Source organism: Sapajus apella, unplaced genomic scaffold (genome assembly GCF_009761245.1).
Source record: "Sapajus apella isolate SASKATOON/1434 unplaced genomic scaffold, GSC_monkey_1.0 scaffold135, whole genome shotgun sequence".
Classification (NCBI taxonomy): Eukaryota; Metazoa; Chordata; class Mammalia; order Primates; family Cebidae; genus Sapajus; species Sapajus apella.
This window is the reverse complement of record NW_022437075.1, coordinates 1369385-1511462: the sequence shown is the minus strand read 5'-3', so window position 1 is coordinate 1511462 and position 142078 is coordinate 1369385. Positions and strand designations below refer to the sequence as shown.

At 44.2% G+C, this 142078-nt stretch overlaps 6 protein-coding genes, 2 long non-coding RNA genes and 1 other non-coding gene across 13 annotated transcripts; 5 read left to right on the top strand and 4 right to left on the bottom strand.

Moving 5' to 3' along the window:
• Nucleotides 1-22593: 22593 nt before the first annotated feature.
• On the top strand, nt 22594-25586 carry USP29 (ubiquitin specific peptidase 29). Its single transcript, XM_032263205.1, has one exon. The coding sequence runs from the start codon at nt 22594-22596 to the stop codon at nt 25360-25362; it is 2769 nt and encodes a 922-aa protein (XP_032119096.1). The 3' UTR covers nt 25363-25586.
• A 2440-nt stretch (nt 25587-28026) lies between these two features.
• Nucleotides 28027-28247, bottom strand: LOC116540060. The gene has a single exon (XR_004264287.1). It is a non-coding gene; the product is annotated as a small nucleolar RNA U3 (small nucleolar RNA).
• A 655-nt stretch (nt 28248-28902) lies between these two features.
• Nucleotides 28903-36942, bottom strand: ZIM3 (zinc finger imprinted 3). The gene is made up of 4 exons (XM_032263377.1): nt 36928-36942; nt 32898-33024; nt 31550-31648; nt 28903-30137 (listed from the first exon to the last, which is right to left on the bottom strand). Exons 1-4 carry the CDS (start codon nt 36940-36942, stop codon nt 28903-28905), a joined length of 1476 nt encoding a protein of 491 aa, XP_032119268.1.
• An 8870-nt stretch (nt 36943-45812) lies between these two features.
• Nucleotides 45813-56870, bottom strand: DUXA (double homeobox A). Its single transcript, XM_032263083.1, has 6 exons — nt 56742-56870; nt 51909-52063; nt 50428-50539; nt 49552-49697; nt 47114-47216; nt 45813-46636 (listed from the first exon to the last, which is right to left on the bottom strand). Exons 2-6 carry the CDS (start codon nt 52059-52061, stop codon nt 46566-46568), a joined length of 585 nt encoding a protein of 194 aa, XP_032118974.1. The 5' UTR covers nt 52062-52063; nt 56742-56870; the 3' UTR covers nt 45813-46565.
• An 8262-nt stretch (nt 56871-65132) lies between these two features.
• Nucleotides 65133-85035, bottom strand: LOC116539960. Its single transcript, XR_004264241.1, has 3 exons — nt 85025-85035; nt 84973-84978; nt 65133-65218 (listed from the first exon to the last, which is right to left on the bottom strand). It is a non-coding gene; the product is annotated as an uncharacterized LOC116539960 (long non-coding RNA).
• Nucleotides 69472-91692, top strand: ZNF264 (zinc finger protein 264). Its single transcript, XM_032263235.1, has 4 exons — nt 69472-69926; nt 71850-71976; nt 84063-84158; nt 89458-91692. The coding sequence occupies exons 1-4, from the start codon at nt 69894-69896 to the stop codon at nt 91083-91085; spliced, it is 1884 nt and encodes a 627-aa protein (XP_032119126.1). The 5' UTR covers nt 69472-69893; the 3' UTR covers nt 91086-91692.
• A 12559-nt stretch (nt 91693-104251) lies between these two features.
• On the top strand, nt 104252-129575 carry LOC116539958. The gene is made up of 2 exons (XR_004264240.1): nt 104252-104284; nt 128466-129575. It is a non-coding gene; the product is annotated as an uncharacterized LOC116539958 (long non-coding RNA).
• On the top strand, nt 104891-110064 carry AURKC (aurora kinase C). The gene is given in 8 exon segments (XM_032263234.1): nt 104891-105534; nt 106010-106055; nt 106275-106466; nt 106790-106928; nt 107962-107983; nt 107986-108109; nt 109394-109568; nt 109760-110064. Coding segments are annotated over 8 exon segments (927 nt in total). The 5' UTR covers nt 104891-105476; the 3' UTR covers nt 109931-110064.
• Nucleotides 114334-129575, top strand: ZNF805 (zinc finger protein 805). Of its 5 annotated transcripts, none has more exons than XM_032263230.1 (4): nt 114334-114463; nt 117534-117660; nt 121363-121458; nt 125784-129575. In XM_032263230.1, the coding sequence occupies exons 3-4, from the start codon at nt 121405-121407 to the stop codon at nt 127440-127442; spliced, it is 1713 nt and encodes a 570-aa protein (XP_032119121.1). In that variant the 5' UTR covers nt 114334-114463; nt 117534-117660; nt 121363-121404; the 3' UTR covers nt 127443-129575. The 5 variants fall into 5 exon arrangements, with proteins under 5 accessions (XP_032119121.1, XP_032119122.1, XP_032119120.1 ...); XM_032263229.1 differs by having other exon boundaries at nt 114335-114463; nt 125812-129575; XM_032263228.1 differs by having other exon boundaries at nt 114335-114615; nt 125812-129575.
• Nucleotides 129576-142078: the final 12503 nt, after the last annotated feature.

The following is a 142078-nucleotide window of genomic DNA, read 5'->3' as shown; positions in this document are numbered from 1 at the left end:
ATGGCTCTAAAATGCGTGTCTGGGTTAGAGAATCCACCTGTCTCCCCTTAGCTGTCCACAGGGGTTGCCCAATTTAATAAATTAAAAATGCAGGTTGTCTGGTTAAATATGGATTTCAGATAAACAACAAGGCCGGGCGCGGTGGCTCAAACCTGTAATCCTAGCACTTTGGGAGGCCGAGGCGGGTGGATCACGAGGTCAAGAGATCGAGACCATCCTGGTCAACATGGTGAAACCCCGTCTCTACTAAAAATACAAAAAATTAGCTGGGCATGGTGGCACGTGCCTGTAATCCCAGCTACTCAGGAGGCTGAGGCAGGAGAATTGCCTGAACCCAGGAGGCGGAGGTTGCGGTGAGCCGAGATCGCGCCATTGCACTCCAGCCTGGGTAACATGAGTGAAACTCCGTCTCAAAAAAAAAAAAGGGAGGGGAGCACTACACACTTGGGTCTGTCGGGGGGGAAACAGGGGAGGGGAGGGTCAGTGGGGGGTGGGGAGTTGGGGAGAAATAGCTTGGGGAGAAATGCCAGATGTAGGTGATGGGGAGGAAGGCAGCAAATCACACTGCCACATGTGTACCTATGCAACAATTCTGCATGTTCTTCACATGTACCCCAAAACCCCTAAAATGCAATAAAATAAATTAAAAAAAAAAAAGAATCAACTTTTATTTTAGAACTGACTTAGATTTGGAGAAAAGTTGCAAACATAGAAAGTTTTCCTTGTTCCTGCACCCGGCTTCCCCTGTTAGTAGCGTCTTACATGAGTATGATTTGTCTCAATACTAATGAACTGGCCGGGCGAGCTGGCTCACGCCTGTAAGCCCAGCGCTTTGGGAGGCCGAGTCGGGCGGATCACGAGGTCAGGAGTTCGAGACCAGCCTGTCCAGTATGGTGAAACCCCGTCTCTACTAAAAAATACAAAATTTAGCCAGCCTGGTAGCCCACACCTGTAATCCCAACTACTCAGGAGGCTGAGGAAGAATAGCTTGAACCTGGGAGGAGGAGGTTGCAGTGATCCGAGATTGCACCACTGCACTCCAGCCTGGGCGACAAAGCGAGACTCCATCTTAAAAAAAAAATGTAAAAATTAAAATAAATTTAAAATTGCTGAATGTGGCAGCTCATGCCTATAATCCCAGCATTTTGGGAGGCAGAGGTGGGCAGATCGCTTGAGCCCAGGAGTTCAAGACCAGCCTGGGCATCATGGCGAAAACCCTTCTCTACAAAACATACAAAAATTAGCTGGGTGTGGTGGTGGGGGGCCTGCAGTCCCAGCTACTGGGGAGGCTGAGGTAGGAGGACTGCTCGAGCTGGGAGGGCTGCAGTGAGCCAAGATGGTGCCGTTGCACTCCAGCCTGAGCCGCAGAGTGACAGCCTGTCTCAATAGAAAAACAAATAAATGATAAACACATGAAGCGCCTCATGGCAGGGGCACACACCCGGGTTTGGGGTGGAGCCAGCCTGTAAACCCAAATCTGGGACCCCGGGCTCTTGGTTGCTGCTGCACTGACTGCCATGAAGGTAAAATAAAACTGACACAGGGGAGGGGAGGGGAATGTGCTCTCCTGCCTCCCTCCCAAGCTCAGCTGCGGAGAAAAATGGTTTGAAATAAACCTGGAGCCCCAGCGCTCTGCAGGGTCGGATCCCAGGAACGCCTCCCAGAGCCGCTGCAGCCACGTTCTCGCGGCGCCACCTGCTGGCCACAGGCCGTCATTGCCGCTGGACGTCGCCCAGGCCCGGCGAGATGCCACCTCCTCTGAGGAGCCTTCCAGGATCACCCCGGGGGCGGGAGCCGCACCGGGCTTGCGCTCCACGCCTCGCTGTCTGTCCCTCGGAGCACTGACCACGATCACAGATCAGCTCGCCCCCTGTGTTTCCTGCTGGGCCGGGTGCACCATGATCGGCAAGCAGGAGTCAAGGCTGAGGTTGTATGAATGAGGACGTTGTAGCCCTGGCTCCCTCTCCATCACCCTGCTGGGCGCCCCTCGATCGTGGCGGCGGTGTGCCCCTGGCTTTCCCTTTTTTAAATTTATTTATTTATTATTTTTAAGATGGGGTTTCACCATGATGGCCAGGCTGGTCTTGAACTCCTGACCTCAGGTGATCCACCCACCTCGGCCTCCCAAAGTGTTAGGATTACAGGCGTGAGCCACCGCACCCGGCCCCCTTTTTTAAATTTAAATCTGACCAGGCGCCGTGGCTGAGGCCTGTAATCTCAGCACTTTGGGAGGCTGAGGCGGGTGGATCACTTGTGGTCAGGAGTTTGAGACCAGCCTGTCCAACATGGGGAAACCCCGTCTCTACTAAAAATACAAAAATCAGCCATGTGTGGTGGTGAGTATCTGTAATCCCAGCTACTGGGAGGCTGAGGCAGGAGAATGGCTTGAACCTGGGAGGCAGAGGCTGCGGTGAGCTGAGATCTCCAGCCTGCGAGACAGAGTGAGACTCAATCTCAAAAAATAAAAAAAGTTTAAAAAGTTTAAATCTGAGACGTGAGTACGATTCAGTAAAATTTAAAGGTCAATGTCTACAGGAGCTGCGGATGGCACAAGGGCTCCAGCTGGGGCTCGAGTACTGGGGCTTATTGGTCAGGCCCTTAACGGGACCTACGGCCCCATCCTTGTTAAATCTTTTGAGTGTCTTCCTTGTCTACCAGGGTCTGGCACCTCAGGTGGATGAGAGGGATGATGGATAGGGAGGAAGAGGGAAGAGGAAGGTGAAGAAGAGGGAGGAGGGAGTTGGGCAGCCTGAACGGAGGACCCTCCCCTTCCCATCTAAAAGGGCTCCCTGGAGGTCCCTTGGCTCATGCCTGTCTTCCTGGCTGTCCCAATGGCTCACGCCCTGTGTCACACCCTGCCTCACACCCTGTCACGCCCAGCTCACACTCTGGCACACACCTACCATTCTGGCTGTCCCAGTGGTTCACGCCTGTCATCCCAGCATTTTGGGACGTCAAGGCAGGCAGATCACCTGAGTTCAGGAATTCAAGACCAGCCTGGCCAACGTAATGGCAGGAGAATCATTTGAGCCCAGGAGTTCAAGACCAGCCAGGGCAACATAGTGAGACACCACCCCCCCCCACACACACACACACAGACACAAATCTCTACAAAAAGCTAAAAACTTAACTGGGTGTAGTGACACTGGGTATCGTGGTCCCAGCTACTCAGGAAGCTGAGCTGGGAGGGTTGTTTAAGCCCAGGAGATCCAGACTGCAGTGAGCTGTCTCCAGCCTGGGTGGCAGAGCAAGATTCTCTCAAAAAAGAAAAGAAAAAAGAGAGAAAGAGAATGGAAGAATAAAAAAAAAAAGGAAAACAAAGAAAATGATATTTCATAGTATGTGCAAAATCTGTGAAATCCAAATCTCCATTTCCACAAATAAAGCTGTGTTGGCGCATGGCCATTCCTTCGCCGACATTACCTGTGGCAGCTTTGTGTTACATCAGCAGAGCTGAGTAGACTGTGTGGCCTGCAGAGTCTCAAATATTTGCTATTCTGGGCCAGGCGTAGTGGCTCACACCTGTAATCCCAGCACTTTGGGAGGCCAAGGTGGGCAAATCACCAGAGGTTAGGAGTTCTATCCCAGGGAGACAATATACTGAAACCCTGTCTCTACTAAAAATAGGAAAAAAAAAAAAAAAAAAAAGCTGGGTGTCTGGGCAGGTGACTGTAATTTCAGCTATTCAGGAGACTGAGGCAGGAGAATTGCTTGAACCTGGGAGGAGGAGGTTGCAATTAGCCGAGATCACACCACTGCACTCCACCCTGGGCAACGGCAGACTCCATCTCAAAAATAAATAAATAAATAAATAAAAACAGAAGAAGCTAGACTTGAATTCGGAGCAGAGCCAGCGTCCTGTTGCACTGCTTGTGGGCTCACCAGTGCCCTCTTCTTCCACTGTTGCTCTAAATCAGTGCTGGCTACCCAGCCCTGGCACCCTCTGCATTTGGGGTTGGAGGATTCTTTGCTGTGGGGGTCTGTGCTGTGCATTGCAGGGCATTGAATGTCATCTCTGGCTTCACCGTCTAGAGGCCAGGAGCAGCCCCTCGCCCAGTGGTGACCATGAAAACTGCCTCCAGACATTGCCAGACGTCCACTGGTCGGGGCAGAACCACCTCTGGTTGAGACCCCTTCCACCACCCTGCTCTAAATAATCATGATATCCCCCGCTATGCAGAGAAATACTGAAGTCACGGACACAGGGAGGTGAGTTTAAAATCCCAGCATGACATCCGCATTTTACTGAGCCATGAATGTCCCTGTAATTGATGAGACACTCACTGCCTTCCGGAAGACACACCTGCCTCCTTCCACTATCTTATTATCTGCCTTACCTGAGTGAGCTTCAGTCTCTGTAGCAGTTGCTACCTGCTGCCACTAGGTGGTGGGAGAAGACAAATAATAAAGTAGTTTGGGGCCTTTTTTTGTTGGGGTTTTTTTGTTTTGTTTTGTTTTGTTTTTTTGAGACAAAGTCTCACTGTGTCACTCAGCCTGGAGGGGAGTAGTGCGATCTTGGGTCACTGCAATCTCTGCCTCCCTCGTTCAAGTGAGTCTCCTGCCTCAGCCTCCTGTTAATTTTATTTTATGATTTTTGGTTTTTTTTGTAGAGACAGAGGTTCACCATGTTCAAGGCCAGGCTGGTCTCGAACTCCTGACCTCAGCTGATTTCCCCCACCCTCACCCCATCACCGAGCTAGGCCTCCCAAAGTGCTAGGATTCTGGGCGTGAACCACGGCACTGGGCTTTTCAGTTTTTAGATCTTTATTTATTGTAACATTGACAAGCAGGCCGAGCGCAATGGCTCACGCCTGTAATCCCAGCACTTTGGGAGGCCGAGACGGACAGATCACGAGGTCAGAGGATCGAGACCATCCTGGCCAACACGGTGAAACCCCGTCTCTACTAAAAATAAAAAAATTAGCTGGGCGTAATGACAGATGCCTGTCATCCCAGCTACTTAGGAGGCTGAGGCAGGACAATCGCTTGAACCTGGGTGGTGGAGGTTACAGTGAGCTGAGAATCTCCAGCCAGGGTGACATAGTGAGACTCCATGTCAAAAAAAAAAAAGTTTAATTCTGAGACATGCATATCATTCTATAAAATTTAAACGTCAATCTCTACGAGAGCTGCGTGGCACCAATGGCTCTCAGCTGGGGCTCATGTACCATTGGTCAGGGCCTTATCAGGATTGGCTACAGCCCCACCCTTGTTAAATCTATTAAGTATCTTGTCTACCAGGGTCTGGCACCTCGGGTGGATGAATGGAGGATGGGGAACGAGGAGACAGATGGAAGAGGGAGGGGAAGGAGAGGGAGGAAGAGGGAGTTGGGCAGCCTGAACAGAGGACCCTCCCCATCCCATCTAAAGGGGCTCCCTGGCCGGGCACCATGGTTCACACCTGTCACCCCAGCACTTTGGGAGGCCGAGGTGCGCGGATCAAGAGGTCAAAAGATCAAGACCATCCTGGCCAACCTGGAGAAACCTCTTCTCTACTAAAATTACAAAAATTAGCCACGAGTGGTGGTGGGTTCCTGTAATCCCAGCTACTCAGGAGGCTGAGGCAGACGAATCGCTTGAACCCAGGAGGCGGAGGTTACAGTGAGCCGAGATCACCCCACTGCACTCCAGTCAGGGTGATAGAGCAAGACTCAGTCTCCAAAAAATAAAAAATTCATAAAATAAGAATAAATAAAGGAGCTCCCTGCTCTTCTCCAACCTGTTGCTGTCACATAGGAACGTGGGTCACAAACCCCAGAAATCTGGGCTCCTTGAAGTGAAATCTTCCACATTTTATGTTTAAGAAGGTCATGTCTTTATTCTTTCCTAAACACCATGCTGACCAATGGTCTTCGGTGGATAAGTGTCCCCAGGCTTCAGGCTGCTCCCCTTTGGAGCCTGTGGTGTAAACGGAACAGCTTTAAGTCCCTCTCCCCACCCTACAGAGGAATTTAGCGTCTCAGGTTCCCTGGCAGAACTTTTCTGTTTTTCTTTCTCTTTATCCAACACTTCCATGTGCCTTCCTGAAAGCCAACTGCAGAGCTAGAGCAGAGTTTGCCAAACCCAAATATGGACCAGCACTTATCTCTGAAGGAACTTCAAGCTGAGCATGGATTTTATGTGTTCAAGTTATTGAAAATAAATCAGGCCAGGCACACTGGCTCACACCTGTAATCCTAAATCTTTGGGAGGTCAAGGCAGGAGAATCAATTGAGCCCAGGAGTTCAAGACCAGCCTGGGCAACACAGTGAGACACCCACCCCCCAATTTCTACAAAAAGTAAAAAACTTAACTGGGTGTGGTGGCACTGGGTGTGGTGGTCCCAGCTACTCAGGAAGCTGAGCTGGGAGGGTTGTTTAAGCCCAGGAGATCCAGGCTGCAGTGAGCTATGATTGCACCACTGTCTCCAGCCTGGGTGGCAGAGCAAGACTGTCTCAAAAAAGAAAGAAAAAAAAAAAAAAAGAGAGAGAGAGAAAGAGAACAGAATAAAAAGAAGGGAAACAGAGAAAATAAAAGAAAATGAGGCTGGGCGTGGTGGCTCACGCCTGTAATCCAAGCACTTTGGAGGCCAAGGCTGGCGGATCACCTGAGGTTGGGAGTTCAAGACCAGCCTGACCAACACGGTGATACCCCATCTTAAAAATAAATAAATAAAATAAAAAATAAAATAAGAAAATGATATTTCATAGTATGTGCAAATTCTATGAAATCCAAATCTCCGTTTCCACAAATAAAGCTGTGTTGGCGCATGGCCATCCCTTCGCTGACATTGCTTGTGGCTGCTTTGTGTTACATCAGCAGAGGTGAGTAGACTGTGTGGCCCGCAGAGCCTCAAATGTTTGCTATTCAGAGCCAGGCGTGGTGGCTCACACCTGTAATCCCAGCACTTTGGGAGGCCAAGGAGGGCGGATCACCAGAGGTCAGGAGTTTGAGACTAGCCCAGCCAACATGCTGAAACCCTGTCTCTACTAAAGATACAAAAAAAAAAATTAGCTGTATGTGGGGGCAGGTGCCTGTACTTTCAGCTACTCAGGAGGCTGAGGCAGGAGAATTACTTGAACCTGGGAGGAGGAGGTTGCAATTAGCTGAGATCACACCTCTGCACTCCAGCCTGGGCAACAGAGTGAGACTCCGTCTCAAAAAGAAAAAAAAAATTGCTATTCTGACCTTTTCTTGGGGGCATTTACAGACAATATTTACCCACCCTTCTAGGTACTTTGCATCCATTAACTTATTTTATCCTCACAGAGCATCTATGATAAAGACGATGCTATTATCCCATTTCAAAGGTGAGAAAAGTGAGAACAAAAGGTGAAGTCCATGGAGACCCAGCTCTGTGAGGCAGGGCTGGGGTTTAGTCTCAGGAAGCCTGTGCCTACATTTTAGTGGGTTAACTGCTACACGAGGCTGCCTCTCTAAGCATTTTCACACTTGTGTTTCTCCCATACTATTTTCTACCACATATTGGCTTCCTTGAATAGGAGGGTCACACCGAATCCCACTGTCTCTACAACGGTGACGTCATGTAATGTTGACTCCTTTAGCTTTACTAAACTCAGGTTCTAACCTTGGCCACAGGTTCCCCTTCTGCCAAGCTGTTGGCTAAATCAAACCATGTTCTTTTATCCCCAGCCTGCTCCTGCTTTCATGGCCCTTGTTTTCTTCTTAAAAATTAATTATTTTTAGGCCGGGCACAGTGGCTCACACTCCCAATCACAGCGCTTTGGGAGACTGAGGCAGGCAGATCACCTGAGGTCAGTTCAAGACCAGACTGGCCAATGTGGTGAAACCCCGTCCCTACTAAAATACAAAAATTAGCCAGGCGTGGTGATGCATGCCTATAATCCCAGCTACTCAGGAGGCTGAGGCAGGAGAATCATTTGAACCCGGGAGCCAGAGGTTGCAGCAAGCTGAGATCATGCCATTGATTGCACTCCAGTCTGGGCGACAGAGCGAGACTCCATCTCAATAAATAATTTTTAATAATTTTTAATTTATTGTGCAAAACATGATGTTTTCAAATATGCATCATGTTCCTTGCGTTTTGTTTTTCTAGAGTCTTGCTTTGTAACCCAGGCTGGAGTGCAGTGGAATAATCACAGCTCACTGCAGCCTCAATCTTCTGGGCTCAGGCAGTCCTTCCACCTCAGCTCGTAAGTAGCTGGAACTACAGGTGTGCACCAGCACACCTGGCTAATTTTTTGAAAAATTTGTTTAGAGACAGGGTCTTGCTGTGTTGCCCAGGCTGGTCTCAAGCACCTGGGCTCCAGCAATCCTCCTGCCTTGGCCTCCCAAAGTGTTGGGATTAATTACAGCTGTGAGCCACCACGCCCAGCCTGTGTTCCTTGTTTTCAACAGAAGAACCTTGGGGCAGACTCCACACCTATTACCGGTGAGTTAGTTCTGTTCCTCAAGGAGCAGCACCATTCGGAAATAAAAAAGAAAAACATGAGAACTTGTTCTCTGAGATGTTGCTTCAATGCCTCCTGGTTTATACATTCAGTCGAGTTGGGGATAGGGGCTTGAATTTGCTCTACAGAAAAAAATTCTTTAGAAACATAACTTTAGGTTCTTCATTAAGAGCCTAAAAAACTTTTTTTGGCTGGACGCGGTGGCTAATGCCTGTAATCCCAGCACTTTGGGAGGCCAAGGTGGGTGGATCACCTGAGGTCAGGAGTTCAAGACCAGCCTGGCCAACATGCTGAAAACCCCCATCTCTACTAAAAAATACAAAAACTTAGCTGGGCATGGTGGTGGGAATCTGTAGTCCCAATTACTCAGAAGGCTGAGGCAGGAGAACTGCTTGAACCCGGGAGGCAGAGGTTGCAGTGAGCCAAGATCGCACCACTGCACTCCACCTTGGGCAACAGGAGACTCCATCTCAAATAAAAAAAAAAAAAGAAGAAGCTGGACTTGAATTCCGAGCACAGCCGGTGTCCTGTAGGAGTGCTTGTGAGCTCACCAGTGCCCTCTCCTTTCACTGTTGCTCTAAATCAGGGCTGGCTACCCACCCCTGGCACTCTCTGCATTTGGGGTTGGAGGATTCTTTACTGTGGGGGTCTGTGCTGTGCATTGTAGGGCACTGAATGGCATCTCTGGCTTCACCATCTAGAGGCCAGGAGCAGCCCTTTGCCTAGTGGTGACCATCAAAACTGCCTCCAGACATTGCCAGAGGTCCACTGGGTCAGGGCAGAACCACCTCTGGTTGAGACGCCTTCCACTACCCTGCTCTAAATAATCATGATTTCCCCAATTTTTACAAACGTTTGTGTCACAACACCTGTACCACTTCCTTAACATCTTGGCAGATACACATCCGGTTTTTTTTTTTAACCAAAAGAAAAAATCAATTTATTTGGTAAAAATTATACATGCTTATGAAAATAATTACACATTCCAGCAAAGTGACAAAGATGAAAGTAATCACTGCAGATCCTAGTTCCCAGAAGTCACTCTCTTTCACAGTAGGCAAATAATAAAATCCCAGGTATTTTTCTATGCAAATATACAGAAAGCTGGATAGACAAATAGATAATACATGTAAATTCTTCGGTTAGAATGTGGCCCAGGAAAATATGAACTTCATGAGGTCAGGGATTTTTGTTGGCTAGATGTACCTCTACATCTCCCCTACCTAAAGTTTCTCAGCCTAGGCACTGCTAACATTGGGCTGGATAACTCTCTCTGTAGAGGGTGAGGAGTAGCTGGAGAGGGTCCCATCCACTGCACTGTAGGATGCTGAGTAGCATCCTTGGCCTCTACCCTGGCAGAAGCATCCTGCAGGTTGTGACAACCAAAACTGTCTCCGGACATTGCCAATTGTTCCCTAAGGGGCAAAACTGTAACCAAGTGAAAACTACTAACCTAGAAAAGTGAGCGTGCAACACACAATAAATGATTGCTGAATGTATTACACAGCTGGAAAATGATGTAGGGGCAAGTTAGAAAGTAATACAAATGCAGGGCGCAGTGGCTCACGCCTGTAATCCCAGCACTTTGGAGGCTGAGGCGGACAGATCACCTGAGGTTGGGAGTTCAAGACCAGCCTGGCTAACATGGTGAAACCCTGTCTCCACTAAAACTACAAAAATTAGCCAGGTGTGGTGGCAGGTACCTGTAATCCCAGCTACTAGGGAGGCTGAAACAGGAGAATTGCTTGAACCTGGGAGGTGGAGGTTGCAGTGAGTCAAGATCCTGCCATTGCACTCCAGCCTGGGCAACAAGAGCAAAACTCCATCTCAAAAAAAAAAAAAAAAAAAAAAAGGTAATGCAAACTCATCTGGTTTTTGGTCATTTCCTGCACCTCCTGAGAAAGGGAATAGGGCTGAGGAGCAGATCCTGGGAAGGAGAAACCAATATGAGAATCCTGATTGGCTCTATGACCTACCCAGTAATGTAGCCCTAAATCTTTGCCTTAGCTGAATGGGGCCACACTGCAGTCTTGCAAAGGGCAGAGGGGACCTTACTGAGGCAGGGACAACCTTGCCTACAGGTGACTCAGGTAAATCCCACAAGTTCAGCCACAGAAAACAAGCATGGCCATGTGCAAAGACTTCCATGAGGCCACTTGTCACAGGGTTGTTTTAATCCAAGCGACATCTACACCAGAAACCTGTGAAGGAAATTATGGCATATTTGTATAACTTCAGTGTCAAGAAGCCAGTGGTATTTTGCAAATAATGCAAGGTCTGTGGAACCCAAATTAAGCTGGGTGTCTTCCATTAGTGAACAAACACCTTGGAGGTTTGAGGGAATCCAAAGACAAGGTTCTAGGCATTTTAAACATGTTAACTCACGTATTGGGTGAATTCTCACAACTTGGGTACAGAGAGCTTAATCAACTTGCCCGTGTCACGCAGCACGGAAGTGCTGGAGGCAGGTCTCGAACCCACACAGCCTTGCTGCATGTTAGTGGAATGAATGCAGGCCTCGGGCACACAACCATCTGGCTGAAACTCCAGGAGCAGCCATGGGCCTCGTCCCAGTGCAGTCTCCTTATGTGCACAAATGGGGTGCTCCTTGAGACAGGAATAATAAAGGGGTCGCAGGAGACCAGAAAATTCCAGGCAACCGTTTCACATGACTAGCAAAGCAAACCATTAAAATAGCTGCCTAAGATAGGGGCAGATAAGACCCTGAAAACCAGGGTGTGGGCCAAGCTGGGTAAAGCGAACTGGACCAGACGTGGTGCTGGATTTGACCCGTTTCACCTAGGACCTCGTTATGTGCTCATAAACATACTAAGTCACACACCCACTGTGACAGCTCTGGGAACACCCACATTTAGTATAATGATGGGTGGCACCACAGTACCAAGAAATGTGTACCTTTTTCCAAGAACCTTCCTGAATATTCCACCCCTGGATTAAATGTATAAAGGTAGCAGCCCCCAAAACCTGGGCGTCATGCTCTTTGGTATGACTGCACTTTTCTTTATCCCGTGTGAACGTTCCCTTCGCCATACATCTACATACTTCGTTCTGCTTCCATGAATTCCTTCTCACACCAGTGTCAAGAGCCTGTACACCCGGCCGGGTCGAGGTCTCCCAGCATCTTGGGACCTCCCCAGGCACAGGGGCGTGAGCGTCCAGCCTGGAGACCTGACTCTCGCAGCGGGCTCAGGCCTCAGGGCGAGAGATGGAAGCTGGCAGGATGCAATCGCCACTGTGCGCGCCCCCAGGCCCCAGCCAGCCTTGTCCCTTCGCGCAGGGGAACAGGGCCACAAGTGACTGTGCCTGGGCATCACTGGCCCAGGCGCCATGCGGCCCTCCGCGTGCCCAGAGCGACCCCCACCCCCAAACTACCCCCGGAGATGACGTCACCTGTGAGGCCCCGCGGCGAGCCCTCCTAAAGCTCCGCTGGGAAACCGTCCGCTTCCCCAAGACTCGTACTCGTCGCCATGTTTCAGTTTCCCTGTAGGATTCCTGGGTGGCTGAGGCAAATACGCGTCAAAGCCTGAGACTTTTAAGTCCCTTCCGCGCCCTTTTTTCTGTCTCTGCTACCTGGAGGGTGACCTTTTTGTTTGTTTTTTGGTGTTTCCGTTGTTTGGAGACTGAATCTCGCTCTGTCGCCCGGGCTGGAGTGCGATGGCGTTTTCTCAGCTCACTGCAACCTCCACCTCCCGGGTTCAAGCGACCCTCCCGCCTCAGCCTCCCCAGTAGCTGGGATTTCAGGTGCGCACCACCACGCCCACATAGTTTTTGTATTTTTAGTAGAGATGGGGTTTCACCCTGTTGGCCAGGCTGGTCTCGAACTCCCGACCTCAGGTGACCTGCCCACCTCGGCCTCCCAAAGTGCTGGCCTGACCGGTGCGAGCCACCGCCTGGCCGGGATGGCGGTGATTCACAATTCCTGGCATGGATTCTGGCACCTGTCCGCCTGCCCACACTCCACCTCGTTTGAGACTGAACGGGGTAGCGGGGTGAACCTGCCCCTGGACTGGTTCTCTCTGAACCCCAACTCTTGCCTTTAAGCCCCACCCGCTCTAGGCCAGCGACTCCCGTTAGACCGCCGCGCACCGAGCGCTCCAGCCGGGGAGGCCCACGCCCGGCACTGCGCAGGCGCAGCGTGTGGCTCCGAGAAGAACCCGGAAGAACCGTGGATTGTGGCACCGGAAGGGGCGGGTCTGATCGCAGATTTCCACAGCAGGGGAGCCGGAAGTCCAAGGAACTGTACCTCCATCATGACTGCTCTGGTTACGTAAACACATCCAAACAGAAAATGCTGGCCGGGCTCATGCCTGTAATCCCAGCACTTTGGGAGGCCGAGGCGGGAGGATCGCTTGCACCCAGGAGTTGGAGACCAGCCTGGGCAACATAGTGAGACCCTCCCCCACCAATCTACAAAAAATTACAAAGTTAGCTGGGCGTGGTGGCCAGCGCCTGTAGTGTCAGTCGGGAGGCGGAGGTTGGAGGATGACTCGAGCCAGGGGTCGAGGCTGCAGTGGTCTATGATCACACCACTGCGCTCCAGGCAACAGAGCGAAACCCTGTCTCAAAAAGTATATAAAAGAAAAAAGGGCTGGGCACGGTGGCTCACGCCTGTAATCCCAGCACTTTGGGAGGCCAAGGCGGGCGGATCACCTGAGGTCAGAAGTTCGAGACCAGCTTGGCCAATATGGCGAAACCCCGTCTTTACTAAAAATTAGCTGGGCATGATGGTGGGTACCTGTAATCCCAGCTACTTGGGAGGCTGAGGCAGGATAATCACTTGAACCTGGGAGGCGTAGGTTGCAGTGAGCCGAGATCACGGCATTCCACTCCAACCTGGGCGACAGAGGGAGACTCCCTCTCAAAAAAAAAAATGCACTGAATAGAAAAATAAAAATAGTGCACACTGGTCAACAAGGGTACAACATAAAATGATCTTTTTGAAACTATCCACATTTGTTACACAAGTTACATATGTTGAAAATGTAGGAGATATATATATATATATTATATATATACTTATATAACAAAAAGCACAGTTACTACAAGGAAAACAGGTAAACATTAATTGGAGTAAAAGTATGTCATTTTATATAAGGGACTTGAACATCTGTCTGAGCATGGTGGTTCACACCTGTAATTCTTTAGGAGGTTCACACCTGCACTTTAGGAGGCAGAGACGGGTGGATTACTAGAGGTCAGGAATTCAAGACCAGCTTGGCCAACATGGTGAAACCCCATCGCTACTAAAAATACAAAAATCACCTAGATGTTGCAGCATGTGCTTGTGATCTTAGAAACTAGGAAAACCAACCTTCCTCCAAAGCCCTATATGTTAATTCAATCTATGAGAAAACCTCGAGTGTTAATGGGATCATCTCTAAATGCAGCCCTAAAATCGCCCCTCCCTAATTACGCAGATTAGATTAATATATCTAATAATATAATAATGGGGGGCGGTGCTGAGGCAGGAGAGGAGAATTGCTTGAACCCAGGAGGCAGAGGTTGCAGTGAGCCAAGATAGCGCCACTGCACTCCAGCTTGGGAGAAAGAGTGAGACTCCGCCTCTAAATAAATAAATATATATATATATACATATACATATATAAAAATAAATAAGAGACTTAAGCATCTGTGGCTTTTGTTATCTATGGGGAATTCTGGAAATAATCCCTCATGAATACTAAGGGACAAATTATATTAATTAGATACAGTATATATAATATAATAACAGATATACAATAATATAATACAGAGTGTATTGTGTAATTCTGAGCTGGATCCTCTACCAGAAAAAATGTTCTCTACAGGATATTATTGGTATATTGTGAAATTGAATTTCGAGTGGATAAAATAAAAATACTATATTTATGCTAAATTTCCTAAATTCAATAACTCTATTGTGGTTATAGTAGAGAACATCAATGTTCCTAGGAAATGGACACTGAAGGATTAAAGAGCAAAGAAACAAGGTGTGGTGGAGGTGGAAGGATCCCTTGAGTTCAGGAGTTTGAGACCAGCATGGAGAACATAGTGAGACCATGCCTCTAGAAAACAATATTAAAAAATAGCCAGGCATTGTGGTGCAAACCTGTAGATCCAGCTAATTGAGAGGCTGAGGTGGGGGGATGACTTGACCCTGGAAGACTGAGGCTGCAGTGAGTTATGACTACACCACTGCACCCCAGCTTAGGAGACAGAGCAAGACCTTGTCTCAAGAAAAAGGAACAAGAGCCGCGAGCAGTGATTTGCCCATAGGGTGAGGCAGTTGGATCACTTAGGTCAGGAGTTCGAGACCAGCCTGGCCAATGTGGAAAAACACCTTTTCTACTAAAAATAGAAAAGAATTAGCGAGGTGTCTCTGTAATCCCAGCTACCTGGGAGGCTGAAGCAGGAGAATCACTTGAATCCAGGAGGTGGAGGTTGCAGTGAGCCAAAATCCCAACACTGCACTTCAGCCTGGGTAACAGAGTAAGGCTCTCTCAAAAAGAGAAAAAAAAAAAGAACAAGATATTTGCAACCACTCTCTGTTGGGATATACGTTGGTTTGGGATATACGTAAAGAGAGAGAAGGGTGGGCAGTTGGCTCATTCCTGTAATACTAACCCTGGTAGACTGAGGTGGAAGGATTGCTTGAGCCCACAGTAGGAGACCAGCTTGGGCTAAAAATACAAAAATTAGATGGGTGTGGTGGCACATGCCTGTATTCCCAGCTACTTGGGAGGCTGAGGCTGGAGAATCGCCTGAACTTGGGAGGCGGAAGTTGCAGTGAGCCAAGATTGCCCCCCTGCACTCCAGCCTGGATGACAGAGCAAGACTCTGTCTCAAAAAATAACATAAAATAAAATAAATAGATAAAACATTAAAAGAGGGAGAAAGTAGACAGATGTGGCAAAATATACACAATTGGTGAATTTGGGTCAAGGAAATATGAGGGTTATTTCTACTAATCTTGCAATTCTTAGGTATATTTGCAATGATTTCTAAATAAAAGTTTTAAATTTATAAATCGAATCAAAGGAAAATAGGTCTACTGGCTAGCCTTTTCTATACAAATATTTTAAACTCTCATACAGAGATAAGTTAATCAAGAAAGGTGTGTACTGGAAAAACCCACGATATGGGTGGAGCCACCTGGGTATAAAAGGTCAGAACATCATAATCACCGTCAGACTCAACTTTCAGAATTCTCATCCAGGCACTATGGAGTCAAATCCCGGTACTTTGGAAGGCTAGGCTGGAGGATCACTCAAGGCCAAGAGTTTGGGACCACCCTGGACAACATAGCAAGATCCCATTTCTTAATAAAGAGTTAACCAATCTCACCCAAAACAGCTCTCCAAACTGTAAGTTTCATTCAGAGTTTGCTTGTTTAGGTGATGGGATGTGTGTGTATGTGTGTACATGTGTTGGAAGCAGTGTTTGTCTATACCTAATGCCCTAAAGATATTGTCTGATACTAGATAAAGGAAATTTCATCTTCTGCCCTTTATGAGGCTGAATTGTAAATTAGAAAATCCTGATTCTGGGTTTTTGTTTTGAGGCATAGTTTTCTGTTTTCTGTGACATTGGATATTGGCATTTTCAGAAAAGAACATGCATTCAAAACGAAAATGATGAAGACTGTCTTTTGAACTCAACTCAGGGAAAAGCGATGATCTCTAATTTTTGTGATTCCTCCTTGTATTAAATTTAAGGTCCAGTGAGGGTGAAGTTTCCCTAAAGAGGCACAAATTTATCAGCAGCCACAGGATGAAATGGAGGGGCTTTTCTTCACACTCTAGATATTATATTAGGATCTCTCAGGAAATTGAGGACACATTAATTATTTTTATGGAAGATTTTCTGTTTCCCACATGGTTTGCTGGGTTCAGCATAATTCATGCCCTATATTGAAGAAATGTGGGCACCCATCAATAGCAGTCATTTCTGATTACACATCCCTTTTTCTTTAACTGGGCAACTCTGAAAGTCCCTTAATGTGTTAATAATATATTTGGACTTCAGTTTTCTTACTATGTTAAATGTAATAAAATTGAATATCATGTGGTCACTTGCAGAATTAAATTATATTGAGGCATGTAAATCATATAGAGTGTGTAGTACAACAAACAACAAACCTGTAATAAAAGTCACTAAACTTCCTTTCCTCCCATGATGGAGCCTTAATTTTCTCCAGATAAGACATCCTTGTAGTTTAATATATTCTTAGAATTAGCAATAAGAATATGATGTTGACAATCATGATAATTGCTTATGTGCAGACATGATTTTGAGCCATTTTAGCCCAATGACTTATCCTAACCTGAGAAGTAGCTATCATTATTGCCGTCCCATTTTCACTTATGTGAAACTAAGACTCGGGAGGATTATAAAAGCAGTAAGTGGTGAAGCCAGGCTTCAGATCCTGGAAGTCGGAATGTACAGCGTGTGATTTTGATGCATCCTCTCTATATTGCCTCTCTGTAACAAGAAACAAACAAAGATGCCTAAAGTTCTAGGTGAGCAAAGTCAGAACTAGTCTTTAAGTTGTAGACCCAAATAAAGTATAGGGTTTCTCAAGCAATAAATATTGTTAGAAAGTCTGATTGTGGCAGAGTTCCAAGAAAACCAATGAATGGGAGGGCAATTGATATATTAATCTAATCTGCATAATTAGGGAGGGGCACTTTTAGGATTGCATTTAGAGATAATCCCATTAACACTCGAGATTTTCTCACAGATTGAATTAACATATACGGCTTTGAAGGAAGGTTGGTTTTCCTAGTTTCTAAGATACAATGCAATAAATTAACATGAAAGATGGTTGGGACTCTGTGCAGGCTTTTAAAATAAAGTTCAGTTTCAGGACTGACCCTTTTGTTTTTTTTCTAGTAACTGCCTTGGCAGTGAGGGCTCTGCCTGCACTGTGACCATGGACAGCTCTCCAAAGCTTAAACTTCCGTGAATTGACTCAAGTTTCTTCGGAAAGAACTGTGAGTAAGCAAACTGTTGGTTTCACTGGGATTTCGCTGCTTTTCCTGAAACTGGAATGTAGGAAGGAAGTAGGCATCCCTGACTGCCTGGAGAGAAATGGGCAAATGAGTCAGGGGAGGGAGCAAATGAAGAGAGATACTTTCTATTCTTCCTGAAACCTGTTTTGTCTTTTGAGATGTCTTTTCCTTCAAGTTTCTTTTTCACTCTTCGTATTTCCCTTTCTCTCTCTCTCTCCCCTCCTCAATTTTTTGTTAATTATCTAGCACAACAGCTCACCATCTTACTTCCTTTCCTTACTACCTGTATTTTTCTCGCTGCCCCCCGCCCCACCCCAACAGAGTTTGCTGGGTCACCCAGGCTGGAGTGCAGTGGTGAGATCTCAGCTCACTGCAACCTCTGCCTCCTGGGTTCAAGCCATTCTCCTGCTTCAGCCTCCCGAGTAGCTGGAACTGCAGGCACCGGGCACCATGCCCAGCTAATTTTTGTATTTTTAGTGGAGACGGGGTTTCACTGTGTTGACCAGACTGGCCTCGAACTCCTGACCTCAGGTGGTCTACCTGCCTTGGCCTCCCAAAGTGCTGGGCTTACAGGCATGAGCCACCACTCCCAGCCAATTTTCTTTTTTAATTTTAACTTCTGGAATACATGTGCAGAACATGTAGGTTTGTTACATAGGTATACATGTGCCATAGTGGTTTGCTGCACCTGTCAACCCGTCATCTAGGTTTTAAGCCCCGTAGGCATTAGGTATTTGTCCTAATGCTCTCCCTCTCCTTCCCCCACTCACTAACAGGCCCAAGTCTGTGATGTTCCCCTCCCTGTGTCCATGTGTTCTCAGATCACTGCAACTTCCGCCTCCCAGGTTCAAGCAGTTCTCATGCCTCAGCCTCCCAAGTAGCTGGGATTACAGGCATGAGCCACGACACCCAGCTAAGTTTTGTATTTTAAGTAGAGACAGGGTTTCAGCATGTTGGCTGGGCTGGTCTTGAACCCCTGACCTCAAGTGATCGCCTGCCTTGGCTTCCCAAAATGTTAGGATTACAGGTGTGAGCCACCATGCCTGGACAGAATTTCTTTACTTCTGCCTTAATTTTGCTATTTACCCAGTAGTCATTCAGGAGCAGGTTGTTCAGTTTCCACGTAGTTGTGTAGTTTTGAGAGAGTTTCTTAATCCTGAGTTCTTTCTATTTATTTATTTATTGTTTTTAGAGATGGGGTTTCACTATGTTGGCCAGGCTGGTCTCAAACTCCTGACCTCCAGTGATCTGCCCACCTCGGCCCCCCAAAGTGCTGGGATTACAGGCGTAAACCACCGAGCCCGGCCCAATCCTGAGTTCTAATTTGATTGCACTGTGATCTGAGATACTGTTTGTTATGACTTATGTTCTTTTGCATTTGCTGAGGAGTGTTTTACTTCCAATTATGTGGTCAATTTTAGAATAAGTGCTAGGTGGTGCTGAGAAGAATGTATATTCCATTGGTTTGGGGTGGATAATTCTGTAGATGTCTATTAGGTCCACTTGGTCCAGAGCTGAGTTCAAGTCCTGAATATCCTTGTCAATTTTCTGTCTCAGTGACTGTCTAATATTGACAGTGAGGTGTTAAAGTCTCCCACTGTTATTGTGTGGGAGTCTAAGTCTCTTTGTAGGTGTTTAAGAACTTGTTTTATGAATCTGGGTTCTCCTGTATTGGGTGCATATATATTTAGGATAGTAAGCTCTTCTTGTTGTATTGATCCTTTACCATTATATAATGCCCTTCTTTGTCATTTTTTTATCTTTGTTGGTTTAAAGTCTGTTTTATCAGAGACTAGGATTACAACCCCTTCCTTTTTTTGCTTTCCGTTTGCCTGGTAAACATTTCTCCATCCCTTTATTTTGAGCCTATGTGTGTCTTTGCACATAGGTGGGTCATCTGAATACAGCACACCTATGGGTCTTGACTCTTTATCCAATTTGCCATTCTGTATCTTTTAATTGGGGCATTTAGCCCATTTACATTTAAGGTTAATATCGTTATATGTGAATTCGATCCTGCCATTATGATACTAACTGGTTATTTTTCACATTAGCTGATGCAGTTTCTTCATAGTGTCATCGGTCTTTATATTTTGGTGTGTTTTTGCAGTGGCTGGTACCAGTTTTTCCTTTCTATATTTAGTGCTTCCTTTAGGAGCTCTTGTAAGGTAGGCCCAGTGGTGACCAAATCCCTAAGTATTTGCTTGTCTGTAAAGGATTTTATTTATTCTTTGCTTATGAAGCTTAATTGGCTGGATATGAAATTCTGGGTTGTAAATTATTTTCTTTAAGAATGTTGAATATTGGCCCCCACTCTCTTCTGGCCTGTAGGGTTTCTGCAGAGAGAGACGCTGTTAGTCTGATGGATTTCCCTTTGTAGGTAACCTGACCTTTCTCTCTGGCTGCCCTTAACATTTTTAACTTCGTTTCAACCTTGGAGAATCTGACAATTATGTGTCTTGGGATTGCTCTTCTCGAGGAGTATCTTAGTGTCGTTCTCTGTATTTCCTGAATTTGAATGTTGGCTTGTTTTGCTAGGTTGGGGAAGTTCTCCTGGATAACACCTTGAAGTGCGTTTTCCAGCTGGGTTCCATGCTCCCTGTCACTCTCAGGTACTCCATCAAACGTAGGTTTGGTCTTTTCACATAGTCCCATATTTCCTGGAGGCTTTGTTCATTCCTTTTCGGTATTTTTTCCTAATCTTGTTTTCACACCTTATTTCAGTAAGTTGATCCTCAATCTCTGATATCCTTTACTCTGTTTGATCAGTTTGGCTATTGATACTTGTGTATGCTTCACAAAGTTCTTGTGCTGTGTTTTTCAGCTCCATCAGGTCATTTATGTTCCTCTCTAAACTGCTCATTCTAGTTAGCAGTTCCTGTAACTTTTTGTCAAGGTTCCAAGGTTCCTTGCATTGGGTTAGAACATGCTCCTCTAGCTCAGAGGAGTTTGTTATTATCTACCTTCTGAAGCCTACTTGTGTAAATTTGTCAAACTCACATTCTCTGTCCAGTGTTGTGCCCTGGAGAGGAGTTACAATCATCTGGAGAAGAGACATTCTGTGTTTTGGAATTTTCAGCATTTTTGTGCTGGTTTTTCCTCGTCTTTGTGGATTTATCTAACTTGGATCTTTGAGGCTGATGACCTTTGGATGGGGTTTGTGTTGGATGGGAGTCTTTTTTGTTTGTTGGTGTTGATGCTGTTGCTTTCTGCTTGTTGGTTATTTTTCTTTTCTTTTTTTTTTTTTTTTTTTTTTTGAGACGGGTTTTCACTCATGTTACCCAGGCTGGAGTGCAATGGCGCGATCTTGGCTCACCGCAACCTCCGCCTCCTGGGTTCAGGCAATTCTCCTCCTCAGCCTCCTGAGTAGCTGGGATTACAGGCACGAGCCACCATGCCCAGCTGATTTTTTGTATTTTTTTTTTTTTAGTAGAGACGGGGTTTCACCATGTTGACCAGGATGGTCTCGATCTCTTGACCTCGTGATCCACCCACCTCGGCCTCCCAAAGTGCTGGGATTACAGGCTTGAGCCACCGCGCCCGGCCTGTTAGTTATTTTTCTAACAGTCAGACCCTTCTTCTGCAGGTCTACTGCAATTTGCTAGAGGTATACTCCAGTCCCTGTGTCCTATCACCAGTGGAGTTCACAGAACAGCAAAGGTTGCCTCCTGCTTCTTCCTCTGGAAGCTTCATCCCAGAGGGGCACCAGCCTGATGCCAGCCAGAGCACACCTGTATGAGGTGTCAGTGAACCCCTCCCAGTCAGGAGGCATGGGGGTGAGAAACCCACTTGAGGAGGCAGTCTGTCCCTTAGCAGAGCCAATGCGCTGTGCTGGGATAATCCCTCTTGTCAGAATCAGCTGCTCTTTTCAGAGCCGGCAAGCAGAAAAGATTAAATCTGCTGAAGCTGTGCCCACAGCCACCCCTTCCCCCAGGTGCTCTGTCCCAGGGAGATAGGAGTTTATCTGTAAGCCCCTGACTGGGGCTGTTACCTTTCCTTCAGAGATGCTCTGTCCAGTGAGGAGGAATCTAGAGAAGCAGTCTGGCCACAGCCACTTTGCCACACTGTGGTGAATGTTGCCCAGTCCAAACCTCCCACTCTCCTTAGCATTGTCCAGGGAAAACTGCCTACCAAAGCTTCAGTAATCATGGATGTCCCTCCCCCCACCAAGTTCATTCATTCTATGTCAACTTCAGAGTGCTGTACAGGCAGTGAGAATTTCAAGTCAGTGGTTCTTAGCTTTCTGGGCTCCATGGGAGTGGGACCCACTGAATGAGACCACCTGGCCCCCTCCTTTCTTGGAGAGTGAACGGTTCTGTCTCACTGGGTTTCCAGGCGCCACTAGGGTACAAAAGAAAACTCCTGCAGCTAGCTTGGTGTCTACCCAAACAGCTGCCCAGTTTTGTGCTTGAAACCCAGGACGCTGGTGGTATAGGCACATGAGGGAATATCCTGATCTGCCGATTGCAAAAACCATGGCAAAAGTATAGCATCTGGGCCGGGTAGCAGAGTCTCTTGTGGCTTCCCTTCCCTGCTCCTTCTACTTCCCGAGTGAAGCGATGCCCCACTCTGCTTCTGCTCACTCTTCATGGGTTGCACCCACTGCCTAACCAGTCTCAATGAGATGAACTGGGTACCTCAGTTGGAAATGCAGAAATCACCTGCCTTCTGCGTTCGTCTCACTGGGAGCTGCAGGCTGCAGCTGTTCCTATTTGGCCATCTTGGCCCCTCCCCTTTTTTAACTTTTAAAACTTTTACGTAGCAATGAGGTCTCCCTATGTTGCCTATGCTGGTTTTGAACTCCTGGGCTCAAGTGATCCTTCCACCTTGGCCTCCCAGAGTGATAGGATTACAGGCATAAGCCACTACGCCAAACCAAATTTGGATTTTGTTGATGAGCAGTGATGTTGAGCACCTGTTCATATACCTGTTGGCCATTTGTATGTCTCTTCCCTCATCTTCTTTCTCGCCTAACAGCTCCCTTAAAAGAGTGTGTGCCCTCAGTCTATGTCTTCTAGAGAACTGGCATAGCTTCAGAATATAAGGAGTTCCTCAAAATAGTATTTTATTTAAAGCATAAGGAGAAGCCTAAAAAAGTTATTATTGTATGTGGATAAGGTTTTGGTTAAAATGTATGTATGCTTTTTTCCTCTAGGTTACATAAAGAAAGGATGATATCTCTAAAGGTGCATGGATTCATCCAAATTTGGAGCCGGCAGACTGGGATGACTAAGTGGAAAGAAGCTCTCATTGAAACAGTGCAAAGAAAAAAGGAAATTAAACTGGTGGTCACTTTCAAGTCTGGAAAATTTATAAGAATTTTTCAGCTGAGTAATAATATTAGAAGTGTGGTCCTTAGACATCGTAAAAAAAGAAAAAGTCACCTGCGTTTAACTTTGAAAAACAATGTGTTCTTGTTTATTGACAAATTATCCTACAGAGATGCTAAACAGTTGAATATGTTCCTGGACATAATCCATCGAAACAAACTTCAACAACCCATGAAACCTGATGATGATTGGAGTGTGTTCGAAAGTAGGAATATGCTGAAGGAAATTGACAGAACTTCATTTTACAACATTTGTTACAAGCCAGGTTATGAAAAAGGAGGCAAAACACCTTTCCCTCAGAAGATGCCTTTGTTTATGTCAAAATCACCAACATATGTGAAAAAGGGATTATTAGAAAATCAAGGTGGGAAGAGGAAAGACATACTATCATCTGACCTAGAGATGAATGATGACATTCTGAAGGAACATAACCTTGTATCAAACAGGAAATATAAGAAATATAAGACAGATTCCTTCAAGTATATACAAAGCTATGGGAATAATCCATCAAGTTTAGAGGACTCAGAAAAAGATAGAAATTTGGAACTTTGGCCTTCATTCAACTCTAATGGAAATCCTAACCTAGATGAGACTCTTCTTGCAACCCAGATTCTCGAGGCCGAAAATAGTTTGACATTTCCATTAGAACCGGAGCACAGCCAGTATGACCCAAGATGCAACGAAGCCCAGGTGCCTCTTGACTCTCTTTCAGAGCAACTGCAGCAAGGCTTCCCCAACTTGGGAAACACCTGTTACATGAATGCAATTTTACAATCGCTGTTTGCGATTCCGTCTTTTGCTAATGACTTACTCGCTCAAGATGTCCCGTGGGAATATATTCCCTTTGAGGCTCTTATTATGACCTTGACCCAGCTGCTTGCTTTGAAAGATTTTTGTAGTACAGAGATCAAGAAAGAATTACTTGGAAATGTTAAAAAAGTCATTTCAGCAGTTGCAGAAATATTTTCTGGCAACATGCAGAATGATGCTCATGAGTTTTTAGGTCAATGTTTAGACCAGCTGAAAGAAGACATGGAAAACTTAAATGCCATTTTGAAGACTGGGAAAGAACATGGGGACAAAAATTCATCTCCACAAATGCATGTTGGTAATGCTGCCACCAAAGTGTTTGTTTGTCCTGTTGTTGCTAATTTTGAGTTTGAATTGCAACTCTCCATTATTTGTAAAGCCTGTGGTCATGCCGTTCTCAAGGTAGAACCTAATAATTATCTCTCCATCAACCTGCACCAAGATACAAAATCGCTTCCTATGTCCATTCAGAATTCTTTAGATCTTTTCTTTAGAGAAGAAGAGCTTGAATATAACTGTGAGATGTGTAAGCACAAGAGTTGTGTTGCAATGCACACACTTAGGAGGCTCTCCAGGGTCCTTATCATTCATCTGAAGCGCTATAGCTTCAACGATGCTTGGTTGCTGGTGAAGAATAACGAGCAAGTTTATATTCCCAAATATTTAAGCTTATCTTCTTATTGCAATGAAAGCACCAAACAACCTCTTCCCTTGAGCAGTAATGCACCCATGGGGAAATGTGAAGTCCTGGAAGTCACTCAGGAGATGATTTCTGAGATCACCAGCCCATTAACACCATCATTGAAGCTGACCTCAGAATCCAGTGACTCCCTGGTTCTACCCATGGAACCAGAAAAGAATGCTGACCTTCAAAGTTTCCAGAGAGACTGTGGAGAAGCAAGCCAAGAGCAGCATCAGAGAGACCTGGAAAATGGCTCTGCACTAGAGTCAAAATCGGTCAACTTTAGAGATAGGGCATTCGGTGAAAAGAAGTGTCCAGTGGCTGACTCACTGATGGATCAGGGAGACATTTCTCTTCCTAGGATCTGTGAAGATGGCAGTAAACCACTCAGCAGCCCAGACACGAGGCTTCTCGACGTTCACCTTCAAGAGATGCCTCAACATCCAGAACTTCAGAAGTATGAGAAAACCAATACATTTGTAGAGTTAGATTTTGACAGCGTCACTGAGTCTACCAATAGCTCTTATGAGTGTAAAGAAAACAGGTTTCCAGAAGGATCTCCAAGGATGTCTGAACAGCTCCAGCAGTGTATTGAGAAGAGCATCATAGAGGAACTTCTTCAGCAGGCATCACCTCCAGGTGTTAGGAAGCTGGATGCCCAGGAACATGCAGAGGAGACCGTTAGTCCACCTACAGAATTCAGACTTCAAAAGGCTGACCTGAATCACCTGGGGGCATTTGGTTCTGATAACCCAGGAAACAAAGACATTTTAGATACAGAGAACACAAGAGACGAAGTCAAGGAACTGATGAGAAACATGAAGATGGGGGATCCTCTCCAGGCCTACAGACTCATCAGTGTTGTCAGCCATATTGGGAGCTCCCCAAATTCAGGCCATTACATCAGCGATGCATATGACTTTCAGAAGCAGGCCTGGTTCACATACAACGATCTATGTGTATCAGAAATCTCAGAGACCAAAATGCAGGAGGCGAGGCTTCACTCTGGATATATCTTCTTTTACATGCACAATGGGATTTTTGAGGAGCTGTTAAGAAAGGCAGAGAACTCTCGGCTACTTAGCACACAGGCAGAGGTGATTCCTCAGGGCGAGTAAAATGACTCCTTATACAGACCTGCTTGACAGACTCACTGGGTCTCACTTCATCCACGCAAGGAGAATCCTATACTTCACCTAGAATGGAGGAACAAGTATCTCAGGATGAAAGCTCAATGAAAAACACTTATTTTGGGGGAATTTATCTAGATCCCAGAACTCAGACCCATATGCGTATTTTCCCTACAAGATTAGAAGGGCACTTTTCATGTTTTGACACGATGGTTTTCAAAATGCTCTTCAACCAGCAACAGCAGCAGCTAGGGACTGACTAGAAATGCAGATTCTTGGGTCCCCTCCAGACCAACTGGCACAGAAACAGGAGGTGTGGCCTAGCAATCTGTTGGAGACTCTAGTGCTCAGGAAAGTTTGAAGAACACTGTTAATGCGTGGAGTATCTTGGTATATTTTTATACTGTTGATATGGATTGTTTATGTTATATAAATGATTTTCATTGAATGTTTTGCATTTCTTTATTTTGTCCCACTGAACCTAAAACTAGATAGAGGCACCCCAAAAGTGGCAGCAGAGAAATTCCAACAAATGAATGCCCAAAACCATTCTGAGAGCGGCCTGGTTGGGATTCCAAAGGAAGAATCACTAAACGCCAAGGGGACCTGTCCAGAGCATTTATTAGAAGGAACTTAGTGCTGCAGCATATCTTCAGGTGGATGGTGAGAGAAAAAAGCATGGTCCACCTGCTAGGCACAGTGGCTCACACCTGTAATCCCAGCATTTTGGGAGGCCAAGATGGGAGGACTGCTTGAACAGAGGAGTTCAAAACCAACCTGGCAATATAGCAAGACCCTGTCTCCACAAAGATAACTTAGCCAGGCATGTCTCAGCTACTCAGGAAGCTGAGGTGGGAGGATCACTTGAGCCCAGAGTTCAAGGCTGCAGTGAGCTATGATTGCACTACTGCACTCCAGCCTGGGTGACAAAGACCCTGTTTCAAAAAAAAAAAAAAAGGGAAGGGAGGATGGTCTACCTTGGTGTGTCTGCTGCAGTGAGAGGGTCAGGCTATGGGGTTTATTTTATTTTAATTTTTGTTTTGAGACAGTCTCTTGCTCTGGCTGGAGTGCAGTGGCACGGTCTCTGCTCACTGCAACATCTGTCTCCCGGGTTCAACTGATTCTCCTGCCTCAGCCTCCCAAGTATTTGGGATTACAGGCGCCTGCCACCACGCCCAGCTAACTTTTTGTATTTCTAGTAAAGACGGGGCTTCACCATGTTGGCCAGGCTGGTCTTGAACTCCTGACCTCAGGTGATCAGCCTGCCTTGGCCTCCCAAAGTCCTGGGATTATAGGCATGAGCCACTGCGCCTGGCAGGGTGTGGGGTTTATACCAGTTTATAAGGAATTTGGTTGAGGGCTGGGACCATTTTCTTTCAGTGTTTTGGGCAACAACTTAAACACCTCTATCAGTGCCTGGGAATGTTTCAGGGTCTTATTTGGATTCAAGCCCTTGGGAAAAACCGGCAGCTTGTCTGGTCAGAACAGTCAAAGCACTCCATGATTTTCAGACACACAAAGAAAGCAAGGAGCGAATACTTTTCCTTTGTAAACTTCTTAAAATAATAACTCAATCAATATATATACCATTGGCTGGCTTCCACATGTGTTTGTAACTGGTTACTAGTAAAATCTGCTTTGCAGCAATCAACTGTATTTACCATTTTCCATGAATTTCAGGGCATAACATCAGGGTTATATGGAAAATGCAGTATATTAAATGTGAATTCAAAAGCACTGTAAAATGTTGCTTATGTTATTAATATGAATAAAACTATAAACCCATCCTCATAAATGTACATTGCCTAGTGGCTGAGCCTTAAACAGCATATAGTGTACACAGTATCAATAGGTGATGTATTAGACTTTGAATTCAGCAAGGAGTAAATAACAATTTTTTTTAAATGGCCATGTGAGTAGATAGATGGAACCTGAGAGGATTTTGTGGGTACAAAGTGATAAGAAGAGCATGGTGATTGATATACAAGGAACACGGCAAAATTAGGCAGAGCAGGTATGGGAAAGAAGAGAACAGCTGGCCGGGTGCGATGGCTCACACCTGTAATCTTTTCACTTTGGGAGGCCAAGGTGGGTGGATCACTTGAGGTCAGGCATTCAAAACCAGCCTGAGCAAATTGGTGAAACCCCGTCTCTACTAAAAATACAGAAAATTAGCTGAGCATGGTGGTGGGCTCCTGTAATCCCAGCTACTTGGGATGTGGAGGCAGGAGAATTCACTTGAACCTGGGAGGTGCAGGTTGCAGTGAGCTGAGATTGTGCCACTGCACTCCAGCCTGGGTGACAGAGTGAGACGCCATAAAAAAAAAAAAAAAAAAAAAAATGGCCATGTGAGTAGATAGATGGAAGTCGAGAGGATTTTGTGTGTACAAGGAGAGAACAGCCTGGTGATATATAAGGAATGGGGCAAAATTAGGCAGAGTAGGTATGGGAAAAAAGAGAAGAGCAACCAGAAACATACGTATGAGGTTTTAAAAAACATATTATTTTTAGCATTTAAGAGGAAAAGAAGGAAAGTACTATAAGAAAAGAAATAAGCTGAGTACCATGGCTTGTGTGTGTGATCCCAGCACTTTGGGAGCCTGAAGTGGAAGGATAGCCGGAGACTTTGAGGCTATCATGAGCTACGACTATACCACTGCACTCCAGCCTGGACGACAGAGTGACATCCTATCTCAAAAAAAAAAAAAAAAGAAAAAAGAAAGCCAAATGGCAGTTCCCATGAAGCAATGCCAAGACAGCTTTGTGCTCTGGAGAGAAAGCTGTACTTCTTGGTCATGGTTTCCAGTACTCTATACCTCCAGAGAAACTTCTCACTCAAGAATTATAGAAATGATCCCTAAAAGTATAAAGTACTGTATTTTATTTATTCATTCATTCATTTATTTTCTTTTATTTTTGAGATAGAGCTTTGCTCTTGTTGCCCAGGCTGGAGTGCAATGGTGCGATCTTGGCTAACTGCAAACTTCACCTCCCAGGTTCAAGCAATTCTTCCTCAGCCTCCCAAGTAGCTGGGATTACAAGTGCCCAAAACCATGCCTGGCCAATCTTTACATTTTTTGTAGAGACGGGGTTTCACCATGTTGGTCATGCTGGTGTCGATCAGAGCTCAGGTGATCCGCACAGCTCAGCCTCCCAAAGTACTGGGATTACAGGTGTGAGCCATTGCACCCGGCCAAAAGTATAGTCTTTTAAACGTTTTTAAAGATATGGATACCACTGGTCATTAGTCACTGGAATAAAACTCCATAAGGGTTTTTGGCACATTTGGTTTATTGCTACATCTTCAGTGTTTAAGAGTTCCTGGTACACAAAAGGCATCTAATAAATATTTATACCTAATAAACATTTGCTGAGTAAGTCAAATCAGTTTTCAAAGGGTACTGTGCATAATAAGTCCTCACTACCTTCAAAGATAGCCTTCAAATTACAGGCCATTTCAACATGAATTCTGCGGTGACAATTCCAGGCTACCATATTTTCCCTTGTTTTTTAAAGTGCACGGGGTTCCTATCTGGAGTGAATTCTTTTCTGGTGTCTAACAAGGTATGACTTGTCAGCGAAGGCTTTTCCACATTCAGCACATTGATAAGGCTTTTGCTGGGTATGGACTTTTTTATGCAAACTAAGGTTTAATTTCCGGATGAAAGTTTTTCCACATTCACTACATCTGTAGGCCCTTTCTCTGCTGTGAGTTTTCTGATGCGTCTGAAGGTTTGACTTCTGAAAGAAGGCTTTTCCACAACTATTACATTCATAAGATTCTTCCCCAGTATGGATTTTTTTGTGTTTAATGAGGTTTTTCTTCTGGATAAAGGTATTTCCACATAGCTCACACGCATAAGCTCTCTTCCCAGTGTGGATTCTCTCATGATCAATGGCATTTGATTTCTGGGAAAAGGCCTTCTCACATATGCCACATTTATAGGGTTTCTCTCCCGTGTGTATTCTCTGGTGTTTCACAATATCTGACTTGTAAATGAAAGCCTTTCCACAGTCCTTACATTGAAAGGGTTTCTCTCCACTGTGAAGTTTTTTATGTTGAATGAGGGTTGAGCCCTGCTTGAAGGATTTCTCACATTCATTACACTGATAGGATCTCTTGGCATTATGAATTTTCTCATGATTAATGCAGGATGATTTCCAGGAAAAGGCTTTTCCACAGGTCTTACATTTATAGGGCTTCTCTTTAGTATGAATTTTCTGATGTTGAAAGAGATTTGACTTCTGCTTGTAGGCTTTTCCACATTTCTCACATTTATAGGGCCTTCCCTCTGCATGAGTTTTCTGATGTTTATTCAGCTTCCACTTCTCCCGGAATGCTCTTCCACAGTTAGGACATTCAAAGGATTTCTGACTGGCATGCATCCCCAGGTGACTCTGAAGGCGTGACTTGGAACTGACTAACTTTCTAAGTGGATTACATTTAAGTTGTTTTCCTACAAATTTGGATTGATTATCACCAACTAATTTTCTATATCCAATATCTTTATGAGAATTGTTTTGTACATAGCTTTTAGAATTGAAATTACAGTTCAAATGCTTTTCAAATGGGCCACATTTGAGGAATCTAAGTCTGGAAGAAACATCATCTATGCTCAGTCGAAATAGTCTCTTAGATTTGTCATGTTCTGTGCCATTCTGTGTAGTCAGCATTTTCTTATTGATTGATGGGACTTCTCTTGAAAGACTCTTTTTCACATCCTGGGGGTTCCAAATCTGCCCTCCAATGTCCCAGTTTTTTTCTAAAATGGAATACAAAGAAATGTCCTGTGTAAAACTTTCCACTCACATGCTTGAAATAAAATGCCATAAACAAACTATTGTGGTGATCATTCTGCTTTCAAACCTAATGCCTATGAGAAACCAAAGTTCATGTAAGCTCTGTTAGAGTTCTAGGTGAACTAATGAGGTGAACTAGTTCTAGCATGAAGCTATCACATGTCTATCGGTAAAGGACTGAGGATCGCAGAGCTAGTGCACAGGGAGCCGGGGAGAGCCCAGGGATACCAGGGAGAGGGGGATTAAGAAATCGGGTTTGGGCCAGGCACGGTGGCTCACACCTGTAATTCCAGCACTTTGGGAGGCTGAGGCGGGTGGATCACGAGGTCAGGAGATCGAGACCATCCTGGTCAACATGGTGAAACCCCGTCTCTACTAAAAATACAAAACATTAGCTGGGCATGGTGGCGCGTGCCTGTAATCCCAGCTACTGAGGAGGTTGAGGCAGGAGAATTGCCTGAACCCAGGAGGCGGAGGTTGCGGTGAGCCGAGATCACGCCATTGCGCTCCAGCCTGGGTAACAAGAGTGAAACTCCGTCTCAAAAAAAAAAAAAAAAACGAAATCGTGTTTGCCAGGCCGGGCGCAGTGGCCCACACCTGTAATCCCAGCACTTTGGGAGGCAGAGGTGAGCGGATCACCTGAGGTCAGGAGTTCAAGACCAGCCAGACCAGCATGGTGAAACCCCATCTCTACTAAAAATACAAAAATTAGCTGGGTGTGGTGGTGGGCGCTTATAATCCCAGCTACTTGGGAGGCTGAGACAGGAGAATCGCTTAAACCTGGGAGGTGGAGGTTGCAGTGAGCCAAGATCATACCACTGCCTCCATTCTGGACAACAGACCAAGGGTCTGTCTTAAAAAAAAAAAAAAAAAGGAAATAGAGTTTGCCTGCAAAGGAAAACTCAGAGAAGAATATAAATAACATTTCTGAGTGGAGAATAATACCTGGAGATTTCTTTCTGCGCTCATAGGAAATCACAGCACGCTCTTCTTGCTGTCAAATGACCTCATCATTAAAAAAAAAAAAAAACTGAATTTGCTGGGTGCAGTAGCTCACACCTATAATCCCAGCACTTTGCGAGGCTGCGGCGGGCAGATCACAAGGTCAGGAGTTTGAGACCAGTGTGACCAACATGGTGAAACCCTGTCTTTACTAAAAATGCAAAAATTAGCCAGGCGTGGTGGCAGGCACCTGTAATCCCAGCTACTCAGGAGGCTGAGGCAGGAGAATCACTTGAACCCGGGAGGTGGAGGTTGCAGTGAGCCGAGATCACGCCACTGCACTCCAAACCTGGGCAACAGAGTGAGACTCCATCTAAAAAAAAAAAAGAACTGAATTGCAACATTGACCCACAGGGCTCTCCTGGTCACCTACCTGGATGGCCACGTCTCAGCACTTCCTCTTCTTCTGACCATGGCTCCTTTCCTTGTTCCAACCTCAAGATCACGTTGGGTTTGGTGGTTTCCTCTTGTCCTGTTACAGAAGATACTGCAGAGCCTGGTGTTGGTGGATGTGTGAGTTGTTTGTGTAAGTGTGTGAGTGTAGATAAGTGCTTGTGTGTACATGTGTGAATATTTGTGTGTGAGTGTAAGCGTATGTGCCATTGGTTGAGGCGAGTTGTGTGGATGAACAGTTTGAGGGAATGCACATGAGCATTTAAACTAAGTAAAAAATGCTTTTTCTGGGCTGGGTGTGGTGGCTCATGCCTAGATTCCCAGGACTTTGGGAGGCCAAGGCAGGAGAATCACTTGAGCCCAGGAATTTGAGACCAACATGGACAAATTGACAAAGACCCAGTCTCTACAAAACAAAAGCCAAGCTTGGTGGTGCACACCTGTGGTCCCAGCTATTGAGGAGGCTTAGGTGGGAGGATGGCTTGAGCCCAGGTCAGTGTTGCAGTGAGGTCAGACAGGGTGGCTCATGCCTGTAATCCCAGCACTTTAGGAGGCCAAGGCAGGCAGGTAATCTGAGGTCAGGAGTTTGAGACCAGCCTCACCAACATGAAACCCTATCTCTACTAAAAATACAAAAATCAGCCAGGCATGGTGGTGCCCACCTGTAATCCCAGCTATTCGGGAGACTAAGTCAGGAAAATTGCTTGAACTTGGGAGGCAGAGGTTACAGTGAGCCGAGATCACACCACTGCACTCCAGCCTGGGCAACAGAGCAAGACCCCATCTCCAGAAATCAAAATAAAAGATACTGCAATTAACTATGATTGCACCACTGCACTCCAGTCTTGGTGACAGAGACAGACAGTGAGAAAGGCGGGAGAGAGAGAGAGAGAGAGAGAGAGAGAGAGAGAGAGCGCACAAGCCAGGGAGGGAAGGAATGATGAAGGGAGGGAGGGAGGGAGGGAAGGAAGGAAAGAAGGAAGGAAGGAAGGAAGGAAGGAAGGAAGGAAGGAAGTGCTTTTCCTTCTTGGAGGATGAAGTGTTTCCAAAAATCAGGACCGGGAGTAGGGTGAAGGGCGGGGCACCCAGCCCACTGCCTCCCAACTTAGAGGCCCTCATTCTCCAGGCACTTGCAGGACCCTGAGGATGAGGGCTCCTCAAACGCAGTACTCAGTACACTTCACTCACCTTACCCTAGTCCTGGCTATATAAAAACATGCAAAGTAAGGAGCACCTCAGCGCCAACCCTCTTATTCAGCAAGCCACGGGAGGTCTGTGAGTTTCAGACCTTAGGTTTTGAGTCCCCCTGCCCAGGATGCTGTCCTTACCCACAGAGACGAGGTTGCTGTAATTCTCTAGCATCACATCCCTGTACAAGTTCCTCTGTTCGGGATTCAGCTGCTGCCACTCCCCCTTGGTGAAGTTCACAGTGACATCCTCGAAGGTCACTCTTCCCTGTAACAACAGATTCCCAATCAGTATAAAAAGGCCATTGAATCCTGCGGCTGGGTATATGGAAACTTGTTTCTGCTGAACCAAGCTTTAATCATGTCCATAATTTGCTCTACTCTTGAAAAAAAAAATTGTGCCCAGAGTATCTTGCCAATGAGCCATAAACCTTAGACTTACTCATGACACTGCTGTGTTTCTCCATTTTCTAGTCCCACCAATTCTACTTCCTGAATCTCAAACCCATCCCTAATGGGTTTGAGCTAATCAGGGGGCTACTCAGGAGGCTGAGGCAGGAGAATCGTTTGAACCCAGGAGGTGGAGGTTGCAGTGAGCCGAGATCACACCTCTGCACTCGTGCCTGGGCAACAAGAGCAACCCTAATGGATGGGTTTGAGATTCAGGAAGTAAAACTGGAAACTAATTTTATATCTTCTCCACCATTCATTAATCTACATCGTCATCTTTTACTAAGAGTAAGGCAGAGGCTGAGTATAGTGGCTCACACCTGTCATCCCTACCTTTTGGGAGGCCAAAGCAGAGGATCGTTTGAGACCAGAAGTTTGAGATTAGCTGGGCAACATAGCAAAACCCCCATCTCAAAGAAAATTCTATTATTTTGGCTAGGCACAGTGGCTCATACATGTAATACTTGCATTTTGGGAGGCCAAGGCGGGTGGATCACCTGAAGTTAGGAGTTCAAGACCAGTCTGGCCAACATAAAGAAACCCTGTCTCTACTTAAAATACAAAAAATTAGCTGGGCATGGTGGCGGGTGCCTGTGGTCCCAGCTACTCAGGAGGCTGAGGCAGGAGAATCGCTTGAACCTGGTAGGCGGGGGTTGTAGTGAGCCAAGATTATGCCACTGTACTCCAGCCTGGGCAACAGAGCAAGACTCTGTCTCAAAAATAAAAAAAGAATTTTATTTTTTTTGTATTTTTCTTTAAGACATCCTGCTTCTATTAGAAATTCTTTTTTAAATAGAGGCTGGGCGCAGGGGGTCACATCTGTAATCTCAACACTTCAGGAGGCCAAAGCAGGTGGATCACCTGTGCTCAGGAGTTCGAGACCAGCCTGGCCAACATGGTGAAACCCTGTCTCTACTAAAAATACAAAACCTAGCCAGACGTGGCGGCATAGGCCTGTAATCTCAGCTACTAGGGAGGCTGAGGCAGGAGAATCACCTGAACAATTATTTACACGGAGTCTCATTGTCTCCCAGGCTGCAGTGCAATGGTGAGCCCAGATCACACCATCGCACTCCAGCCTGGTAGACAGTGAGACTCCGTCTAAATAAATAAATAAGTAGAATAAGCCAGTAGCCCCCTAATTCTTCCAGCTACATCTAAACTGACGCTAATCTACTTTCCACAGTCAGCATACAGACTGGATTGGTGCACTCCCCTAATTTATCGGCTTTCCTTGCATTTGGGGAAAGGGAGACACCCGTTACATGGGTCAATGTCTGGCATGTCGACCACGTTCCCACTCACACAGGGTCACACCATGCTCTCCTGGGTCTCTCCTGCAGCCATACTGGACTTACAGCAGCATTTTGTTGCTGGCACTCAACACTCAAAGTGTTGGAAATCACACTTGTAAAGCCACTTCCTTTGTCAGAAACTGAAAATTTCACCTCTAAGAGTCCTGCACCTACTGTCCTCTTGGACAGATAAATTTTTTAGTGGTGTTTGTGTTGTAGCTTGCTTTTGTATATATTTTCTGACACAGGGTCTTGCTCTGCCACCCAGGCTGGAATACAGTGGCATGATCATCGCTTACTGCAACTTCAACCTCCCAGGCTCAAGCAATCCTCCTACCTCAGCCTCCAGAGTAGCTGGGACTACAGGCATACCCCACCATGCTAAGCTCATTTTTTATTCTTTGTAGAGGCAGGGTCTTACTATATTGTCCAGGCTGGTCTCGAACTCCTGGCCTCAAGTGGTCCTCCTGCCCTGGCTTCCCAAAGTGCTGGGATTATAGGTGTGAGCCACCACGCCCAGGCTTAGTATGCCTTTCCTGTCAAGATTCCAACATCAGGCTAAATTTTAAGAGTGGCAAAGAAACTACTATCTGCCTAACTGCATACAACTTATCCTTGGTCTTTGAGCTATTCATAATTTACATTGATTCTGACTGGTTACCAGTTTGTGATTTTTTCAGTTTATTGTGTAGATTCATGGAATTTATTGCCAATGTACACAGAACAGAGTGGGGAGAGGACACACATTCAAGACGCCAATCATTTAAAAAGTAGGTTGGGGTGAAGCACACATGACACCATTACATCTCGGGCTTAGCAGTTGACCATGTTTATAAGAACAGTAGTCAAGGCTGGGCGCGGTGGCTCAAGCCTGTAATCCCAGCACTTTGGGAGGCCGAGGCGGGTGGATCACGAGGTCAAGAGATCGAGACCATCCTGGTCAACATGGTGAAACCCCGTCTCTACTAAAAATACAAAAAATTAGCTGGGCATGGTGGTGCGTGCCTGTAATCCCAGCGACTCAGGAGGCTGAGGCAGGAGAATTGCCTGAACCCAGGAGGCGGAGGTTGCGGTGAGCCGAGATCGCACCATTGCACTCCAGCCTGGGTAACATGAGTGAAACTCCGTCTCAAAAAAAAAAAAAAAAAAAAAAAGAACAGTAGTCAAAAGATGCTTGAGGCCAGGCACGGTGGCTCACACCTGTAATCCTAGCACTTAGGGAGGCCGAGGCAGGCAGATCACAAGGTCAGAAGTTTGAGACCAGCGTGACCAATGTGGTTAAACTCCGCCTTTACTAAAAATACAAAAATTAGCCAGATGTGCTGAAACCAGCCCAGTAATCCACAAACAGTTGTTTTTGGATAAACATAGAAATTGGCTCTTCTGCTTGAAACTTGTATTTGTTTTATCTGAGCTCCTTCCTCAGGAAAGGACCTTCAGATCTCTCAAAGGCAGGCAGATCACCTGAGGTCAGGAGTTCAAGACCAGCCTGCCCAACATGGTGAAGCCCTGTCTCTGCTAAAAATACAGAAATTAGTCAAGAGTGGTGGCATCCACACCTGTAATCCCAGCATCTCAGGAGTCTGAGGCAGGAGAATCGCTTGAACCTGTGAGGTGGAGGTTGCACTGAGCCAAGATCACACCACTGCACTCCAGCCTCGGTGACAGAGCAAGACCCCCTCTCAAAAAATTGAAACTCACCACACCAAATGTCTCCTTGCCCCTCCCCAGTTCTTGTTTTCTTACACATGGTCACATTTCTTCCCTGCTATATAAATCCCTAGTTTTAGTCACTCAGGGAAATGGGTTTGAGGCTGAGCTCCCATTTCTTCAGCTACAGCAGCTGATTAAAGCCTTCTTCCTTAGCAATACGTATTGTCTCAGTCATTGGCTTTCTGTGCAGCCAGTAGCAGGACTGAGACCAAACCCCTGGTGTTTTGGTAACCAAGCTTTTTTTTTTTTTTGAGATAAGGTCTCACTCTGTCACCCAGGCTGGAGTGCAGTGGCACAATCATGGCTCATTGCAGCCTGAACCACCCATGTTCAAGCGACTCTCCCACCACAGCTTCCCAAGTCGCTGAGAATACAGGTGTCCACCACCACACCTGGCTAATTTTTTGTAGAGGGGGATCTCGCCATGTTGCCCAGGCTGGTCTCAAACTCCTGAACTCAAGTGATTCACCTGCCTCGGCCTCCCAAAATGCTAGGATTACAGGTGTGACCCACCATGTCCAGCCTTAAGCTTTACTTGAAATGTTTTAGCTGTAATAGGAAAGGAGAAAGTAGAGTGTGTGTTACCTTTTAATAAAAGTATGGAAGGAAGGAGGAAAATATGCCAAAAGGTTAGCAGAGGTTAACTCTGAGCAAGAGGAAGATGGGTCATATGTTTGTTTATTATAAAGATTTAGATTTTTTAAAAAACTCACCTGGGAACTCTTCATTTCCTGTTCTTCACCAGTCAATAAAGTCTTGGGAAGGCAGATCTGAGGGAAAATGGAAAAGAGCCATGAAACAGCAGAATTGCTTTGGAACTTGCAGATCATCCAGTATAGAATGCTCCACACCCTGGATAAAGGCTCTCCTCACACCACTCAGGAAAGCCCCAACTTGTACTTCCATGATCCCCTCCAAACAATGTGGCAACTTCCATGTCAATGTAACTGTGGTGTATCATGGAGTTCTTATGGCTGTCTTTTCTTTTTTTTTTCTTTTTTTTTTGTGTGTGTGTGTGTGTTTGTTTTTTTAATGAGACTGGGTCTCAAAGAAGAAAGTACAGGCCGGATGCGGTGGCTCACACCTGTAACCCCAGCACTTTGGGGAGGCTGAGGCAGGCAGATCACCTGAGATCAGGAATTTGAGACCAGCCTGGCCAACAGGGTGAAATCCCATCTCTACTAAAAATACAAAATTAACCAGGTGTGGTGGCGCACACTTGTAATCCCAGCTACTTGGGAGGCTGAGGTAGGAGGATTGTTTGAACCTGGGAGGCAGAGGCTTTTCCTTAAAGAAATTATGGCGCAAGCTTATAATACATATGAGACCAGGGATCTAATGTCAACCATACATAAATCACTCCAGTAATCTTCCCTGTATGTAAGACCGTTTTCTTTTCTGTTTTGTTTTGAGACAGAGTCTCCCTCTTTTGCCCAGGCTGATGTACAGTGATCTCAGCTCACCACAACTTCCATCTCCTGGGTTCAAGAGAGTCTTTCACCTCAGACTCCCAAGTAGCTGGCACTACAGGCACGTGCCACTGCACCTGGCTAATTTTTGTATTTTTTTGGTAGCGACAAGGTTTCACCATGTTGGCCAGGCTGGTTTCGAACTCCTGGCCTCATATGATTCTCCCACCTCTGCCTCCCAAAGTGCTAGGATTGCAGGTGTGAGCCACCACACCCAGCGTGAGATCACTTTCAGAAATAGTTTTCTGGCCAGGCACAGTGGCTCATGCCTGTAATTCCAGCACTTTGAGGGGCAGAGGTGGGCAGATCATGAGTTCAAGAGACTGAGACCATCCTGGCCAACATGGTGAAACTCTGTCTCTCCTAAAAATACAAAAATTAGCTGGGCATAGTGGTGCAGGCCTGTAGTCCCAGCTACTCGGGGGGCTGAGACAGAAGAATCGCTTGAACCCGGGAGGCAGAGGTTGCAGTGAAGATCGCACCACTGCACTCCAGCCTGGGCAACAGAATGAAATTCTGTCTCAAAAAAAAAAAAGAGAAAACTAAATGGCAGTTCAACAGCACCTTTAAAACAAGCCTGGGCAGAGACAATGAGGCAAGCATCGTTCAGCTAGAGCACAGTGACGAAGACTGAGAGCAGAAAACCCTGAAGCCTGAAGCAGCTGTGCTTCCGTGCCTTGTCATGATGAAAAACACTGCAGTGAACATGGATGCAGATATCCATTCAGCATCACCATACGTGGGACAGCTGGATCCTTGGTAATTCTTTGCAAAACAGCAGATTCTGGGCCGGGCGTGGTGGCTCATGCCTGTAATCCAAGCACTTTGGAGGCCAAGGCGGGTGGATCACCTGAGGTCGGGAGTTCAAGACCAGCCTGACCAACACAGTGAAACCCCATCTTGAAAAAAAAAAGAGCAGATACTGACCAGGCTTGGTAACTCATACCTATAATCCCAGCACTTTGGAAATGTAAGGTGGAAGGATCACTTGAGCCCAGGAGTTAGATTTTTTTTTTGTTTTTTGACCAAGGTTGCTCTGTCACCCAGGCTAGAGTTCAGTGGTGGGATCCTGGCTCACTGCAACTTCCACTTCCCAGGTTCAAGGGATTCCCCTGCCTTAGCCTCCCATGTAGCTGGCTGGGATTACAAGCATGCACCACCACACCTGACTAATTTTTGCTTTTTTTGTAGAGATGGGGTTTCACCATGTTGGTCAGGCTGGTCCTGAACTAATCTCAAGTGATCCACCCACCTCAGCCTCCCAAAGTGGTTCATTACAGGCATGAACCACCACGCCCAGCCAAGCCCAGGAGTTTGAGACCAGCTTATGCAACATAGTGAAGTGCCATCTCTGTTTAAATAATAAAGTTTTTATTTTTTATTTTATTTTATTGAGGCAGGGTCTCACTCTGTCACCCAGGCTAGAGTGCAGTGGTGTGATCCCAGCTCGAAGCAGTTTAAAAATCTCCTGTTTGGCTGGGCAGGGTGGCTCACGCCTGTAATCCCAGCACTTAGGGAGGCTCAGATGGGTGGATCACAAGGTCAGGAGTTCAAGGCCAAACTGGCCAACATGGTGAAACCCCATCTCTACTAAAAAATTCAAAAATTAGCTGGGCATGGTGGCTCGTGCCTGTAATCCCAGATACTTGGGAGGCTGAGGTGGGAGAACTGCTTGAACTGGGACCCAGGAGGCAGAGGTTGCAGTGAGCCAAGATCACACCACTGCACTCCAGCCTGGGCTACAGAGTGAGACTCCATCTCAAAAAAAAAAAATCTCCGGTTCAAGAGATCCTCCTACCTTGGCCTCCCGAATAGCTGAGATTATGGGCGCATGGTACCACATCGTCTAACATTTTATTTTTTGTAGAGAAGGGGTCTTGCTATGTCACCTAAGCTGGTCTGAAACTCCTTGGCTCAAGCAACCCTCCTGCCTCAGCCTCCCAAAATGCTGGGATTACATGTATATGCCACCAAACATAGGCAAGAATAAAGTTTTAAATAAGTAACGATTTTTTAAAGAAAGAGTAAACTTGCCGAGGGTAACTTTAATGTTTACTAAAGTTTGAGGAGTCCAAGACCGGCGTGGTGGCTGACACCTATAACCCCAGCACTTTGGGAGGCTGAGGCGGGCGGATCATGAGGTCAGGAGTTTGAGACCGGCCTGGCCAATATGGTGAAACCCCGTCTCTACTAAAAATACAAAAATTAGCCAAGCATGGTGGTGCACGCCCATAGTCCCAGCTACTCAGGAGCCCGAGGCAGGAGAATAGCTTGAACCCCAGAGGCAGAGGTTGTAGTGAGCCAAGATCACACCACTGCACTCCAGCCTGGGCGACAGAGCAAGACTACCTCTCAAAAAAATAAAAATAAATAAAATTTGAGGAGTCCAATTCTACAACAAAAATATAGATACTTTAAAGAAAAGAGTAAATTTTAAGTGCTTTCACCACAAAAAAAAGATTAGTTTGATTTAATCTTCCCCCAATGTAAACCTGTGTCAAAACATGACATTGTGCTCATAAATAAACGCAGTTATTATTTGTCAATAAAATTTTTTTTAGAAGTAGCCAGCCAGCAGTAATGCTGATTGGAGGGCCATGAAAAGAACTGGGGGTATCCTGGGAGCATCGCTTTTCAATATGCCAATTAAAAAAAAAATCTAACCTTCTAATGTAAAACATTTGGCTTATTCTGGCTAATAGGAGAGGTAGAAAAATAAAACTTAGTAAAAACAGAAAAGAAAAGGAAAGAAAGAGAGAGAGAGAGAAAGAAGGAAAGAAAGAGAAAGAAAGAGAAGAAAGAGAAGAAAGAAAGAAAAGAAAGAAAGAAAGGAAGAAAAAAAAGAAAAGAAAAGAAATAAAGAAGAAAGGGAAGGAGGGAGGGAGGGAGGGAGGAAGGAAGGAAGGGAGGAAGGAAGGAAGGAAGGAAGGAAGGAAGGAAAGAAAAGAAATCCTAAACATTTGGCTTTCAGGGAGAAAAAAAAATCAGCTTACCGCCGGGCGCGGTGGCTCACGCCTGTAATCCCAATACTTTGGGAGGCTGAGGCGGGTGGATCACGAGGTCAAGAGATCGAGACCATCCTGGTCAACATGGTGAAACCCCGTCTCTACTAAAACTACAAAAAATCAGCTGGGCATGGTGGCGCGTGCCTGTAATCCCAGCGACTCAGGAGGCTGAGGCAGGAGAATTGCCTGAACCCGGGAGGCGGAGGTTGCGGTGAGCCGAGATCGCGCCATTGCACTCCAGCCTGGGTAACAAGAGCGAAACTCCGTCTCAAAAAAAAAAAAAAAAAAAAAAAAAAAAAAAAAAAAATCAGCTTACCTCCAATGGAATTTGGTATAAATCAGCACCTTGGTTGACTTCCGATGCCTGTGGTCTTTCCTTGTGGTAGGGACTGACAATGAAAAGACATGTATACTGGAAACTTGACTAATGACCAAAACCTAATCATCCCTCCCCACTGTATTCCCTATCATAATGCAGTCGAGAAACAATCCAAACACTGCCTATCAAAAGCCCCACCTGATCCTATTAGGCCACGTCAAAACTTCAATTCCCAACTCTTTCCTCGACTTCTCCAAAACTGAATGAACTCTCATAAAAATCGTGATTTTGAAAGCTTTGCCTTCAAACCTGCCTAATCTGTTTCCAAAGGAAACTTTTTAAAGTTCATGCAAGTAAAACTTTTTCATCTTAAAAATAAAAATACTATTTCAAATACATTTGAAATAGTAAGGGTCAGAGGCCCAATGACATAAAACAACAAAAAAATTGGCCAGGTGTGGTGGCTCACACCTGTAATCCCAGCACTTTGGGAGGTCAGGAGTTTGAGACCAGCCTGGCCAACATGGGGAAACCTTGTCTCTACTAAAAATACAAAAATTAGCCGGTTGTGGTGACACCCGCCTTAATCCCGGCTACTCTGGAGGCTGAGGCAGGAGAATTGCTTGAACCCGGAAAGTGGAGGTTGCAGTGAGCAGAGACGGGGCCACTGCACTCCAGCCTAGGCAGCAAGAGGGGGCCGCCGTCTCAAAAAAAAAAAAAGAGAAAAAGAAAGAAATAGAGCCAACGGAGGAACAATGACTTTAAGTGCTCTCCGCCCAACAGGAAGTATTCAGGCTCCAACCGGCAAAAACTCTTCAGCTGTACTAATACTCTCAAAATAAGATCAACAGGCCAACCCAGCCCCACCCTAGTCTGGGTGTTGAATTTAAACCCATACTACCTGCCCTTGCCCGTAGATATGGAGACGTTCCAAAATTGAGCATCCAACTGAATTCAGAGAGATGCACCAGAGTGGACCTCCTCCCCAGGAGAAGAGATATCCAAAGATACTATTAGCAAATGACCCTTGGCGGGGCGCGGTGGCTCACGCCTGTAATCCTGGTACTCTGGGAGGCTGAAGCTGCGGGGGGGTTGCAGATTACCTGAGGTCAGGAGTTCGAGACCAGCTCGGCCAACATGGCGAAATCCTGTCTCTACTAAAAATGCCAAAATTAGCTGGGCATGGTGGTGCACGCCTGTAATGATCCCAATTACTCAGTTACTCAAGAGGCTGAGGCAGGAGAATCACTTGAACCCAGAATGTGGAGGTTGCCGCGAGCCGAGATCTCACCACTGCACTCCAGCCTGGGTGACAGAGGGAGACTCCGTCTCAAAAAAAAAAAAAAAAGGCAAATGACCCAGCCAGGCTGGTGGTTCACACCTGAATCCCAGATACTTAGGAGTCTGAGGTGAGAGCATCAATTGAGTCCAAGAGGTCAAGGCTGCAGTGAGCAAAGATCTTGCTACTGCATTCCAGCCCGAGGGTGAACTGAAAGGGGTGGGGTGATGTAAATCTTTTTTTCTTTGTTTTTTTTGTTTGTTTTTTTTTTTTTTGTGATGGAGTCTCCCTCTGTTGCCAGGCTGGATGGAATGATGCGATCTCTGCTCACTGCAACCTCCCACTTCCAGGTTCAAGCAGTTCTCCTGCCTCAGCCTCCTAAGTAGCTGGGACTGCAGGCACGCACCACCATACCCAGTTGATTTTTGTGTTTTAGTAGAGACGGGGTTTCACCATGTGGCCAGGATCGTCTCGATCTCTTGATCTTGTGCTCCACCCACCTCAGCCTCCCAAAGTGCTGGGATTACAAGCATGAGCCACCACGCCCGGCTCAAATTCACTTCTTTAACCAGTAACCACCCAGCTTGAGTGGTTACTCACAGCGTTGGGGAGAGTCTCAGAGTAGGTATTCTGCAGTTCAGAGATGTGGCCCCTGCTGGGGTGAGGAACCAACATGACAGCCATATGCTTCCACGACATATTAGCCACAGCATAATCTTGTGAGGTGAGGTATGGGAAAGTCCCTGGATTATATTTCCAAAGCGTTCAGTGGTGATTGCTTTTCCAATTATTTTTTACTTAAGAAAGATTGGAAAGAAAAGAAAAGAAAAGAAAGAAAGAATGAAAGAAGAGAAAGAGAAAGAAAGAGAAGAAAGAAAGAAAGAATGAAAGAAAGAAAGATTGCTTTAATGTTGGATTCCAGTTCTGTACCTTGGGGACAAAACCTATGCTTTTTTACATCATGGTCACCTTTAGGGAGTGGACTGGTTTGGGCAGAAGCATTTTCAAGTTGTCTCTATTTAAAAGAATTGGAAAACTGCTCTGAAAAATGTGTTCCTGCCATGAGGAGATAACCGTGAGGCTGTCAGATCAGAACATGTGACTCTAAATTCCAGATGGGAAGATCCCTGCAGGCTCTATCACATTTATTTTTCAAACCATTGATCTTAATAAATCCTTTCCACTAATTCTAACACTAAACTCTCATCCTAACTCTTTTGAAAGATGATAAAAGAGATTTCCGCTAGCAATCCTTGCCTTGCCACTATTAGAAAAAAAAAATGTGGCCAGCTGTGGTGGCTCACGCCTATAACCCCAGCAATTTGGGAGGCCGAGGCAGACAGATCTCGGGGTCAGGAGATCGAGGCCATCCTGGCCAACATGGTGAAACCCCATCACTACTAAAAATACAAAAATTAGCTGGGCATGGTGGTGCATGCCTGAAGTCCCAGTTCCTCTGGAGGCTGAGGCAGGAAAATTGCCTGAACCCTGGAGGCAGAGGCTGCAGTGAGCCAAGATCAAGTCACTCCAGCCTGGCGACAGAGCAAGACTGTCTCAAAAAAAAAAAAAAAAAAAAAAGAAGTGAACTTGGCCAGGCACCGTGGCTCACACCAGTAATCCCTCTACTTAGGGAGGCCGAGACGGGTGGATCACAAGATCAAGAGATTGAGACCAACCTGGCCAACATAGTGAAACCCCATCTCTACTGAAAATACAAAAAATAGCTGGGCATGGTGGAATACAAAAAATAGCTGGGTGTGGTGGCGCACTCCTGTAGTCCCAGCTCCTCCGGAGGCTGAGGTATGGTTGCAGTGAGCCGAGATTATGCCACTGCACTCCAGCCTGGTGACAGAGTGAGACTTTGCCTCAAAAGAAAAAAAAAGTGAACTTTAGAGCCACACTCCTGCTCCAACATGTTCTCCTAACTGACAAACCATGGCAAATGACACACTTTTACCTCAATTGCCTCATGTGTAATAATAACCGTAAGTGGGAGGACAGGTTGTGAGGATTAAATGACTGAAGAACTCAGATGTGTGCCCAGCACAAAACATGTGTTTGCTATTATCTTTATCTCTAAAGTAACATACCCAGTGCTGAAATATTTTTTGCTTTTTAAAAATACTAATTGTTTATATTTTGATAGAGTAGGGGGTCTCACTATGTTTCCCAGGCTGGTATCAAACTTCTGGGCTCAAGCAAGCGTCTTACGTTGGCCTCTCACAGAGCTGGTATTACAGCTCTGAGTCACAGTGCCTGGTCAGAACTGAAATCTCGTATCTCGCCACCCCAGAAAATCTGCCAAAATTCTTATTTCAGTCAATACCGATTCCTTTCACCCAGCCAGGCAAACTCAAAATTCCAGAGGCACGCTTGACTCGCCTTGTGAACTACTGACTCTACCTTTAGAATCTCTGTTCTTCAACCAGCATCGCTTAATGTAGATCATGTCAAATCTTATATTAACCGTGTGTGTGTGTGTGTGTGTGTGTGTGTGTGTGTGTGTCTGATATGGAGTCTAGTTCTGTCACCCAGGCTGGAGTGCAGTGGTGTGATCTTAGCTCACTGCAACCTCTGCCTCCCCAGTTCAAGTGATTCTCCTGCCACAGCCTCCCAAGTAGCTGGGATTACAGGCACCTGCCACCACACCCAGCTAAATTTTTTGTATTTTTAGTGGAGGTGGGGTTTCACTATGTTGGCCAGGCTTGTCTGAAACTCCTGACTCAGGTGATCCACCAACCTCAGCCCCAGAAAGTGCTGGGATTACAGACTTGGGCCACCGGGCCCGGCTTTTTTTTTTCCCTTGAGACAGGGCTGAATGCAATGGTGCAATCACAGCTCACTGCAGCTTTGACCTCCCAGACTCAAGCAATCCTCCAGCCTCAACCTTCCAAGTATCTGGGACCACAGGGGCACACCGCCATGCCTGGCTAATTCATTTTTATGTTTTGCAGAGATGGGGGCCTCGCTATGTTGCCCAGAGTAGTCTCAAACTCTTGCCATAAACTCCCAAAGTGCTGGGATTACCGGCCTGAGCCACCATGCCTGGCATACTAACCAGCTGCCCTGACAAGTCCCCTGATTCTCCTCTTATGTCAGTATCAAGTGCCCTCAAACATGGCTTCATGCATTTGACAAACATTTTTTTTTCTTTTTCGACAAACATTTATTGAGCACCTGCTGTGGGCCATGCATTAGCAATGAAGCAAAGGTATGTTAGTTCCCTGTTTACTGCTGTAATAACTGACCAAAAACTTTGTGCCTTAAAACACACATGTATTATCTTATAATTTTGGAATGCAGAAGTCCTAAAATCAAGGTGTTGGCAGGGCTGGTTTCTCCTCAGGAGGTTCTAGAGGAAAATTGTTGCGTCTTCCAGTAGTGGCCGGAATGCCGGGATGCGCTGATATTTATTGTACACAAGGCAGGGGGTCAGGATAAGGAAAGCGACTCATCTGACATGATTGATAGGGTCAAGCAAATCACGTGCTTACAGTACAGGGGGCCCCTCCCTCTCAGGGAGTCAGCATCTTTCTATGCACTTATCAGAAAGATCAAAGGCTTTTAGGATTCCTGTATTCTTACTTCTCACGATTTCTAAGGAGCTCTGGGTGGGAAAGCAGAAGATGAAAGTAGACGAGGATGGTGACCACTGGAGCACAGCACCAGAGTGGCATTTAAGCCCCTGGATGTCTGGGCAGGCCTGGCTAATGTCAGGCCTTCCTCAAGAGCTGGGCAGGGCAGAGTGTTCTCTGAACTTCCCCAGTGAAAGGAAGCTCCCCTTCATGGCCTGCTAAGCAATGGGGCAACTTCCCAGGTGCTGGCATTACCACGAGGCCTGACTGATAAGCAATGGGGCACCTTCCCAGGCGCTGGCGTTACCACAAGGCTCTCACTGTTGCGTCAGGATCACTTCTCACAATGTTCCTTCAGTTCCTAATTATATTTCACCCGATTATGTCTATACTATAAGACTAAAATGATTCTATGCTATAAAACTAAAGCAAAGGTTAATAATAGAGAATTATGATTTAATATGATTGATTATATAGTTGATTATGTGATTGTTTCCACATCTCTCTGGTAGCATTGCTATAACTAAGTAATCAGTGAATATATTTGGTTTCATTGCTATAACTAAGTAATCAGTTATTTATGATATTGGGACAGATTGTGCCTTCAGTCTCTTGCCTTGGCACCTGGGCAACTTTTTTTCCCCCAGAATGCGAGAGATTTGGGGCCCAACTGATAATATAAAGTATGCTGAACTTGAACATGTTCACCATGTTCTGGCTCTAGAGGAATGAGAGTTGCTAGGGAAGTTGGTGCCATTTTGTGTATCCTCTGCACCTAAGGAGGAAAAAGTATAAGAGTTCAGTTTATATTCACAAACATGGAAGTCAACCTTTTCCCGCCTTTTCAATCCAACATGGAACCTACTACTTCCTGCGAAAACCATGCCCCCGCTGCCCCTGGCAGGACACATCTGAGGATTCATTCCTCCACTAAGTCAATCACACCTTCAACAGAAGTTTATGGAGTGTTTCCTCTGTACCAGGTACTGGGGATACATCAGTGAACAAAATTTGTATCCATGAGGTTGCTGGACTCCAGCTGGAAAGTGGGCAGTGGAATTCTTTAGAAGGTCCACAGACCTGGGAAGAGTCTTCAGGGACTGTGACCGACCCCATGATACTGTGGCAAACTTGGGTGGGAAGATCCTCCACCTCCCAGGAGGAGCTGTTGACGCCACCGTGACGAAGCACTGGCCACTGGCCATCCAAGAGCTCCTCTTGGGAGCCAAATGGGAAACAACTGGCTCGTTACCTTGCAGTCCCTCAGAAATCTTGCCCTGGTCTTCTGGCTCCAAGGACACAACTTCCCTTTTTCTCTGGAGATGAAATCTAGATCTTCGATTTTGGAACCAAATCTAAGTGGGTAAGACAAAGAAACTTAATTTAAACAAAGAATGTTGTGTAAAACTCATCATTGCTTTCTTTTTTCTTTCTTTTTTCTTTTTTTTTTTTTTTTTTTGAGACAGGAGTCTCTCTCAGAGTAGCTAATCCTGTAGGTGTGCATCATTACACTAGGCTGATTTTAAGTTTTTTGTAGAGACGAGGTTTCACCACGTGTGGCCCGGGCTGATCTTGAACTTCTGGGCTCAAGCAATCCTCACAAGTAGCTAGGACTAGAGGCACACTCAACTGTGCCCAACCCAAGATTATTATTAATATTTTATGACATTTGTGAGAGTCTATAAGGCCTGAAGAGAATATCCAAAATTCTGAAACTCACATCCAGTCCCTTTGTGATAGGTTTCATATCCTGGAAGCTCCCAGGTCCACCTCAGAAATACTGCTCTTTCCCTAAAATGACGTCCTGTATTGCAGCTCTTCCCTCTGCCTGGAATCTTTTTTCTCTCTTTTTCTTCCCCTCAGAAATGCCATTTTACTTCCAAGACCCAGAACAGAGAATGTCTAGGAAGATATTCCTCATCCCCCAAGACAAACTTAATTTCTGTTTCTTCTTTGTGTCCACAAATTATACACATATGTGTGTAAAACTTATGCATATATACTCACATATATAGTGTAATTTGAAATATCAGTTAATATATACTTATATGCATGCATTCACCAAACCCCTTATCTTCCAACAGCTACTATTTTTTTTTTTTTAAACAAAATCTCACTCTGTCACCCAGGCTGAAGTGCAGTGATACGATCATAGTTCACTGCAGCCTCAACGTCCTGGGCTCAAGTGATCCTCCTGCCTCAGCCTCTGGCATAGCTGGGACCACAGGCATGTGCCAACACACCCAGCTAATTTTTACTTTTTTTTTTTTGTAGAGTTGTGATCTCCCTGATCCTCCTGCTTCAGCTTCCAAAAATGCTGAGCCACCAAACCCAGCCACAACTCTTAACAGTGTTACAATGGCAGTTAAGTTTCAACATTGGTTTCAGGGGAGACAAACATTCAAACCGTAGCAATCACTACCTAGTACAATACCTAGCACATAGAATATGCTCCGAATAATGCAAAATGAAACAGAGAGGATGAAAAATGAAAATAAAAGAAGGGAGGTAAAAGGATAGGACCATCAGAACCACTAATGTGCACTCATGTCATGCTTACAGAAGGGGATACTGGTCTAAACGCACATACACCCTGCACAGCAGTCTGACAGAATTTTATTCCATTTTCAGATGCGTCAGGAATGAATCCTTGGGCAGACTGGAACATTTCTCTGAGCTAAATGTTCAATGTCTAAAGTGAACCTCATAATTTTTTTTCAAGATGGAGTCTCACTCCGTCACCTAGGCTGGAGTGCAGTGGCATAATCTCGGCTCACTGCAACCTCTGCCTCCCGGGTTCAAGTGATTCTCCTGCCTCAGCTTCCCAAGCAGCTGAGACTACAGGTGTGTGCCACCATGCCTGGCTAATGTTTATATTTTTCTAGAGATGGGGTTTCACCGTGTTGGCCAGGTTGGTCTTGAACTCCTGACCTCAGGTGATCTACCCACCTCAGCCTCCCAAAGTGCTGGGATTACAGGCGTGAGCCACGGCACCCGGGCTGGACCTCATAGTTCTAACCTCAGGGCATAATTCAAAGATCTGAAGGATACAGTAGACATAAAAACTTTAGTCAAATAGGCCAGGCACGGTGGCTCAACCCTGTAATCCCAACACTTTGGGAGGCCTAGGCAGGCAGATCACCTGAGGCCAGGAGTTCAAGATCAGCCTGGGCAAAATGGTGAACCCTGTCTCTATTAAAAATACAAAAAAAAAAAAAAAAAAAATTAGCCAAGCATGGTGGCACACACCTGTAATCCTAGCTATTCAGGCAGCTGAAACACAAAACCGCTTGAACCCAGGAGGTCGAGGCAGCAGTGAGCCAAGATTTCACCACTGCACTCCAGCCTGGATAATAGCCTGACCCTATCTAGTTGGGGAGTGGGGAGGCTTTAGCCAAATGCCTGGCTTATATGAAGTGATAGCGAGTACTCACTCACTCAACAAATTCTCATTGGGTGTCAAACGCCACACACTGTTCAGGGCCCCAGGAATACAACATGGTTTGGGACAGACAGAAAATACAGGAACGGGATGTGAGATTGAGCCCTGTGGACACCTGGGAGGGAACAGCTGGTGAAAGACCCTGAAATGTGCCTAGCATGAGGACCTGCCTCAGGCCCAGGTGGCTTCCCTTCCTGTGTACCCAGGTCCCTAGGAGATGGGACAGCCAAACACTTCTTATCACTCACTTGGACTCTTGACTCTGGAACACCAATTTCCTTAGCAAGTTGTTCTCTGCAATCAATCCCAGGGTATGGGTTTTTCATAAATGCCTCGATGAGAGTGCGTAATTGAGAGGTGCTGTAGATGGTCCGACACCGTCTGGCTTCTCTACCTAGGGAAGGCATGAAAAGATTGGGGGGGGGTGGTCAAGGAATATTTCAAGGGTCAGTTCAGATAGTCAAACACAGAATCACACTTGTCACTCTCCATCCCATTTCAATCCCACTGACTCTTCCTGAGAGGATTTTGTCCCAGGTCCATTCCAGGTGGAAGGTTCTAGAGGGGACACAGGATGATATGTCTGGGCTTCTGGACTCCCAGCAGAAAGAAAGTAGGCAAGAGGCAGGTGCAGTGGCTCATACCTGTAATCCCAGAACTTTGGGAGGCCGAGGCAGGTGGATCACGAGGTCAGGAGTTCAAGACCAGCCTGACCAATATGGTGAAACTCCCATCTCTACTAAAAACACAAAAATTAGCCAGGCACGGTCGTGCATGCCTGTTGTCCCAGCTACTCAGGAGGCTGAGGCAGAAGAATCACTTGAATCAGGGAGGTGGAGGTTGCAGTGAGCTGAGATCACACCACTGCACTCCAGCCTGAGTGACAGAGTAAGACTCTGTCTCAAAAAAAAAAAAGAAAAAGAAGAAGAAAGTAGACAAGAGAAACACTCAGAAGGTCCAGGAAGAGGGCAGGGGAGAACTTCTAGGGAATGATGAACGCTTTGCCTCATAAGACCCTGAAAAGCATGTCATCAGGGAAGAGATATTCTTTTCCCAATCTAAGTATCAGTTGGCCCTACCATAGAGAAGCTTGGCTGGGAAACAGAAGTGAGAGGGCTATTTACTTTGAAGCTCCATATAAGGTTGGTCTTGCCCATGGCTTTGGCTTGATTCTAAAGTCTTAGGTCCTGGTGTTTTCTGGAATCCGAACCTAGCTCTTCGATTCTGAAACCAAATCTAAGTGAGGAAAAGAAAAGGAGAGAATTATATGTTAATTTCAGCTCCATCACTGCCTGTTCCCAAAGTGAGCAATTCTTATTGGCTACCCCTAAGCCCAGAATTATTACTCATTTCTGTCACATTCTACAAAGTCTTTTCTTTCTTTTTTTTTTTTTTTTTTTTTGACATGGAGTCTCACTCTGTGGCCCAGACTGGAGTGTAATGGCACAATCTCGGCTCACTGCAACTTCCACCTTCCGAGTTCAAGCCATTCTCCTGCCTCAGCCTCCCAAGGATTGGGATTATAGGCATGTGACATCAAGCCCGGCTAATTTGTGTATTTTTCATAGAAATGGGGTTTCACCATGTTTGTCTGGCCAGTCTCAAACTCCTGACCTCAGGCTCGGTCCACCCGGCTCGCCTTCCCAAAGCGATGGGATTACAAGCATGAACTACCGCACCAGGCCCATCTACCAAGTCTTAGGACAGGACTTGGCATTCACACCCTGGGCAACATAGTGTGACAACATTGTCCCTACTAAAAAAAAAAAAAAAAAAAAATAGCAGCCAAGCGCGGTGGCTCACATCTGTAATCCCAGCACTTTGGGAGGCCGAGGTGGGCAGATCACGAGGTCAGGAGTTCAAGACCAGCCTGACCAACATAGTGAAACCCCGTCTCTACTCTATTAAAAATACACAAATTAGCTTGTCATGGTGGCGGGCACTTGTAGTCCCAGCTACTTGGGAGGCTGAAGCATGAGAATCGCTTGAACCCGGGAGGAGGACGTTACAGTGAGCCGAGATTACACCAGTGCACTCCACTCTGGGCAACAGGACAAGACTCTGTCTCAAAAAATAAAAGTAAAAAATTAGCTGTGGTGGCCCATGCCTATAGTTTCAGCTATTTGGGAGGCTGAGGGAGGGTTGCTTGAGCCCGGGATTTCAAGGCTTCAGTGAGCCGTGATTGTGCCACCACTGCATCCAGCTTGGGTGAGACAGTGAGACTGTCTCAAAAAGATGAAAACAAAAAATAAAAGATTTGGAATTCAGCACCTTCACAATCTGCTCCCAACATGATTTGCTCTAGTTATTAATATTTAATTGGTACATAGCTGCTACAATTATTACATGTTTAAAAACCAGCTCAAAATCTCCTCCTCTTTGAAGGTATGCCTACACACGTTCTCTGGCTTCCTGTGAGCTGGGTCATCCTCGGTATCCATATCTGTGAAGTCAGGCTAACAGCAACACCTCTGTGGGTTTGTTGAGGGTCAGTTGGGACACTCCCACAAAGCTCTTAGCACACGGGTACATAGTATGGGCTCCATTAGTGGTTCTCCGTCCTACCTTCTACTTCCAGTCCTGGAGATATAGAACTTTAACTTACCTGGATTCTGGACTCTTCTGTGTTGATTTCTAAAGCAAGTTTTTGTTTGGTAGCATAACCTGGGTAAGGCTTTTGATTGAAGGTATTGATGAGGATTTTCAACTGATCTTCTGTGAATTTGGTGCGACTGCGCCTATGATTTGTTCCTACCATCTCTGTAGGAAGATTACAAAAGAAGAAGAATTTAATAGGTTATTTTATTATATTCAAACTTCAGGTTCAAGCTAGTCTCTCATTTCCTCTTCCCAAATCCACTGGAACTCACTGGGGGAGAACTACCCTCATACGGTTACGGAGCTCTTGAACACACAATGGCGATTCTGCAGCTTCTTTAGCTCATCTGAATGCCATGACTAAAAAGTCAGGATCCTCTGTTTTGAAAACCCATTAAAAACCAATGTGTATGTCATGAAACTGCCAATAATTTTTTTTTAAATCAATGTGTTCTGTTCATATGGATTAGAAACAATATAAGTCATAATGCATGTGATATATCCTTATAGTGATGAAACCACAGAAATGAAGAGTTTGTGATGCAAGGACTATTTTAACCCCTTTCTGTTTTTCAGGTCAAAATTCCTTCGTGCATATGTTTTATTTTTTTAGGCAGATTCTCACTCTTTTGCCCAGGCTGGAGTGCACTGGCACAATCATGGCTCACTGCAGCTTTTACCTTCCCAGCCTCAGGTGATCCTCCTACCTCAGCCTCCCAAGTAGCTGGGATGGCAGGTGCACACCACCACACCCAGCTAATTTTTCTACTTTTTGATAGAGTCTCCCCACATTGTCCAGATTGTTCTCAAACTCCTGGGCTCAAGCGATCCCCCAGCCTTGGCCTCCCAAAGTGCTGAGATTACGGATTATGAGCCACTACCCCTGGCTGGAACATACTTTTTTACTTTGACCTCCATTGCTCAATAGCAATCACAGGCAAACAGCATCAGTTTCCAAAACATTTTTTAAAACACCACAGGGAGGACAAAATTAACTGGAAAAGGAATTTCATACTTTCAGTAGAATTTTCCAACAGGAAAAAATACTACATCACATAATTTTCCAGATAGGACATCTCCTTGAAATAACCAAATCGGGAAAGCATTTTGGAACATACCATTTTGTAAAGGAATTAGACTTAGTGAATTGAGATAAGAAGTTACTAGAGATGCTAGAGGTTCCGTTAAAAGCCCAACAGCTGTTTTGTTTGATCTTTGAATGCTTGCCCTTATCTTCAGTTTCACACCCCCAGGTCCATTGTTTCTTGTTGTTGTCATTTGAGAAGGAGTTTCACTCTTGTTGCCCAGGCTGGAGTGTAATGGTGTGGTCTGAACTCACGGCAACCTCCACCTCCCAGGTTCAAGTGATTCTCCTGACTCAGCCTCCTCAGTTGCTGGGATGACAGGTGCCCGCCACCATGCCCAGCTAATTTTTGTATTTTTAGTAAAGACGGGGTTTTGCCATGTGGGCCAGGCTGAGCTGGATGATCCACCTGCCTCAGCCTCCCAAAGTGCTGGGATTACAGGCATGAGCCACCACGCCTGGCCAATTTCTTAAACTTTTTTAAAGGGTGGTTGCCACATGGAGTCTGAAAACATGTCAGTGAACTTTTCTTATTGTGTTCTACTAAATACGTTTTTGTCTCTCATACTTTTTTCAAGTTTCCAACACGTTATCTTACATTCTGAATGGATCTTTTCCCTATGCATGATTTTGTAGCCTCTTGCATTGATCATTTAAAATAACAGTTTAGGCTGGGCATGGGTGGCGTCACACCTGTAATCCCATCACCTTGAAAGGCCAAGGCAGGTGGATTCCTTGAGTCAAAGAGTTTGAGACTGTCCCGGGCAACACAGTGAGACCCCATTTCTATAAAAAAATAAAAAAATTAGTTGGGCATGGCGACTGCATTCCTAGCTATTTGGGAGGCTGGGGTGGGAGGATTGCTTGAGTTTTGGAGGTAGAGGTTGCAGTGAGCCAAGATCACACCACTGCACTTCAAAAAAAAAAAATGTTTTTTTCAGAAAGAAAGAAATTTTTGTAATGAATATACAAAATCAAAGAAATAAAAAGTTGGGTTCTTGAAAAGATAAACAAAATTGACAATCCTTTAGCCAGACTTAAAAAAGAAAGAGAGAGAGTGGAATAGGATGAGGGAAAAAAAGAGAAGTCCTAAATAAATGAAATTAGAGATGAAAAAGCAGACATTAAAACTAATACCACAGAAATTTAAGGGATTGTTAGAGGCTACTCTGAGTAACTATATGACAATAAAATGGAAAATCTAGTATAAATGGATAGATTTCTAGACACATACAATCAAGATTGGACCATGAAGAAATTCAAAACCTGAACAGACAAATAACAAATAACAAAATTGAAACCATAAAAAAAAAAAATCTCTCAACAAAGAAAAGTCTGAGACCCAATGGTGTCAGTGCCAAATTTTACCAGACATTTAAAGAAGCACTAATACCAAGCCTACTCAAACTATTCCAAAATAAAAGAGGAGAGAATATTTCCAAATTCATTCTACAAAGCCAGTATTACCCTGATACTACAGTTCCTTACAGTTCCTGGAAAGGGCTCTGGGGCTCCACAGACCATACCTTGAAAGCAAGTACCATAAAATAAATCTTCTATTCTTCAATATATTTGTAAGTAACACCACCCCTCTCAAAAGACCACTTCATAAGATTTACATAGACCTGCCCTGATGCCTTCAGAAATTGATCCTGTCTACTTTTGTAATTAACCTCAGAAAGCCACTCCTGAAAAAAAATCCATTTTGCTTCTCCTCAACTTCTACATTTCTGGAGTAGAAAAATCTGATTTTTTTTGTCATTCTTTGACTGAATTCTAATTTCTGACCCTTCACCCTTCTCCACACATCAAGCATTCACTTCAGGGAATGACTAGGTAAGTCCTGGTAGAATTAACTAGAATATTTTCATCTAATTTTTCATTTGTTTCAAAAGTATTGAACACCTATTAAAAGCCAGACCCTATTCTAGGCAGCATAAACAAAACAGTTAAGATACGCTTGACGTTATGAGGAGCTGAAGGATATCAAGCAAATGAGTAAAAGATATAGTGTATCAGACAATGAGTGCTTCCATGGCAAATAATGAAGTGGGAAGAGTAGAGAGTGCAGGGGTTTTAAGCGCAATAGTTTTAAGTGCAATAGTTAAGGATGGGCTCACAAGAAAGTATAACATGAACAAAGACTTGAGTCAGATTAGAGAGTGCGCCATGCTGATGTTTGAGAGACACATTGCAGAAAGAAGGGACAGGCCCTGGGCTGGGATGCTGGCTGTCCTATTTCACATAACGTAAGGAGGCCAGAATGTCTGGAGATAAAAGAAGAAAAAGGAAGCAGACGAGGTCACAGACCATACCAGGCACCAGGTTACCTAAGGCACAATAGGGCCAGGTGCCTTTTACTCTGAGTAATGTGAGAAGTCATTGACAGTTTTGAGCAGATAAGTGAAATAATTTTTATTTCAGTTTACCTTATTTTATTTTGAGACAGAGTCTTGCTCTGTTGCCGAGGCTGGGGTGCAGTGGCATGATCTCAGTTCGCTGCAACCTCCACCCCTGGGTTCAAGCAATTCTCCTGCCTCAACCTCCTGAGTAGCTGGGATTACAGGCACGTGTCACCATGCCTGGCTAATTCTGGTCCCAAACTCCTGACCTCGTGACCTGCCCACCTTGGCCTCCTCAAATGCTGGGATTACAGGTATGAGCCACCGAGCCTGGCCAACATGATTTAATTAACAATTTAACAACATCACATGAGGTACAGGGCTGAAAATAGATTGGCGGAAGCAGAGAGGTCAGTTAGAAGACTGCAATATACAGTGAAATAAGCACTAAAAAGAAAAAGAAAAAAAGACTGCAATAATCTTATGCAAGTGACCTATAATCTAATGAGATGGATTAGATATCTAACCCAATGGACCTATAATCTAATGAGATGGACTAATAATCTGATGAGAGAAACCAATAATCTGGCTGGGTGTGATGGCTCGTGTTTATAATCCAAGCACTTTGGAGGCCAAGGCGGGAGGATCACCTGAGGTCGGGAGTTTAAGACCACCCTGACCAACATGGTGAAACCCTGTCTTTAAAAAAAAAAAAGAGAGAGAGAAACCAATAATCTGATGACATGGACCAAGAAATGGTCAAATTCCTTAAATATTTGAATGTTAAAGCCATCAGAATGTTCAGCCTGACTAGATAATGTCATGAGGGGAAAAATGGAGTCAGGGTGTTTTCTAGACATGAGGCATGACCTGGCACCTCCTGAGCTGGAGAAAACAATGGGAGGAATAGTTTAGATACGAACATTGGGAGTTCAGCTTGGAACACATTGAGTCTGGGATGCCTGTTAGAGACAAGAAGGCAATTAGATGAAGTCCAAAGTTCAGAAGAAAAGTTCAAAAGTTCTGTAAAGAGAAATCTGGAAAGTGCTTTGATTCCAAGGATATTCTGAGCTCTAAACTTTGTGATGTCTCCCATAGTTGCTTTTTTAGTGTCTGTCTCAAGCTCCTTTTTCTCGTTTCTGTTCCTTCCTTCTCTATTCCTTCTTGAAGCTCAAATATGTCTTCTTTAGTTCCTGAATATCTGTACCTTTCTGAAATTCCTAATGCTCAAATGCACTGGAAACAGCCTATTTTCATAATATCACATCAGAGAAAATGGTTTTCCCTTATCCAGATGCAGTTATTTTAAAGTTTAAGAATGGAACTCTCACAACTTCTGACAAGACCACTAGGTTTTTAAGCCCTACTTTTCCCCCAAACCAACAAGAGCTCAGTCAAGCACAAGGGAACTTACTGTGTGAAGAGTTGTCTTCAGCCACACTGGAAGAGTCCTGGAGGTTGAGCCACTGTCTGGGAGAAAATCTGCACCGAGGCTGGCTTTTATACGTTGAGCCAGGTTGTCCCACCCACTTTTTTAAACCGTTTACATGATTCTCTAATTCCACCCTTAGTAATTGTATCACTTGTTAGAAACTCCTTAGACACATGTACACTCCATCTGAAAAGGACTAGATACGACTCCTTTTCGTCAGTTGATATTTAAATGATTACCAATCCCTGCACCTAAGCCATCACAAGAAGAACGTTTTGCCCCATGCCAACTCACATACAGAGAGTCATGCTCCTTGGCTCCCCCAATTCCCTTTGGGAAAACAATTTATCTCAAGTCACTGGAAACTGAATGGGGAGACAAGCTTGCAATAGTTCCCAGTTTTTTTTAAAAGAATATGTTTGAGTACTATTCTGCTTACATATATTTTTTAATGCTTATTAAAGACTTACATTCTTTTTTATATGAGGTTTGTGTGTGCTCCACATATCTGCTGACATAGTGGCCTTTCCTTAATAATTTAAAAGTGTTATTTCTAATTAGTATCAAATAAGAGTGAGGCTAGTGAGACAGGAACAAAATTGAAGGGGGTGCTAAAAATTCTATGATCAAGATAAATAATATTTGAATGCAATGTATTTTTAAATAATGTAAAAAGTCCATCTTGACAAAACGTAAACATTGTAAATAAAAAGATCCTACCCTGCACGTGCATGACGCTGCAAGTTATGCGAGTGAGGGTACCTGTGCATTGAAAAAGACGTCTCACCATTGACCAGTCATTGATCAGTCATTGATCAGTCATTGATCAGTGTTTAAAGAAGTTGGCTGGTGGTTTTCACTGTTTGTAGCTGTAATCTACAATACCACAGAATGAAAGGGAATGTTTTATTACATACGTATGCTCGTGTACTTTTAAAAATATTATTAAGAGCACATAAAGAAGTGATATGAATTTCATTTATTGATATATTTGACCATCCACAAATAAAATTTGGTCAGATATCAAGTCATTTTTGATAAACAATTTTGAACCTGGAAAATAACATAAAATAATGTTTGAGGAAAATTTTACACTTTATTTAAATAAAACAATGATAAGTTGTTTTCACTTTCTATATATGACATTTTGTCACAACATTTTTACAACAAATTTGTTTGGAAATCTAAGCACAATTTTCTGCTGTTTGTTTATATTGATGTAATTTTGATATAAATTATATGCACATCTACTTGAACATTACATATTACAATTATGAATGGGTTTTAAGTTAATTGATACAAATTGAATATTTACAACAAGGAATTATAATATATCTAATATATCATATTAATATATGATATATTAATAAATATTACATTATGTAATACATAACAGATTATCTGTTATATATTAACATATATGATATAACATATATATAACATATACATTATATGTTATATATTACATATTTACTCCAATTAAATATTGTATTTACTTTTTAGCTTTATTGAGGTACAGCTGACAAAAATAATACATATTTTAAATATGCAATTTGAATTTTGATATACACATATAATATAATTACCATAATCAAATCAAGCTGATTGAGGTATTTACCACCTCAAATCACACCCAGGCTGGAGCGCAATGGCCAATCTTGGCTCACTGCAACCTCCGCCTCCCAGGTTCAAGTGACTCTCCTGCCTCAGTCTCCTGAGTAGCTAGGATTACAGGCACCTCCCACCACACCCAACTAATTTTTGTATTTTTAGTAGAGACGCAGTTTCACCATTTTGGTCAGGCTAGTCCCAAACTTCTAAGTTCATGATCTGCCCACCTCGGCCTCCCAAAGTGTTGGGATTATAGGAGTGATCCACTGTGCCAGCCAAAAATGATATATATATTTTAAATATATTGTTTGAATTTTGATATGCATGTATAATATGATTACCATAATCAAATCAAGCTGACTAATGTATTTACCACCTGAAATTATATCCTTTGTGTATGTGTGTGGTCAGTGTAAGGGTTATTGCTGAGTTTAAAATGAGGAAACTGAGGCCAGTATAAGAAAATTAAATGCCAATTTATTCAGCTCCCGGGCGAGGTTCTGTTGTCCAGGGAAGCGGGCCAGAGAAGTCTCGCTGACTTCCTGGAGGCGGGGGAGGAACGAGCAACAGCTGGGTGCTCTGATTGGGTCCTGGGAAGCGGTATTGGGACGGGACGGGCCGCTATTGGTTGGCGGGTTGTTGGGCGGGTATTTCCGGTGCGAGAGCCGGCCAGCGTTGCATCAGCGGGAGCCTTCCAGGGGAGCCAGGCGGCAGAGCAGGGTGCCAGGTACAGAGTCAGGTGCTGAGTGCAGAGGTGGATATGTCTGGCCTCCCAGCCAGGCAACGGGCCTTACAGTAAGAACACTTTTTTTTTTTTTGAGACAAAGTTTCACTCTTGTTGCCCAGGCTGGAGTGCAATGGCATGATCTCAGCTCACTGCAACCTCAGCCCCCTAGGTTCAAGCCATTCTCCTGCTTCAGTCTCCCAAGTAGCTGGGATTATAGGCATGTGCCACCATGCCCAGCTAATTTTTTATATTTTTATTAGAGACAGTGTTTCCCCATGTTGGTCAGGCTGGTCTCAAACTCCCGATCTCGGGTGATCCGACCACCTGGGCCTCCCAAAGTGCTGGGATTACAGGCATGAGCCACTGCTCCCAGCCAGACATTTTAAAAAAATATATCCTTCGTCAGGTGCGGTGTCTCACGCCTGTAATCCCAGCACTTTGGGAAGCCAAGGCACGTGGATCACGAGGTCAGAAGTTCTAGACCAGCCTGAGCAAGACAGTGAAACCCCGTCTCTACTAAAAATACAAACATTTTTTTAAAAATACAAAAATTAGCCAGGCACGTTGGTGGGCACCTGTAATCCCAGCTACTCAGGAGGCTGAGGCAGTAGAACCGCTTGAACCCGGGAGGCGGAGGTTGCAGTGAGCCAAAATCGCACCATTCTCTTGCCTGGGTAACAGAGCAACAATCCATCTGAAAAAATAAAAATAAAAAAAAATTCTATCTCCCTCATGCAGAAGAATACTTAAGATCTATCCTTGTAGCAAAAAAAAAAAAAAAAAAAAAAAAAAAAAAAAAAAAAAAAAAACCTATCCTGTCAGCAAATGTCAAGTAGCATGGTTTGTTTCTGAACATCCCATTTTAAGTTTTTTTTTTTTTTAGTTTGTTAACTATGTCACATAATGTCACTATGTACATATGTCAAATACCATCACCGTGTACATTAAATCCCCTAAACTTATTTATCTTGCAGAACTAAAAATTTGTACCTCTTGAGCAACATTTCCCCATTTCCCCTTCACCCAAGCCCCTGGCAACCACCATTCTGCCCTCTGCTTCTATTAGTTTGAGTGTTTTGAGTTTTGTTTTTTGTTTTTCTTTGGGTTTTTTTGGAGTCAGAATCTTGCTCTGTCACCCAGGCTAGAGTGCAGTCGCTCAACCTTGGCTCACTGCAACCTCCACCTCCTGGGTTCAAGCAATGCTCCTGCCTCAGCCTCCTGACCAGCTGGGACTACAGGTGCAAGCCACCAGGGCTGGCTAATTTTAATATTTTTAATAGAGATGGGGTTTCACCATGTTGGTCAGGCTGGTCTCGAACTCCTGACCTCAGGTGATCTGCCCGCCTCAGCCTCCCAAAGTGGTGGGATTACAGGCATGAGCCATCATGACTGGCCAAGAGCAGTTTCTGATAAAAATCTTTTGAATTCAGCTGTAAAAATGGCAACCCGTCCAGGACCCCTCTCGTCTGTGGGGTACTTTCTTCTTTAGCTTATTAAACTTTTACTCTTTGTGTCCACACTCCTTAATTTTCTTGGTCATGAGACCATGAGCTTAGATAACACCTTAAACAATGAGACCAGTGACCCTGACCTGTTTCAGTTTATTTAAAATATTTTTCTTACTTTTTACTTATTTATTTACTTTGAAAGGGTCTTGTTCTGTTACCTGGGCTGCAGTGCAGTAGTGCAACCATGGCTCACTGTCGCCTCCAACTCCTGGGCTCAAGCGATTCTACCCCTTAGGCCTCCAAAAGTGCTCTGAGAATAAATGCATGAGCCACCATGCCCAGCCATCAAATTTTTTTTTTTTTTTTTTTTTTTTTGAGACGGAGTTTTTTTCTTGTTGCCCAGGCTGGAGTGCAATGGCGCGATCTCGGCTCACTGCAACCTCCGCCTCCTGGGTTCAGGCAATTCTCCTGCCTCAGCCTCCTGAGTAGCTGGGATTACAGGCACGAGCCACCATGCCCAGCTGATTTTTTGTATTTTTAGTAGAGACGGGGTTTCACTATGTTGACCAGGATGGTCTCGATCTCTTGACCTCATGATCCACCCGCCTCGGCCTCCCAAAGTGCTGGAATTACAGGTGTGAGCCACCGCGCCTGGCCAAATTTTCAATCATTATAAATCTTAAAGCTGGAAATAATATCTTACTGCATTTTTTTCAAGACAGGCTTGGCCAGGCATGGTGGCTCACGCCTGTAATCCAAGCACTTTGGAGGCCAAGGCAGGTGGATCACCTGAGGTCGGGAGTTCAAGACCAGCCTGACAAACACAGTGAAACCCCGTCTTTATAAAAATAATAATAATAATAAAATAAAATAAAAAAGACAGGCTTTCACCATGTTGGTCAGGCTAGTCTTGAACTCCTGACCTCAGGTGATCTGCCTGCCTTGGCCACCAAAGTGCTTGAATTACAGGTGTGAGCCACCACTCCCAGCCTGCTTTATTTTTAATTTGAGTGCTAGTGTGTTTGAACAACTTTAATCAAATGTATTTGCCATATTTTATTTTTCTTATCTTTCCAATTCTTTGCTTCTTTCTTAGGTAGAACATTTCTTTGAGGCTTAAATATGCTGCATTTGTCCTATGTCCTGCAAGTGTTTTCTTAATTCAGTATTTTAAAATAATATTTTATTTTTATGTTTTGTGTATTTTTATAGCATTCTTCTAAATTGGATCTATGTTTATTTTAATTGTCTAACTGGTTAAAGTACTGACAGGAGGCAGTGCACTTCGTGAAAATGGAGAACAAGATGTGGTGCCTTTTAGTAAATGTTTACCAAACGACACAGGTAGGATTCCACTTCCAACCATATATCCAGAACTTTTAACATTGTACATAAAAATGCAGGTGAAGTCGTGCAGAAGGGAGGCCAGCAATGCACAGGTGGAGCCTCTGGGGGAAGAATCAGAAGTCATTCTGAATCCTAAATTTCTGACCTGACCTTTCTGCAGGGCAGGTATCTGACTTGTGCTACACTGTCAACAATACAAAGAAACCTTGACAAGCTTTTATTTCTTTTTATTTTTATGTTTCACTGCAGTTTCCAATTCCGTGATCTCAAAACCCAGGATGTCATCTCCAGTACCAGTTTTCAGCCTCACCTCTGTGCGGCTTCACAGGTGTGTAGGTCTCCCTGGGAGGGTGGGAAGCAGGTGCCCTGAGCTGCCACGTCTACCCTTTTACCCACTGGGGTGCAGCCAAGGGAAATCCGTTAGGGTGGGGCGTGCTGAGGGGGTGGGGCATGCTGAGGGGGCGGGGTTCCACCATGTTGGCCAGGCTGGTCTTGAACTCCTGACCTCAGGTGAGCTGCCTGCCTCAGCCTTCCAAAGTGTTGAGATTACAGGCATAAGCCACCATGCCCGGCCCATCCCATCCTTTTTAAGTTAGTTAGTTATTTTAGAAGCCACATGGACTCAAGGATTCTTATCTGCTGCATTATAATCCATTTCTATCATTGTACTGGTGCTCACATTAGCTAGTGTGAGCCTCTCCAAACTCAAGTAGGCTTAACTTTCTAGCTTCTATCACAGAGCTCCTAAAACCCTTGGAATTTCCTGTGTGTTGAAATGCCTTTTATTTGTAATGACTTTTTGATCAGATCTCAGTTTATACCAATGAGATGGCTTAGAGTGGAGCCCCTAGACAGCCCCAGGATGAAGCTGGTCCCCAGAAAGATTAGAGAGTTGGAACTTTCAGCCCCACTTACCAAGCTCTGTGAAGGAGAAAAGGTGGGGTAGCTCGACATGAAGCTCTATAAAAACTCTTGGACAACAAGATTTTAGCTTTCCAGATCGCTGAATGTAAGGCTGATGGCCCCACAGGGTCGTGGGGTGTTCCTTATGCTCTGCTGAGGTGTAGGATCCAAGAAATAAAGATACAGGACACAGAAGTACAAGGAAAATGCAGCTGGGCTCGAGGGGCCACACCACCTATGAGCAGAGTCAGGAGAGGCCCCGAATGTCTAGAAGCGTGAGTATGTATTGTGTGTAGGTTAGGGGGCAGGGCAGTGAGTGAAATCATCTTTAAGGATAGCGATAGGGTCATGAGCAATAAAACAAGGGGTCCACCCCCATTAGGTCACCTAGGCTAGGAGGTGGACAGTGCACAGCAAGGGGTCCATTCCCATTAGGTCATTGAGACAAGGGCTGTGAGCAGTAAGGGGTCCACCCCCATTAGGTCACCGAGGCTTGATGGTGGGTCATGCACAGTGAAGAGGGTGCAGTGTGCAATACCTCTATCTATGGGCAAACTAATTCTAAGAAGATTTATCGGGGAATGCTTTAAGTCACACAGTAGTGACAGAGCTATCAGGATTACCGCTACCTACTGACAGCTTCCAGTGAGTTCTACAGGAAGACGCTTTTCGAGCAGCACAGTAACAAGAGCTGATAAAGTTCACAGTCACCAAAGTGTGATTGCTGGTCTCAGGGCAGCCTTCCATAAGAACTGGAGCCAGGTCCTACAACTCCTGTATCAGGAGGAGTGGCTCTTGCCCCAAGCCTGCCATACAGCGAGTATCTTTACAATACTGAATGCTGCCGCCTGGGCCATGGATTCTTATCCTGGTATAACTGTTTTTCCCTTAAATCATGCTCTGCACTGCATCTGCTCTAGGCATTCCTCCGATTACAAACTAAGATAAAATTATACATATATGTAGGGAAATATTCTTTAGGCACTCATACTATGAACTATTATATGATTATATAGAGAGGATTATATAAAGGGAAATAACTGAGTAGTAACACTATAAACTGAGATAATCTACAAACCCTAATTCTATAAACTAGTATGTGATTATATAAAGGGTTATACAAAAGGAAATAACTGAGTAGTAACACTATAAACTGAGATATTCTTCAGGCCTTAACTGTGCCAGGGTTCTGCTTAGCTCTCCTTCCTTGGTGCCTAGATGGGTTACCCACAGCTGAACACATTGAGTGTGCCTGGCGAAGGCACAGAAGCTCCACACCTCTTCTCACATACCTTGCCCTATGTATCTTTTCTATCTGGCTATTCATTTGTATCCTTTGTGATGTATATTATTATTAAACAGTAAACATAAGCAAAGTGTTTCTCTGAGTTCTGTGATTCATTCTAGAAATGAGTTCCAGGGGGTTGTGGGAACCCCAATTCTAATGTAGTTGTTCAAAAGCACAGGGCACAACCTGGTGATTGTGATTGGCATCTGAAGTGAAGGGCAATTTTATGGGACTTAGTCCTCAACCTGTGGGATCTGACATTTCTTTCAAGTAGATAGTGTCAGATGTGATTTATAGGATACCTAGTGATGTCTCCTGGAGAATTGAGATGGATGTAAACTCCACTCATTTGGTCACACAAGTGTTCTGTTTTAAGTGAATTGAAAGAAAAGAACAGTTTGCTTTTTCCGTTAGACGTGGTGTCAGAAATGGGATGTTGAGTGATTGTGTAAGAGTAGGAACACTTATAAACATTTGGAAATTAAAATAGTCCTTTTTTATTTGCATTTTTGGATTTTAAAAAATAATTATGGAGATGCAGAAATTATAAAAAATAGTGCAGAGTTCTGTGTATTCGTCATCCAGCTTATTCAAATGATGACATCTTTATATAGTACAAAGTTAAAACCAGGAAATTGACATTGCTACAATCTGTAGTTCTTATTTAGATTTAACCAGTTCTCTACATCTCTCATTTACATGTATATATGTACTTCTATGGCAATTTTAATTTTTTAAATGAAGCTATAAAGGGAGACTTATGCAGTAGCATAATGTCCATTATTAGGAGCAAGGTAAGGAACAGTATATCAGAATTAGTCAAAGGGCAAACAAAAGCCAAGTTTGATGATCAGGGAAAACTCTGCATCCCCAAATGCTTGTTGAATAAAATGAAGGTCTACCAGTCAAAACACCACAATAAACCAGATGCTGGGAAAAGGATGATGATATGGTTTGGCTCTGTGAACCCACCAAATCTTACCTTGAATTTTAATAATCCCCATGTGGCAAGGGCAGGGCCCGGTGGAAAAAAACTGAATCCTGGGGATAGTTTCCCCCATATTGTTCTCATGATAGTGAGTGAGTTCTCATGAGATCTGATGGTTTTATAATGGGGTTTCCCCTTCACTTGGCTCTCACCTCTCTCGCCTGCTACCATGTAAGATGTGCCTGTTTCACCTTCTGCTATGATTGTAAGTTTCCTGAGGCTTCCCTAGCCATGCAGAACTGTGAGTCAAACCTCTTTTCTTTTTTTTTTTTTTTTTTTTTTTTGAGACGGAGTCTTGCTCTTGTTACCCAGGTTGGAGTGCAATGGCGCGATCTCGGCTCACCGCAACCTCCGTCTCCTGGGTTCAGGCAATTCTCCTGCCTCAGCCTCCTGAGTAGCTGGGATTACAGGCACGTGCCACCATGCCCAGCTAATTTTTTGTATTTTTAGTAGAGACGGGGTTTCACCATGTTGACCAGGATGGTCTCGATCTCTTGACCTCGTGATCCACCCGCCTCGGCCTCCCAAAGTGCTGGGATTACAGGCTTGAGCCACCGCGCCCGGCCAAACCTCTTTTCTTTATAAATTACCCAGTCTCAAGTATGTCTTCATAGCAGCATGAAAACAGACTAATATAGATGCCATGCTCCTCTAATACCAGTGTTGCTCTGTGCATGTGTCTTTGTCTATGTGAGAAAGAATTGAAACTAGAAAAGCAGAAGCATTACATTTAGATATGTCCCAGCTGTAGTTTGGATGAGTTTGGAAGGCTGATACAATAAAAGTGATCTTACAGATGAGAGTAATGGGTTTAGAAAAAGAAAGTTGTTTCTAGTGTACAGGTTGAATTAGAGGGGAATAAGTCAATAAATAAGGTTTTAGCCTGACACAGTGGGTCATGCCTATAATCCCAGAACTTTAGAAGAACAAGACAGGTGGATTGCCTGAGTTTAGGAGTTTCAGACCAGCCTAGGCAACATGGCAGAACCCTGTCTCTACAAAAAATACAAAAAAAAAAAAAAAAAATAGGCAGGTGTGGTGGCAGGCACCTGTAGTTCCAGCTACTCTGGAGGCTGAGGTGGGAGGATCGCTTGAGCCTGGGAAGTAGAGGCTGCAGTGAGCCGTGATCGTGCTACTGCATTCCGGCTTGGGCAACAAAAAATGAAAAAAAGAAAGAAAGTTTTAAAGCTACCATTATAGTAGCCTAGAGTCCTAAACTCTGATCTGCTTTCCCTTACCTAATCCTTTCTTATTACTTGCCTTTAACCCAGAATTTCTCAGTCTTGGCACTATTGATATTGTGGGATGGATAATTTTTGGTTGCAGTGGGAAATCCTGTGCAATTTAAGAACTTTAACAGCATCACTGGCCTCTTTTTAGTACATACCAGTGAAGCAGGATAGGTAGTCAAGGAGTGACCATGTCCTCAGGACACAGCAACCGTGGTGTCCATACAATCAACACAATATGCCTCAGCATTCAAATTGTAGTTAAGTGGATTCAAGCAAAGCTATCACATAGAAACTGACCCTCCCACTCATAAAACTTGAGAAAAGTACATTTGTCTTATGTCATAGAAATAAACAAATTTTCTTGCCCATTTTTTTTTAAACTATGGTTGTCCTAAGACTTTTGCCATCCACAATTATTGTTTGGCTTTGATTCTACTCCAGAAAGTGGCTTACAGTCAGCTACAGTTCAGGGCTTCTTTGGGAGACTTCATAAAAAGGACTCTTGAATGCAAGTTTCTGGTAACTTTGGAGATTGTTCTATTGGCCCAGAGTGAAAACTTCTAGGACGCTAATTAGAAGGCTGATGTATTCATAAAATACATAATTATATACATATATATTTATCCAATATGTCTCAGAGCAGGAGTTGATTTCACGGACTGTACTATTATAAATAAAAATATTTTATTATATAGTATATTAAGCAATGTTAGAAGTCACCATTGATGACTTTTTTTTCTCCATTAACTGTGGAACCAAGAGGATAAAAATTATCTTTCATGAGTTAAGGATTCATGCAGTTGAGAAATGGAATTAGAGAGAAATGGAATAAACAGGCACTCACCCACACCAACACCCAACCCACACCCACACACAGATTTATTCCAAGACTGAACTTATTATTTTTTGTTTGTTTGAAACATTGCTGATTCTTTTTGTTTTTGAGTCAGGAGAGCTTTTTTTTTTGAAATCTATTTTCTGTCTCTATGAAACTTTTTTCCTTCGAGTTATTTATAGCCTTCAACAATTGAGTATACACTTGTAAACAAAATTTGAGGACTATTTCTCTCTCTGCCTGATTTCTCCAGAATTCAGAAACTATTTGTGAATATTCTTAATTCATGGCAATTTGGTTGTTTGCACATGTTCAATAAGAATCTGCTTTTGCCGGGCGCGGTGGCTCACACCTGTAATCCTAGCACTTTGGGAGGCCGAGGTGGGTGGATCACCTGAGGTCAGGAGTTCAAGACCAGCCTGGCCATCATGGTGAAACCCCATCTTTAAAAAAAAAAAAAAAAAATCTGCTTTCTAGCTAGCTGTAGTGGCACACACCTGTAGTCCCAGCTACTTGGGAGGCTGAGGCAGGAAGATCACAAGGTCAGGAGTTTGAGACCAGCCTGGCCAACATGGTAAAACTCCGTTTCTACGAAAAATACAAAAATTAGCTGGGCGTGGGGGTAGGCACCTGTAATCCCAGCTACTCAAGAGGCTGAAGCACAAGAATCACTGGAAACCGGAAAGCAGAGGTTGCAGTGGGCCGAGATTGAACCACTGCACTCCAGCCTGGGCGAAAGAGCAAAACCCCATCAAAGAAAAGAAAGGAAAGGGAAAGGGAAAGAGAAGGAAAGGAGGAAGGAAGGAAAGAAAAATATAGTGTTAGATTAATCTTTGGGTTAATCTGAGTGGCCACGTGGTCATCTATGGTGTGGAGCTACCCGCAATAGCCCTCCTCAGCATAAAGCAGCCAGAAAGATCAAGTCCAGATTCCCCATGATTGAGGAATTGATAAACAGAAAGAGAGGGAACTGAAACCAGCTCCAGTGTCCAAAAAAACTGATATTAATGGTTTCTTTTGAATAAACACATTATAGACATTGAGCCTCCCGTTCCTAAAACTAGAGACACTTAGAGTTGCCTAATCTGATTTCCTTTTTCAGGAAACCAAGCATCAGGCCTCCCAGATAGTATCAAGAAGTTGAAACTTACTGGATTACCACATCTGGAAAATGAGATGCTGTACCCCTTACCCATCATGATTGCCTAACTAACCGTTGCTGCCTGTTCACCCATTGCTCTTCCTGACCCCTTCCTAATTCCTGTATTCTCACACATAGTTACACTTCTTCCTTGATGTATAAACCCCTAGTTTTGGTCAGTTGAGGAAAGGGATTTGGGATTAATCTCCCATTCTCCTCAACTGCAACACCAAATAAAGCCTTCATCCCTGGCAACACTCATTGTCTCACTGATTGGCCTTCTGTGCAGCAAGCACCTTGATATAAAGTCTGGCCTTTCTGGTAATATTGTCATTAACCACTTAATGATGTAGACTTGGTCACCCGCTCATGCTCTGTCTATGCTCTTCTCCATCTACATTTATTGCCCTGATCGTCTCACTCAGTATCATAACTTGAAAAACAACTCCTAAATTCATGTATCAATGCTCAAACCTTCTTCCAACACTCAGTCGTAAGTTGAATTGCCTTTGACAGAGATACTTTGTGGTTTTACAGACATTTCAAACTAACCATCCTGAGTCTACGAGCCTCCCCCACTTGTAGGCTCCCCACCTCAGAAGTGGGCAAATCCACTTTTTGTGTGGTCTGGGCCAAGTACAGGATTCCCTGCATCGCGTGGAGGCTGCGCTGGTCCAAAGAAGGCCCCAAAGAGGACCGTTTGCGCACACATGTCGGGACAGGGCTTCCAGACGGTCATCAGGCTATTTTTTTGTGGCTTCCAAGAAGACGATCCGGGGAGGAGGCATCTTAAAGGGGGTCAGTCGTCAGGCGGGCTGAGGACCCGGTTCTGCGCCTTAGCCTGTGCGCTGACCTGAACGAAAGTCCCTGTGTCCCGAGCTCTGATCTTCCCGAGAGAAGAAAGCAGGCTAACCCTCTGTCCCTCGGTTCCCTCCCTCCGTCCTTCCCCTCGAGTTGTGCCCATCGCAAAGAGGCGGGTCTGGAGCGTCTCCTTGGGTCCTCGAGTGCCTTTTCCCGGGAGGAAAACGCGCCGTGAAGCCCTCCTCTCCTGGTTGAACACATCAGGAAACCTACAGTCCCTAGAAGTCTGCGCATTCCACTTGCAGCGGGTGCTGGGCCAATGGCGGCCTAGGACAGGGACGTTTCCGGCGGCCCACACCGGCGGGGGCGGGACTTCCGGGTTGTTCGCTGAGGACGCCATTTTTCTCTGCGCCTATGTCCGGAGCAGTCTGGAGCCGCTGAGGGCGCCTGCCAGGGCCGCTTTCCAGGGCCCTAGTCAGGACCGAGGAGGGGAGGAGAGTAGGAATCCCCGCTGCACCTTTGTACGAGGTTGACGGAGCCTCAACGGGCTTGTTCCTGGCTCGCCGTCAAGCCGCGGTCTCTCCTCCCCCGCCCTTCAGCCCTGCGGTCGCCAGGGGCTGCCCGCTGGGTCTGGATCGCCGTTACCATCGAGGAGGCGGCGCCCTGGGTCTGGAACGCCGTTGCCACTGAAGAGGCTGCGGCCCCGAGCGCGGCGAGTAGCCGCGTGCAACTGGCCAGGACCGGGCACAGGTGGGGTCCGCTAAGCCGCCGGAGGCTCCTCTGTCCCAGCTCTGCGGCCCAGGGAGTGACGTGATGGCGGCAGCGGTGCTGACGGACCGGGCTCAGGTGAGTGGACGGTGGCTTCGCCGTTGCCGCTCCTTTGCCAGCCCAGAGGCGGTTCCCGTAGTGGGTGGGAGCCCACGTAGCCCCTGCATTTGTCTTCGCAGTAGTCGTTCGTTTTGGTGTGTAGAGCTGCTTTGCCACTTAATTTATACCTGGTCCTAAGGGGTGTTGGACCTACTGAAAGGAGCTTTGTAGGTTGTTGAGTGAATGATGCTTCCTCTGGGGACTCCCTTCATCCTTGGCCTGCAGGCATCCACTCTGGTGGACCAGGTCTCATTCCAGCAGGAAATTGGGAATCTGAGTGGGGAAGTGGAGGGCAGGGCAGCAGCAGACCGACCGAAGTGCGTGGACAGAGACAAGGTATATTGTATGTTTAAGGAGGCCCAGGAGGGCCTGTGAGGTTGCCCTGGTTTTCTGCGTCTGCTGAGACAAGGAGGGAAAGTGTGTGTGATCTTTTCCTGGATGTTCCACCCATTCACAGCTAATACAGACATTGTGGCCAGTCAGAGGCCCTTATTTTCATGGCTACAGCCAGCATTATCCTTGGCCACTCGTGTTCCGTGGACTCAGAGTATTCTGGCCTTGAGAGAAGTTATGTTGGAACTTCCTTGGAGGGGGGAGAGGGTGGGGAGAGTGGGTTGGGAGACCCAGGGAGATCCCAGAGGGCATGGGAAGCTGATCTGGGGCCTGTCGTTCTCCCAAGTGGATGCAAACCGCTCCAGTGCCTCTCATGTGGGGTCAGTGAGGAATGTATGCTTTCTGTTCCCGTGTTCACAGATAGTTTTTTTGTTTTGTTTTGTTTGGAGACAGGGTCTCTCCCTGTCGCTCAGGCTGGAGTGTAGTGGCACAATCTTGCTTCACTGTAGTCTCTGCCCCCCGGGTTCAAGCAATTCTCCTGTCTCAGCTTCCCAAGTAATTGTGATTACAGGCATGAAACCTGGCGAGTTTTTGTATTTTTAGTAGAGATGGGGTTTCATCATATTGGCCATGCTGGTATCGAAGTCCTGGACTCAGGTGATCTGCCCATCTCAACCTCCCAAAGTGCTGGAATTACAGGCATGAGCCATCATGCCTGGCCCACAGATAGGTTTTCAGGGCTAACTGAAATGGATTTAAAGGCAGAAATGAGTGGAAATGGTTCATAACTTCATTGCATTAGATTTGCTTTGATGAAGTGTTGGAGTTACATTGTTAGCCCATGAATCATAGTAACCCCATGTTTAGATCCTAGCTATGGTGGTGAGATGTGTGACTGGGTGAATTGGTAGAGCTTCCTTCACATCAAGTCACTGACTGTGAAGGCAGTGATGGTGTTGATTGCAGGGGCTGTGGAAGGATTAATAAAAATCCCAAAGCACGCTGAGCATTGGATAATTTCTCTTTAAATTTAACAACTGTTACTAGTGGGAGGTATTACTGTATTGATCCAGAAATCAAGGCTCAGAGAAATGAAATGATGTCTTTGAGGTAACAGCTGTCAAGTGTCAGTTTCACGTGTTTGGAGCTGGGGACTTCTAGTCACTTTAACACAGGATGTGAAGCCTTCAACGTGGGGCAGGCACGTAGCTGGACCAGTGAGACTCAGGTATTGCTGTTGTAACTATAATTGCTATTATTACCATTTCCTCATTTCCCTGTCGTTTTAAAACCCTTAGTCTCTGTGTCTCACAGTCCACAAGTTGTTTCCATTGTCCTGTGTCATTCTCTAGTGTCTCTTAAATAGGAGACTTCTTTCCTTTACTCTGGTATTATCTTCAAAGCTTGAGTATAATACCTTCCCTCTTGAGCCCAGCACAGAGCTAGGCCCTCAGGAGGTGCCCTGTGCTTCAGGCCTCCATCTCTCTGCACCTTTTCCAGTGGAGCACAATCTGTGATCACATTCAGCAGCTAAGAGGCCAATACTACTACTACTATTTGACTTTCCAGGTTTCTGTGACCTTTGATGACGTGGCTGTGACTTTCACCAAGGAGGAGTGGGGGCAACTGGACCTAGCTCAGCGGACCCTGTATCAGGAGGTGATGCTGGAAAACTGTGGACTCCTAGTGTCTCTGGGTAAGGCCTTCCCTCTCCATGATGCAAGGGACCTGCCACCTCCTTTATTTCACCTTCTGTTTCCAGGCCTGGCTGTACAAGAAGGTCTCTGGAACCTACCTTGCCTCTTTCCCACAGCTTTAGTCATTTTCTATACTCACCTTTTCCTCTCTGATCTCCCTGTATCTCTTTGGGCTAAAGACAGAGTACTCTTTGGCTCCCAGCCAAAGGAGAAGAAGGTGGTAGAAGGAAGTAGAGTGTTTTGCAGAACCCAAGGGTAGAATTTCCAGCTGTGCTTCATGAGGGGCTGGTGTAGGAACTGACAACCACCACAATGGTGTCCTGGCTTCTCTGTCGGGGTCTGCTCATGTCACACTCTATTCTCTATGGCTTTTCCTGCCTTAGTGAGTTCAAGACAAGAGTGACCACCTGTATTAGTCAGGGTTCTCTAGAGGGACAGAACGAATAGACATATATAAAAAAGGGAGTTTATTAAGTAGTATTAACTCACATGATCACAAGGTCCCACATAGGTCGTCTGCAAGCTGAGGAGCAAGAAAGCCAGTCCGAGTCCCAAAGCTGAAGAACTTGGAGTCCAATGATGGAGGGCAGGAAGCATCCAGCATGGAAGAAAGATGTAGGCTGGTAGGCTAAGCCAGTCTAGTCCTTTTATGTTTTTCATGTTTATATTCTGGCTGTTCTGGCAGCTGATCAGATGGTGCCCACCCAGATTAAGGGTGGATCTGCCTTTCCAGCCTACTGATTCAAATGTTAATCTCCTTTGGCAACCCTCACAGACACACCCAGGATCAATACGTTGCATCCTTCAATCCAATCAAGTTGACACAGTGTTAACCATCAAGTCCATACCTTGTCAACTTGAACCTATACACATCTCCTGAGATCATACATAATCTTCAAATAAAGACAATAATAAGGTCATAATTATGCCTAACATAATACAACTATTCTTCATACAACTGGAAACACACCAATCTTCAACCTAAGTGCTATTACATAAAGGTAATAATACTTAAATGCTGATATGAAGTCAATAAATCTTATATTGCATGATAAATGAAATAAAATGCAGATATTTTCTTAGTACAAGTGTATACATCACAAACATGTTTTTAGCAAAAGGAGGAGGAAATACAGCAATTGTAGTCCTCATTTCTGCAGCTGGCCATGTGGTCATAATTGGTATTGATGAATACCTTCTTCTCTTACCCATTCTGTATTCACTTTGCTGTCAGCAAGCACCTCAGCAGGTCGTGTTTTTTTTTTCCTGGTACAGTGACCCAAACCTTCATTCCTGAAGGGTCTGGACCATTTTTAGTCTTGCCTGGATTGGGCTGTTGTGATTTCCCATTGACCTTAATCACAGGGCATGAATCCTGGCTATGGGAAAAACAGCACCATATACTGGATTCTAATTCAGAGCATACATGGCCTACTGGAGAGCTTTGCCCCAGCCCTGCAAAGTATTGTCAACTAGTTGGTGTTGTAATTGTGACTTCAAAAGGCCGTTCCACCATTCTATCCAGTGAATTCTGTGAGCATGAGCCCACTGCTGCCCTTCCTTAGCCATAAAGTGAGTGCCTTGGTCAGAGACAATACTGTGTGGAATACCATGATGGTGGATAAGGCATTTCATGAGTCCATGAATGGTAGTCTTGGCAGAAGCATTGTGTGTAGGATAGGCAAACCATATCCAGAGTAAGTATCTATTCTAGTGAGGACAAACCTCTGCCCTTTCCGTGATGGAGGGGGTCCAGTGTAATCAGCCTGCTGCCAGGGAGCTGGCTAATCACCCTGAGGAATGGTGCCATATTGAGGGGCTCAGTGTTGGTCCCTGTTGCTGGCAAATTGGGCACTCAGCAGTGGCCACAGCCAGGTCAGCCTTGGTGAGTGGAAGTCCATGTTGCTGAGCCCCTTCATAACCTCAATCCCTGCCACTGTGGCCATTTTGTTCTTGGACCCATTGGGTAATGACCGGGGTTTTCACCCGGCTGGGGAAACAGGCTGAGTGGTGTCCACAGAATGGGTCATCCTATCCACTTAATTATTAAAATCCTCCTCTGCTGAGGCCATCCGTTGGTGAGCACTCACATGGAATACAAATATCTTCACAGTTTTTGGCCACCCAGAGAGGTCCATCCACATCCCTCTTCCCAGATTTCTTTGACACCAACTTTCCAATCATGCTTCTTCCAAGTCCCTTACCATCCAGCCAAATCATTGGCTACAGCCCATGAAACAGTATATAATCGCACATCTGGCCATTTCTCCTTCTGTGTAAAGTACACCAGCGAGGTGCACTGCTTGAAGTTCTGCACACTGGAAAGATTTCCCTTCAACGCTGCCCTTCAGGGATGTCCTAGAAAGGACATCCCCTAGAAAGGGGCTGAAGTGCTGTAGCTGTCCACTTTGAGATGGTGTCTGCGTATCATGCAGAACCATCTGTGAACCAGGCCCTCGTCTTTTCTTTCCCTGTCAACTGATCTTAGGGAACTCCCCAACTGATCATCGGTGCAGGCTACGGGAGGGAAGGTGGGGTGGCAGGAGTGTAGTCCCTGGGTAGTGTGGTAGTCCATGAGTGTAGTCCATGAGTGTAGCCACTGCCTCATGTAACTTACTTGTGCCTTTAGGACCTGCTCAAGCTCAGTCACATATAATAACACTTTCGTCTGTTGATGGAATGCTGCTGTGCATGACCCACTTTATGACTAGCTGGGCCAGAAAGCACCCAGTTCATGATAGGCAGTTCAGGTCACATGGTGACTTGACCCATATTGGAAGAGGCCAAGAGCTGTCTCTCAAAAGGAGAGTAGTTATCTCTGCAGAAGCTGGCAGGGCCTTGCTCCAGAATCCTAGAGGCCTCTGCTGTGACTGGCCAGTGGGCCTGCCAAAGGCTCCAAACACTATCCCTATCTGCCACTGATACCTCAAGCACCATTGGATCTGCTAGGTCATTTGGCCCAGTGGCAGAGCACCTTGCCCAGCGGCCTGGACCTGTTGCAGAGCCTTCTCCTGTTCTGGACCCCACTGAAAACTGGCAGCCTTTCAGATCTCTCAATAAATGTGCCAGAGTAACATACCCAAATGAGGAATGTATTTCCTCCAAAATCCAAATAGGGCCACTAGACATTTTGCCTCTTTCTTGGTTATAGAAAGGACCAAGTGTAGCAATTTGTTCTTCACCTTGGAAGGCATATCTCAACAGGCCATACAGTACTGGACCCTTAGAAATTGTACTGAGGTAGAAGGTCCTTCGTTTTTAGTTAGATTTATTTCTCCTCCTCTGGCACGCAAATGTCTGACGAGTAAGTCCAGTGTGTTTGCTGCTTCTTGCTCACTGAATCTAATCAGCTTAATGTCATCAATGTAATGGACCAGTGCAATATCTTGTGGAAGCAAAAAGCAATCAAGTTCTCTCTGAATAAGATTATGACAGAAGGATGGAGAGTTGATCTGCCCCTGAGGTAGAACAGTATAGGTATATTGCTGGCCTTGCCAGCTGAAGGCATATTGCTTCTGGTGGGACAGGAATGGAGAAAAAGCCATTTGCCAAGTCAATGGCTGCACACCAGTTACCAGGAGACATGGTGGTTTGCTCAAGCAATGAAACCACATCTGGGACAGCAGCTGCAGTTGGAATCACCACTAGGTTAAGCTTACAATAATCCACTGTCATTCTCCAAGGTCCATCTGTCTTCTGCACAGGCCGAATGGAAGAGTTGAATGGGGATGTGGTAGGAATCACCACCCCTCTAATCACATTTCCTCCAGGCATGTGGTAGTGGTTTTGATTTACTATTTTTCTAGGTAGAGGCAGCTCTAATGGCTTCCATTTGGCCTTTCCTACCATAGTTGCCCTTACCCTACCAGTCGGAGCCAGTATGGGGGTTCTGCCAGCTGCTAGGTTTGTCTGTGTCAATTATGCATTCTGGCACTGGGGAAATGACCACGGTTTGAGTCCGGGGACCCACTGGACCCACTGTAAGTCGGACCTGAGCTAAAACTCCTGACCTCCATAAGCCCCTACTTTAATTTGAGGACCACCTGGAATCAACATCAGCTCAGTCCCAGTGTCCAGTAGTCCCTGAAATATCTGATCATTTCCCTTTCCCCAGCGCACAGTTGCCCTGGTAGAAAGCCAGAGGTCTTGGGGAAGGATGGGAGAAAGATTAACAGCATAAATTGTCGGTAGTATAGTGGGGTCCTTCCTTAGGGGACCTGACCTCCCCTTCATTCAAGGAGTTCTGGGTCTGTAAACTGGACCAAGTCTGGAAATTGATTGAGGGGCCATGATTCTCTGCTTTTGTAATTCAAATTAGTTTTTTGTTCATTTGACCTGGAAGTTTTCTGCTTATGTAAATTAAGTAGGAATGCAGTAGGCTTCCTATCAGTTTCACTTATAGGAACACCATGAATAATTAGCCAATGCCAGAACTCTACATGAGTCAGACGGTTCTGATTGCTGCTTTGCCTCTGCTGTCCATTATGGTAGCTATACCCACCTTGCCTTTGTTGGTTGAGTGCTGCCACTTGGCCCCTGCCACCTCGGAGTCCAGTTATTTTCATTATATTTAAATTTTTATAGATGAGTGCCTTTGCTTCCCTCTGCTAGATCTAACATACAGAGAAGAGCAATTACAGAGCTGTTCAAAGATGCAGGTGCTGCTTTGCAAAGCACTGGTCAAGGGTATATCTTCTGGGCCCTCCAAGCTGGGTGAGTAGATCTAACGTGACTAATCCACTCCGCCATCCCAATCTCCCTGAGCCTTTGGATGCCTTCCTCTACATTAAACCAAGGGAGATCAAGCATTTCTGGCTTGCTCACAGTGGGCCATCTTTTAATCTGTATTTCAGCTAGCCAAGGAAATAAACTATTTGAACCTTTTTTAACTCCCCGAGCTGCAACATTAAATGCAGGATCCCTACTTAGTGGGCCCAAATCAACAAATTCAGCCTGATCCATCTGTGTGTTCTTTCGAGCATTGTCCCACACCCTTAACATTCATTCCTATGCCTGTTCTCCAGATTTCTGCTTACATAAATTGGAAAACTCAAGGAATTTTTTTTAAAAGCAATTCTTTTTGAGTGTAGCTCACCTCCCCATGAGTCACACTCTGAACCTTACCTCTGTGGGCCCACCGGAACTTTAGTTATAGTTCTAGAAGCAAACAAAGATGTTGCAGGTGGCTGCTGAGGAGAATCAACATGATCTTGCCTAGCAGCCGCCTCAGGGGAGGCCATCACTGTTGCCTCAGGCAGCATAGGGTTTCTCTCCTCAGACAAAGGTGGGAAGGCTGGTGGCTGCATGGGGATGGGAACGCTGTTTCTTCTGGCAAAAAAGGTTCATCAGAGTTTATAAATTCAGCATCCTCAGCTTCATCAGGGTCGTGCCACACGTCCCCATTCCAAGTTGCAGGGTCCCATTCTTATCAATGCCCTCACTTTATTTATTTTTATATTATTATTAATATTTTTTAATGCCCTTACTTTAACAGTAGACACCTGGTGAGGCTGTGCAAGCACGTTTCATTGCAGGTTAGCCACCCACATGACAGAGCTTGTGTCTGTTTTTCCACAATTTCAGCTCTTTCTGTACAGGACCTAAGACTCACTCAGGACAATCTATCAGATTTGAGGTTCAATATCTGCTTCTGAAGCCAGGAGTTAGAATCCCTGAGTTCATCATTTTTTTTCTTTTTTGGGGCAGGGGAGAGTGGAGGTTTAACAGGCAGAAGAGTAAGGAAAATGGCTCTGTCTCTAGTGAGAGAGAGAGAGAGAGAGGGGACTCCCGAGAGGAAAGACCCCTGAGTTTATCATTTTATTTCATCACTTTGTCCAGTGAACTTAGGAGCAGTCAACCAATTTCATTATGTTCGTTGGTTCTCCACATAGAGTCAAAGGTATTATATAGAGTCACTAAACTCTTTCCCTCTTGCGAGCTGTGAATCAGGACTGTCAAATTCATTTATTTTGCATAACTCTCTAAACAGTTTACTCCAAGGACTATCAGTGTTCTGCATGCTGTTAGAATCATTAGTATTTTGGGGTCTAATCATATTAAGTAGCCAACTCCAGAAACCCCAAAACCAACAAAAGAACTCCATCCTTAATATTCTTTTCTTCTAGAACCACTCCTGGTACCAAAATCAGTCAGAGTTCTCTAGAGAGACAGAACTAATAGGATAGATAGATATATAAAGGGGATTTATTAAGGAGTGTTGACCCATAGGATCACAAGATCCCACAATAGACCGTCTGCAAGCTGAGGACCAAGGAAACCAGTCTAAGTCCCAAAGCTGAAGAGCTTGGAGTCTGATGTTGCAGGCTAGGAAGCAGCCAGCACAAGAGAAAGGTGTAGGCTAAACCAGTCTAGTCTTGTCACATTTTTTCTGCCTGCTTTATATTCTGGCTGTGCTGGCAGCTGATTAGATTGTGCCCACCCAAATTAAGGGTGGGTCTGGCTTTCCCAGCCCACTGACTCAAATGTTAATCTCCTTTGGCAACACCCTCACAGACACAGGATCAACACTGTATCCTTCAATCAAGTTGACACTCAGTGTTAACCATCACACCACCTGGGCTTTACTCTCTGTGACCCCGTGGATTCCTTGTCTATTTTTTTGGTCTCCGTGAGGTATGCCTGAGTCAGCAAGTGCTGTCTCCATCTCCAGCTCATATATCGTTTAGTCTCTCACCCAGTGCCCCGCATAGACTGGCCTCTGTCTGCAGGTTTGTTGCTATTGTTTGAATTCCAGAGGCATCTTACTGACTGGGGCTGGTTGGCACATGTATCTAATCCACACCCCAGTTAGTGGTGTCATGGGTGATGGGGTATTGTCCAAGAAAGGGTGAGTCAAGCAGGCCCTCAGGAGACTTACTTTCGATTCCAGGGGGTAATTGGGTTTTCCCCCCCCCCTTAAAGGAGGTGAGCCACCAAGTATTGTTCTGAATGACACAGTCTCAATTTTGAGGCTTATTTATCCTCATGTGCCTTCATGATTTCCTCTCTCCTAAGTCCAGGATCAAAATTCACTGCTAGTAGACGAGAGAAAAGTTTACAGCAGCACTTCTCAATAATTGGTGGATTTTCCCCCAGAAGACATTGACAATGCCTGCAGTCATTTTTCCTGTTACACCTTGGGTGAAGGTGGTACTGGCATTTAATGGGTAGAGTCCAGAGATGCTGCTGAACATTCCACAGTACATAAGAACTAAACAAAGAATTACCCAGTCCTAAACCACCATACTCCATTTAGCTTGGAGCAAAAGAGAGTTTAAACCCAGGCAATTCTTTAAACAGTTTAGGGTAAGACTTGCCTGTTTTTAGAGAACTGGAATGATATTCTGTGTTAATAAGAAGAGAGAAAGCAAAGTTAGAAAAATGTTATGGGGGCCAGGTGCACTTTGGGAGGCTGAGACAGGTGGATCACCTGAGGCCAGGAGTTTGAGACCAGCCTGGCCAACATGGCGAAACCCCATCTCTACTGAAAATACAAAAACTAGCTGGGTGCTGTGGTGCCCGCCTGTAATCCCAGCTACTCAGGAAGCTGAGGAGAATAATCCCTTGAACCTGGGAGGTGGAGGTTGCAGTGAACCAAGATCACACCACTGCACTCCAGCCTGGATTACAGAGTGAAACTGTATCTCAAAAGAATAAAAACAAAAAATATTTTAGGTTTAGGTAGTTGGTAATGAAATTTTTTTTAAATAAAAAGTTATTTAAAACTCTACTAATCTCTTTAATCACCTTAGCATCTTTTCATCCTGAGCTCACTCTGCTGCAGCCTTTCTAGGCTTCTTGCTGTTTCCCCAAGTGCTCACTTACCTCAGGCCATTGCATTTCTTTGGTGAGTGTGCCCAGGGTAATTCAGCATTTTACATGGCTGCCCCTTCTCAGCACCATCATTGCCTCCTCACCCAGATCTTCCCTGACCACTGAATCTCAGGAAGACCCCTTTCTCATCTTACTCTCCTCCCTTTACCTTATTTATGTCTTTCTAAGCTAGTGGTTCTCAAGCAGGGACGATGTTGAGCTTCAGTGAACACTGGGTAGCGTGCGGAGACATTTTGGTTTTTAAAACTGGGATGATGGCATTGACATCTAGTGTAGGAGACCTGGAATGCTTCCAAACATTCTTAAAATGCACAGGACAGACCCTGTCTCTTCTGGTTCCTTCTCCCTCAGACAAAAAGCTATCTGGACCTAAATGTCAATTGTGCTGAGGTTGAGAAACTTTTTCAGAGAGTGCTTGGACACTTCATCAGCTGGCAGTGAGAAACACCCAAGGAAGCCGTTCTTTTATTTCTTCTCTTCCTGCCTCTTGAGTGTTTGAAGGAAAGTCTGGTGTGGCTTTGTACAGCCTTAGCATCCTGCTAACTGTTGGTAATTTCCTTTTTCCACAGCGGGACAGCCTTAAGCTCACAGCCCTGAACAGGCAGCATTTTCATGGTGACCTGCCATCAAGGCAAGTAGCTCTAGGGTTTTCCACTTACCAGAGTGATGAGGATTACCTTTCTAAAGAAATCTTAAGCAAAATAAAAAGTGGATCACTTTTAAGAAAAGCAGTTAATAGTCACATTCCAGGTCCCCAGAGCACCAACTGGGTGTCAAGCCTGTTCCAGGCACTGTCCATACTCCACTCATTTAATTCTCACACAACTTTGTTGTATGTACTTAAAGGATCTCAATTTATAGAAGTGTCTGGGTGACAATAGAGAGAGGTTAATGCTGTTAAAAGAAGAATCCTATTAAGAATATAAAAGTGTTATTGCATGCATCTTGCAAGAGTCTGGCATTGTTTATTTTGAGAAGTGAGATGTGTGCCTTGGTTATTATCAGTAATGTCTGTAACTCCAAAGAGAATAAGGAGTGTCCTGGCAAGGCTTTGTACTGTGGCCTTGGTTGTGTAGACATATGATTTTGATTTGTTTTTTTCAATGAGGGAAGAGATTCTCAGAATTCTTTACCTGGAAAGGGACAATTTTTAGGCAGTCAGCAGTTTGCAGTTAATTTGAAGATGGAGCATTTGGTGCCAAGTTGACTGCATGAAGTTTGACCAAGTGTGTTATTCTTTGGGTCCCATCCTTTCTCAGAGACATCCTGGCTAAGGGATAGAAAGCAGCAACAGTCTACTGAGCTTCTTCACTTTGGGTACCAGTCCCAACCCTGTATGTCGGTGCCCTTAGTCCTGGTCGTGACAAGGGACTGCGAAAAGGAAATAGAGACACAAGAGGAGAGTTTACAGCGTTGGCCCCAAGCTCTGGACTCCAAATACTTATATTATGTGCATAATTTCGTTGATCTTATAGGCGTGGAAGGGGAGGGTGAAGGGGTCTTATGAAACATGCTGGGTTTTGTCAACTGTTCCTGGTTCATAATCCCCATAGCCCTTTTGTTAAAATGTTGGGTGCGTTAGGCCTTGTGGGCAGGCCTCTTGACTTTCTCCTGCCTTCCTTTCACTCTAACGTTCCTCCACCTTTCTGATTGTGGGTCTTAGTCTTATGAGTGGGCCCAACCCTAGACCCTGGGGAAGGAATGCTGATGTTACGAAGTTTCCATAAAGACTCAAGAGGTCGCAGTTGGCTGGGCACAGTGGCTTACACCTGTAATCCCAGCACTTTGGGAGGCCAAGGTGGGTGGATCATGAGGTCAGGGGATGGAAACCATCCTGGCCAACATGGTGAAATCCCATCTCTATTGAAAATTTAAAAATTAGCTGGGCATGGTGGGGCGTGCCTATAATCCCAGCTAGTCGGGAGGCTGAGGCAGGAGGCAGGAGAATCACTTGAACCAGGGAGCTGGAGGTTGCAGTGAGCAGAGATGGCGCCACTGCACTCCAGCCTGGCAACAGAGTGAGACTCTGTAAGAGGTCACAGTTCAGTGAGCTTCCAGGTAGTCCCCCCAGGAAGGTCATGGAAGCTCTGTGCCCCTTCGCCCACATCTCACCCTAGGAGTCGCTTCATCTGTACCCTTTGCAACATCCTTTATAATACACTGGTAAACATGAGTGTTTCCTTCAGTTCGTGAGCTGCTTCAGCAAATTAATTGAACCCAGAGGGGGTTTCGGGAACCCTGACTCAAAGCCCATCAATCAGACATTTTGGAGGCCTGGACTTGGGACTGGTATGTAGGGTGGGGCAGTCTTGTAGACTCAGCCCTCAACCTGTAGGATCTGAAGCTATCTCTAGGTGGATTATATGGGAACAGAATTAGAGGACACCTGCCCCGCATTGGTGTCTGTTGCTTGGAGTCTGGGGAAAAAACCCCACACATTTGGTCATAGAAGTCTTGTTCTGTATTGATTGTTGTCACGGTGTGGCAGTAGAGGAAAAACATGATTAGAGAGAGTTTTCCCTTCATAGTGGGGTTTCTTCTGGAAAAGCAAGACAGGGCATGGTAAACAGTTTAGGGCTGGCTAATTTGAGTAATTTCAGTGAGGTTTGGGGCATAGGGACTATCTCTAGTTGTCTGGCACCCGGCCCTGGGTTGATTTAGGGCAGGGGAAATACTTGGTATATGAGAGTTTGTTAAGGAAGTGGTTGTGGGTATTTTTTTTTTAATTAGAAGTTCTCTTTTTATAAAATGTCGAGAGTACACTATTTGATGTTTCTGTAAATGTCCTTGTATGACCCTATCACAGTAGAATGTTCACTTTTTAAAATTTCTAGTGGTTCATGAAATACTGAGGTCTGGAGTCCCTGAACCTGCCGCTCACCCTGGCTGCTGGTCCCTGAGGATGAGTCCTCCAGCTCACATCTCTGCATCATTATCACCACCCACCACGTACTCTTTGGTGCTAGTAGTTTCCTCCTTAGTGCAGTGTTTGGGATGGGAGCCAGAACCATGGTGCCCAGCCCCAGCTCTGCTCTTTAAAAACTGTGTGACCTTGGACAAATTACTGACCTTGTCTGTTCCTCAGTGTTCTCATTGGTAAAATGAGGACTTACCATATCTGCATCCCAGGGTGGAGAGTTACTGATATGGTTTGGCTCTGTGTCGGCACCCATATCTCACCTTGAATTGAAATAACCCCCCTGTGTTGTGCAAGGTAATTGAATCATGGGGTGTTTTTTCCCATGCTGTTCTCATGATAGTGAATAAGTCTCATGAGATCTGATGGTTTTATAAAGGGGAGTTCCCCTACTCATGACCTCTTGCCTGCTGCCCTGTAAGATGTACCTTTCTTCGCCTTCTGTCATTATGTTGAGGCCTCCCCAGCCATGTGAAACTGAGTCCATTAAACCTTCTTTTCTTTATAAATTACCCAGTCTCAGATACATCTATTAGCAGCGTGAGAACAGACTAATACAGTTATTGCATGAAAACAGCTTGAGAACAGCACCTGGGAGACCAGGCTGTGTGCAGGGAGCCATTGCAATCTTATTGTCATCCTCATCACGATTATTGTCATTGGCATGCCTGGACCTGGCACTTTCTGGGCAGCGTTGTGAGGCTTTGTGGTTAAACAGTACAGAGATGGCAGGACCAGGTGCTTATTGACTCAGCCATTCACCAGTTCTGTGCTCTTCAGCAAATCACTTTACCTCCTGAGCCTGGGTTTCTTTGTCAGTAAAATGGTGTTGATCACAATGTGGACTTCCTGGGGATGCTGTGAGAAAATCCTCAGCTAGAATCCTCATTTTGTCTTTGGTCTACAGGAAGAGCATTATAAAACATTGCTTAGAATTCAAAAAAAGTAAGACTTAGATCAATGAAATTGCATACCTTGTTTTGAATGAAAAGAGTCATTATTTAATATGTAAACACATCAGTTTTTCTCTAAGATATTCCATAAATACTCACTTTTGGAATTACATAATGCATTTAACTTGTGTGGCCCAGTCCCCTGGACATGGTTATAGCCTATAAGTACTAGTTTTTTTACTTACTATCAGGAGTAGAGATTCCATGGCAGCATGACATGGCCTGCTTTTGGTTTCCAGGTCACATGCCAGCTTTTTGTTCCCATGCACAGGAGGAGCTTCATTCCAAGGTCTCGTCCCCATCCTGAAGTCCCAGACTAGATTGTAGGTCTATATTTCCTTTCACCAACATCTGTGTGTCCACTTTCTTTCTCCATAAACAGGGTGTCCTGTTCCCAGACCTGAGCTGATCTACCACCTAGAGCATGGGCAGGAGCCATGGACCAGGAAGGAAGACCTCTCCCAAGGCACCCATCCAGGTAGGAGCCAAGATCTGGGCATGTGGGAATCCCTGCAGGTTTGAGGGACTGTGAGGAGACCACTGGCCCTGGGATCTCTTGGGAAACTTCTCACTGTGGCCTCTCTACATATGACCCTTATAATAAATCACAGTAGAATGTTCCATTTGAGAGCCATGGAGCCATTTGACCTGTGGTTTCTCTGTCCTCCCAGCCCCATCACACTTGTCACCATTCCTGGGAAGGAGTGGGATTTACAAACTAAGATGTGTCTGGGGGTTCCAACTGTGTGGGCCTGTAATGTGGCTTGCCAATCACCTGCTGTGTGGCCCTGATGAAGATGCAGGATCTCCTGTCTTTATATATAACTTCAGCTAAATTAACAGTAGCTGCTATTTCAGACAGACTCTAAAATCTCAGTGGTTCACATATGAAAACTCTCACTCATATCTGTGTGGGTCAGCAGGGAGTTCTGTACCACATAGTTATTCAGGACTCAGGTTCCTTCTGTCATCAGCCTGTTGCATTAAGATTATCCTAACATCCTTGAGCAGGCAGAGAATTGAGAGAATAAGGGAAGTTACACCCCCTTCCAGAAATACCAGCTCCCCTTACATTCTACCCACAGGAACTAGGCATTTGGCTTGGGTCCATGGGTCTGGGCAATGTGGCTGAGCTGCATGTCCAAGAAGAGCAGATGGTTTGGTGAGCATCTACTCAGTCCAATACACTAGGTCTGTTCCTGAAAAGTGTTATCAGAAATTATTTTTATGTCATTGGGCAGTTTGAAGATGTAATCGTGTGATACATTAATGCATAAAACTGCATAGTTTACCTTACTCTCCCAATTTCTGTTTCATTGTATTCTGCCTACCAGCCTTTCCCACCTTCTCCTTCCACCCATCCCCTGAGTGTCAGTCAGACACTAACAAGCAGTCCTTTTCCCATTTCTTCCTATATCTCCTGTTTTCCAAAACCCTCAGGGTGACATATGACCTCTGTCCCACACTTAGGCTGCTGAGGGCACTGGGGTCATCTGTCAGGTATGTGGATTGGTGCCACTGCAGAGCCTAGACCTCTGCCTGCATGGGTTCCTTGAGCTGCTTATCCAACCCTGAGTGTCTGTGCAGTCCCTGTTCAGCCCTCAGAGTCTGTTCCAGACTGTTCCTTCTTCAGTGTCACATCTCCACTTGAAAAATCTCAAAAGCACAAAACTCAGCATGCCTAAGATGGAATCCATGATCTTGTTGACTCCTGCCGCCTTCCAAGTTTCTGTGAATGCTTCTGCCATCCAGGCAGATTAGGAGACTAGACCCAACCTCAAGACAGGTCAACCCCACCATTCCATATGTCCCTGCATCTAGCCAACCAGACGGTTTTCATCTTCAGGCACAGGTGTCTCAGCATATGAGTACTGATGTATCAGCATGCTTTCTTGTTCAAAGAATGTCTGCTATCTTGTATTCCTTGATCAGCAGCCGTTACATGTTCATCTCAACTTCTTGTATTGATAACTCCTCTTTTCCTTACTGGACAAGGTCTTGCTCCAGCCACGGCCAATTCCTATACCACGGTCTAGATCACATTCCCTTTCATGGACATCCTTTCTTCATTTATATTCTGCTTGTTCTATAATTTCATCCTTTCTCTACTCAACATAAAAATATGCTTGTTTCTTTTTTCTACCTTTTCCTTATTTTTTAAGATAGGGTTTCACTGTATAGCCTGGGCTGGAGTGCAGTGGTGCTATCTTGGCTCATTGCAGTCTCTGTACCTCAGCCTCCCAGGTAGCTGAGATAACAGGTGCATGCCACTATACCTGGCTAATTTTTGTATTTTTATTTTTATTTATTTGTTTATTTTTGATACGGAGTTTTGCTCTCCTTGCCCAGGTTGGAGTACAGTGGCACGATCTCGGCTCACTGCAACCTCCACCTCTGGGTTCGAGCAGTTCTCCTGCCTCAGCCTCCCCAGTAGCTGGGATTACAGGCATCTGCCACCACCCCTGGCTAATTATTTGTATTTTTAGTAGAGACAGGATTTCACCATGTTGGCCAGGCTTGTCTCGAACTCCTGACCTTAGGTGACCTGCCTGCCTCTGCCTCCCAAAGTGCTGGGATTACAGACGTGAGCCACTGTGACTGGCTGTACTTTTAGGAGAGACAGGGTTTCACTGTGTTGCCCAGACTGGTCTCAAACCCCTGGCCTCAAGCAATCCATCCACTTCAGACTCCCAAAGTGCAGGGATTACAGGCTTCAGTCACCATGCCCAGCCTCAAGTTTCTTACACTTGAAGAAAAAACAAATGCTTGTGGCTCATGACATATTTATATATTCATTGATATATTTGTTTACTATGTGGGCATTTAATTGTTTAGATTTGGCTGGCTCAGTGGTTCATGCCTATAATCCCAGCACTTTAGGAGGCTGAGGTGGGAGGATTACTTCAGCTCAGGAGTTTGAGACCAGCCTGGGAAACATGGCGAGACCCCATCTCTACAAAATTTTTAAAAATTGCTGGGCATGGTGGCTCATGCCTGTGGTCCCAGCTATTCTGGAGGCCAAGGTGGGAGGATCTCTTGAACCCATGAGGTTGAGGCTGAAGTGATCTTATTCATGCCATAGCACTCCAGCCTGGGTGACAGTGAGATCCTATGTCAAAAAAATAAGTAAAAATAATTCATGAGAGACCATGAACCAGAGGCAAAAAATAATAGTAATTGTCTACGTTTCATTCACAAAAACAGAGATACTGTGGACATTCATATATGTAGTTCATTTTAGGTGTATATTTTTATAATTCTTGGAGTGAAATTACTAGTTTGTAGGCTATGCAAATGCTCAAGTTCGCAAGATCATTCCCATTGTCTTCTAAAGAGCCTATGCCAGTTTGCACTTAACCAGGAAAGTGAGGTTCTGTTGACCTTTTCATTATAAGGCTTCTCAATGTTTGTTCATTAAATGAACACAGAATGTCTCATGTGCCCTTGATTTGCCTTTCTTTTGCTGCTGAAATGATTTAGCAACTTAGGGAACTGTGATTTTTAGTTCATTTATATTTTCTTCTGTGAAAATACAAATCATTATTTATTTTACAATAAATTCGTATTCCATTAACCTGTTTTCCTTTCTTCATTTGCTTGGTAGGGATTCTCTGTACATTTCTGATGCATACCTTTTATCACTTACATATGCTGAAAAATATATTGTAGTTTTTAATTTTGTCCTCTTACTCCCTTTAAAGTATCTTTTTCACCAAAAGTTACTTTTTTTGCTTAATTTACTGTAGTCTAACTTATGACTTTTCTTATGTAATTAACGACTTTTTGTCTTATATAAAAATGTTGATTTACCTAATATTAAATATATATTTTATTTTAAAAATTTTAAAACTTGGCACTTGACATTTTTTCCAGTGAGGTTGATTTGGACTATATAGTGAGATAGCAATACAGTTATCTTCATTCTCCATGTGGCTAGCTGGTTTTTCTAGCTTCATTTTCTTAATTTAACATACCATCAAGTTCCATAATTAAGTATAGTTGGTATTTTACAGGGAATTATATTGAATTTATATAATTTGGGTCAAATTGTCAGTTCATATTATTAAATTCTTCATTGATATAGATCTTCTTTATTATCTTCAAATAAGATTTTATAATTTTCTTCATCTTAATTATGTGTATTTGGGGTTTTTTGTTTGTTTTTAAGAGACAGGGTAGTTTGCCCCACCATGCCTGGCTAATGTGCTTTTGGTTTTGTTTTTAAAAAAATTTTTATAGAGATGGGGACTTGCTGTGTTTCTCAGAGTGGTCTTGAACTTCTGGGCTCAAGTAATCTGCCCATCTTGGCCTCCCAAAGCAGTGGGATTACAGGCTTTTGGGAGGCTGAGATGAAAAGAGTAGCACCATACACAGCAGCCTGGCCATTGATTATGTGTATGGTGCTACTCTTTTTACCAGGCTATTCCCTGGGCATATGAGACTCTGTGTGTCAAGCCAGGTCCTCTTACCTCTTTCCTTATGAGCCCTGGATTGACAGTAGCATTAGTCACATGACCTTCACTGACACCCAGCTCAGAATCATGGCAGTCAGTTCCCCCTCTGTCCCTGGCTTGTCATCAACACCATCCTGCAGTTTCTTTGTATTGTCTCCTAAGACTACAGTGTCCTTCCCGCTTTCTCTTTATGGCAGCTCTTCTTCACAAGCATAGGACTCACTTCATCAAGCACTTCTTACGGGAAAACTCTGATTTCTTCCTACCCAGGATTAGCTGAACTCAAGGTTAAGGACACAATCCTCTAAAGCTACCAGGTCTGTCCAGCTCTTCTGACACTGACTACAAGTTTGGATCCCAAAGCCACTGTCAGGTTTACTAATTAGCTAAAAAGACTCATGGAACTCCTAAAACCTATTTTAGTTACAGTCATATTTATTACAGACAAAGGGAACAAATTAGAAGTGACACAGAATGTGAAGTTGGAAGGGTTCCCAACACAAAGCCTCAGTATCTTCAGGAACTCACTGTGCCCCAGTCTGGCATATGGCAATATGAGCTTATAGCGTTGCCAACCCAGGACACTCACCAGCTCTTCATTGCCCAGAATTGTACCGAAGCCTCATGACATAACCACAGTTGATTGTATCATCACGTTTCCAGCATGTCATCTTTTCCAGAGATTCAGCGTTTATGTTATATTAAGCTCTAAGCTTCTAATCACGTGGTTTAGTGTTCTGGTGTGGCCTGAGTCATCTCTTCGGGATAAACTGTGGAAGGATCCATAATGAGTTACCTGTTTGCATAAACTGTCAGTTAGGGCCATTGGGTCCCACTATGAGTAAAAACATTTTGGAATTGTTTACAGGGTACTTTCCATGACTTTACACAACAAGCATACTTCTTTTGGGGAATTAATTTTTGTTGCTTACTTCCTGTCTTCCATGTGGGCTCATGAGGTGCTCCTTCCTCTTGTTCTTGTAGCAACACAGAACATCCTTGCTTAGTTGCTTAAAGGAAGCTTTCCATGCACAGTATAATCGTTACTCTGTCCACCAAGGTCCAATGTGTAATTGTGAAGGTGGCCCCACTACAAACTCATTGTCTCCTGACCCGGCCTCTCCCTACTAGGTCCCCCTTTCAGGATATCCTGAGTCCAGGGACCAGAATAGAAAGAAATTGAAAACCCAATAATTTGAGATACAGAAAATTGCAAACACAGAACCAATATTTTTATCTATCGTTTTTCACAGAAATGGTAGTACTCTTTTTTCCGTGGTGTCCTTTACTAACAGGCCCTTTTGTGCACTGGATTTCTTTCAGGCGACAAAGGAAAGCCTAAGACCACAGAACCTACTACTTGTGATCCAGCTTTGTCAGAGGGAATCTCACCTCAGGGACAACTGACAAAAGGAAATTCAGTGGCCTCCCAGTTGGGGCAAGCCAAGGATCAGGATGGGCTATCAGAAATGCAGGAAGGACACTTCATACCAGGAATAGATCCCCAGGAGAAACTTCCTGGGAAAATGAGCTCTGAATGTGATGGTTTAGGGACAGCTGATGGTGTGTGTTCAAGGATTGGACAGGAGCAAGTCTCTCCAGCAGATACAGTCCATAGCCATAACTCATGTGAATCAGGTAAAGATCCCATGAATCAGGAAGAGGAAAATATCTTTAAATGCAGTGAATGTGGAAAAGTATTTAACAAGAAACACCTCCTTGCTGGACATGAGAAAATTCACTCTGGAGTGAAGCCCTATGAATGCACAGAATGTGGGAAAACCTTTATTAAGAGCACACATCTCCTGCAACATCACATGATCCACACTGGGGAGAGGCCCTATGAGTGCATGGAGTGTGGAAAGGCCTTTAACCGGAAGTCATACCTTACTCAGCACCAGCGGATTCACAGTGGAGAGAAGCCTTACAAGTGCAATGAATGTGGAAAGGCCTTCACCCACCGATCCAATTTTGTCTTGCATAACAGGAGACACACTGGAGAAAAATCCTTTGTGTGCACAGAATGTGGGCAAGTCTTTCGACATAGGCCAGGTTTTCTTCGGCACTATGTTGTCCACAGTAGTGAGAATCCCTATGAGTGCTTGGAGTGTGGCAAGGTCTTCAAACACAGGTCATACCTTATGTGGCACCAGCAGACTCATACTGGGGAGAAGCCCTATGAGTGCAGTGAGTGTGGGAAGGTCTTCTTGGAGAGCGCAGCCCTCATTCACCACTATGTCATCCACACTGGGGAGAAGCCCTTTGAGTGCCTCGAGTGTGGGAAAGCTTTCAACCACCGATCATACCTCAAGAGGCACCAGCGGATTCATACTGGGGAGAAGCCTTTCGTGTGCAGTGAATGTGGAAAGGCCTTCACCCACTGCTCTACTTTTATCTTGCATAAAAGGGCCCACACTGGAGAAAAACCTTTTGAGTGCAAAGAATGTGGAAAAGCCTTTAGCAATCGGAAGGACCTCATCCGACATTTCAGCATCCACACTGGAGAGAAGCCCTATGAGTGCGTGGAGTGTGGAAAGGCTTTTACTCGCATGTCAGGCCTCACGAGGCACAAGCGGATTCATAGTGGAGAGAAGCCTTATGAATGTGTTGAGTGTGGGAAATCTTTTTGCTGGAGCACAAACCTCATTCGACATGCAATTATCCATACTGGAGAGAAGCCCTATAAGTGCAGTGAATGTGGAAAGGCCTTCAGTCGCAGCTCATCCCTCACTCAGCATCAAAGGATGCATACTGGGAAAAATCCTGTCAGTGTAACAGATGTGGGAAGACCTTTCACAAGTGGACAAACCTCAGTTACCCTTCGAGAACTTCTTTTAGGGAAGGACTTTTTGAATGTAACCACTGAGGCAAATATTTTGCCAGAGGAAACATCTTCCTCTACATCTGATCAACCATACCAAAGAGAAACCCCACAAGTGTCTTCACTGTGAGAAAACATTCTGTTGCTGAACATTACGTGTCATCTGAAGAGTCATATTAGAAATTCATTCCGTCTACAGCCTTATTCTCCATCTGATAATTTATCCTGGAGAGAGACCTGGTGGTTATTGTGCACATAGGAAAACCTTCAGCTGCATCTTTCTCCTTAGTTTACAGTGCAATGTTATCTCAGGAATTATTTTTAAAAGGAGGAGGAAACAGAAAAAAATGAAATGCAAGCACACATCTTTTCAGACTTCTCTGCCAAGCCTGCAGCGCTTTGTCATAGATTCCTTAGTATATTTGGGGGAAGGGAAATGTTTCAAGGTAAAGGGCCTTGACCCTTTTTGTGTCTTGTATATACATTTATTGCTATCCAGTGTCAGAAGAGTTAGTTTAGGAAAAGTCTGCAAACTTTAATCGCACATCTTCTGTGTTCCCAATAGTACTTACTCTTGAGAAACATAACTCTGACAATTTAAGGGGCTTGAGCCATGAAATACTCAACATTTAAATCAGTAAGGTTACGGATCTTAACACTCAGGCTTTTTCTTGATGCCCATCTTTTGGTTTACCTCATTACTGTAGCTATATGGTAAATTTTTATTTGTTAAATTTTTAAAAATTATTTAGCTCAAAATGTCAATGGTAATTTTTTTTTTTTTAAACGGGTTTCACCATGTTGGTCAGGCTGTTCTTGAACTCCCGACCTCAGGTGATACGCCTCTTTCCTTGGCCTCCAAAGTGCTTGGATTATAGGCATGAGCCACCATACCCAACCATTGGTAAATTTTTTAATTTGAGTTAAGTGATTCTTTTTTGCTCCTATTTAAAATTGACTTAGCATTTTTAGTTCCTTTGACATTCCATATAGTTTTTAGGATTAGTTTGTACATATTTACAAAACAATCTTGCTCAGATTTTCACAGAAATTGAATTAAATCTGTGGATTAATCTGTTAAGAATTGGTGTCTTCACTATGTTGAGTCTTGTAGTTCATAAGTTCAGTAGGTCTCTTAACTTATAAGTTAAGCGTTCCTCAAAGTATTTCATTAATGGTAAAATTTTCAGCTTATAAATCACTATGCATTTTTGTTAAAATTTGCATCCTATGGTGCTTTTTCGTTTGTGTGTGTAATTTGAGTGATTGTAAATGCCATTGATGTTTGAACTTTGAATTGCACACAATTTTTGGTGGCATACACAAATATAATTTTTTGGACATTGTTTTGCTACCCTCCAACCTTGGTAAGTCCACTTATTTTTAGCAATTTCTTTTGACAGAATCCTTGGAATTTTCTATATAGAAACGTTATCTGCAAATATAGACCATTTTTTATCTTTCATCTTATCTGTATACTTCTTATTTCCTTTTTCTTGGTCTTTTTGCATTGCGCAAGCTGGGACTTTCATTATAATGTTGAATAGGAGTAACGAGAAAGGCCATCCTTACCTGGTTCTTGATATTATGGGGGAAATGTTCAGTTGTTTTGTTTGAGACAGGATCTCACTTTGTCACCCATGCTGGAGTGCAGTGGCACGATCTTGTCTCACCACAGCCCTGACTTCCCAGGCTCAAGTGATTCCCCTACCTCAGCCCCTACCAACCCCCAGTAGCTGGTACTACAGGCATGCACCATCACGCCCAGCTAATTTTTGTATTTTTTTGTAAAGACAGCGTTTCACCATGATTCCCAGGCTGATCTCAAACTCCTGGGTTCAAGCAGTCTTCTTGCCTGGGTCTCTCAAAGTGCTGGGATTACAGGCGTGAGCCACTGTGTCCAGCATGTTCAGTTTTTCATCATAAAGCATAATGTAAGTCTTAATAAAGCATATGTTCTCTGTAAGTATAAAAAACTTCCTCTGCTCACAGTTTTTTGAGTTTCTGTGTTGCTATGAATGAATGTTGAATTTTGTTCAATGCTTTTTCTCCACTGATTGATAGCATCATGCCATTTTCCTTCCACATCCTATTGGTAGAATGTATTGCTTTGATAGAGTGTTGAATATTGAGCTAGACTTGCATCCTTAGAATAAACCACATTTGTTTGTAGAGTATAATTGTTTTTATATATCATTTGGCATTATTCCCTTTGTTTGTATTTTATTGAGGAAATATTCCTCTAATTTATTGCCTAATAATGTGTAGTTCTTTTTCTTTTTCCTTTTGTTTCTTATGTTCCAAATGTCTTATATGTGGTTTTGATGTCTCGGTGATCATGACCTTTTAACATGAATTGGAAGGAGTTCTCTTTTAATTTTTGGAAGACTGTGTAGAATTGGTGTTATTTGTTCTTCTTGTTTGATGACCTCTAGTCAACTATTGGGCCAGAGATTTTTCTTCTGGAGGCTTTTAAATTACATATTTATTTTATCGGATAGGTAGAACTATTCAGAGTATCTATTTCTCGTGTAATAATTTTGATAGTCTATCCTTTTGAAGGAATATTTCATCCAAATTTGTAGCATTCCCTTATTGTTTTGATAGCAGGATCTGTACTTAACATCATTTTATTTTTAATATCGTAAATGTGTGTACTCTTTTTATGATTGTGAGTCTTCTTAGACATTAATCAGTTCTATTGTGCATCATGCTGAAAGATGTAATTTTTGCTTCATCTCACTTGAAAGAACTAGCACTTTATTGATTTGTCTCTTTCTGTTCTTGATTTCTTTGATTTCTGCTTTTATCTGTATTATATTCTTCCACTTGGTTTGGTTGTACTTGGCTCTTTGTAAGTTTTCAAAGTGGGTTTTTAGATTATTTATTTGAGATTTTTTTGCTTTTTTAATGTAAGCACTGCATTCTATAAATTTACCTAACATCACAGTTTGATCCCACAAGTTTTAGTATGTTTTCGTTACAATTCTAATATTTATATTTTTAAAAACATTCTCTCTAAGCCATGAATTATTTAATAGTATGTTTAATTTTCTAGTGTTCAGTGTATTTGTTACTGTTTTCTCATTTGTTCCATATTTGATCTGACCATTTAAATGTGTTAACATTTTTTATGACCCAGGATAGGGTCTATCTTGTTCATACGGCTGCTTGAAAAGAATGGGCGTTCTGCTGTTACTGGGTCAAGTTTCTATAAATGTCTGTATGATCCTGCTCATTGTTAGTCAGGTCAGCTGTGTCCTTGCTGATTTTCTCTCTAACATTTCTGTCATTTCTGTCATTTCCTAAGACTGGTGTTGAAGTCCTGAACATAGGCTGGGTACGGTGGCTGACGCCTGTAATCCCAACACTTTGGGAAGCCGAAGCAGGCGGATCACCTTAGGTCAGGAGTTTGAGACCAGCCTGGCCAACATGGTGAAACCCTGTCTCTACTAAAAATACAAAACCAGGCATGGTGGCGCATGCCTGTAATCCCAGCTACTGAGGAGGGGCTGAGGCAGGAGGATCGCTTGAACCTGGGAGGCGGAGGTTGTAGTGAGCCGAGATCATGCCATTGTACTCCAGCCTGGGCAACAGAGCAAGACTGTGTCTCAAAAAAAAAAAAAAAAGTCGTGAACATATTGTGGAAGTATGTTGTATGTTGCTCTTTTAGGTTCTATCATTTTTTGTTTCACAAAGTTCAAAGCTGTATTATTTGGTACATATATATGTAGATTTGCCAAATCTTCATGGTGAATTGACTCTTTTATCCTTATGTAATGTCCTTTTTTTTTTGCCTTTTAACAGTCTTGTCAATATTTTAACTGATATTTTTATAGTGACTCCTGCATATTTTGATTAATGTTTGCATGGTTAATATTTCTTCATTTTATTTTAAATCTTATCTGTATCATTATTTATGAAGTCAGTTTCTTTTAACAGCATATACTCAGGCCATGCATTTTGCATATTTCTCTCTTAATTGGTATACTGAAATCAGTTAAAATAACTAGTGATATTTCAGGGCTTAAGTCTGCCCTTAAATGATTTTTTTGTGTTTTTTTTTGTTTTTTTTTTTTTTTATGATTCCTCTCCTTGTTATTTGGGGTTGTTTACTTATCTTCCTATAGGCTACTTCATCTTTTTTTCTTAGAATTTGATTTGATATATGTGTAGTGCTTTTTAGTATAGATGCTCCTTGACTTATGATGGGGTTATATCCCAATGTATCCATTACAAGTTGAAAATATTAAGTCAAATATGTATTTAATACACCTACCCTACCAAACATCATAGCCGATCTTGCCTTCAACATGCTCAGGAAATTTACATTAGCCTGCAGTTCGGTAAAATCATCTAACACAAGGCCTATTTTATAATAAAATTACTACAAAGAATTTTGAATAAAAATTCAAGTATGCCGGGCGCGGTGGCTCACGCCTGTAATCCCAGCACTTTGGGAGGCCGAGGCGGGTGGATCATGAAGTCAAGAGATCGAGACCATCCTGGTCAACATGGTGAAACCCCGTCTCTACTAAAAATACAAAAAATTAGCTGGGCATGGTGGTGCGTGCCTGTAATCCCAGCGACTCAGGAGGCTGGGGCAGGAGAATTGCCTGAACCCGGGAGGCGGAGGTTGCGGTGAGCAGAGATCGCGCCATTGCACTCCAGCCTGGGTAACAAGAGCGAAACTCCGTCTCAAAAAAAAAAAAAAAAAATTCAAGTATGGCTTTTACTGAATGCATGAAGCATTTGCACCGTCATAAAGTCAAGTAATAAGTTGAACCATTGTAAGTCAGAGACTACATAGATCTGCATTTTTTAGTGATTGCCCTACTATTGCAGTGTAAATATATAACTTACGATAGTTTAATAAGTTATCAGCAATTTGATAATTTTATCACTGATACAATTGTAATATTGTAATTGCTGATGTAAGTATCAACAATTTAGCACTTCCGTTGGGTTCCTTTACCTTACCTATTAATGTAACTATCTTAAGTAATTCTTCAAAAACTGAGCATTATGTTGCATGATGTAATTTTTGCTTTATCTTTCACATATTTTACAAAAGGTCATGAGGAGCATTGTCTCTTTTTTTCTTTCGTATTTTTTTTTTTTTTTAAGATGGGGTTTCACCATGTTGGTCAGGCTGGTCTTGAACTCCAGACCTCAGGTGATCTGTCCGCCTTGGCCTCCAAAGTGCTTGGATTACAGGCATGAGCCACCACACCCGGCCGGAGCATTGTCTCTTGATGTCTTTTTTCTTCTGTAATCCCAGCACTTTGGGGTGCCGTGAGTGGTGGTTCTTTTACCCAGGCTGGCGTGCCATGGCACGATCTCGGCTCACCACAACCTCCGCCTCCTGGGTTCAGGCAATTCTCCTGCCTCAGCCTCCTGAGTAGCTGGGATTACAGGCATGCACCACCATGCCCAGCTAATTTTTTGTATTTTTAGTAGAGACGGGGTTTCACCATGTTAACCAGGATGGTCTCGATCTCTTGACCTCGTGATCCACCCGCCTCGGCCTCCCAAAGTGCTGGGATTACAGGCTTGAGCCACCGCGCCCGGCCGTCTCTTGATGTCTTTACCCATTCCATTGTTCATTCTTCCTTCTTGAAATCCCAAGCCTTCTTCTATTAACATTTCCTTTCTGTTACAAACTACTGAACTTACGGTAGCCTTTCTTCTAGAGTAACAACTTTTCTTTGTTTTCCTTCCTCTAAAGGTATCTTTATGTTTGCTTCATTCCCAAAGAATATTTTTGTGGGGTGTAAGATTCAGAGTTGTCAGTTGTTTTAGTACTTGAGAAACATGTCTCTCTCTTCTGTCCATTATGGTTTAATATAAGAAATCTACTACCATTCAAATAATCATTCCCTATTTTGCAATGCATCAGTTCTGTTGAGCTTCATCCAAAGCGTTTTTCATTGTCTGTAGTGTTCAGAAGTTCGACTATGATGTGCGTGGCATGGAATTTTTTGTGTGTATCTTATTTGGTGTTCCCTGGTGCCTGCCCAGCTTTTTAATCTATAGGATTATGCCTTTTGCTAACTTTGGAGGATTTTCAACTATTATTTCTTCAAATATTTTTCACCCCCAGTCTTGTCTTTTTTAGGGACTTCAATAACATGAATGGCAGATCTTTTTTTACACTCCCATAGGTCCTTCAGGCTTTCATCTTTTTTCTTTTTCCAGTCTATTTTCTCTGTTGTTAATATTAATTAATTTCTATTGACTGTCCATGGTCCTCACTGATTGTTTCCTTTGTCATACCTAATCTGTTGAGTTTCTCCACTGATTTTTCATCTTGGTTTTGTATTTTCAATTGTTTAATTTCCATTTGGTTCTTTTGTACACCTTCTATTTCTTTGCTTAGTTTTTATTGCCAAAGAAAGACTCTCAGAGAATAGACAACTGTATTCCAAAGTCATGGTTCTCTGGTGGTTTGTCTTGACATTTGAATAGAAATGTTAAACTGTCTGGGGGAATAGAAAGCCTGCACTCTTCTCAGTTATGCTACACAAAGATTTCTATGAACAGCTCTTTCAACTGAGGGTGATCTGCAGATTGTTGAGAGTCATGTTGTCCATGGAACATTTGTAAAATTCCCGAGCTCTCTAAGCCTTGTATCCTCAGGAAGGAGTCACTTCTCTTCTGGGATCCCTCTTGCCTTTTGTTATTGGACACATTTTCCCACTTCCTGCCCAATTGTTTCTAGGCTCCTCTGTCATACTTCCTCGCTTAGTCTTCAACTTGTCTGTAACAACTAGATTTTTCCCCCTTAATCTGTATCTGTGTTCAAGTCTCTATCCTCATCCCCAAACTGTTTCCACCTTGCTTGCCCATCAGTTTCCCCATTTCTTCTGTCTCCTGCAGACGCAGACTGTGTAGTTGTTCTGCACACTACCTGTTCCCTCCCATTCTCATTTCTTTCACTCCATGGGCAGCTACAGAAGAGCTTCCATCATTTGTCCTTCTACTGCCTTATTAGACCTTTGTACTGCTGACCACCCCTCTGACCTGAAGTTTCTTTCCTGGCTTCTGCAAGTTGCTGTCTTTCTCCTCCAGAGGGTCTGTATCTTCCCTCCAACTCTTTTTTTTTTTTTCTTCTTCTTTTTTTTTTTTAAGATGGGGTTTCACCATGATGGCCAGGCTGGTCTTGAACTCCGGACCTCAGGTGATCCACCAACCTTGGCCTCCCAAAGTGCTAGGGTTACAGGCGTGAGCCACCACGCCCGGCCTTTCCTTTCAACTCTTAAATGTTTTTGTTTCCCAGAATCCATCATTGGTTGTTGCTTTTTCACTTGCTGTAAGCTCTGTGAATGAGATGGTTCCTGCTGAAGACACTTTACATCAATAATCTACAGAATTTCCCCAAATCCATGTCTCCATACCAGATGTTTCTCATGTCTGTGATCCACTGGCCATGTTTCTACACTTTCTCTGTATTTACAAACACTAAGCCTGTATGCATGTGCCATGTGGCCATGGCCCTGGCTGTAGGGATGCCCCCTAATTATCATCAGAGCATGCAAATGTAGTGTTGCTGTGTATCAGACATTGTGAATGTTTTATACGCATCAGCTCTTTTAACATTTACAGCATCTCTGTGCAGTAGGTAATGCTGTTTCCTCCATTTTACAGATCAGAATATAGATAGACTCAGGTTAAGAATTTTTCTGGCCGGGCATGGTGGCTCACCCTGTAATCCTAGCACTTTGGGAGGCCGAGATGGGTGGATCACCTGAGATCAGGAGCTCAAGACCAGCCTGGCCATCAGGGTGAAACCCCATCTTTAAAAAAAAAAAAAAATTTTTTTTTAAGGTACAAGAGAGTTGGCAAGGTCATGAAAAAAGAAAAAGAAAAAAAAGAATTTTCCCAAGGTTACACAATTATGAAGTTTGGGTTTAGGAATTGGAGGCCACAGACTGGCTTCAGAATTCATGTCTTTAACCACTTTATTGCTTCTCATAGGATGCGATTTTGTTTTCTGGTCATGATTTTTACTAAAGTTGATTAAACAGTGTTGTAATCTACTTTATTCATTTGACGATACATCTTGGCTATTTCTTCAGCTTGAAGAAGGTAAATCAAACCCACTGTTTAATGGGTGCAATATGTGTTGTAATTTTGTAGAAAATACAGTGTGTCTGGGTTTAAGGAAAAGGCAGTGGGAAAGAAAATTAGAGAAGCGGTAAGACCTGAGTTTGGTTTTAGGAGTGTTTGAAGTGCCTAAAGATCAGGCTGAATTTCCCACAGTTGAACTTTGTTGCCCAAGCTAAACACATTGCAACCATCTCTTCTTACCTCGTCCTCACATCCAGTCACAGCCCCATTCTGTTCATTCCTCCTTTTTTTAATAGACCCTCCATATATATGTGTGTTTTGGTAAATGGCCACACACAGCAAAGTATTTTTATTGCAAGTTTGTTGTGGTGGTGATGGTTGTTTGAGATGGAGTCTCACACTCTGCCACCCAGACTGAAGTGCAGTGTTGCAATCTCAGTTCACTGCAACCTCCACCCCTCCCCACAAGTTGAAGCAATTCTCCAGCCTCAGCCTCTCAAGTAGCTGGGATTACAAGCATGTGCCACCATGCCCGGCTGATTTTTGTATTTTTTTATAGAGACAGGGTTTCACCATGTTGGCCAGGCTGGTCTCACACTCCCAACCTCAGGTGATCCACCTGCCTCGGCCTCCCAAAGTGCTGCATTACAGGCATGAGCTACTGCACCTGGCCTTTATTGCAATTTTTGGTTCTCTCACAGAATGTTTGCCACGAAGCTGTGCATATAGGTGGCACTGTATATGGCATTCCTTGACCTCAAAGAGAATCTACCTGGGCTTTTTTGGACAGTTGTACATGATTTTAGAAATTGTTATGAATGACTGTCTTGGGATCCTCAAGAACACCCCCAGGCTTGACAATTTGCTGAGAAGACTCAGGACTCAGCATTCTGTCATACTCAACAGCTAAGACTTACTACAGCGAAAGAATACAAAGCAAATTGTAAGGGAAAAGGCTGAAAATCAGAGAAAACCAGGCAAAATCTTTTGAGTCTTGTTTCAGTGAAGTCACACGGGATGTGCCTTATTTAATAGCACCTAAAAACGGCACTGAGCTACTGCCGTTTCTGGGTGGGTGGAGCAGTAGTAAACCTCCCAAAATCTAAGGTCCAACGCTCTGGCAAGGGTGAACCTTGCAAACTTGAAGGATAGCAGCCCTCCATCTGCTGTTTTAACTTTTCTACAATGACTTAAATGGTACTAAAAAACTGTATAAGTCAAATTCATGTTAACATTAAGCAATTTTTTTTCAGCAAAAAAATAATGGTCATGAGTTTGTGGTGACGGCTTATATAATGATTGTAATAAATCCAGACCAGGTGAGGTGGCTCACCCTTGTAATCCCAGCACTTTGGAGGCCAAGGCAGGTGAATCATCTGAGATTAGGAGTTTGAGCCCAGCCTGGCCAACATGGTGAAACTCCATATCTACAAAAATACAAAAATGAGCTGGGCATGGTGGTAAATGCCTATAGTCCCAGGAACATGGGTGGCTGAGGCAGTAGAATCACTTGAACCTGGGAGGCGGAGGTTACAGTGAGCCGAGATCGTGCCACTGCCCTCCAGCCTGGGTGACAAAGTGAGACTCTGTCTCAAAAAAAAAAAAAAAAAAAATCTCCTTTCCTCAGTTTTGTTAGGAGGAGAAAGAAACTCCTAAGTTGCAGTGGAACTTATGAACAACTTAACCTAGAGGTTTAATTTAGCTATGACAAGGTACAGAGAAAGTCTTGTAAGAAAGGACCTAGTCTGCTGTGTGTGTGTGTGTGTGTGTGTGTGGACCACTTCACATATACATGTGTATGAATACATAAATATGGCTACAAGTGCTGTGATTTGCAGGTACTCCCTTTGTTCACCTTTGTAAAGATGTTACTGCCAGATCAATGTGTATTTCTATAGTATATATGTATACAATTTGTCATCCTACTGTTGCTGCTTTTAAAACTAGTTCATGGCTTCAATGGGGAGAGATTTAAATAATATGGGTTTATAATAATTTCTGCATAATGAAATGCAGATGACTTGGGATTAAAGAGTATGTTACTGGAATCATGGATGTCTGAGTTTTACTTCGGAGGAGTAGAACAGCTGACTGAAGCCAAGAGGTTCTCTGCAGAGGCGGGATCCTGGAGACCTATGAGACTCTGGCTTGTGGGAATTGCACAGCGTACCTTTTTAATCATACTCACCTCACCTTTGCTTTCTCAATTGTGGGAAACTGGAGTGTCTCTGGAATGCTCAGTAGTGTCCTTGGGTTTTGAGTGTTAACATTTTTTAATCTATTTGCCACAAGCATGTTATACATCTTACAGTTGTGTGGTCTCAACTAAACTGCTCCAAGAAGAAATACTCTTGAGGCAGTGTTATGAGCCATGAGCCTTGTATTGACTGGCCAGGTGGCTTTAATTAAATCCTGTCACCCCGGCTGGAGTGCAGTGGTGCGATCGTAGCTCCCTGCCGCCTCAATCTCCCAGGCTCAAGTGAGCCTTCTGCCTCACCCTCTTGAGTAACTGGGATTACAGGTGCTTGCCACCATGCCCAGCTGATTTTTTTTTTAATCCAGAGATAAGATCTCTATGTTGCCCAGTCTGGTTTTGAACTCCTGAGCTCAAGCAGTCCTCTTGCTTCAGCCTCCCAAAGTGCTGGGATTATTAGGCATGAGCTACCTTGCCCAGCTCAGCATGTGTTTTTATTCTGATGTTTTGACAGATGGGACCTTGCTGATCCTGGAGACACTGCTCCTCTTAGAGGTAGCAAAAGTGTCCCGTGCTAGGTTGCCTTTCACATGCAAACCAGCTAGTCCGCAGCCTTACCCCTCAACTGTCTTTGGCAATTTCTCACATGTGGAGCTACTATCCCCCTTCTTAATCATCTCAGTACCAGTTAGCAGCTAAAAGCTGTCCATATACTCTCAAGCTCCCTGAAATTATTCAAACTAGCCAATTCATAACTTGTTTATTCTGCCTTGCCCATTTCTTTGCTTGAAAATGGCAATACAGCCCTGGTGTGGTAGCTTACATCTTTAATCCGACACTGGGCACCCAAGGCAGGAGGTTCACTTGAGGCCAGGAGTTTGAGGCCAGCTTAAGCAACATAGCCAGAACCCATCTCTACAAAAAACTTAATTCATGGAGCACAGTAGTGCACGCCTCTAGTTCCAGCTACTCAGTAGGCTGAGGTGGGAGGATTGCTTGAGCCTGGGAGTTTCAGGCTGCAGTGAGCTGTGATTAAACCACTGCCTGGACAACAGAGCCAGACCTTGGCTCTTAAAAAAAAAACTGAAGAAACGATAACACAGGCTTTACCCCACTTTCCCCTTGCTACTCCTCTCTCCTGACCAACTGTGAGGATTCCCTGTTTAGCCCTGTGCAGCTTGATATGCCCCCTCTCCATGGGAACTGTGAGTTACATACTCATCAGTGGCAATCTCCTGATCCGTTGGCATCACCAACGCTAAATAATAAAATCTACATTTTAAAAAACCTACCTGAAAGTACTCATGGATTTCCAGAATTTAGCAAAGCAAATCAGCCATTTCCATGTCATTTCCAAAGAACTGTGTCAGTATACCAAGTCAAATGTGATATTTAGCTTGGAAGTCAGTAGAGAGCCATGGATGCAGGAGGGGAGCAGTGCCAAAGAGGGGCTGTCCCTGTGCATTGGTAGGACCCAGGCGTTTGAGGGACCATTGTGTTAGTAAAATAATGACCTGAGGGGTTGGGGTTTTAGGAAGGCAGTTCCAGTTTTCATAGCCTGACACTCAAGAAAGCTCAAGCACGACGGATCAAGGGCCCGAAATACACTAACAATGCCTTCAGATATCATTCTCCCTGGGTCCTTTCTCATTGTTTCGAGGTTTGGAGGACGAATGTTGTCTCTGAGCCCTGACTACATGGTGTTTTCTTGATTATTCTCCCTTCTTTCTTAAGCCTTTAGCCATTTGTAGCTGTGTGGTCTTTCAACATCTCTGCACTCTTGTTCTTCCTAGTTCCATTCCATGTCCTGGCTCTCAGGTTTAAGAACTCACATATGTTCAAAGTGTGTTTCTTAATCTTTAAAATTACGCTTCAGCAGTGATAGTGCTCTTTTCTCATCTGAGTTTCTTGACTTTCGGCATACATGTCATTTCAGCCATCTACAAGCCTGTTTTCCACCTGCAAGTTCGTTTGTGTGTGTGTGTTTGACACAGGATCTTGCCCCGTTGCCCAGGGTGGAGTGCAGTGACACGATCATAGCTCACTGCAGCCTTGACTTCCCAGGCTCAAGTGATCCTCCCACCTCAGCCTCCCAAGTATCTGAGACTACAGGCGCACACCACCATGCCCAGGTAATTTTTAAATTTTTTGTAAAGATAGGGGTCTCCCTGTGTTGCCCAGGCTGGTTTCAAACTCGTGGGCTCAAGCAGCCCTCCTACCCCAGCCTCCCAAAGTGCTGGGGTTACAGGCATGAGCCACCGCATCTGATCATCATCTGCATGTTCTTTTGTCATGTTCAAACCCTTTCTGAATTATCCTCCCACTTCTTGAGTATCAGACATCACCAGTATGATCTTCCGTATGTCCCTGTGTGTGTATTGGCTTCTCCAGCTTTGAGTTCTTTGTCTTTTCCTCTCTCTTCCTTTAATGGAGGAGCTTCTTGTAATGTTCCCATTACCTCTTCCTTGTGTTATTTCTCTCCATTTCCCACACCTCTCCTCCCTTGTAAACACCCCAACTACAGCGCCACCTTTCTTGCCACTCTGGTGAAGGTCGGCAGTGGCTCCCTGTTTACAAATCATAAGTTCTTGTCTTTTCGGGGCTATGGACAGGACTTAAAACTGTTATCGTCCACTCTTTTCTCCAAACGTACTCTTTGGTTCTGTAAGGTTATGCTCCTGGTTTTCTCCCCTGCACCCCCTCACTCCTTTTCCCCATTCATGTTGGTGCATCCACGTGTATGTTGAAATTTCTTTCTTTCTTTTTTTTTTTTTTTTTTTTGAGACAGAGTCTTGCTCCATTGCCCAGACTAGAGTGCAATGGCATGATCTCGGCTCATTACCTCCTCCACCTCCCAGGTTCAAGAGATTCTCCCACCTCAGCCTCCTGAGTAGCTGGGATTACAGGCACCTGCCATAATGCCTGATGCCTGTAATTTTTGTATTTTTGTAGAGACAGGGTTTCACCATGTTGGCCAGACTGGTCTTTAACTTCTGACCTCAGGTGATCTGCCTGCCTTGGCCTCCCAAAGTGCTGGGCTTACAGGCATGAGCCACCGCGCTGGTGTTGAAATTTCTAAAGCTTTGTCTCAGGTCTCTTTTTCCTCTCACTGGGCTCTCCCCATGCCTCATCTGCACTCTTGGGGTCAGCCACCTACTTTACTGTAAACACCCTAAACCTTATTTCCCCAGCCCTCATTTCACACAAGTCTTGCAGCTCTTCTCCTTTCGCCCCATGCTTCCCTTTCCTTTTCCCACCCGAGATGGAGCTTCTGCCACTTGCTCTGCCCAGTTAGCGAATATGTATCCTTCATTTTGTCCCAGAGAGCACACCGTCACAGAAGCCCACTAGAGCACCCAGCTAGGTCATAGGCATTCTTTCATGACTATCTATTTGTTTGGTTATTGAATAATGACTGTCTCCCCAACTCAATTTCCAGCTTCAAGAGAGCACAGACCTTGATCTAGAGTTTCTCCTAATTATTTGCTCCATGTGCATAGTTTCTAGTCAATAGTATATATTCAGATATTTGTTAGGTGAATGAGCCCTAATCATTTTTGACATTTTAGGTTATGTGACATTCTCTCCACAGTACCTCTTCAGGCTCGATAAGTTGCCTGAAAGTCAAACGAAACTCAGAAAAGAAAGTCACAAAACTCAGAAAAGCTGTTCATTCCCTCCGGTCCGCTCCCATCACCGCCTCTCTGCACGCTCTGCCTCCTTCCTTCTCGGGTGTCACCCCTAGAACTCGCTTTCAGTGACCAGCCCCTGCTGCAGGGCTCCACTTCCGCCCCAGTCCTGACACGGGGCCCTGAGCGGAAGTTCCCATTTCTGTCCTTTCTGTTGGGCGTGCTTACGATGACGTCAGGAATTTCAGCCAATGGGAGCCAAACAGGAAGTGCCGCTCTGCGCGTGAGGTGCCAGGTATAAAAGACGGCCGCGCAGCCACAGCCGCTCACGACGCCGCAGACCGCGGAGCCTGCTCGTGTTGGGGTGCCGTGAGGCCGCAGACCCCGGAGCCTGCTCAGGTCGGGGCGCCGTGAGGCCGCAGACCCCGGAGCCTGCTCGCGTCGGGGCCTCCGTGAGGCCGCAGACCCCGGAGTCTGTTCACGTCGGGGCCTTGGTGAGGCCGCTGGACTAGCGGGCTTGGAAGCGCCTCGGCGGGAAAGGGACCCCCAACCCCTTTCGGGACCCTGTGAACGGGGACAGCCATCCAGAGAGCTCAGGAAGGCGTCCGCGCCCTCACCTCTAGTCCCCATGAGCTCCCAGGGAGCTGCGGTCCCGCCCGGCACAGCTCAGCCTTTAGGCCAAGCGGGTGAGAGCCGGGGCCGGAGAATGGACGCGGAGCAGGCCCGGGGTGGGTGCGCAGAAGGCACATCTGCTGACATCTCACCTCCCTCTCCTCCTCCACAACCCCCTCCGTTCCTCCCTCATTGTTCCCTTCCCTATCCCTTCTTCCCATTCCCATTCTTCTCTCACCTCTCTCTCTCCTCCCGTCCCCTCCCTTTCCTTTCTCTCTGCCTCCTCTGCACCTCCCGCTCCCCTCACCCTCCCCCTCTCCTACTCTCTCTCTTCTGCCTCCCTGTCTTCCCCTCCCCTCTTTCTCTCCTCCTCTTCCTCTCATCTCTCCCTCCCCTACTCTTTCCCTCTACTGCTCTTCTTCCTCTTCCTCCCTTCCACTCTTTATCTCCCCCTCTGCTTCTCACCTCCGTCTCTCCCCCTCCTCCTGTACTGTTCTCCTCCCTTCTCTTTCTCTCCCCTTTTCCTTCCCTCCCCCTCCTCTCTTTCAGTGACTGCAGCAAGCCAAACAGCCCAGCAGCCCAGCAACCCAACCATGTGAGCGCCTTGGGTTTGGTATCTGGAAAAGGAAGGGAGGTGGGATGCGGGGATGAAGGACAGGTGTGTGGCGTGCTAGCTCCTGGGACCCAGCACTACTGTCCTGAGGAACGTAGGGTAAGGATACAGTGAAAGAGGGAGGGGAGCATTGGGGTCCCTGACTTTCCCTCCACCTACCCTACCTCCCAAGCTGAGGCTCTTTTCTTCCTCTCCTGTCAGGCGGCGCCTCACAATCGATGACTTTGAAATCGGGCGTCCCCTGGGCAAGGGGAAATTTGGGAATGTATACCTGGCTCGGCTCAAGGAAAGCCATTTCATCGTGGCCCTGAAGGTTCTTTTCAAGTCGCAGATAGAGAAGGAAGGACTGGAGCACCAGCTGCGCCGGGAAATTGAGATCCAGGCGCATCTACAGTAAGGACAGTCTCTGCTTCCTCTTTCATCTTTGACGTCTGAGCCCCGAATTTTCCCCAAATTCTAACTCCAAGTAAACCCTTCACTTCTACCTTCAAGACTTTTTTCTGCAGTTTGTTCCATTTACACTACCTAGAGCTTCCACCCTGGGGCAGACACCCGAATCCTGGTTCCTGTCCTGTTCTCCCCTCACTCGCTCCCAGGTAGGGCTGTTGTGATTCTCGGCCCAGCATAATTTGCCGTTTGTGTGACCAAGCAGTGACAGTGGCATCACGTGATAGACCTCAGGGAGAAATCTGACTCTTCCCACATTAATCCTTCAGACACCCCAATATTCTACGCCTGTATAACTACTTCCATGATGCGCGCCGGGTGTTCCTGATTCTGGAATATGCTCCGAGGGGTGAGCTCTACAAGGAGCTGCAAAAAAGCGAGAAATTAGATGAACAGCGCACAGCCACGGTGAGATGTGGGACTGAGGCTCTGGGGTGTAATTTATTGTGGGTTGGCTGTTATGAGTGTCCAGATTCCCTTTTTTTTTTTTTTTGAGATGGAGTTGCTCTGTTGCCCAGGCCGTGGTGCAGTGGTGGGATTGCAGCTCACTGCAACCTTCGTGATTCTCCTGCCTCAGTTTCCTGAGTAACTGGGACTACAGGCACAGCCCACCATATCCTGCTAATTTTTGTATTTTTAGTAGAGACGGGATTCACTGTGCTGGCCAGGATGTTTTCGAGCTCCTGACCTTGTGAGCCTCCTGCCTTGGCCTCCCAAAGTGCTGGGATTACAGGCCTGAGCCACTGTGCCTGGCCCAGATTGCCTTTTTTAAAGTTTACTTCTGAATTTTACTGTGTAAATTTAATATAATGATACATGTTCTACAGACACTTGGATATCATAATTAACCCCAGTGTATCTCCAGTACTGTGTATAGGTTTGGATTCTTTGGTTGTAAGCAACAGAATCTAACTCCACTGCCTTATGTAAAGAAACATATTGAAAGACTCTGAAGGAGTTCACTGAATAAATGGGTAGAACTGGCTTAGAGATAGGTACAAAGAGATTTCTAGAGGGTTCCAGAAAGGGAACCACTGTAATGATTTTCCCAGCAGCAGTGGTTCATTTAGCTTGTTCTGTCAGGATGGATGGTCTTCCATCTTTCCTCCTGCTTCTGTTTCATTTCTTCTGGCCTCAAGTCCTGTGAGAGATCATCTGAATGGCTCAGTGTCAGTTCTGTGTCTGGCTACTTGCTTTACTAGGACAGTAGGGAGGATCTGTGTCCATTTTACCATCCATCCCATAAGACCACATTAAAAAGGGGAGGAAATCCACCCCCCATGCCCCATACACCAGTAACTAGTAAAATTTAAAAAGGAGGAAATGGAGTTGATGGGTTGTATCATTCCACTGCAATCGTACAGTTCATGATGAGTGTTCCACCCCAGTTGGAAATTGTGGCAGGCTTCACTTCCAGGTTGCCCTTTCTTTGCACCCACAGATAATAGAGGAGTTGGCAGATGCCCGACCTACTGCCATGAGAAGAAAGTGATTCACAGAGATATTAAGCCAGAGAACCTACTGCTGGGGTTCAGGGGTGAGGTGAAGATTGCAGATTTTGGCTGGTCTGTGCACACCCCCTCCCTGAGGTAGGTCAGGTGGTGGTTGCGGGCCAAGGGTGGGGGGAGTGAGCTCTGAGTAACAGTTAAGAATAATCCAATGTATTGTATTTCCCATGTCCTCATGCAAAACCTAAATACAAACATGGGGTTTGTATTTTCTTTTTCTTTTTCTTTCTTTTTCTTTTTTCTTTTTTTTTTTTTTTTTTTTTTTTGAGACGGAGTCTGGCTCTTTCACCCAGGCTGGAGTGCAGTGGCACGGTCTTAGCCTCCCAGGTTAAAGCAGTTCTCCTGCCTCAGCCTCCCAAGTAGCTGGGATTATGGGCCTGTGCCACCACACCAAGGTAATTTTTGTATTTTTAGTAGAGATGGGTTTTGTTAGCCAGGCTGGTCTTGAACTCCTAACCTCAGGGGATCCACACACCTCAGCCTCCCAAAGTGCTGGGATTACAGGCATGAGCCACCACCATGCCTGGTTGGCATACTGCCTTTTTCTTCTCTTTTTTTTAGATGAAGTTTTGCTCTTGTTTCCCAGGCTGGAGTGCCATGATGCAATCTCAGCTCACTGCAACCTCTACCTTCCGGGTTCAAGCAATTCTCCTACCTCAGCCTTCCAAGTAGCTGGGATTATAGGCAGGCGCCACCACACCCGGCTAATTTTGTATTTTTAGTAAAGACAGTGTTTCACCATGGTGGTCAGGCTGGTCTCGAACTCCTGACCTCAGGTGATCCGCCTACCTTGGCCTCCCAAAGTGCTGGGATTATAGGCATGAGCCACTGCACCTGGTCAACACTGCCTTTTTCAAACACATATACTTAGTATGTATTTGTAGATTTAAATAATGTGGTTCAGTCAGACCTTTTATTTTTATTTTGTGATCTTTATTAATGTATAACTATACCAGTAGGTTTGCATGTAAATGAAGTCATTGCTCCGTAATTCCAGGAGTCTATTTTTCTGTGTGAATAATTTTCATACAGAAATTTTCTTACCATAGTTTACTTGGTTCTCGTTGATAAACCATCAGTTTGTTCTAGACCTTTCTTAACGCTGAGAATATTCTTGTGAAAACATTCTGGAGCATGAGCTAAATCACTGTATGAATAATCCAAAATAGGGTTTTATTAATAGTAGGTCCCAGTACTTACCTTCTGCAAACCTTGATCTGTATTAAAAATTTATCTCTCAGAACTCCTGTGCTTGGGAGAGACTTTCCAGGATGTCCTAGGGTCTCTACATCTCAGTGAAAGCTGGGGAAGGATTTCCCTCATCCTGGGCCTCTGCTTAATACTCCCTTTTCTGCCTTCCTCCAGGAGAAAGACAATGTGTGGGACACTAGACTACTTGCCCCCAGAAATGATTGAGGGGAGAACATATGATGAAAAGGTGGATTTGTGGTGCATTGGAGTGCTTTGCTATGAGCTGCTGGTTGGATATCCACCTTTTGAGAGCACCTCCCACAGTGAGACTTACAGACGCATCCTCAAGGTGGGACAGTCACCTTTGGGCATTCATGGGGGAGTTGGCCAGTGATGCCTGCTGGGCTGTGGGAACTGGGGCACACACACAGGTTGTCTGCTATGGTCCAGAACTGTGTCTTAAAAAGACTCAAAGAAGGGGGAGAACGTTGACCAAAGAAACTAACCAGACTTCTCTTTCTTTTTTCCTGGCCTCATCAGGTGGATGTAAGGTTTCCACTATCAATGCCTGTAGGGGCCCAGGACTTGATTTCCAAGCTTCTCAGATACCAGCCCTTGGAGCGACTGCCCCTGGCTCAGATCCTGAAGCATGCCTGGGTTCAGGCCCATTCCCGAAGGGTGCTGCCTCCCTGTGCTCAGATGGCTTCTTGAGCCCTGTCTGCTTCTGTTTATGTTTGCTCAGGGAGATCTCCTAGCTCTGCCACCTCATTTGTCTTTTTTTTTTTTTTCCTCTTTTAAGATGTAAGATGCTAGTTAATAAAAGCTGAATCATTGTGTACCAGCTCCTCATAGTTGTAGGAATTAGTATGTGACTGGGTAGAATCTTTATTTTTTGTGGGAAGCCTTTCCCATGAGAACTGCCCAAGGTTGTTCTCCCTGCTGCCCCCACCTTCCACCCTGGAGATCATGACTTGAAAACTCTTGCCTACTTTCAGGTCGGGCGCGGTGGCTCACATTTGTAATTCCAGCACTTTGGAAGCCCGGGGCAGGTAGAACACTTGAGGTCAGGAGTTCAAGACCAGCCTGGCCAACATGGTAAAACCCTGTCTCTACTAAAAATACAAAAATTAGCTGGGCATCGTGGCAGGTGCCTATAACCATAGCTACTCAGGAGGCTGAAGCATGAGAATCGCTTGAACCCAAGAGGCAGAGGCTATGGTGAGCTGAGACTGTGCCATTACACTCCAGCCTGGGAGACAGAATGAGACACTGTCTCAAAAAAACAACAAAAAACCTCTTGCCTACTTTCTACAGATAAATGCCCTCAGGGTATATAACCTGCTACCTATCACAGTGACTCCTTGATCCAACTTACATTTCTCCATGTTTTCAGGAGTATGCCATTTGTAAAACAGGATTGTCATCAACCCAAAAGTCCACTCTCTTTTTATGGACATCATTATGCTGCTGTTTTATAAATACAATGTTTATCTGCATTGATAATGAAGTGCTCTATAACAACAACAAATACAATGTTTCACTGCATATCAATGCAACCCAAATGAATACACTAGCACCTCTGTGTTGTCATACTCTGATTATATTAGAATAAGTCATCCCTCATAATAAATATAACATCACTTTTGAAATTATCGCATGCTGCAATTTGGGGAGTGGCCTTCCAACCTTCTGTAACCTTCTGTGTCAGTTTTATGTGCCAGCTGTTCCCTGTACCCATTATAAACTGTACCACAGTAAGCATCTAGACTCCTCAGCTGTAAGCCCAAATGTGTTTTTTGATCAGTGCAGTCAGTTACACCAGCATTTCTTCTGACTTTAGTTGTTAAGCACTTTATATGGAGTTTGCCTTGTTAATGTTACTCCTATCACTATGTTCCACACAAGCTCCTCGTTGTGAAATGTCCAGCAGTTGCAGGAATGATTTCTGTTAAGACCAGACCCACTACTTAAGTATAAATAATTCAGCCACTTCACTCAGGTGAACAGCTCCCATTATTGCAGACCTGTAAGTTAAATACTCCAAGACATTGGTTCATGGTTTTTAAGCCGCACATTCAGTATTTATGTGTCTTTTTGGTTGGTTGGTTCTTTCTTTTACCTGCATGAGGAGACACAGTGCTTACTTCTCTCTATGCTTTGCTTCATCCTATCAGTTTTCCTGAGTTAACATTTCAAAAACGGCAATTTCTAATAAATTAACCAGTTCACTGGGCAATTTTTGGCAAATTAGGACAAAAATCACTAGGGCCTCAGCACTGACCACCAGATGATATATGTTTAAACAATGAAAACTCTGACATACTCTACACGAGGGATTTAAAAGTGTCTCCAGGCCAGGTGTGGTGGTTCATACTTGTATCCCAGCACTGTGGGAGGCTGAGGCAGGCAGATCATTTGAGGTCAGGAGTTTGAGACCAGCCTGACCAATATGGTGAAAACCCATCTCGACTAAAAAATACAAAAGTTAACTGGGCATGGTAGCTTGTGCCTATAGTCCCAGCTACTCATGAGACTGGGGCACGAGAATCACTTGAACCTGGGAGGCAGAGGTTGCAGTGAGCTGAGATTGCACCACTGCACTCCAGCTTGTGTGACAGAGTGAAACTCTGTCTCAAAAAAAATGTCTCCAGTATCTACATAGCTCTCCTCACCTGGACTGATTCCAGACATTCTGGTCTCCTGTGATGGAATATAAACATACTAACTTTAATATCTGTTATGCATCCAAAGCCAAAATTAATTTGATCCTAAAGGGAGAATTATGACTTTCCTCTGAATTGGGCAAAATAGTATTGTCAATGATGAATAACAGTGTTAACAGCTTGTATGCTAATTAAGCCACATTTCTCAATAATCTCATTTTATAAATAACACCTTCTAGTAAATTCATTCCATCTCCATTTCCACTCAATTAACATCCTATCATGATACTTTCTCTGCACTTAAATCTCTGGAGGGCATTTTCTGCACACACTTTCCATTTTCATAACCGTTATGTCACGTGTACTGCATCCCATGCTGCACAAGCGTTCAAAGACCTAAGAGGGAATGGTGGGGGATAAAGAAAAACACAGACACAAACACAAAGAAAGCTGGGCCAGGCAGTCTGGGAGAGTGAGGATGTCAGTCTGTCCGCCGCGACCTGTTTCAGTGTACTTTATTTGTTCACAAAGCACATAGCAGAGGGAGGGTGCAGTTACTTAGAAACAGCCTGTGGTTATTATTCTCATACTTCAGTTCACATACTTCAGCTAACAACTATCTTGCAGCAAGGTCAGTGAAAGATGGTATCTCTCCAGGCCTGTCTGCTCTACCCCTAGTTATACACACCTTCCTATTATGGTTTCACTTCTCTGGAGTTCACCCAAAGTTTACAACAGCTGTGCTTCTGATCCCCCCAGAGGGAGTGGGCTACTCTGGCTAGCTACACATATGTATTGTCAAATCATTGAAAGCTGGATTTTATTGTCTAACCTTCATTGTCATGAGAAGAAAAAAAAGTCACCAATGGAGACTACTAAGGTTTTGTATAATTTTTTTTTTTTTTTTTTTTTTTTTTAGACAGCATCTTGCTCTGTTCCCCAGGCTGGAGTGCAATGGTGCCATCTTGGCTCACTGCAACCTCCCCCTCCTGGGTTCAAGCAATTCTCCTGCCTCAGCCTCCCAAGTAGCTGGGATTACAGGCACACACCACCAAGCCCAGCTAATTTTTGTATTTTTAGTAGAGATGGGGTTTCACCATATTGGCCAGGCTAGTCTCAAACACCTGACCTCAGGTGATCCACCTACCTCAGCCTCCCAAAGTACTGGGATTACAGGGGTGAGCCATGACACCCAGTCTGTATAAAGTATTTAAGGATTATCATAATTCCTAACATGACTTTATTGCTTTCTTGTTTGCAACCAGTTAGTTCAAAGTTGTCAAAAGGCAAAATTTACAACAAATTTAGTTTTAGATACAATTGGCTTTAATGATTCATAAATTGGGGAAATTAGAGTTCCCAGTGGGCAGTGGCAGAACAGTGGGTTTTGTAAGGTGAGAACAATGAAACGGAACAATAGAATAAAAAGCTGATTGGTTAACAGGTTACTTTTTTCCTAAGGGTTAAAGCAGAGGGACTTCCTAATTTCACTAATTCAGGCAGACTGAAGTCTGTTTTTAGGAAAAACTGCTCTGTTTTGGGATCTGTCTGCTTCCTTAAAGCTTGTTTGATTAGATGACATTTAGCATGAGACTCCATTTTGGTTTGGTCGTGGGGCCTGCTATAGGAGCTCCAAAACAATGGCCTCCTGTAATTTTTGTTTAACAATGTCCACCTCTTTCCATTCCTTTCTCCATCTATGCTCATTTATGCTCCATCTATGCCTCCCAAAGCACTGGGGTTACAGGCATGAGCCACCACACCCGGACTATTTGTTCTTTTGTATCATTGAGGTCTTGCTCTGTCACCCAGGCTGGTCTCAAACTCCTGTCCTCAAGAGATCCTCCTGCCCCAGTCTCCTGAGTAGTTGGGACCACAGGTGTGCACTAGCACACTCAGCTTGTTTCATGTATGTATATATATATATATATATATATATATTTGGTACAGTCTCCCTTTTTGCTCAAGCTAGCCTTGAACTACTGGGCTCAAGCGATCTGACCCCTTTGTCTCCAACGCGCTGGGATTCCAGGCCTGCGCCACCGCGCAGCTCGACGTCCTCCTTTGGTTACTCTGACTGCCCACTGATCTGTATAAGAGGATCGGGAGGGAAGATAACACAAGCTGGAAATCAGGGTCCGCAGCCTGGTCCAGAGTCTCTGTACTGGCTCTGACCCTGGCTCGATTTCCCCCAGCGAAGAATGGACGGTTACAATTGACCCCTGGCCTCCGAGTTGTGCCCCCGGGACAGAGGCAGGCGTCTTTTACGCCGAGGCCTACCGGCTCAGGATGAGTCCCTTGTGCAAGTGTTTTGTGGAGAAAAACTACATTAACCAGAAGGCATTGCCCGGTACGTGGCGGGCGCTGGAGCCAGTGATGGTGCAGGACAGGGGCGTTTTCTGTGGGCCGCGAAGCTTTGGGCGGGACTTCCGGCGTTTGGGTAGTGGCGTCATTTGAGAGCGACGGTTCCGTCCACGCCGGCTATAGAGAGGGGGCGGCGTTCCACCGCCCCCTCCCGGGCGGCTCTGGGGAAATGAGCAGGTAGGAGGCAGACAGCGACCTCTGCGTCTCGGAGTGAACGGTGAGCCTCCCCGTCACGGGGTAGTGCGACTGTCAGCCAAGGTCACCGCGCCCTGCGCAGGGAAGGGGTGGGGCTCGGCCGAGCCGGCGGGACCCGCCCCGCTGGGGCTGCAGGGTCCCAGTATGGCGACGGCATTGACGGACCCGGCGCAGGTGAGTGGACTAGGTTTCGGCTTCGCTGCTTTTCTCCTAGTTCGGAGAAGCCTCCTGGGCTGGCTGGAAGCCAAGACAGTCACAGGATTCCTCTTTGTAGTTTTGTTTGTATACGAAACGTGGAGCAGGCTCGTCACTTAGTTATGTCCTGCAGTGGTGGTACCTGAGAGACCTAATATTCGAGTGAACAGTAGCCAAACTATACATAGAAATAGGGCTATGACGTACAATTTGTAGCAACCTTCCCGGGAAACCAGTCTCCTTTTCTGCAATAAACAACTCTGGTAGCCAGTCTGCCTTAAGTTAGTCTTGCAAGGAGCTAGATTACTGTCTGGTGACATTTCAGGAAGCTAAACGATAACTTGTGGACAGTAGGCCCCAAATAGGACTTGATTAATAACTGACTGTGCCCCTAATTTTTGCCTCCGCTTCCAACAGAGGACCAAGAGCACAGAAAGCCAAACGTGCTCAGCCTAACCAGTCACATAATGTGCCCCACTTCTAGTTAGCCCTTCTGTAGCTTTCCACCGCCAAAAGTGTCAGACCTCTGATAGGTGCTCAATAATCGGTTGAAGGATAGATGAAGCTCCAATCCAGGGACTCCCATCACACACATAAGCCGAATTCTCAGTCATGGGCTGCCCAAGTCCCTACCCGGTCCGCTATGGCTGACCACCTCCGTCCTTGTTTCCTTCCTTTCCTCCCGGGCTCAGCTCTTCAGACACACCAATCTGATCACGCAGAATTCTTTTTCATCCCTCAGGCTTCACCTTTACAGTTCATTCAGCTTCAGACACTGTCCTCAGATCTCTGCAAGACCCTTTGACATCTTGTTGGCTCTGCTCAAATGTCACTTCTTTGAAGAGGCCTTTCGTAGCAGTTCAGACTAAAAGTAGTCCCTTTCTCACCTGCCCTTGGTCTGGCGTTTTTGTATAGAGAATGTGGCAAAATTTTAGACAGCTACTGAATTGAGGTCTTAAAGACTTTGTGAGGACAAAAAGCATAAATAATAACACAAGAATAATAATGGCCTTCATTAAGGCCTTGATGTGAACTGATAGGTGGGCATTATTTATCATCTCATTTAATCCTAATCTCCTTAAAGTGACATTCTGTCATCAACACTGCTTTACACAAGAAGAGGTCAAGACTCCAACCTGTTCAGTTACCTGCCGAAAGTCACAGTAGTTAAGTAACAGAAACTCATATTTAGTATGTGGGCTACCAGAGCCTTTGTTTTTACAGGCAGTTGGCTGAGAAGCCCTGTAGGTGAACTTTGCAGTTTTCCTCCAGCGAGTCACAGGGGCCATTGGAAGCGAAAGGCAGATATTCAAGTAGAGAGGACTGTGTAGACCAAGGCAAAGTGTATTGGTTGTTTAAGGAGGTCCAAAAGGACTTGTGAGGTTACCATGGTTTCCCCCATCCCCACCAGCTGAGACGTGGCCTGGAAGAGCAAGATCCTGTGGTCTTTTGTTGGACATTCATCCCACCTCAGCCCATAAGGCCTTTTGGCCAGTCATAAGCCCGGATTCTCATGACCACAGCCTGAGTCATCTTCAGCCACTTGAGTTTCCTGGTCCTGAAGTACACTGGCATTAGGGATCCCTGCTGGCAGGACTCAAGGAGGGAAAAGGCTGATGGTTCATTATGTAGTCTCCCTGGAGTCCAGGGGAGAGAGTGAGCTGGTCCGGGCACTGCCACTCCTCAGGCATTTGGCACTCCTGAGTTTGGTGATGAGGGCTTTGCCCATGTCTTGGGAATAGTTTCAGGAGCTGCTAAAATAGATTAAACAGCAAAAGTATGTAGAAATGCTTCACAACTTTATTATCGTAGATTCACATTGGTGATGGAGGATTGTTAGGATCACAGTATTAAACCCTGAAGCAGAGGGACCTGGGTTAAAATCCTGTGTCTGCTAATAAGATGTGAAACTCTCGCTGGGCCTGGTGCTCACACCTGAAGTCCCAATGATGTGGGAGGCTGAGGTGAGAGGATCACTTGAGGCTAGGAGTTCGAGACCAGCCTGGGCAACATAGCAAGATCCCAGCGCCACCAAAAAAAAAAAAAAAAATAGTTGGACACAGTGGCATGTGCCTATAGTCCCAGCTATTTGGGCTGAGGCAGAAGGATTGCTTGAGCCCAGGAGATTGAGGTTACAGTGAGCTCTGAGCATGCCATTGCTCTGTGGCCTGGGCAATAGAGTGAGACGCTGTCTCTTAAAAAAAAAAAAAACACTGGGAGAATCTATGGAACTCCCTTAGCCTTAGGTCAGTGACTGTGACATGGAGGTGATTGGTGGTGGTGTTTAGTAATACTTCAGGGGCTGTGGGAGGATTAATGAAATCTCAAAGTCCATCAAGCTCTGAATAACTCATGTCAGTTACTGGGAAATGTGGGAATCCTGTATTGATCTGGAAATTGAAGCAGAAATGAATGAGGTGCCTAAGATCACAAAAACTGGCAAGTGTCAGTTTCAGTTTAGATTAAAACTTGAGAATTCTGACTTCAGAGTTGGGGACTTGTAGTTGCTTTAAAACAGAACATGAAGCCTTCAGCATGAGCTGGACCAGTGAGGCTTAGGCACTGTCATTGTCAGCATTATTGCTGTTATTATTTTCATTGTCATTATTTTCTCATTCCTTTGATGTTCTTGAACTCTAATTGTCTGCATCTCACAGTCTACAAGTTATTGCCATTGTCTGCTGTCATTCTCTGATAGCTCCTGTATAGGAGGCTTTTCTCTTTTACATTACAGTAATTTGTCCAAAGCAGTGTCCACCTTCCTCCTTCAGCCTGGTACAAGGTTAGGCCCTCAGGAGGTCCTCAATGAGTTGGGCCTTGATCTTGTTGCACCTTTTCCAGCAAAGCACATATGACAGTCCCAGGGCAAACGCTACTCCCTCTATTTGACATTTCAGGTGTCTGTGACCTTTGATGATGTGGCTGTGACTTTCACCCAGGAGGAGTGGGGGCAGCTGGACCTAGCTCAGCGGACCCTGTACCAGGAGGTGATGCTGGAAAACTGTGGGCTTCTGGTGTCTCTGGGTAAGGCCTTCCCTCTCCACCATGCAGGGGACCTGCCACCTCCTTCATTCCATCCTCTGACTCCACGCCTAACAGGTCAAGAAGGCCTCTCCAACCTGTTTTGCCTCCTTCACACACTTCAGTCGTTTTCTACACTCACCTCTTGCTATACAGTTTCCCTGTATCTCTTTGGGCAAGAAGTAGAGTACTCTTTGGCTCCCAGCCAAAGGAGAAGGTGTTAGAAAGAAACAGGGTGTTTTGCAGACCCCAACGGTAGGCTTTCTACCTGTGCGTTAAGAGGGGCTGGTGTAGGAACTGAGAACCACCACAGTAATGTCCTGGCTTCTCTGTCTGCTCATGTCTCTGTCTACTCTGTATGGTTCTTTTCTACCTCAGCGAGTTCAAGGGAAGACTAGCCACTGAGGCTTTATTCTTTGTGATCTCTCCTTCCCCTCCAGATTTCTTGTCTGTTTCTCTGGCCTCGATGAGGCGTGCTTCAGGCAGCAGATGCTGCTCTACCTCCAGCTCATACTTCCCTCCATCTCTCACCCACGGCCCAGCATAGACGGCCTCTGTCTGCAGTTCTTTTTTTGAGTTCCAGAGCAGGATCTGCCTGGGTGTGCCTGGTTGCTCATGTATCCTCTCCACAGCCCAGTTAGTGGTGTCAGGGGCAGTGGGATATTTTCCAAGAAGGGTTGAGTCAGGCAGGTCCCCAGGAGACATTTACCTTCAGTACCACCAGGTATTATTCTAAACAACCCTTTAATCACTGTCACGTCCTCTAATTCTAAAGTCACTCTGCTGGAGCCTTGCTGGGCTTCATGCTATTTCCACAAGTGCCCACCCATCTCAGGCCATCGCATTTGCTATTCTCTTTGATGAGTGTTCTCAGGGTAATGCAGCATTTCACATGGCTGCTCCTTTTCAGCACCATTGGTGCTTCCTCACCCAGCTCTTCCCTGACCACTAAATCTCAGGGAGGCCCCTTTCTCACCATAGTCTCTTACCTTTACCTTGTTCATGTCTTTCTAAGCTAGTGGTTCTCAAGCAGGGACGATGTTGATCTTCAGTGGATGCTGGGGTATGTGTGGAGACATTTTGGTCGTTAAAACTGGAATGATGACGTTGTCATCTGGTGGGTGGAGACCTGGAATGCCGCTAAACATCCTTATAATGCACAGGACTGATCCTTTCTCCTCCTCTTCCCCACCATTTCCCAAACAAAGCATTATCTGGACCTAAATGTCAGTTGTGCTAAGGTTGAGAAACTATTTTTTGGAGAGTGCTTGGACAGACACTTTAAGAGCTGGTACTGAGAGACACCCTGAGGAAGTCGTTTTTGTATTTCTTCTCTTCTTGCCTCCTTAGCATTTGAGGAGAAGTCTGGTTTAGTGCCAAGTCTTAACATCCTGCAAACTGTTGGTAATTTCCCCTTTTCTACAGAGGGAGCAGCCTTAGGCTCACAGCCCTGAACAAGCAGCATGAGCTCACAGGGACCGAACAACATTGTTTGTTTGTTTGTTTATTTGTTTGTTTTGAGACAGAGTCTCACTGTTGCCTAGGCTGGAGTGCAGTGGTGCAGTCTTGGCTCACTGCAACCTCTGCCTCCTGGGTTTAAGTGATTCTCCTGCCTTAGCCTCCTGAGTAGCTGGGATTACAGGCATGTACCACCAAGCCTGGCTAATTTTTATATTTTTAGTAGAGACGGGGTTTCACCATGTTGGCCAAACTGGTCTTGAACTCCTGACCTCAGGTGATCCGCCCACCTCGGCCTCTCAAGGTGCTGTGATTACAGGCGTGAGCCATCACACCCAGCCTTCTTTTGTAAAATATTGATGAAAGTAGGTATTACTCATTATTTCTTTATATTAGAGACAGGGTCTCCCCCTGTCACCCAGGCTGAAGTACAGTGGCGCAAGATCATAGCTCAGACCCTTTCCAGTAGCTGGGACTACAGATGTGAGCCACTGTGCTGCTATATGAAGTTTCTGTAAGTATCCTCATGTAATCATATCATAGTAGGATGTTCAGTTTTTAAATATTTTAATGGTTCATGAAATGCTGGGTCTGGAGTCACTGAACCTGCCCCTCGCTCTGGTCGCTGGTCCCTCAGGATGAATCCTCCAGCTCACATCTCTGCATCAGCACCACCCTCTGCCAGCCACTTTGGTGCTCGTGGTTTCCTCCTAGTGTGGTGCTTGGGAGACCAGAGTTTGGAGTCAGAACCCTGGTGTCCAGCCCCAGCTGTGTTCTTTGAAAACTGTGGCCTTGGGCAAGTTACCGCACTTGACTGTGCCTCAGTGTTCTGATTGTTCAAATGAGGACTTATCGTGTTCGCATCCCAGGGCTATTGTCAGGGTCAAGGGTTATTATATGAAAAGGGCTCAGAACAGCACCTGGGAGACCAGGCTGTGTGCAGGGAGCCATTGCAATCTCTGTTGCCACCAGTACTGTTATTGTCATCCTCATCACGATTATTGTCGTCAGCATACCTGGACCTGGCACTTTCTGGGCAGCGTTGTGAAGCTTTGTGGTTAAACAGCACAGACAGAGATGGCAGGAGCAGGTCCTTACTGACTCAGCCATTCACCAGTTCTGTGCTCTTCAGCAAATCACTTTACCTCCTGAGCCTGGGTTTCTTTGTCAACAAAATGGTGTTGATTATGATATGGACTTCCTGGGGATACTGTGAGGTAATTCTCAACTAGAATCCTCATTTAATGGCTGGGCACCGTGGCTCATGCCTGTAATCCTAGCACTCTGGGAGGCCAAGGCAGGTGGATCACCTAAGGTCAGGAGTTCGAGACCAGTCTGGCCAACATAGTGAAACCTCATTTCTACTAAAAATACAAAACAAATTAACCAGGTGTGGTGGCGCACGCCGGTAGTCCCAGCTACTTGGGAGGCTGAGTGAGCCGAGATCATGCCACTGCACTCCAGTCTAGGTGACAGACTCATTGAGTCTGTGGTTTAGAGAAAAAAAATTATAAAACCTTGCTTAGGATGTTAAAAAATAAAAAGACTTAGATCAATGAAGATACATACCTTGTTTTGAATGAAAATAATCAATATTAGGCCGGGCGCGGTGGCTCAAGCCTGTAATCCCAGCACTTTGGGAGGCCGAGACGGGTGGATCACGAGGTCAAGAGATCGAGACCATCCTGGTCAACATGGTGAAACCCCGTCTCTACTAAAAATACAAAACATTAGCTGGGCATGGTGGTGCATGCCTGTAATCCCAGCTACTCAGGAGGTTGAGGCAGGAGAATTGCCTGAACCCAGGAGGCGGAGGTTGCGGTGAGCCGAGATCGCGCCATTGCACTCCAGCCTGGGTAACAAGAGTGAAACTCCGTCTCAAAAAAAAAAAAAAAAAGAAAATAATCAATATTTAATATTTAAAGTATATCACTTTTCTCTAAAGTATTCCATAAATATTGTTCACTTTTAAAATTACATAATCCATTTAAATGCTTGACATAGTCCCCTGGACATGGTTATAGCCTATAAGTACTCGTTTTTGACTTATTATCAGGAGTAGAGATTCTATGGCAGCATGACATGGCCTGCTCTTGGTTTCCAGGTCACATGCCAGCTTTTTGTTCCCATGCACAGGAGCAGATTCCTTCTAAGATCTGGTCCCTATCCTGAAGTCCCCGACTAGATTGAAGATCTGTATTTCCTTTCACCAATATCCATGTGTCCACTTTCTTTATTCATAAACAGGGTGTCCTGTTCCCAGACCTGAGCTGATCTACCACCTAGAGCATGGGCAGGAGCCATGGACCAGGAAGGAAGACCTCTCCCAAGGCACCCATCCAGGTAGGAGCCAAGATCTGGACAAGTGGGAATCCCTGCAGGTTTGAGACTGTGAGGAGACCACTGGCCCTGGGATCTCTTGGGAAACTTCTCACTATGGCTTCTCTAAGGGTTTGGGAGCCTTGGAGCCCTTTGACCTGTGGTTTCTCTGTTCTCACAGCCCTATCACACTTGTGACCACTCCTGGGGAGGAGTGAGGTATATGAACTGAAATTGGTCCTAGGGCTTCAACCTTGTGGGCCTGAAACCTGGTTTCCCAGTTACCTACTCTGTGACCCTAGTGAAGTTTGTATATGAGCTTGGCTAAGTTAACACCAGCTGCTATATCCAACAAACTCCAAAATTTAAATGGTTCACATGTGAAAATTCTTTTTCACTCATACCGAGGTCTGTGTGGGTCAACAGAGAATTCTCTACCACACAGTTATTCAGGACTCAGGGCCCTTCTGTCATTAACCTGTTGCTTTCAGGTTGTCCTGACATCCTCTTGCTGGTAGAGAATTAAGGGAATAAGGGAAGTCACACCCACTTCCAGAAATACCATCTCCCCCCATATTTCATGCCTGGGTACTAGGCATTTGGCTGTACCTGGCCTCGTGAGTCTAGGAATTTTGGCTGAGCTGCCTGTCCAAGGAGAAGAGCAGATGGTTTGGTGAGCACCTACTCTGTCCACTACACTCAGTCTGTTCCTGAAAAATGCTGTTAGAAATTATTTTTATTTAAAAAAGAAAAAAATATTTTTATGCCATTGGGCAGTTTGAAGATGTAATTATTTGATGGGATAGTTTCTGATAGTAAGTGACTCATCACAATGTCATTATTAACCCTAAAGAGTGATGCTGTGTCACATTTTCTTCTGAACTCTGGGGAACAGGGCCTTTCTTACTCTCCCAATTTCTCTTTCCGGTTATATTCTGCCTACCAGCCTTTCCCATCTTCTCCTTCCACCCATCCCCTGAGTGTCAGTCAGACACTAAGAAGCAGTCCTTTTTCCATGTCTTTCTATATCTCCTGTTTTCCAAAAACCTCAAGGTGACATTTGACCTTTCTGTCCCACACCTAGGCTGCCGAGGGCACTGAGACCGTCTGTCAGGTGTGTGGATTGGTGCTATTGCAGAGCCGTAGTCTCTGCATGCAGAAGTCCCTTGAGCTGCTCATCCAGTCCATGAATGTCTGTGCAGTCCCTTTTTAGCCTTTCAGAGTCTGTTCTAGATCATTCCGTCCTCAGTGCCACATCTCCACTTGAAAATTTGAAAAGCACAAAACTCAACATGCCTAAGAAGGAACCCATGACCATGCTTGTTCCTGCCACCTCCCAAGTTTCAGTGAATGGTTCTGCCATCCAGGCAGATTAGGGGACTAGACCCAGCCTCAGACAGGTCAACCCCTCCACCTCCTACATGAGTCCCTGCATCCAGCCATCTCTAGATCCTTTTGATTTCACATTATACATGTCTCCTGAATTCATCCCTCTACCACCTCCATCAGACCTATCCTTCTGCTTCTTTTTTTTCTTTTAAATGGAGTTTCACTCTTGTTGCCCAGACTGGAGTGCAGTGGTACAATCTTGGCTCACCAGAACATCCACCTCCCAGGTTCAAGCGATTCTCCTGCCGTAGCCTCCCGAGTAGCTGGGATTACAGACATGTGCAACCACGCCCAGCTAATTTTGTATTTTAGTAGAGAAGGGGTTTCTCCATGTTGGCCATGCTGGTCGTGAACTCCTGACCTCAGGTGATCCGCCTGCCTTGGTCTTACAAAGTGCTGGGATTACAGGCGTGAGCCACCACACCTGCCCTCCTTGTGCTCTTATTCTAAGCTCTTGCCATCTTTTTTCTAGGGGATGTTAATAGATTCCCAAAACTTAATATTTGTATCTGCTTTATGCCTCTGGTCAGCTCTTTTTCCTGCATGGGGTACTCCAGCATTCAGACCTTGTTCCAGACAGTTAACACTTCCCCATCCACCAGTGTCTCGGCGTATGACTGCTGATGATGTATCAGCACGTTTTCATGTTGACAGTATCATCTACTTACATTGCTTAATCAGCAACCCTTACACATTCACCTCAACCTCTCCTATCAGTAGCTTTTCTTTTCCCGTGGTGGAAGAGGTCTTGCTCTTGGCCACGGTCAGTTTTTTCAAGAGTTTACATCGCACCTTTTCATGGACATGTTTTCTTCAGTTATATTATGCCTGTTTTATAACTTCATCCTTTCTGTACTCAACATAAAAACAGGCTCAACTTCTTTACCCTTGAAGAAAATAAAATAATTAAATGTTCATGGTTCACAATGTATTCCTATATTCATTCACTGTCTGAGTATTTAATTGTTTACATGTTTTTATCCTCCATAATCAGTGATGCTGTGGACATTCAAATATGTTGTTCATCTTTCACATGTGTAGGGGCACATTTTTAATGTTTCTGGAGTGAAATAATTAGATTATGGACTATGCAAATGTTCTAGTTTGCAAGATCATTCCCATTGTTTTCTAAAGGACCTATATCAAAAAATTTCTCTCAGGAATTTTTAGACGTTTCCATTGATCTGTATCCTATCTAGTACTTGAAACTGTAAGGCTCCTCAATTTTTGCTGATCAAATGGATCTCCTGTGCTCTTGATTTGCATTTTCCTCATTGGTAAGGTGGTTTAGTGTCTCATATGATTCTTAGCCAATCTGTATTTTCTTCTGTGAGACGTTATTTGATGATAAATGCCTATTTTTCAATTAACTTGTTTGGCTTTCTCTTTTTGATTTGATTTTTATACATTCTGCGTACCTATCTTTTATCAGTTATATTTGCTACAGGTATATTTGTCTAGTTTTTAATTTTGTCCTTCCACTCTCTTTAAAGTATCCTTTGTTCACTAGAGTTTCTAGTTTCTTACATAGTGTAGTCTGATTTATGGTTTATTTACCTGATTATTTTGTGCCTTGTGGAAAAAATGTTGTCCTACCCAATATCAAAAAGGTATTCTTGTTTATTTTATTGTAAGGTGTAAAACTTGCCATTTGGCATTTAAGTCTTTATCAATCTGAAGTTGGTTCTCAGTATGGAATGTGGTAGAATACAATATTTCTATTCCTCATGTGGGTAGCCAATTTTTCTAGCTCTGTGTCCGTAGTAGTCTCTCATCACTGAGGTGCTATGCCTCCTTGCCATCTACCAAAGCCCCAGCTATGTGTAAGTGGATTTCTGAACTCTCTCTTTTTCTTTATTCCCAGTTTGCATTCTGTCTATGCCAGTACCACACTGCCTTATGAGCCCCTTTCTGGGAGTGCCACTGCTCTTCACAGCTGTCACCTAGTCAGAATCTTGGGAATCAGTTCCCCTCTGCCTCATCTTTCCCCTAGCCTCTCATCAACCCCATCCACTCGTGTGCTATAGCTCCTTTGTATATTCTGTCTCCTAAGGCTACAGTGTCTTTCCTACTTTGTCTTGTGACCAGTAGGACTTACTTCATTGGGTACCTCCTATTGGAAAACTGTCTTGATGTTTTTCCCAGGATTAGCCAAACTCAAGATTGAGGACACAGTCCTCCGGGACTTTCAGGTCTACCCAAATCCTCTAACTCCAACTGCAAATTCAGGGATTTCCTGAAACCACCCTCAGGTTTCTTAACTTGCTAAAAAGACTCATAAAATTTTCTAAAACCTATTATGCTCACAGTTATGTTTATTACAGACAAGCATACAAATTAGAAGAGACACAGGATGTGGAGCTGGCTGAAGATGTTCCAAACACAAAGCTTCCTTAGTGACATGTTACCCACCCAGCAATGATGTGTGAAAATATGTGCACAGAGGATTGTGAACCCCCGAAGCCCACTGAAGCTCTGGTTTTTAGAGTTTATTGAGCTTTATTACATAAGCACAGTTTATCAAATCATTGCCCACGTGACATTGCCCACATTGCCATGTGAAGTTTCCAGCCTTCATTCCTTTTCCAGAGTTCAGCTGGTATCTTATGGCTCAGAAGCCTAACCTTCTACTGACTGGTTGGTCTTTCTGGTGCCACCAGCCGTCAGCCAGAGTCATCTATTTAGGATAAACTGTTTAGGAACCCATAATGAGTTACCTTTATATAAATATTCAGTCTCGAATTGAGGTGATAGCTCCACTCTAGTCCCTGTTCCCTCACCTGATCTCTCTGCTTTGTCTCTTTTTTAAGGAGTCAGAAATCCAAGGAAAAGAGAAGAAACAAATTATATATCTGGGGTTCAATATGGCAAAATATAACAGACATAAAGGCACCATTTATAACTTCATTTTCTTTACTGAAGTGGTGATTTTGTTTCTTCTCTTTTTACATTACTAACAGGCCCTCCTGTGTGTTGGATTTCTTTCAGGTGACAAAGGAAAACCCAAGAACACAGAACCTACCACTTGCCAGCTAGCCTTGTCTGGAGGAATCTCATTCTGGGGTCAACTAAGACAGGGAGCTTCAGGAGACTTCCAGTTGGGGCAACCCAAGGATCAGGATTGGTTTTCAGAAATGCAGGGAGAACACTTGCAACCAGGGATAGATTCCCAAAAGGAGACCCCTCCTAGAAAAATGAGCCCCAAACATGATGGTTTAGAGACAGCTGATAGTGTGTGTTCAAGGATTATACAGGATCAAGTCTCCTTAGGAGATGATGTCCATGACTGTGACTCACATGGATCAGGTAAAAATCCAGTTATTCAGGAAGAGGAAAATATTTTTAAATGCAATGAATGTGAAAAAGTGTTTAACAAGAAACGCCTGCTTGCTCGGCATGAGAGGATTCACTCTGGAGTAAAGCCCTATGAATGCACAGAGTGTGGAAAAACCTTTAGCAAAAGCACATACCTCCTGCAACACCACATGGTCCACACTGGGGAGAAGCCCTATAAGTGCATGGAGTGTGGGAAGGCGTTTAACCGCAAGTCACACCTTACACAGCACCAGCGGATTCACAGTGGAGAGAAGCCTTACAAGTGCAGTGAATGCGGAAAGGCCTTCACTCACCGCTCCACTTTTGTCTTGCATAACAGGAGCCACACTGGAGAAAAACCCTTTGTGTGCAAAGAGTGTGGCAAAGCCTTTCGAGATAGGCCAGGTTTCATTCGACACTACATTATCCACAGTGGTGAGAATCCCTATGAGTGCTTCGAATGTGGCAAGGTCTTCAAACACAGGTCATACCTAATGTGGCACCAGCAGACTCATACAGGGGAGAAGCCCTATGAGTGCAGTGAGTGTGGGAAGGCCTTCTGTGAGAGCGCAGCCCTAATTCATCACTATGTCATCCACACTGGGGAGAAGCCCTTTGAGTGCCTCGAGTGTGGGAAAGCTTTCAACCACCGATCATACCTCAAGAGGCACCAGCGGATTCACACTGGGGAGAAGCCTTATGTGTGTAGTGAATGTGGAAAGGCCTTCACCCACTGCTCTACCTTTATCTTGCATAAAAGGGCCCACACTGGAGAAAAACCTTTTGAGTGCAAAGAATGTGGGAAAGCCTTTAGCAATAGGGCAGACCTCATTCGACATTTCAGCATCCACACTGGAGAGAAGCCCTATGAGTGCATGGAGTGTGGAAAGGCCTTCAACCGCAGGTCAGGCCTCACAAGGCACCAGCGGATTCATAGTGGAGAGAAGCCCTATGAATGCATCGAGTGTGGGAAAACATTTTGCTGGAGCACAAACCTCATTCGACACTCCATCATCCACACTGGAGAGAAACCGTATGAGTGTAGTGAATGTGGAAAGGCCTTCAGTCGCAGCTCATCCCTCACTCAGCATCAAAGGATGCATACTGGGAGAAATCCTATCAGTGTAACAGATGTAGGAAGACCTTTCACAAGTGGGCAGACCTCAGTCAACATCGAAGAACTTTTATTGGGGAAAAACTTTTTGAATGTCACCACTGAGGAAAATCTTTTGCAAGAGGAAGCATCTTACATGGCTTCTGATCAACCATACCAAAGAGAAACCCCACAGGTGTCTTCACTGTGAGAAAACCTGTTGCAGAATATTATCTGTCACCTAAGGAGTCATATTAGAAAATCACACAGCTTAGAGCCTTATTCTCCATCTGAACTCATCCTGGAAAAACACCCAGTGGTTATTATGCACTTAGGAAAACCTTTAGCTTCATCTTTCTCATTAGTTTACAGTGCAGTGTTATCTCAGGAATTTTTATAAAAAGAGGTGACATAGAAAAGAAAATGAAATGCAAACTGCTTCTTTATACTGTTGTTTTGTATGTACATTTCTGTCCTATGTCAGGAAAGTAAGGGAAGGTCTGTGAACATAATGTCTTTGTTCTACCACATTGTCTCTTGGGAAGTACTTGTTTTTATGAGAAATGTGAAGGCTTGAGTTATGAAATACTTTTATATTTAACGATAAAAGGAAACATGAACGTGCACATTTTATTGCACCAGTTAAGACTGTTTAGGTCTTTGATTTTTAAAATCCTTTTTTAATGGGCTTTAAACACTAACACTCAGAATTTTTCTTGATTCCTATCTTTTGGTTCACTTGATTGCTATAGCTGTATGGTAAATCTCAAAATTGGGTAATGTGATTTCTTTCTTACTATTTTTATTTAAAATTCATTTAGCATTCCTAGTTTCTTTGGCTTTCCATATATATTTTAGGATTGGTTTTTCTGTTTTTTAAATGTTCTTGCTTGGATTTGGATAGAAATTGAGTTAAATCTGTAGATCAATATGTTGATAATTGGCATCTTTATTAGCCTTTCAATTCATGAACATGGCATATCTTTTCATTTATTTAAATATTCTTTGATATATTTCATTACTGTTTTATAGTTTACACAAAATAGCTCCTATACATTTTAAATAAGGTTTATAGCTTCATAGTTTTTTCAGTGATTGTCAATGGCATTGATATTCAAAATTTCAATTTCACATGATACTGGCTAGTATACAGAAACATAATTATTTTTTCAGTCTTATTTTACTGTCTTCCAACCTTCCTAAACTCATTGTTTCTTGTCATTTCTTTTGGGAGAATCCTTAGGATTTTAAGCATAGAAATGTCATTTGCAATTTGGGACAGTCTTTTTTCTTACTTCGCATCTGTATACCTTTTATTTGCTTTTCTCATGTTATTGTACTAGGTAATAACAGTGTGATGTTGAATATGAAGAGTGACAAGTCATCCATGCCCTGTTCCTGATATTAGGGGGGAAATGTTCAGTTTCTCTATTTTTTTTTCTACCCAAATCAAAAGGACAGTTTCTTATTAGTATGATGTTGAAAGTTTCTTCCAAAGAGTTTCCCTGTTGAGTTTATTAAGTTTCCCTCTATTCCTAATTTGCTGGGATTTTTTTGTTATTAAGAAGTGTTGAATTTTGTCATACGCTTTTTCTCTATCAATTGATTTAATTGTATGCTGTTACTTCTATAGTCAGTTGATATGGTGTATTACATTGATTGAGTTTTGAGTATTGAACGAGCCTCACGTCCTTGTGATAAGCCCTACTTGGTCATGGAGTATAATTTTGTATATATACCATGCTACAGTATTTCATTTGCTAGTATTTTGTTGAGGAAGTTCTCCTCTAATTTCATGAGTGATAATGATAAATGTTATTTGGTTTTGATGTCTAGATGATCAATAGCCTCCCAACATGAATTGGAAGGAATTCTCTTCTGTTTTTTTTTTTTTGGAAGATGGTATATAGAATCAGTGTTATTTGTTCCTTTAATGTTCGATAGCATTCTCCAGTGAACAAGTGGGACCTGGAGATTTACTTTTAGATGCTTTTTAATTATGTATTTATTTTATTTAATAGCTATAGAACTATTCAGAGTATTTCATATTGAATGAATTTTTATAGATTTTCTTAGGGAATTGTTCATTTTATGTAAATTTTCTAATTTGTAGCATTCTTTTAAATATTACCTTTTGATGGCAGCAGAATCTGTACTTATGTTCCTTGTTGTATTCTTAATATTGGAAATGTATCACTTATCATTGTCAGTCTTTGTAGACATACATCAATTTCACTGATCATTTCAAAGAAACAGCACTTTATATCTCTGATTTTTCTCCACTCTCTGCTCTTCATTTCACTGATATCTGCTGTGCTCTGTATTGTGTCTTTTCTTCTACTTGGCTTTGATTGTATTCACCTCAGTGGTTTCTTGAGGTGGATGTTTAGGTTATTGATTTAAGGCTTTTTTGTTTTTTAATATAAGCTTTAAGTTCTATACATTTTTCTTACACTGCTGTTAGTTTCATCCCACAAGTTTTAATATGTTTTTGATTATCTTACTCAGTTCTAAGTTTTCCTGATTCCTTTTGAGACATCTTCTCTAACCCATGAATTATTTAGAAGTATGTTGTTTATAGTGTTTGGAGTATTCCATGCTATTTATTTGTTATTGATATCTAATTTGTTTTACATTTGATGTTACTGTTTAAATTTGTTGACTTTTTTCCTTATGACCCAGGATATAGGGTGTCTTGTTTTACATAGCTGCTTGAAAAAAATGTGTGTTCTGCTGTCACTGGGTAACGTTTCTATAAATGTTTGTATGATCCTCTTAGTTTATGGTGTTATTTAGGTCTCCTATGTCCTTGCTGATTTTCTGTGTAGTATTTCTGTCAATTGCTGAGAGAGGGATGTTGAAGTCCTGAACTATAATTGTGGAATTATCTATTCTTCCTTGAAGTTCTATCAGTTTTTGTTCCATGTAATTTAAAGCTCTGTTGTTTGGTACATACACATGTAGGTTTGCTTGGTATTCTTGGTATATTGACCCTTTTATAATTATGCAATGTCCTTTATTGCTCCTGTTAATACTCTTTATCATTTCTTTATCTAATCCATATATGGTCACTCTTACATTTTTGTTAATGTTTGCATGATTTATACTTTTTTAAACCTTATCTATACCGCTATATTTGGAGTAAGTTTCTTGTGAAGAGCATATATTCGGGTTGTGATTTTATATCCAGTTTTTTCGTTTTTGTTTTTGTTTTGTTTTTTGAGACAGAGTCTTGCTTTGTGGTCCTGGCTGGAGTATAGTGGCGCAGTCTGCAACCTACGCCTCCCAGGTTCAGGCGATTCTCCTGCCTCCGCCTCCCAAGTAGCTGGGACTACAGGTGCCCGCCACCACACCCAGCTGATTTGTGTATTTTAAGTAAAGAGGAGGTCTCACCATGTTGGCTAGGCTGGTCTTGAACTCCTGACCTCAGGTGATCTGCCTGCCTCAACCTCCCAGAGTGCTGGGATTACAGGTCTGAGTCACTCTGCCTGATCCCAGTTTGCATACTTCTGTCTTTTATTGGTGTATTTGGACTATTTAAGTTTACAATAATTATGTTAGTGTTATGTCTGCTATTTTATGATTTTTTTTGTGTGTGTTTCCTGTTGTTTTTTTCCTTGGGTTTTTTGGGTTTTTTTTCTTTTTTTTTTTTTTTTTTTTGGTCTTTTAACATTTTTTTAGAATTCCATTTGATATATTTGTAGTGTTTTAAATATATTTCTTTGTATTAATTTTTTAGTGGTTGCTTTAGGTAGTCCACTGTACATATGTAACATAATCGCAGTTAATGGTATGAAAAGTTTAGCACTTAGATGTATAGAAACCTTACTTCCATTGGTCCCTTTACCTTGCCTATTAATATAATTGTCTAAAGTAGTTCCTCTTCAAAATTGAGCACCATGTTGGAAAATGTAATTTTTGCTTCAACTGTCAAATATATCTTACAGAAGTCACAGGGAGTATTGCTTGTTGATCTCTTTACCCATTCCATTATTATTCTTTCTTGAAATTGTAAGCCACCTTCTATTAACATTTTCTATTTGGTGAACTTGTAGCCTTTTTTTCTAGGCTCTGTCTGCTGGTGACAGGTGTTCTTTGGTTTCCTTTCTCTAAAAGGGTCTTTATGTTCCCTTCATTCCTAAGGGATATTTTTGTGGGATATAAGATTTAAGGTCTGCAGTTCTTTTAGTATTTGAGAAACACGTTTGTTCCTTCTGTCCACTATGGTTTCAGATGAGAAATCTATTACCATTTAAACCATTGTTCCCTAGTTCGTAAGCGTGTCATTTTTATCAACCTGCATTCAAAGGGGTTTTTTGTTTGTTTTGTTTTTTGTAGTGTTCACAAGTTTGGTTATGAGGTGTATGACATGGAATTTTTTTGAGTTTTTCTTCAGCTTTTTGATATGTAGGTTTATGCCTTTTGCCAAATTTGGGAATTTTCAACCATTATTCCTTGAAATATTTTTTCACCCCTACTCTTTCTCCTCTCTGGAACTCCAGTGATTTGTTACTGTCTTACAGGTCTCTTGTGCTTTCATTTTTCCTGCTTCTTCTGGTCTGTTTTTCCCCTTTTTTCATATTGGTTAATTTCTATTGACTTTTTTTCAGCTCACTGATTCTTTTTTCTGCCATATGTAGTCTACTGTTGAGCTTGTCCAATGAGTTTTCATTTTGTGTTTTGTATTTTTCAGTTGTTTAATTTCTGTTTGGTTCTTTTGTACATCTTTTATTTCTTTCCTTAGTTTTTAATACTAAAGGACTCAGAATACAGACAAAACTAAGTTCCAAAGTCATGGTTTTCTGGTGGTTTGTCTCAATATTTGAATATAAATCCTAAATTATTTGGAGGAGTAGAAGTCTTGTAGTCTTTTATACTGGGCTCCTTAAATATTTCTGTTAACAGATCTTATAACTGAGGGTGATCTGCATATCACTCAGAGTTGTGTATTTCAGGGGAAGGTTGTACGTAAAATTTTCCAGCTCTGTAAGCCTCCTTATATCCTCAGTGGAGATGGGATCATTCCTCTTCTAAGATTGCTTGAACCCTTTGTTATTAGACCCACATACCCCTCCCCAACCAAACTTGTCTAGATTCTCTGTTTTTCTTTCTTTTTTTTTTTTTTTTTTTTAAAGATGAGGTTTCACCATGTTGGCCAGGCTGGTCTTGAACTCCTGACCTCAGGTGATCCGCCCCCCTTGGCCTCCAAAGTGCATGGATTACAGGCATGTGCCACCACGCCCAGCCTGATCCTCTGTTTTTCATACTTTGTTGTTTAGTCTCCTCCTTATTAACCAACTAATTTCTCATAATCTATAGCTTTCATATTTCAAGCCTCATTTCCAACCTATTTCATCCTTCCTTGCCTGTCAAGCTCTACTTATTCCTTGTTTTTCTCACACACATGTCCTGAGTAACTATTCTGTGCACTACCTGTCCCCACCCCTTTACATTTTCATTTACTCCCCAGATACTACTAAATGGCTGTTCCAGTAGTATCTTTTACTCGCCAGATACTACTAAAGGGCAACTTCCACCACTGTTGCCTGACTTAAGCAGGTCTCACAAAAGTCACTTTTGGGGCCGGGCGCGGTGGCTCACGCCTGTAATCCCAGCACTTTGGGAGGCCGAGGCGGGTGGATCGCGAGGTCAAGAGATCGAGACCATCCTGGTCAACATGGTGAAACCCCATCTCTACTAAAAATACAAAAAATTAGCTGGGCATGGTGGCACGTGCCTGTAATCCCAGCTACTCAGGAGGCTGAGGCAGGAGAATTGCCTGAACCCAGGAGGGGGAGGCTGCGGTGAGCCGAGATCGCGCCATTGCACTCCAGCCTGGGTAACAAGAGCAAAACTCCATCTCAAAAAAAAAAAAAAAAAGTCCTTTTTGACCCCCACTCCTTCCCCTGGCTCTCTTTTTGGACCTCTCTACTGCCAAATCTCTGACTTGAAGGTCCTTTCCTGGCCTCTGTGAATTCCTTTTGTTTTCCTTTTTAGGGTCTGTGTCTTTCTTCCGTCTGTAAAACAACTTTACTTCCCACCATCTGTCGTGATCCTTGCTGTTGTCTAACTTGTCATTCACCCTATAAGTGAGTTAATTTGCGCTGAAGACACTTTACTCTCAATGATCTACAGAGTTTCCACAAATCCACGTCTCCAGGCTGGATGTTTCTCATGTCATTATCCACTGGTTATCATTCCACGCCTTTTCTGTATTTGTACTCACTGAGCCTATATGCATGTATCATGTGGCCATGACCTTGGCCATGGAGATGCACCCGTAATCATCATAAGAGAACAAAAACTACAGTATTACTATGTATTAGATGTTGTTTTGAATGTTTTACATGCATCAGCTCTTTTAACCTTTATGACAGCTCCATGTGGTACAGTGTTATTTTCTCCCTTTAACAAATGAAAAAACTGAGGTACAGAAAGATAAGGAATTTGTCAAAAGTTTCACAGTTATGAAATTTGGGTTTGGAGACTGGAAGCCACTACACTGGTTTCAGAATCCATGTCCTTATCTCTTTATTGCTTCTTTTAAGGTGGGTTTTTGTTTCCTGGTCACCACTTATTTTTACTAAAATGGGTCAAACTGTGTTCATTTATTTATAATATATTCTCATTTGATAGTACATCTTGTCCATTCTCTCAAGCAAATGAGATAGACCAAACTCACTCTTTAATGGCTGCATCAGCTTTAATGACCGTAGAAAAGACAGAGAATATCTGGGTTTGAGGAAATGTGGGAGGGGGTGGGGAGAAGGAGTAGAGAAGGGCTAAGGCATGCATGTGGTTTTAGGTGCCTGAAGAACATCAGTTAGTCCCCCTAATTTCTGTCTTGTTACTCAAACCAGACATATTGTGGCCACTTCTTTTTCCTTTATCATCCCCACATCCAACCACTGCCCCATTCCTTTTTGTTCCTTAGTAGACCCTCAATATATATGTGTGTTTTGGTGAATGGCCATACACAGCAGAGTATTTTTATTATTATAATTTTTAGTTTCCCTACCATGTTTACCACAAAGCTGTGCATATAGGTGGCACCATATATGGCATACCTTGACCTCAAAGAGAAACTACATAGACTTTTATGGACCTATGTACGCAATTTTAGAAATCAGAATGAATGACTGCTGGAGTCCTCAAGACCCCTTCCAGATTTGATGATTTGCTAGAAAGACACAGGACTCAGCATTTTGTCATACTTAATGGCTGTGATTTACCACACTGAAAGAATCCAAAGCAAACTCAGTAAAAGAAGGCTCAAACTGAAGTCCAGAAGAAACCAGGCACAATCTTCGAGGATCTTATCTCAATATAAATCACACAGGATGTGCTTAATTGAAGCTCCATCTGGGACTTAGAACAGCATGTGTGAGATGTGTTCCACAAAGTCTTACTGGGCACCCATTGCTCAGAGTTAGTATTGGACTCATTTTCTAGCACATACCATAATTCCAGACCTCCAGAAGAATAGGAGGTGTTCAGCATAAGCCACATTGTTTACACAGACAATTTAGGCACGTGGAGCTACTTCTCTTTACTGGTAACAATGGGAAACCTCCCAAAACCTCAAGTCCCAGACTGCAGCCAAGGGTGAACCTTGCAAGATCAAACAATAGCAGTCTCTGGCCTGCTGTGTTGTCTCTTTTTCACAGTAACTTAAGTGGAAAAAGGCTGAGTTAGCTTACATTTCTGTAACATTAAGCAAATAAAATTTTCTATAACAAAAACTATAGCTTTGAAATGAAGGCTTATATACCTGTAAACCATTGTAACCAAGAAAAAAAAAATCACAGTGAAAATACTTAAACTAGCCAGGATTTAATTCAGTGATGACGGGGAACAGAGGAGGTCTTGTGAGAAGGGATCTTGCCTCTGCCTAGTATCTTTCATAGATATGCTTCAAGTGGTTTGACTTGCAAATACACCTTTGTTGGCTTTTATTTCAGCAAAGATGTGATGGGTAGGTAAATGGTATGTTCTTTCAGTAGCACATATGTCAGTTTCTCATCCACTGTTTGCTCTTGCTATCTCTGTTGTTCTGGCCACAACAGAGATAGTTGAAGAATATGGGGTTCATTATTATGAACCCTGTATCATTAGATGTGGATAATTTGAGATTAAAGAATATGTTGTTCCAGGCTTAGTCACTTTCATAGATCTGTCTGTGAGTTTCACGTGGAGGAAGTGGGAGCAGTAGGCACCAGCTGAGAGGGCCCTTACAGAGACATGGTGCTAGAGACCTTGAGGAATCTGGTCTCTTGTATGTGTAGCGCCTCTTTGTACTCAAACTCTGGCCCACAGCCAGCCTTTCCATTGTGGGAAGCTGAGGAGGCTCCACAATGCTTAGTGATGTATTTTAATTTTGAGGATTGAAGATTTTTAATGATTGATAAGTGGATTATTTTTGCTCATAGCAAAATCTGTGTTTCATATCTCACAATTGAATGTTCTCAGCTAAACTGTAAATGGACAGTTTCTTTGCCTCTTTTGGAGCAGCATCAGGAGTGTGGACCTAGGAGACAGACTACCTGCTTATACTTTCTGTCCTTGCTCTTACCTGCTGGAAAGGACATTCTAAGCTGCTCTGCCTCATTTTGATTGGAGATCCATGTATTCACATGTGTTTTTACTATGCTGGCTTTGTTTGTTTAGAGATAGGGTCTCGCTGTCACCTAGGCTGGAGTGCAGTGGTGCAGTCATAACTCACTGCAGCCTCAAACTCCTGGGCTCAAATAAAACTCCCACCTCAGACTCCCAAAGTGCTGGGATTGCAGGCATGAGCCACTGTACTGGCTATTCACCTGTTTGGCAAGTGGCGCCTTGCTGATCCTGACCGACTGCCCATCCCAGGACTAGATAATTTTAAGTGGTAGCAAAGGTCTCACCTGGGTATCTGCCTTTCATATGCAACCAAACAGTTCAGTGCCCATTCCCTTCTACCACCCCCTTTATCAAGGCCTCACACATGGAGCCACTATCTTCCTGTCATAACCACTTCAAGGTCAAATATTAAGCAAATAGGGACAGTCCCTAATGAAATTCAGGCCTGTAATCTCAGCACTTTGGGAAGCTTAAGTGGGAGGATCGCCTGAATCCAGGAATTTGAGAATGGCCTGGGCAACATAGTGAGACTCCATCTCTATAAAAAATATAATAATTAGGCATGGTGGTGTATGCCTATACTTGGGAGGCTGAGGTGGGAGTATTAAATGAGCCCAGGGGGTTGAGGCTGCAGTGAGCCACAATTGTACCACTGTACTCCAGCCTAGGTGACAGAATGAGAACCTGTCTCAAAAAAAAAAAAATCAAAAAGCCAAGCCTAACCCTGCTTAGCTTGCTTACCCTGTCTTGACTGTTCTTACTTGCAAAAGCACAGTGAAGGCTCTTGCCCATGCTTTCCCCCTTCTCCCGCTTTTCCGATCCTGGTGCTTCCCCATGTGGTCCTACACTGCCTCATGTGTGCCCCTTTCTTGGGAGCTCTGTGTAGCTAAGTATTTCTTTTTTCTTTCTTTTTTTTTTTTTTTGTTTTTTGAGATGGAGTCTCACTCTGTTTCCAGACTGGAGTGCAGTGGTGCCATCTCGGCTCACTGCAACCTCCAGCTCCCTAGTTCAAGTGATTCTTCTGTCTCAGCCTCCCAAATAGCTGGGATTACCAGCATGTGCCACCACACCCAGCTAATTTGTATATTTTTAGTAGAGATGGAGTTTCACCATGTTGGCCAGGATGGTCTCGATCCCCTGACTTCGTGATCTGCCTGCCTTGGCCTCCCAAAGTGCTGGGATTATAGGTGTGAGCCATCGTGCCTGGCCAATAGCCAAGTATTTTAATGGCAGTATCTCCTGATCTGTTGGCCTCACCATATCTGAATAATAAAATTGGCCTTTCAAAATGCCTGCTCAATCCATTATATGGAAATTACATTTCCATGTGATTTCTAGAGTACTGGGTATCTGCATCAGGCAAGCTGATATAGAACCATGGATTGGAGGATGGATCAATGCCAAGGAGGGACTGTTTAGGGGAATTACTAGGAACCAGACATTCAAGGGACCACTGCGTTGGTAGGATCCCAGTGATCTCAATAGTCAAGACTTTAGAAAAATGGTTCCAGATGCCCTTTTTACTGTTGGACACTTCTGAAAAAGGCAAAGCACAACCAGCTGGGGGCCCCAGATATACAAACATAATTGTCTCTGTCATTTCTCCAAACTGAGGTTTGAAGGAAGAAATGTCTTTCTGTTTATTATTTTTCAGTCCTACCGACATCATTTGTTTTCTTGATATCCTCAGTCATCTGCATTAACTCCCTTATGACCTACAGTGTTAGAATTTTACAGCCTTTCACCATATCTGTTTGCTACTTTTGCTCTTCCCAGTGCCATTCCATGTCCCTGCTCTTGAGTAAAATGACATGTTTGAAGTGTTCCCTTCTCACTTGGTCTCTTGTTGATCCCTGCAATCACATGTAAGCAGTGATTACCTCCTTTGCAATCTTGAGTTTCCTCCTGACATTTGCCTTAGATGTCATCATGGCCACCTACAAGCCTGTTTTCATCTGCATGTTCTTTTGTCACTTTGACCCTTCCTAAGTTATCTTTGTATAACTAACTTCTGCCTGAGTGTCAGACACCAGCACTATGATCTTTCCTAGATGTGTATGGGCTTCTCCAACTTGATTATTTGTCCTTTCCTCCCTCTCCTCCTTTAACAGAGGAGCCTCTTGGAGCTGTTTTCCTCCTTGTGTAATATTTTCACTTCTCCATTACCTCTTTCTTGCTTTATTTCTCTCCACTTCCCCAACCTCTACTTTTTGTGAAACTCCTTGCTACAGTGCCACCTTCTCTGAAACTGTGACTAAGGTCAGAAGTGACTTCATGCTTATAAATCACAAGTCCTTGTCTTTCTTGGGCCATCAGTAGAATTTCATTGTGTCTAATACTCAATTTTTGAAATACGTTCTCTTTCCTTGGCTCTGTAACATCTTTTTCCTCGTTCGTTCCCGCCTTCTCTCCCTTCTTTGTGCAGTCATCCATATCTAGCTGTCCACTTAATGTTGAAATACCTGAAGGTTTTGTCCAAGGCTCCTTTGCCTTGTATGGCCTCTCCCCAGGCCTTGTCTGTGCCCTTGGCTTCAATTATCTTCCTTACTCTGAAGGCACTGAAAATATAATACCCCAGTCTTGGGCAATCCTTACAGCTCTAGACCTGAATTACCAGTTATCTTCTTGCTATTGTCACATAGATGTTTCAAAGATACCTCTTTCCTTACCTGATGTAAATAAGATCAATAAAATGCTTCTCCCTGACTCTGATCTACTTCAGTCTTCCCTCTTGACTACATGGCACTGTTTAGTTACCTAGGCCAGAAATTTCCAGCTCACCACTGTTATCTCAATCTCTTCTTCCCTCATATGCAATCAGAAAGTTGTCATTTTTAAGTATTAAATGTCTCTCAAGTATTTCCACTTCTTTACAATCTACCACCTCTTCCTAGTCCATCCAATCATCGATCATTTCAATTTACTGAGTCTCCTTTTACCCACATTTTCTCTTCAATCCATTCTCTTAAGCTGAAACCAGAGAACCATCTCAGATTTAATAGTGCTCTACTTCCCCCCTCACTGTGCCCCCACTATGTTTCCTTAAAACGTTTTATGGCTTCCTTTAACTCTTGGGATAAAAGCCAAATCATGGCCAGGTATGGTAGTTCATACCTGTAATCTCAGCACTTTGGGAGGCCAAGGTAGGAGAATCACTTGAGCCCAGGTGTTTGAGACCAGCCTGGGCAACAAAGTGAGACCCCATCTCTTAAAAAAAAAAAAACCTCCCAAATATTACACAGCCAATCCTTTGGCCTTTATCTGGTCCGGGAGGTGCCTAATTTACTATCTTTCATCTTGCATAACTCTTATGCCCAACTAGATTTTCAGCTTCAAAAGAGCAGAGATGTTAATATGGATTTTATCCTAATTGTTCCATGCACATAGTTCCTAGTCAGTAGTAGATATTCAGATATTTGCTAAATAGATAAGTGGATGAATGGCCTAAATCATTTTGACATTTTAGGTTATTTATTATTCAGGGTTTACTCATGCTACCTCAGGTTTCGTGATTTCCTAGAAGTACACACAAGACTCAGAAAAACTGTTATAGGATATAGACCAAGATCACCAAAGGGAAAAATCACATAGAATGAAGTCCACCAGAAACCAGGCACAAAACTCTGGGTGTTATCTCCCGTTACAGTCATATAGGGACACACTTAATTCACCCAGCAAAGATGTGTGACAACATGTTCACGGTATTATAAGCCAGGGAAGTTGACTCAAGCCTTCGTCTCTGGGGTTTTTATGGAGGGTCATTTACAGAGTCATAGCTATAGAGCCCTTGCAAAAAGCAAACATACAGTGTGGCCCAGGGCCTCAGGCATGCAAAATCCAGCATTCACCATGAGTAATATTGTCAGAGGCATCTGAACCAGAGCAACTCCATCTTGAATAGGGGCTGGAACCTGTGCTGCATTCCCAGGAATTTAGGCATTCTAAGTCACAGGATGAGACAGGAGGTTGGCACAAAATAGAGGTCACGAAGACCTTGCTGATAAAACAGCTTGTGGTAAAGAAGCTGCCAGAACCCACCAAAACCAAGATGGCCAAAACCAAGTGACCTCTGGTCGCCCTCACTGTTCATTATATACCAGTTACAATGCATTAGCTTGCTGAAAGTCACTCTCAGCAGCACCATGACAGTTTACAAATGCCATGGCAATGTCATGAAGTTACCCTACATGGTCTAAAAAGGGGAGGGACCCTCAGTTCTGAGAATTGCTCACCCCTTTCCTGGAAAACTCATAAATAATCCAACACTCATTTAGCACATTATCAAGAAATAACTGTAAGTAGCCTTAGTCCAGCAGCCCAAACTACTGTTCTGCCTATGGAGCAGCCATTTTTATTCCTTTCTTAATAAACTTGCTTTAACTTTATGGACTTGCCCCAAATTCTTTCTTGTGCGAGATCCAAGAACCCTCTTGAGGTCTGGATTGGGACCCCTTTTCAGTAACAATATTCTTAGAATAAATCATCTCATCAAATTGATACATCAAGGCCTATGGTCTCAGGCTTAATAATTATTCTTACCAGGTAAAATATTCCAGAAACTCAGAGATTGTCTTCCTGGAGCTGGTCAAGGGCCATTCCTTTCTTTAGAATGTATAGCATCTGAGCAACTGAAGCCTGATGAGCTCACACTTTCCTGTATAACCCAAGCCCTGGCTTTGGCCTAGACTCTCTTACAGCAAAACAATCATATTTCCTGAGCATCGACGTTTAGTATAACATTTATAGAAGATATATCAACAGTATCATCAAGAGCATGCTGAGTCATTGGAGCAGCTTGTGTGGGGTATGGATAGATTTAGAGACAACAATCCATCCCATAAAGCCATTCATACTTTTCCATATATTCATATCCATTTAATTCCTTATTGTTCTCCTTGATCTGTTATTTGTACCTGGTGGTAAACCACCTCCCCTCTCACTACATTGGCTTAAGTTATCCTCCGCCTTGCACAGTAAGCAGCCAGAGCTCCCTAACAGGACTTCTCCTTCTTGCCCCTCCCACATTCTCATCTCCATATAGTACCCAGAGTGATCCTTTTAAAACATAAATCAGAAGACATCACAGCTTAGCTCAAAACCCCATGATGACTATGCATTTCACAGTGTATGAGCTGTATTTTCTTATTTTCTGCATTCTTGATGCTATGGAATTTGGGACCTTGCCATTTAGAGTTAACTGATGATTGCAAATGACTCACTCTGAACCATGCCTTTTATTTGCATACTAACAAATCCAGACTCGCCTAATATGAATCACCTCCTCTGTCTGGCTCTTATAGGAGACAATTTCTTTTTGCCCTAATGACTCCAGGGCCAGGTACTAGGCAGACAGGGACAGCCCCTAGACCCCAAAGTCTACCAACTTTATTCAAGCTAGCAAATCCTTTTCTGTTTACCCAGCCCTACCTTTCTTTTCCTGTGGAAAACGCAATAAAGGATCTGGGCTCTGCTTTCTCCTCTATTTCTTCTTGCTATACCACCCTGGTGCTTCTCACATAGCCCTGCAGGATGTGTTTTGCCTACTGTTTCTAAGACTCTGTGAGTTTAAAGTTCTTCCTTCCTGGTAATCATTTGCATGTCTGAGTTTCTTACCAGACCATATTACAAAAAACCCCAGGTACATTTTTGAACACATAGGAACATATTACGACCTCTCTACCCTGGCATAAAAGACTACACAGTCTGTGTCCATTTATCTATCCAACTTCCATGCATGTTCAGTTCCAGCCACACTAGGCTTCCTTTTCTTTTTTGAGACAGTCTTACTCTGTTGCCCAAGCTGGAGGGCAGTGACGTGATCTCGGCTCACTGTAACCTTCGCCTCCTGGGTTCAAGTGATTATCATGCCTCAGCCTCCCGAGTAGCTAGGCTTACAGGCAACCGCCACCATGCCTGGCTAATCTTTATGTTTTTTTTTTTTTTCTTTTTGAGACGGAGTTTCGCTCTTGTTACCCAGGCTGGAGTGCAATGGCGCGATCTCGGCTCACCGCAACCTCCGCCTCCTGGGTTCAGGCAATTCTCCTGCCTCAGCCTCCTGAGTAGCTGGGATTACAGGCACGTGCCACCGTGCCCAGCTAATTTTTTGTATTTTTAGTAGAGACGGGGTTTCACCATGTTGACGAGGATGGTCTCGATCTCTTGACCTCGTGATCCACCTGCCTCGGCCTCCCAAAGTGCTGGGATTACAAGTGTGAGCCACTGCACCCGGCC

Excerpts from the sequence above, each read along its gene's own strand:
- ZNF264 (XM_032263235.1), top strand. The coding sequence starts at position 69,894 with ATGGCGGCAGCGGTGCTGACGGACCGGGCTCAG. Across the intron at positions 69,927-71,849 it reads TGCTGACGGACCGGGCTCAG|GTTTCTGTGACCTTTGATGA; the intron begins GTGAGTGGACGG and ends TTGACTTTCCAG. Across the intron at positions 71,977-84,062 it reads TGGACTCCTAGTGTCTCTGG|GGTGTCCTGTTCCCAGACCT; the intron begins GTAAGGCCTTCC and ends CTCCATAAACAG.
- ZIM3 (XM_032263377.1), bottom strand. Across the intron at positions 31,649-32,897 it reads CAGCAACCTCGTCTCTGTGG|GACAAGAGGAAACCACCAAA; the intron begins GTAAGGACAGCA and ends CTTCTGTAACAG. Across the intron at positions 30,138-31,549 it reads GCTGAGACGTGGCCATCCAG|AAAAAAACTGGGACATTGGA; the intron begins GTAGGTGACCAG and ends ATTCCATTTTAG.
- USP29 (XM_032263205.1), top strand. The coding sequence starts at position 22,594 with ATGATATCTCTAAAGGTGCATGGATTCATCCAAATTTGGAGCCGGCAG.
- DUXA (XM_032263083.1), bottom strand. The coding sequence starts at position 52,061 with ATGGTAGGAACAAATCATAGGCGCAGTCGCACCAAATTCACAGAAGAT. Across the intron at positions 47,217-49,551 it reads TTCCAGAGTCAAGAGTCCAA|ATTTGGTTCCAAAATCGAAG; the intron begins GTGAGTGATAAG and ends TTACCCACTTAG. Across the intron at positions 46,637-47,113 it reads GATTTCTGAGGGACTGCAAG|GTGCAGAGGATACACAAAAT; the intron begins GTAACGAGCCAG and ends TTTCCTCCTTAG.
- ZNF805 (XM_032263228.1), top strand. The coding sequence starts at position 114,586 with ATGGCGACGGCATTGACGGACCCGGCGCAG. Across the intron at positions 114,616-117,533 it reads CATTGACGGACCCGGCGCAG|GTGTCTGTGACCTTTGATGA; the intron begins GTGAGTGGACTA and ends TTGACATTTCAG. Across the intron at positions 117,661-121,362 it reads TGGGCTTCTGGTGTCTCTGG|GGTGTCCTGTTCCCAGACCT; the intron begins GTAAGGCCTTCC and ends ATTCATAAACAG.